This window comes from Lynx canadensis, chromosome B1 (assembly GCF_007474595.2).
Source record: "Lynx canadensis isolate LIC74 chromosome B1, mLynCan4.pri.v2, whole genome shotgun sequence".
In the NCBI taxonomy this organism is placed as follows: Eukaryota; Metazoa; Chordata; class Mammalia; order Carnivora; family Felidae; genus Lynx; species Lynx canadensis.
Genome location: NC_044306.2, coordinates 25,451,181 through 25,595,359, shown reverse-complemented (window position 1 = coordinate 25,595,359; position 144,179 = coordinate 25,451,181). Strand labels below are relative to the sequence as shown.

Below are 144,179 nucleotides of genomic sequence, written 5' to 3'. Positions count from 1 at the left end.
CCTAATCCCAGGTTTGGTGGCTCATTGTATTATATGCTCTCATAGTACCCTGAACTTCTTGTACTCACCCCAATCATAATTAGGTAATCATTTGATGTCCGTCTTCCCTGCAGACTATAAATTCCTTCGTCCTCTGTGCCTCCTTTCCTCTGAGCCCGCCCCCACCCAGCCAGTTATTTGGTTTCCACACCAGGTGATATGAGTGCATCTGTCCAAACAGACAGGACATCTCTAGGGAGTGGGGTGGTTCTGCGTACAGGGCTGTGCGTGGGCCGGGGAATGGGTCTGAGGCCAGGCTGCAGGAGAAGGCGGGAGGCCTGGCGGTCTAGAGAGAGGACAACACTGTGACAGTATAGAAAGGACATGAAAGGAAACCAGAGATAAGCCTCATCTGTTGCAAAATTTTAGCTAGAAATCTGTATGTAGAAAAGAAGCATCTTTATCATCAAGACAGACAGACAGACACACACACACACACACACACACACACACTCACACACTCACACACACGCGCGGAAGGGACCTGAGCGAACTCTTTTGTTACTACAGTGGAGTTATATAAGATTTTCTGGACTGGTTTAAAAACTTAACTATCATGTGTAATTTATTTCTTATTGGAACATACTTTGAGAGTACCCCCAAAATAATTACTACATATGAATTTTGGTAAGATATAATTATTGCTTTGTATCGAAGTGATTTTTTTTTTTTTTTTTTTTTTTGTCGGTGGAGGTGGTGGCGATTTTGGCTCCTTCTAAAGCCAAATCTAGTAGTGCCTGGAACCTAGTAGGCGCTCAGTAAATAAATGTGCAATAAAGGAAGGAAATTGATCACTGATTGTACTCGGTTTCTATGCAGAAGGTAAGCAGAAAGAAATAGTTTATTTCAACAAAGTGCATAAAACTAAGGATATTTCTACAAATGCAATTCCCTTCAACCAATATTGGCTGAAGAAGAAAGAAGAGAGCTTAGAGAATGTCAAGGCTGTTGGGGGCAAAGACGAGGTATAAGAATGATGTGTTCCCAGGCCAGTTTGGGGCCCGCTGTTTCTTAGCTTGTTTCTCATTATCAGGTATTTATTCAGCACATAATCGTAGCACATGACAGGGAACTGGCGGTGTTCGTAAAGAGGTATAAGAAACACCACAGTCACACCGGCCTTTTAAAGTCAGAATACGATCGCATTATTCTCCTGCTTAAAGACATCCACCTGTGGCCCTCTGCTCTGTCCTGCATCTTCCCACTGCCTTCTCGCCTCCACCACGGCCATGCTGCACTTCGGCCACGGCCTGTCCACGGTCACTGCTACCTTCCACCCAGCCTCTCTGCCGTGGCTTCTGCCAGAGCCAGCTCCTGATGGACCCATGTGGAGATGCGGGCCCCAGATCCCATGCTGGGAGTCACAGAAGCTCTTATGAGAGACACCAAGAACAAAAAGATGAATCTGGGGGGTGCCTGGGTGGCTCCAGCTCCGGGTCAGGTCATGATCTGGCAGTTCGTGGGTTCGAGCCCCACGTCAGGGTCTGTGCTGACAGCTCAGAGCCTGGAGCCTGCTTTGGATTCTGTGTCTCCCTCTCTCTCTGCCTCTCCCCTGTTCATGCTCTCTCTCTCTCTCTCTCTCTCTCTCTCTCAAAATAAAATAAAACATTAAAAAAATTTTTTTAAAGATGAATCTGGGAGTTGGTGCCCCACTGGGATGATAATGGAGCCTTATGTGCTCTCTCATGTCCAGAAAGCAGAGGCCCAGATTGCTGCAAAAAAAATTTGGACAGCAAATACCCGCCCATTGCAATCCTTGCTGAATTTTGTTGAGGCATCTGCAGACCTAGCCCTGGGTGAGAACAGCAAAGTGTTGAAAAGTAGCTGCTATGTCACCATGCAGACCGTTTCTGGAACTGGGGGCCTTGAGGATTGGAGCCGGTTTCCTACAAAGATTATTTTAAGTTCACCCAAGATGTCTTTCTGCCTGAACCATCCTAGGGAAATCACATACCCATCTTCAGGGATACTGGCCTGCAACAACATGGTTATCGATACTATGACCCCAAGACATGTGGCTCTGACTTCACAGGTGCTCTAGAAGACATTCAAAAATGCCATAGCAAAGTGTTCTTCTCCTCCATGCATGTGCCCACAATCCCACGGGAATGGGGGAGTGAGCAGTGGAAGGAAATAGCAACATTGGTGAAGAAGACCAACCTCTTTGCATTCTTTGACATGGCCTACCAAGGCTTTGCCAGTAGTCATGGTAACAAGGATGCCTGGCTGTATGCCACTTCATCAAACAGGGCATTCGCGTTTGTCTCTGCCAATCCTATGCCAAGAACATGGGCTTATATGGTGAGCATGTGGGAGCCTTCACTGTGGTGGGCAAAGATGTTGATGAAGTAAAAAGGGTGGAGTCACGCCTGAAGATCTCTATCCATCCCATGTGGTCCAACCCTCCAATCGATGGGGCCCAGATTGCCTCAACCATCCTGACCAGCCCTGACCTGCAGAAACAATGGTTGCAGGAAGTAAAGGCATGGCTGACCACATCATTAGCATGCTGGTCTCCAACCACAAGAAAGAGGGCTCCTCCCACAACGGGTAGCACATCACTGACCAGATGGCATGTTTTGTTTCACAAGACTAAAGCTTGAACAGGTGGAGAGGCTGACCAAGGAGTTCTCCATCTATATGACAAAGGATGGCCGCAACTCCGTGGCAGGGGTCGCCTTGGGCAACATGGACTACCTTGTCTACACCATTCACTAGGTCATGAGTTTCCTTGGTGAGAGGAAACAGAGACCACCTTCTTGTCTACAGCCTCTGCTATTGTGAGATTCACACGGAAGAAGAAGGAGGGTGGATGGTGGTGAGCTGGTCATTTCTTTCAACCATAGTGCTTAACAGTCAACCATTGAATGTGTTTCTCAGAAAAGAACGTGTAGTGAAATAGGGCAGAGGCATCTGTGGCTGGTGTCTGAAACTTTGTGGCTCAAAACCAAACTCCTGCTCATCTTTTAGCTGTTCTAAGAGTGTACCTATACAAGAAAGACATAGTTGCCCCCCAAAGCTGCCAATCATGCCATTCCAATATTTCAGAAGCTTTAACTGGAGCACCTTATGGTGTTGGGGGCACCTCTGTGGATCCAGCATGAGAATAGCACCTACAGGAGGCATTGTGGGAAAGTCTCATTCTAACATGAGCAGTTAGCCCTGTGTGTGTCCTCCCATGATTGAGTAAGCTTAGCAACAGACTTTGTTCCAGAAATGGTTTTCATGAAAACCAGCAAGTCTGCAGCAAGGAAAAGATGCTGTTTCCTGTCTTATTTAAGAAAAAAAATGCTCTTCTTTTTAATACTTTCAAACATTTTCATGTTCTTCTCTTCCCCTTTATCACTACTATTCTTTTCCTTAGGTACCAAGATCTAGAACTAGCCTAGATTTCCACCCTATTCTACTGCTTGGTTGACCAGCAACCCCATCGTATAGGGTAAACTTATTTGAAGAATGAAGAACATAATTTACGGCTCACCCCACACCCTCAGCTTCCTCATCAGAGAATAGCAGAGAGTAGGTCGCTGCACTTGTTTTTCAGCATCCTCTTCACTGATTGTTCGTCTCCTATCGGGAGGTTGCCTCTGCCCCGATGGACCCCTGACTTCATTCAGCGGTTGTGAAGCCTCTCATCTCACACCATGAGCAGGTGATGCAGGGCAGAACCAGGAAAGAGGCTACCTGGGCTTTGGTTTCAACCTTTGTGTGCTGTGAGCTGGGCTCAGGCTTCACCCTTTGGAAAGATAACCACCATCTACTCCAATCAGGTAGACTTATTGCAGCCTGGTTTCTCTGTTAAAATAAAGTTACTGTTGGGGCGCCTGGTTGGCTCAGTCAGTTGGGTGTCTGACTTTTGATTTCGGCTCAGGTCATGATCTCACAGTTCGTGAGATTGAGTCCCATGTCGGGCTCTGTGCTGGCAGTGCAGAGCCTGATTGGAATTCTCTCTCTCCTCTCTCTTCCCCTCCCCCACTCATTCTCTCTCTCTCTCTCTCTCTCTCTCTCTCTCTCTGACCCTCCCATGCTCATGTGCTCTTCTTCTCTCTCAAAAATAAATAAATAAACTTAAAAATATAATTAAAAATTAAAAAAAAAATAAAGTTATTGTAGACCTGGTGGGGGGCAGGGGGAAGGCATCCTACTTCCTGTAAGATAAAGAGAACAATCTCCAGCCTGTGTGCTCTACCTAAGTCACCAGGCTTTTCCCAAGGCACTCTCCCTCAAAATCTCTGTCCTTCAAGTCTATGTGTCTTTCCATCCTTTGCTTGATTCTCCTGTCCACACACAGTTTTGTCTACCTGAGGTGACCTCGCTGTCCCCTAGCTAACGCCCACTCAGCCTTCAGAGGTCAGATCAAACTTCACTTCTTCAAGAACATCTTCCCGAATCCCCTGGAATGGGTCTAGTTGCCCTGCCATCTTCTCTCATGCAAACTCTATGTCCCTTTAAAAGTACTTATCCAGAGAGTAATTAAGTAAATGGGCAATTATGTGTTTAATGGCCGCTGCTCCTCTAGATTCAAACTTGAGGAAAATAAACTTGTTTCTCTTATCCTTGCTGGATTCCCAGGTCTCAAAATAGTGCATTGTATGGTTTGTTGAGGGAATGAATGAATGTTAAATACAGTTATCTCCTTGTACTCTCCTACTCAGGCTTCTATTGTGGGCGTCTCATACTCTGTCCATCCCACAAGAATCAGAGTTCTTTAGGGTTCTGTCCTCAATCCTTGTTTTTCCCTTTTTTCCTAGCCTTCTAGTGAGATTCCACGGCAGCAGTTACCATCCTTACATTCATCATTCTTGCCAAGATCTCTCTGTCTCTCCTGGACATCCTCATGTTGACTTCATACAGGCACCTACACTTGAATTTTGATGCAAGCCCTGTTGTAAAAGCCTCGTCTGGTTATTGCCATAATTTCACATTGCACTCTCTTCCCAGCCTTTCTCAACCACCAGCATCTCCTGAATGCAGACATCTCTTCTTGACCACTGGGCCTTAGCACGGCTGAGTTCAAACAAAGGAAGAGGAGTTGGGGGAAAGATGGAATGTAGGCTTTTCATGGGGCAGTAACATGAGGAAACTATTTCAGGCAGCTTCATTTCACTTATGCTGTAATCATATTATAGTTCCACCAGCGATTCCGATGACAAAATATTCACGACGTAGCAAAATATTCATGACGTTTGTGGAAAATATTCAGAAGCTTTTGATTCAAGGGAAATTTAGTGCTTGGGAAAGATAAGAGAAGCAGAATGCAATTAAATCAGAGGAAAAGCAGAGTACTGCAGAAAGGGGAAAAACTTAGGATGGAAAAAGGAACACTTACTAATAAGCGAGGATGGCTGTCAAACGTCAAGAAAATGAGAAATGGAATCCTGGTAGAAAATACCATTAAGTCAGCATGCTAGAACCAAGCTTTCAAAGCTAATTTGTTTCTAATTGGATAGACTCTATAAAGCACATAAGAGGAGAAACTAATTGGTGCAGCGGAAAGATCCTTGGAGTAGGAGTCTGAAGACAGAGACTCAAGTCCCGCTTCTTCCATATGGTAAAACCTCAGTAGAATCGGAGACCAGGAGACCTGGCAGAAAGCTGAGAGGTCATCCTACCCACACTGCTCCCTTGAAAAGCAAGGAAATGGAGCCTACTTGTGGGAGCACCTCCGAAGCCACATTGCAGGAAGGGACAGAGAGATCAGTCCTGGCGCACGGTGCCCCACACCTGGCTGTCTCACTGGCTTCTTGCTCAAAACGTAGGAGATGCTATTTCTATACAAGCCTTTAAATATACCATTTCAGTGGAAGTACAATTAGAAGGAGCAGCCACTGGCCGCCCTCATTTATGAAGCCACGCTGATCAAGTTAAAAATAGCAATCATCATCAAATTACACAAATTGACTTCCTCCACGTCTCCAGAGCTGCTGGAGAGCCTAGAAGAGACCTGAAACAGAGCCAGAAAACCGAGGCGCCAGTGGTGATGCACAAAGCTGTGAGGAGTAGTTAGGAATGCTTGTTTTCTCCGGTGACGATTTATTAAGCGTGCATTAAGGCACTCAGGTAGGGGCTGCGGTGATTCAGACAGACCTTGGTGAAGTCTCTCCATGAGCAAGATGAGGCGGCCAGGATAGTCCCTGAAGGGACTTACGCATTATGGCTGACATAAGCTCTGGGCTCAATGGGGACCCAAGGAAGAAAAGGCAATATCTCCCATGGAAGATGCACTCATGACCATCATTGTTAGTCCAGAAATATGTGGGAGGCTCTTTTAGAGTGAATACAGGCTGACTTATACTCAAAATGAGGCGAGAGCATGAACTTAGCTTGCAGCATCAAATGAAGCAAATAAAATCAGGGAAAGCATCTCTGCATGGAAAGTTAATCCAAAAATTATTTGCTGTAAATGCTATGGACTCTTTTTTTCTCACACACAAAAAAGGATAGATTATCATTTGACTCGGACAGTTTAACTGTGCTAACTGAGGTTTTCGGGGCTCATTCAACTCATTTTATGAGTTATTTTTACAAAAACCCAATTACTCTAAAAATTGACTGCAAGCATGCATACTTAAGCACTCCAAAAGCAGACAATTAGCGCTTATAAAACAGTGAATCATACTGCAAGGTGTCTCCTAAAGACTGACTGTTCTTTGTAGTTACTTTGGGGAAATCTGATACTTACAAACTTGTAACTTGCAAGTAGTCAGGAATAGCAGCAAAACTATTTTTAGAGCAAAAACGTGAACCCTGGCCACCACCAGCAGAGGGCAGTAACAGTTACCTGTCCTCATTTTAGTCTGAATACAGTTTTGCCCCTGATATTAGCCATTAGTCTAATGTGTGTTTATTATATTCACATTTAGTATGTAGGTACTTTTGTGAACGTTCTTTATTCCATTATCTCCAGTAAATGCAGAATAGAAATAGGGGCGCCTGGGTGGCTCAGTCAGTTAAGCCACGGACTTCGCTCTGGTCATGATCTCACAGTTGGCGGGTTCGAGCCCCCCATCGGGCTCTGTGCTGACAGCTCAGAGCCTGGAGCCTGCTTTGGATCCTGTGTCTCCCTCTCCCTCTGCCCCACCCCGCCACTTGCGCTCTGTCTCTCTCTTTCTCAAAAATGAATAAAACATTAAAAAAAAAATTTTTTTTTAATGCAGAATAGAAGTAGAAACAATAGAAAACATGGAAGAAAATCATGTGCAGAAGACATTACTCACGGCCCATAGGAACAATTCAGTATCACAAAAAGGACATGTGGAAAGAATTACTCTAATCTGTTGATAACATTTAGCAAACGATTAGGAAGAATAAACTACTCAATTGAAATTTTTACAAAAGGAGGGGAGGGCTTGGCAGGTGTAAGAAAAAAAGGCTAGTAGGTCGTGCAGCATTTCAGCATGGTAAAAGGAGCAAGCCTCCAGGGCTTGCTGAGAAGGCCTGATGACAAGCAACAGATGCCCAGGCGTCTTCGGACGTGCACACTGTGTAGGTCAGGGGTGCCGTGTCCACAGCAGATGGAGTAGCTGCGAATTTCTGCAAGAAGATTCCGGCCCACACAGGGCTATGGGGCTCAGTGAGGGGAACCAGAGCTGAATTCAGCTCCCTTTACCACCTCAGCTCGTGACCAACCTGCAAAAACAAATTGATTGCTGGGTAACTCCGGGGCATGTGCCAATCATCCTGGAGAGGGGCCGTGTGCCCAACAAATTTTCCGCACAGTTGAAACTGATCTGATTTGGAAATGGGTATCAAGTAGAAGTTACAGTGCTGAAGGGGAGCAGAAGATGTCACCCCTACATATGCCACTTCGGCATAAGGATTATTTGGAGCTGAAGGCACCCGAGAAACAGCGGGAGCAACAACGTTGCCCTGACCTCCCCTTTTCTTCCGGGAAGCAAGAGATAAAAACTCCCCTGTGAAAAATGTCCTCTCGGTATCAGGAGGAAAGAAACATTCTTATCACCAGAGAGGAGGCCGGGAAGATTCTGTACACACAGATCTTGTGAAATAAATTCTCCTCTTCCTTTGGCTTCCCCAGGTGACTTAATTACTTTTTCATAATTGCCTGCCTTTGTTCAGCTTGGTATAAAATAATTTACATTTCGCCACTTCTTTGAGTATTTGGGTTTTTGTCTGTGTGTGGAGGCTTCCATGTACATGTAAAAATAAATGCATACGCTTTTCTCCTGTTCATCTGTCTTATGTCTGGAGACCCCAGAAGGGGAGAGATTAAGTTTTGCCTCCCTTACATTAGCAACGAGGAAATGACCCTATCTGATTTTAAAGGTCTTAGAAGAATGGTTTGTTCACCTATGGGATGACAACACATTGGAGGACCATAGCCATAAACTTCTCCTAGCCATTAGAACCTACATGGGGGAAAAAAGCCTTATTAACAGCCTTTTATGACCTGGTTGGTTGTATGCATATATGGTCACCAATATTCTCTCCTTGGATGCCTACACTCGCTGCTTCTCCCATTCAAGTGCGATCCATTTCCTCTCGCCTTGAATCTGGACTGACCTTGCACCTTATTTCACTTGTTTTCATTTCTGTCCATGTCGGAATGCAACAGAAATGACATTCTGGGTCTTCTGAGCCCAGGATTTAAGAGATTGGCAGCCTCAGCTCGCTCCCTCTCTCTCAGGAGCCAGCTGCCATGTGAAAAGCCCAACTACACGGAGATCGACGTGCTGTGAAGCAGCCGGAGCCAGCAGTGTGGACAGATCATAGGGAGGAGAGCCAAGACACCTGGCTGGTGCCCCCAGCCCGTCAGCCAACGGAATGCAGACACACAAACAGCTCCAGGTATGACCAGCAGGAAACCCACCAGGTAACCCGCAGAATCATGAAATCATAAGAAACTGCTTTTGTTTTAAGCCTGGAAGTTTTGGGGTCGCTCATTTCGCATTTCTGTAATGACAAATGTGAAAACAAAACCAAAAACAGATGCCTATATGAGATTTCCTGGGAAGGTCAGCAAAAAACCCAAAGGTAAGGTAACAAAGGTAAGAAGAAAAATTTCGAGTCGAACTTTTGAAAACGGAGTGGGCTATGTTGTCACTGGAGAGACAAGACAGATGACCATGGCTATGGGCTGTTGGAAGGGACTCCTCTCGGGTATAGGACACTGGTGTAGATCAGTGGTTTTCAGTCTACTTCAGTCATGGAACTCCAATAGACACAATTGACAAAATACTATTTTATTAGTAAATTCTTTTTAAGTTTAAAGCATCCCTTTCACTTGTTAAAAGGGCCATCGATGAGATCAATACATGAATTTTAATAGAAACAAATTGTAATGGCATCTATACTTATAACCTCACTACCCACTTCTTTTTTTTTCCTTTTTTAAAAAAATTTTTTTAACATTTTATTTATTTTTGAGAGACAGAGAAGACAGAGCACGGGCAGGGGAGGGGCAGAGAGAGAGGGAGACACAGAATCCGAAGCAGGCTCCAGGCCCCGAGCTGTCAGCACAGAGCCCGACGCGGGGCTGGAACTCACGAACCGTGAGATCATAACCTGAACCAAAGTCAGACACCTAACCAACTGAGCCACCCAGGCGCCCCTTTCCTTTTTTTTTTTTTAAATATGAAATGTATTGTCAAATTGGTTTCCATACAACACCCAGTGCTCATCCCAACAGGTGCCCTCCTCAATGCCCATCACCCACTTTCCCCTCCCCCCCCACCCCCATCAACCCTCAGTTTATTCTCAGTATCCACTTTATTTCTATATGTTACTTTGAATGCGCCATATCCTGAAAATTCTAATTAACCTAGAAGTACGCGGAGAGGAACTCAAGTTCAGGGATTTTGCCCCAAAGTAAAGGAAAACATCCCCAAACATCCCAGGACATGGTAGCTGCTCAATTAATGCTTCCGAAATGTGTAAAAAAGGAGGAGGCTTTAGGAATAGAGTTCCTGGTCAGGTGCCTTTTTCCCAAAATGATCATTTCCATGGCAGATAGCAGTGATGAAGATCTCTCCAGTGGACGTGGTCCCAATCCGATTCTCTTCAGTCATTTTCTTAGTTCTAGAACCATCTAAGGGAATAGGCCCCTCTTTTTTTTTTTTTTTAATCTATTTGAGGTGTAAGGAACTCTCAGCCTCCCTTCTCTGCTTCTTTACCAGGAAGGTCGGCTTCCAGGCAGTGGAGACCAGCACCTTAATCAGCCTGTTGTTCCTCGTCTTGCTTGAACACAACCAATAGAGCTGTTTTTATTATCTTTGCCCTTCCCCCCCCCCAACCGCACTTGACGCCTCTTCCCAAAAGAGATAACTTCATTCATTTCATTTTCACTAATTCGAATTGAATTTCATTCATTTTAAATTGTGGATGCTTGGGTGTTAAACCCAAATCAGTGGCCTTACTTTATAGCCTCCTGTGCTAAGAATCTCTGAATAGTGATTTTTGTTTCACCGCAGCTGACAATACTTATTATTGGGTACCTGTTTTGTGGAAGGATGGAGCTGGTGTTCACAATCGGAGGCTGTGGATTCTTTCTGCGGTGCTTGGTCTCAGCCTTTGAGACAAGCACGGATACAGAATCGCTTGGGGGTCACTGTAGCTGACTTGGTATTTTTAGCTGAAGCTATTTTTACTGAGGATGCTCTATCAGCATCGGCAGATGTAGCGTCCTGTGATGTAAAATGGCTCCACTGATGAAACATATTTCTCCCCCTTCCCCTGCCACTTGCTGAGACTCGGGTGGCCGAAGGAGACACGGGGGAAGGGAGGAAGAAAATGCAAGAGACAGCAGCTGCAAACATAATGACCTCCAGCAGATTGCTAAGAGGAGGTCCTTCTGGGCCAAGTCGGAGTCTCAATGATCTTGGAGGAGGTTTCCTGGAATCTTTTGCTTTGTCAACCCATCTGCCCCCCCCCCCGCCCCCCCCCCCCCCCGGCACTGGGTGCATTATCTCTTTTAAATGGCGCTTATCACTTTGCATGGCAACTGAGAGTGTATGTGCTGCGTGCTCACATGTGCCCTGAGCTCCTCGAGGGCGGGACTCTGTCTTGGACCACCCGTGTCCCTAGCTTGGTGGGCATGAAAGAAATGCTGGCTGGAAGGATTCTCAATAGTGCCCTTTCGCTTGCCCTCAATCCACGGTTGGCAGCGTGAATCCTGTTTCAGATAGCACCTTAATATCAAAGCACTTGAAACTCGAAGCCAACAGTAGGGTCCTAAAATCTGCATAAATATTTATCCTGTGATTCATTAAGTGCTTGATCTTTTGAAGGTTTGCCCATTTCCTTGCTCACGTTTGGTCCTTGAAAACAAGTAGTTACATGCAATTATTGTTTGGTGGATAGAGTTTTAAAAAAGTAAATATACATATAGCCCCAGGCCTTCTGGCTTTAGAATATAAGCACGTGATCTTCGCACACCCCACTGGGGGGCCCTCTCTGAAGGTTCCTCACGGCCCCAACCCGGCTCCCTCTGGCAACATCCATGGACACCTGTTCAGCCACACCCTTCCTTCTTCCTCTCCTCTTCTTCCTCCTCCCTTCGGAAGATCACATCCCCCTCCTTTTACTGCCTCAACGCTGCCAATTCTTTTTGTAAGACACTCCTCCCTCTAACTGTTCTTTTTACCTTGACTTATTCCACCCTGTCAGACAAGAGAGCATCTATCACCACCCTTTCCCCACTCCCTTTCTAAGGTAAGGGGAGGAAAAGCCTTGACTTAGAGATGAAGAGCGAAAAAATAGCAACTGTGTTAAAAAAAAAAAAATCCATGTGTTTTCACAAGCAATGATATGACAATAAATAGTGCCACTGATCTTTTTTTTAATGTTTTTTTTTTTTTTTAATTTTGAGTTTTTGAGACAGAGAGAGACAGAGCATGAATGGGGGAGGGTCAGAGAGAGAGGGAGACACAGAATCCGAAGCAGGCTCCAGGCTCTGAGCTGTCAGCACAGAACCCGACTCGGAGCTCGGGCTCACAAACCGTGAGATCATGACTTGAACTGAAGCCTGACGCTCAACCGACTGGGCCACCCAGACATCCCAGCCACTGATCTTTACAACCCAGAAATGTCCTTCAGAATCAGCTCAGTCTTTATCCATCTCCTCAGCCTCGTGAGGGGAAAAGCGACTCCTTTTCAATTGCCAACAGAGTTTACACTTAAAAAAAAAATTACTCCATAGTTTCTTTTCATTTTGATATTTAAAAATTCCTGGTAACACAGTGGTATTTTTCTTAGTGCTTTTGTTTGTCAATAGCTAGCATTTTAACTACATGGTAGATAGAGGGAAGACTGGTCTCAAAGACCAGCCTGCAAATTCTTAAAACATTGTTTCCATGGAGAACTGTGTCCTAAGGTCCAGAAAAACCGATTGAAAGCATACTTTCCCAACATGGTGTTTGAGATGTGGGTAACAGTCCATGGTGATTAGTCTTTGTATTCAGAAAAATCGGTTGTGCTGCTAATTCCTAACTTTCTTCTTGTGTGGCCATTTCATACGGGTAATTTACTCTATCTGGCTTAGCTTCCACTTTACTTGATAATCTTTTTTGAGATTTGAAACAATTTTTCTACATTCAGCGACCTAATCCCTCAGTGGCACACACATGCACAAAATCATATCAAATAGTCAGGGACTTGGAATATTGAACCTTATTAGATATCCATTTTATTCTGCCATATGGTCACCCATTATTTAAAAAATGGAAACCACAGACATAGAGCAAATTCCTTTCTATTCTACTACAGACTGGATTTTTGGTATTCATGGTTTCTGAGTAATGTGCTTATTTACATTAATTTACTTTATGCTTAATTTATATAATTATTATATAATTATTATATTAATGTGTGTATTTGTATCCATAATCATATATGTACTTGACTATATATCTTATTTTTATTTGTGGTTTTCTCTTCTGTGTTATAAAGGGTGAACTAAAAAATTACAGTTGAATAAAGATCTCATTTGTCATTTACAAAATAATTTATGAAATTGTATGCCACTCCGCTGAGAGGCTGGAGCAGGAGGGACAACCTAGTTGGTCCCACAAAGCCTGAGGTGGGTGCTTCTGTCCCAAATTCTAATGTGTTCAGCCAGAACGCAAATACTGGAAGGTGTTGTCCTGGAAGGTAAGCTGAGCTAAAAGCTGGGAAAGTAGGTCTAAGGCACATTGCCCGTGAAGAAGACCAGGAGAAAACCAGGAGCTGAGGTTCGAGTTGGAAAGGAGAGGGTGAGGGGGCTCTGGGGAGGTTGGAATTCAGTTTCTGGAGATAGTGTGCCAATGCCTGTATCCTGGGGCCATTTAAAGGGGCCAGAGACCTTGAGTTTTTCCCGAGAACTCAAATTTGGTTTAACATTTTAAAATTGACCAATGAAAGTAAATATATCAAGAGTCTAAGAGAAAATATATGATCATCTCAACAGATAGAAAAAAACATTGAGAAATCCATCCACCCATCCACCCATCCACGATAAAGTGTTCCAACAAACTCAGAAGGGCACTTCATCAACTAGATACAGTGTATGTATGAGAAACCTACATCTAACCTCTTAATGGTAAAGGACAAAACAGGAATGTATGTTTAACCACATGTATTCAGTACCCTACAGGAGGTTCTAGCCAGTGCAATAAGGACGAAAGAGATACAAAAGGTATTCCGATTTGAAAGGAAGAAGTGAAATTATCTGTCAATTCACTAATGACATGCCTGTGTTGAAAATCCTAGGAAATCCACAAAAAATGTGTTCAGAACTAATATGTGCATTTAGTAAACTTGCAGGATACAAGATCAATATACAGAAAATCAGTTACATCCCCATACAGTAGCAACAAACAAGTGGAGATTACAATTTTTTTTAATTGTTTATTTACGAAAAATTTTTAAAGACCACTTATAATACTAACAAAAATATGGAATATTTTGGGATTCATCTTTGAGAAGACGTATAGGATCAGTTCATTAAAAATGTCAAAATATTGCTAAGAGAAAGTAAACACCTAGACAAATGGAGATATATACCATGTTCATGGGTCAGGAGACTCAATAGCCTTGTCTATTGGGATAGTGGTGGATGTACAGTAATAGTGCAGAATGTCAGTTATCCTAAAATTGCTCCATAGATTCAATGCAGTCCCAGTGGACTTTTTTTGGTAGAAATTACTAAGCTGATGATATATTTTATAAGGAAATACAAAATATGTAGACAATTTAAAAAAAACTTTGGAAAGGAACAAAGTTGGGCGACTTACACTATTTGACTTCAAGGCATATTGTAAAGCTAGAGCAATCAATACAGAACAGTCCATAACAATAAACAAACTGATCAATGGAGAAGAATAGAAATAGATCCACACACATATGGTCATTTGTTTTCTTCAAATTTTCAAATGGAAAGGGCAATTCAGTGGAGACAGAATAGTCTTTTCAAACAATGGTGCTAGATAATGGTGCTTCATATATCCATATGAAAGAAAAATTAACCTTGATATGTATCCCTCTCTATATATAAAATATATAAATTAATTCAAAATTGATAAATCTAAATATAATGTAATATAAAATGATAACTGTAAAACTCCTAGAAGAAACAACAGAGGAGAAAATATTTGTGACCATGGATTAGGCAAATGAAAAATTGATAAAGTGCACATCATCAAAAATGATTTCTTTTTAAAAAAAATTTTTTTTTCAACGTTTTTATTTATTTTTGGGACAGAGAGAGACAGAGCATGAACAGGGGAGGGGCAGAGAGAGAGGGAGACACAGAATCGGAAACAGGCTCCAGGCTCCGAGCCATCAGCCCAGAGCCTGACGTGGGGCTCGAACTCACGGACCGCGAGATCGTGACCTGGCTGAAGTCGGACGCTTAACCGACTGCGGCACCCAGGCGCCCCATAAAATGATTTCTACTCTTAAGAAAGTTAAGGTAATGAAAAGATGAACCATAGCATCCAGAATATGTGGCAAATCTCAAAAGCACAATTATAAGAAAAATAACCCAATATAAAATTGGGCAAAAGATTTGAATGGACCAAAGAAGACATACGAGTGGCAGATTTATGCATGAAATGATACCCTGTAGAATCAGTCACTAGGAAAATGCAAAATAAAGCTGCACACCCTTATCAGAATGCCCAATATTTAAAAGTCTGGAAGTTGATGAGGATACAGAGGACTGGAACTCTCATTCACTGCCAGTGGGAAGGTAAATGTTACACTCAATTTGGAAATAAATTTTGACAGTTTTTTTTTTTAAGTTTTTATTTTAAGAGAGAGAGAGAGAGAGAGAGAGAGAGAGAGAGAGCGTGCGCACAGGAGGGGGAGGGGCAGCGAGGGCAGGAGAGAGAGAATCCCGAGCAGTCTCTGTGCTGTCAGTGCAGAGTCCCATGCAGGGCTCGAACTCGCAAACTGTAAGATCATGACCTGAGCTAAAGTCGGCTGACAGTGTCTTAAAAAGATGAAAATACACCTACCATATGATCTAGCCATTCTATTTCTTGTTATTTATTTAAGAGGAATGAAAGCATATGTCCAGACAAAGATTTGGACACATATGTACATTTCAGTGTTTTAGGTAACAAGCAAAAACTGGAAACTAGCCGCATGTTCATCATGAGAGGAAGGGACAAGCAGCTGACGGCACGTCCATATAATAGAACAGTGCTCCGCAGAGACCTGAGACACACTATTGGTACGTGCAACAGCATGGCTGGATCCCTGAATGAACACGCCGAGTAAAAGAAGTTGGACACACACACAGAAAGAGCACTTCATGTGTAGATTTCATTTGCCTAAAATGCTAGAGACTGCAAATTAATCTCTAATGACAGCAAGCAGATCAGCGATTGCCTGGTGTGAGGGGAAGGGCTGGGGCGGGGCGGGGTTGGGGGGGAGGCATGAGAAAACATTTGGAGGTGATGATTATGTTCCCTAGCTTGATGGTGGTGATAGCTTCATGAGTGTTCACCTGTGGCAAAATTTATGAAATTTTGTAATTTAAAATTTGTTTTAATGTTTATTTTTCAGAGACAGAGATAGAGACAGAGTGTGAGCTGGGGAGGGACAGAGGGAGGGGGAGGCACAGAATCCAAAGCAGGCTCCAGGCTCTGAGCTGTCAGCACAGAGCCGGACGCGGGGCTCGAAATCATGGACCACGAGATCATGACCTGAGTCGAAGTGGGACACTTAACTGACTGAGCCACCCAGGCGCCCCTGAAATTCTATAAATGCATGCAGGTTTGTGTATCAATAAAAAGGTTTATGTCACATGGAAAAATCTCCAAAATATGTTTTTATGTGGAAGAATTGGAAGGTTTATAGGAGTATGTATAGTTCATTAGTACAGGCTTGTTCTCCTATTGTTAAGATAGATGATAGATAGACAGATGATAGATGATAGATAGATAGATAGATAGATACTTCCGAGTAAAGAGCACTGAGGTTTTGGGGGGGGGGTGTTGGTACAGAGGACAAAGATTTCTTCATTCTGTACTGTTCTTTACCATTTGAAGGTTTTATGTGGTTTATATATTACCTTTATTTTAAAAATTCTTTTTCATCAGAAAAAAGGTCTGGGAAGAATTGGGCAAAAAAAGAAATATTTCCAGAGTAATTTCTGCCCTAAAGGTAAATGCAAGAGTGGTTAGCATTTAATATCTATATAGATATCTGTAAAGCCTGATAATCCTACACCTTCTGGAATCCAAATTTGTGTGTTGCTAAATTGCAAGAAATTTTAAACATTTGTAAAAGCTGCTGCACATAGCTCGTGGTGGAGACTGCTTTTTGTCCCCTAATGTTTGTTCTCCCATTGTGGCACAGCGATGGAATTTTAACAGCTCAGAATAATAGATAACTGCCTTTCCCAGCTTCGACTCCTGCCCTGCCAGCCTCTGTCCCTCTTCCCCCAGCCCACCCCCACCCCGTCACTATCTTCCCATCCACTCCTTCTCTTCCTTCCCCACGGAGACCTCACGGTAGTCAGATGTTGTGCATGATAGCTGAAGGCTCCCAGGATGAATGTCCCAAGAGATACTGGCAAAAGTCTCATTTCTGTTTCTTCCTACCTGGGAGATCACACGGCATCACTTTTGCCACTTTCTAAAGGCCTGGGCAGGTTCAAGGAGAGGGGCTGTATCTCTGCCAGTTTCTGTTGGTTTTTTTAAAAATATTTTTTTAAGTTTATTTATTTTGAGAGAGAGAAGAGAGCACAGGCAGGGGAGGAACAGACAGAGGGAGAGACAGAGAGAATCCCAAATAGGCTCTGCACTGTCAGCACAGAGTCCTATGAGGGGCTCAAACTCACAAAACACGAGGTCATGACCTCAGCTGTAATCAAGAGTTGGACGCTTAACCGATTGAACCACCCAGGGCCCCTCTATGCCACTTTTTTTTTTTTTTCTATAATTTTTTTTTTAAATATTCAGCTTTTTCTTTTTATTTATTTTTATTTTTTTTAACGTTTATTTATTTTTGAGACAGAGAGAGACAGAGCGTGAACAGGGGAGGGGCAGAGGGAGAGGGAGAGGGAGACACAGAATCTGAAACAGGCTCCAGGCTCTGAGCGGTCAGCACAGAGCCCGACGTGGGGCTCGAACTCACGGACTGCGAGATCATGACCTGAGCCGAAGTCGGACGCTTAACCGACCGAGCCACCCAGGCGCCCCTCTATGCCACTTCTTGATGGGAGTGTCTGGGGATTTGTGGGTATGTCTTAGAACCATCACAAAGACCCTTTCTCTAAAGGGCGTACATACCCCTTTTCTCTTCCTTATCCTTCCCTCCATGCTGCTACCTGGAATGTGGCTTTTACCATCCTCGACCATGAGGTGAGGCCAGCACCCACAGAGCAACAAGATGGAGGGAATCTGGGTCACTGTGAACCATCACGCCGGCCCTTTACCGCCTACTTGGACTCCTACTTCTATTTTATTTCAGAAAATGTTATTCTGAGTTTTCCATCACTCACAGCCAAATCTAACCCGTGCTGATTAGCAAGGTCAGCAGGACTAGACAACGAAAACCTTAAGAAGATCAGGGAGTAAGAGCAATCCTATAAAAACGCAGGAAAAATAACATTCCACTAGCCTACCACCCTTGAAAACTGAAGTTATTGTTATGGCTTTGTAGGGGGAAATCTCATATTCTACTTTCTGTAGGTAGTCAAGGGGTCAGCCCTACAGAACCAGAGTGGTGGATGTGAATTGCAGTGCACGTGGTAGGTGTGTGTGTGTGTGTGGGGGGGGTCCGTCTACCTTGACCGGGGTGAAGCTGGGTGCCTGGTACACGAGCCTCCTCTGGCTTATCTCCTTAGATCCTTTGATGAAAACTCTCACAGATTCTCAAGTCAGAATACTTCCAGGGGCGCCTGGGTGGCTCAGTCTGTTAAGTGTCTGACTCCGTCACGGGTCACGATCTCGCGGTTTGTGAGTTCGAGCCCTACGTCAGGGTCTGTGCTGACAGCTCGGAGCCTGGAGCCTGTTTCAGATTCTGTCTCTCTCTTTCCCTTCCCCACTCGCACTCTCTCTCTCTCACTTTCTCTCTCAAAAATAAACATTAAAAATTATAAAAAAAAAAAAAAAAAAAAAGAATACTTCCAATGAAGCCGACAATCACCTCTTAATCCAAAGCAGTGTTTAGCATCTGTGGGTGAGATTTGGGGCAGATTCCAAGGGCTGCTTAAAGTTAAGGAATTATTGAAGGGAGGGAATTGTATGATGAGTAGCTACATACAATACATATATGAGTAACACAGTATAACCCACTCCCACCAGGATTACATTTTCCTACACAAAATATTCCTGCAGTCACTTTTTTTTTTTTTGAGAAGAACTTTTCAGAGCCCGTCTATCCTCTGACCGTTTATCATTTGGGGTTTTCCCGTGTCTTATATCCTTTTGGGTGAGTTTTTTCGGAATCAAGGTGTCTGGTAGAATTAATTCTGATGCATTTTAATGCCACTCTTCATTGTTAGTCATTCTCAGAAAATTATAAATATTTCATGTTGGGTATTGCCAAATGTTACGCATCATGGTTCTACATGAATAATCTCTTGCTGATAATTGCTAGTGAGGCTTATGGTCTTCCGACTTGCTAGAGTTCATGGAGATTTATTGACTTAGAGCTAATTAAATTGCTGCCTGCTGCTTTTGAAATTCTGCCACAGAAACATGCCTGTCATTAGCACAGCCTTTGTGCAGGAAGCCTGAGTTGGATTGAGACACAGACATTTTTCCCAAGTGCTTGCTGGGGCTGGGGGTGGGGAAATGGGATGGCTTCATAGGGGCTGAGGTTGTATAAAAAATGTAATCACGGGCACCGTTTTGCTGTTTCGTGTTTGCGTGTTTACTTTTGGTTTTCTGAGATTTTCGAAATGTATGCTTAAACTTGCTACATTTCCTTTCCAGAATTTCTCTACAAAAAGGAATTCTGTCTGCTGGCCAGCCATCCTGATTTCTTTTGATGTATAACTTTTAGGAGCATTTTTATTTTTAAAATGTTTTCCAAGTTTATGTATTTCGAGAGAGACAGAGACAGCAGGGAGAGAGAGAGGAGGGAGGGAGAGAGAGAATCCCAAGCAGGCTCCACGCTGCCAAGCACAGAGCCCGATGAGGGGCTTGAACTCATGAACCGTGAGATCGTAACCCGAGCTGAAACCGAGTCAGATGCTTAACTGACTGGGCCACCCAGGTGCCCTTTAGGAAAACAATTTAAAACCAGTATATTTTGCTGCAAGATTGTGAACCCGTGAATAACTTGGGATAATTAGAGAATTTGTGAATACGTGAATAATTTGTGAATATCTGAATAATTTGGGATAAAACAAAATACATAGGTTTTTGATTTAGGACATGACTGAAGAAGCTTTCGGAGTAGAACTAACCATCCTTTGTGGCCACATTAGACCTATGATGTCCCTTCACATCAAATCTGTCGGAGGAGAACTGATCAAGAAGCCCAGCTGTGGCCTGGAACACAACCGCCTTCTGCCACTGCCCAGTTATGTGGCCGCTTTGTCGGTTGTATGTCATTTAATCTCCTCTGCCTCAGTTTCCTCCTCCGGGAAATAGTGATCGCAATCGTACTATCCCATAAGGTGGTTGTGAAGATTAAGAGACCACCTGTTCACAGGCTTTAAGATGGTCAGCAAATGTTAGTTGGTACTATTTTTATTTTCATCGTTATAATTCTAGTAATAAGACTCATGTATATGCTGAGCTTGGGCGCGTAAGAAGTTTTCCACCTGCCGTTTCATTTGACCTCAACCACAAGGAACTCAGTTATGTATTACTTTTATGATTCTGTCTTAGAAACGAGATCTAGATTAAAAGGTTAAGATTAAAAATGTTAAGAATTTTTTTGAGAGTCTAACAACTACTAAGTGGTAAAACTCACACCGAGCTCTGCTCACTCCAATCTTCCCCAGTTATTTACTACATCGCTGTGTTTTTCTCATAGTATCATTGAATTTAGAACTGGAGGAGGTGCCAGAAAACATTTATTCAGACTCCCTAATTGTAAAGGTGGGGAAAATGAGGCCCCCCAAAAGTGAAGATTTGCCCAAGATCACATACTTTGGAGAAGACCCAGATTTCTTGATTATCTAAAAAGCCTTTTGCCACAACCCTTATCAGGCAATAGAAATTCCAGTAAAGCGCTGAGGACGCGGTGATAACATTCCCACATGAAGAGTAAGGTTTCCCTTCAGCAGTCTGAGAATTTTCGTTATCATTACCGTTCTGCAAGCTCACTGTTGTGAGGCAACGGGCACATAACAAGGCAAATAACATCCTTCCCATCGATGAGTTCTGGTCATACCCAGAGGATCCCTTTAACTTCTGCTTTGTAGCACTTTGGTTTTGTCTCCTAGTAATTTCTCCCTTTTCCATGGGGAACGAAGGATCCCACGGTGACTGCCCTGCCTCACTGTCATTACGCTCGTGTTTAGCGCTTCTGTGGACTGTGAGGTGTGACCACAACGCAGTAAGGCTAATCTTCACGTGCAGCTTCTGGAAAGCAAAGAGGAATCAGGATGTCGGGTAGCACACGTCATCTTGCAGCCTCGGTGGGACAAGTGCATGCAGTTTAGTGGTGGCAACTTTGTTACGCATGTTACAACAAAGGAGAAATATCATATTTTGTGTGAAGTCAGCTCTCCAAGCCTGGCCCTGTGTTATGGGAACGAGAGGGAGGAGGTAATTTCAAGATAGGAAATCTGTCTATCGCGATGGCTGAAGGGGTGATAGAACGACTCACTGGAAAGATTTCTGGGAAGGGCTTTCTCTCCCAAGTCCTTACCAGACCACTCTCTCCTCTGACCCAGGGAACCTGCATATTCTATTTGATTCTTGTCCTTCTCCATATCCTACCTGATTCTTTTACAGCGCTGGTCACAATTTTAAATTACTTGTTTATTGTTGCAATAAATATTCTCTCCTTCCAGCTCGATTTTAAGATGCATGAAACTAGCTGACATTCAACTCGTAAATTCAGTGCCTAGAAGATGCTTCGTAAACACGTGCTGAATGGATGTATTTGGTTTGGCCAATTAGATTGGATAACCGAGATCCTTACTAAGGGTTAAAGTGAAATAGCACATTTAAGGAAAACAATTTAAGATGGTATGAGGGCGCGACCACAAAGTAGCAACTGATGGGTTTTAAACCAGCAAATCTGTGAATGAACATTTGTCCTAGTAAGTGCCATTCCAATGTCAGAGGTAGCCTAACCTTTGAAAGCAAAGTTAAATTGGCATAAAGCCACTCCACGTGCTGTGATTTTCTGAGTCCCTCCACTCTCTTGGGGTTTGGGCAGAGGACCCTGGTTCTTGGTTACCTCTGGATCACCTTCCGTTTTTGCTGAGTCGTTTAGCTTGTGGGGATCTGTACGGCAAGTACTCTCCTTTCCTTTGTCCTCCGCTGCCACAAACACATAATGCTCTACTCTCCTCCAATGTCAAATCCCTGCTCGATCCTTCTTTAGCAGCTCAGCTCTTTCCGGCCAAGCTGTGTCTTAGAAATTTTACCATAAATCCCTAAGCTACTTTTCAAGGTATTTTCACAGGCAAAAATAGTTCTATCCCTAAGAGCCATTCTGGGGCTGTTAAAATAATTTGTTGTCTCACCTTGCTGCATTAAAGTTCATGTGGTTATGAGCAACAGAATCCAAATGAAACTAAGAAAAGCAGGTTAAGGAATTTTTGTAAGGATGGTGTGGTTTTTAACGGAACTGAACTGAATAACCAGGACTTGGGAAGTTGTCTCATAATAAAAACAAGTAGTTTCTAGGGCTCCTGGGTGGCTCAGTCGGTTAAGTGCCTGACTCTTGGTTTTGGCTCAGGTCGTGATCTCACGGTTTGTGGGTTCGAGTCCTGCATCAGGCTCTGGGCTGACAGCACAGAGCCTACTTCGGATTCTCGGTCTCCTCTCTCTCTGCCCCTTCCCTGCTCTCTCTCTCTCAAAATAAATAAACATTAAAAAAATGAAAAATAAAAACAAGTTGTTTCTGAGGATCATAGACAATTCCCACAGAAGGGGAAATCTACGAGCTGATCAGACACCCCCAGAAATGTCTGTGATGTGACCTGCTGAGTGTACAAGATCTCTGCCCATTTCAGGGGGGGTCCCTGATTATAGAACACTTCACGGTATGCATGTAACTTGTACATATAACCATTTTCAGATTTTTAAAAAGCATAATCATTGTTTCACTTGGTAAAAAAAAAAGAAATACAGGAAGAAAGAAAGAAAGAAAGAAAGAAAGAAAGAAAGAAAGAAAGAAAGAAAGAAAGAACTCCTTTACCCTTCAAGTGAGACGTGGATGAGAAAAAAAAATTCCCTTTTATTTATTTTAGAGAGAGAGAGTGCACGAGCAGGTGCGTGCACAAGCAGGGGAGAGGAGCAGAGGGAGAGAGAGAATCCTAACAGGTCCATGCTCAGCATCGAGCCTGATGTGGGGCTCACTCCCATGAGCCTGGGATCATGACCTGAGCTGAAATCAAGAGATGGATGCTCAACTGACTGAGCCACCGAGGCGCCCCCAAGTAATTGACCTTTCAAACTAATAATGCCAGAAATTACATTGACCTTTGGAGCGACCATCTTAAAAGCCCAATATTTATTCTGTGCTGCTATTCTTCGCATTTGTGTGTGTGTGTGGGGGACACTACATGCCCCTGTGAGACATGTAATAGATATTTCACTCCTACAAAACGTGAGATATAGTGTGGAGACGCTGACAACGTGACTCCAGCTTTGGCCCCCCTGCTTGGTCTCCCCTCTGGCCCACGCATGGTGCCACTTGAGCTAACTAGCCGAGATCCTCTAGAGCACAGGTGGCTTTTCTTTCTCTCTTGTTTTCTTAATAGGCTTTAATTCTTGAAAATGGCATCAAACGTGGCTTTGGGATAGGTGCCCGCCGTGCCAATACAGCTGAAGTGTGGCAGCCATCAGTGCCAGCCCATCACCAGTAGCATCATGCGCTCAGGACTCGCATGGTGTCAGTGCCTCTGGGGACAGGGAAGAGGCGCACCAGCACAGAGCCACAGCAGCCGGTCACCGTGCACGGAGTGTGGGGCTTGACGACCTTGTTCGCCCAGCAGCCTCACCCGCACAGGGACGACGGAGGGCTTGGCCAGGGAAATGGCCCCAAGGGTGGCAGCGGCTACCTCCCCAGAGCCCTTAACAGCCAGACCCACGTGTCTGTCGTAAGCTCTGACAGTTGCCTTGAACCTGGTCCCCTGGCCGGCGGGGGTCTGCTTTTACGCGGGCATAATCTTCAAAACCTCATCCTTGAGGGAGGCCCCCAGGAAAACTCAACGATTTCAGATTCCCTGATGGGCCGGGAGAAGAGAGACATCTCTCCTCCGGGGACCCGATCGTGTTCCGGACCCGGTGGCCCAGCCTGGTGAAGGGGATCCACTCCTCGTCCTCAGCCTTGTCTCCTCCCCGGCTGGGGAGGCTGCTGCCCAAGGCTGCGCCAGAAGCCAGGGGCCGCCCATCCAGGCCCTGCCCTGCTCGGGTGTCACGTGCCATCCGGGGTTTTCGCAGAGAAGAAGCCAGGTGCGCTGCTTTAGGTAACTCCCACGTGACCTCCCCACCAGGCTCCTGGCTCCATAAGAGCGTGGGCCGGGCTCCGGCAGGGGGAGCTTGGCTGGGGAGACATGGCTGCCTTCTGTCTGCGTCTTCCATCGGGGGCTCTCCCTGCCGGTAAGTGACCCTGAATAACTGTAGACGCGTCAGAGTGGGTTGCTTCCTGTTTGGGTGTCAAAGTGCTTTCTCAGTCTGGAGGATACGTTTGCTCACCTTCCTCCACCTTCTAACTCTTGGCTTAGCCAGCAGGGTACCGGAGACCAAACGAGCATGGGTAAGGGGGCCGAGCTGGGGAAGAGCCCGTGGTCCCCGCCAGGGGAGAGCCCCTTGTCCAGGCCCCGGGGGAGCTCCTGTTGTCTGTGCAATTGGGGGAGCTACTGAGCCGCTTGAAGCAAACAGGCCTAGAAGGGCCGGCACCTTGGGTGTCCCGACTATGGGATCCTGGGGGAGACGGTGTTGTGTTAAGTGGGTCCCAGATGTCAAAAATGGTCTCAGTCACTGTTCAACCTGACTTTCAGAAAAGAGTGTGCATTATAGGCATGGTAAAGCATCTGTAAGCACTTAACTAATTTGAGTGGATGAATGCCAGCATTAAGATCACCTGGCCTGACGAAGGGAGATGTTCCCCCCACCCTCTGCCGGGCTGGACCTCTCTGGAAGAACTACAAGAAATCGTACGTGGGAATGAAACGTCATCCCTCTACCCAGTGTTGTAGAGGCCCAGACACAATTATTTTCCTCTGGTATGAAAGGTCGTATCTCGCAGTCAGCTCTGGGGACGCGGTATGGGATTGGAGTATCTATCCTTGCCCCTGTGGTTAATTGGGCCATTGCTACAGTAGCCACGATGATGGCTGATGTAAGTAAGACCAAAGGAATTGTCATGGGGGAAAGAGATGGGTTGAAAAACAGGGAAGAACCAAGGATCCTGCTGATGATAAAATGGTGGAAAAGGGGCCCACCAAGGTCTGTTGTAAACAACTGTCAAGTTCTAATATCCAGGGCCACTCAAGACAAAATACAAAAAACCTGATTGTCTCGCTAAGTCTATGGAAGGCATTGCCTAAGGGAAAGCAGTGTGCTCCCTTGGAGGAAGGCTTAAGAAGCCAGCTGTGCTACCAAGAGCCCCTCCACTGAAGAACTTTGGGGCTGGATACCCCTACCCGAGAGACCAAGGGTTGGGCCGGTGTTGCCTTCTGGGTCATGCAGTCGGGGATGACCAGAGGCTCCATGTGGAATTAACCACTTATTGGTTCCACAGCCTGTCCTACTCCGATAGACAATGGAGCTGAATGCATACTCCTCAAAACTTGGGGGAGAAATAAAAGCTGTTGATGGTTACGGGGGACAAAGTAGTGTTTGCCTACTGATTGGTAGGCTTCTTCCCTGTTTTCTAGTGCATATTTCCCTTTTTGAGTATATTTTGGGTGTAGATGTTCTACAGGATCTGGATCTAACTGCAACAGCAGGTGAGTTCAAGTTGCATAACTTGTGGTGATTTATCCGCCCTGTCTCAAGCGGCTACGTCATTATTACCGGCATACTTAAAGCCATGAGGATGACTGATAAATATCTACAAGATCCAAGGGTTGGATCAATCAGTAAAGCTCCTGGGTGTCAGCCTGGGGAAGAACAAAGGGATGCTGGAGGGGGTTCCTGATAAAATGCAAACCTTCCCAATCCCTAAAATGGTAAAGGAATTACCGGCTTTGTTGGTTTTTTGGGTTACTGGAGACCTTTTGTTCCCCATCTAGAATACCTCTTAAGACCTTTATATGCCTTGGTTAAGAAGAAAAGCCAATGGGCGTGGGGTGAACAACAAGAGGCTTTCTTAAAGGCCAAAATGGTAGGAAAACGAGTATAGAGCTTGCAGGTATTAATGCCAGATGTGAGTTTTGAATGTAAGTTCATATCCAGAGGGTTTGGCCAGGCCTGTGGCAATGACAAAATGGGAAATTGTAATTATTTGCACAAGTTCAATAAGAATCTGTTCTCCTTTTTACATGACACCATTAGAACCATTGGTTATATTAGTAAGGCTTTGACTGGAATGTTATATTTGAGAGCAACCTGCCTAGACTCGGGTATGACCAGACAGCTTGAAGGGACTAAGGTTGACTTTATGGAGCCTAAGAAGCCCCTTGGAAAAAAAAAATTGGCCTGGTACCTTGCTCACAGGGTTCCTGGGAGCCTTACCAGGTGAATAAGTGAGGGTCACTTTCTGGCAGGCTCTGGAACCTCAGGAGATTTGGGGGATCTTGAAAAGAGAGGAAGCAGTCCAAATCTATAGCTAGAGCAGGTAAGTCTGATGGAGAGTATTTGCCTTGGCGCTCAGCCTTGAAAGGCTGTTAAACGCTCACTCTGAAATTCCTTATTAAAAGTTCGAGTAAAGCAGATTTAAAAGCACCCAAAGGGTCAGTCACTATTCTTGCTGCCCTTATGTAAATAGGCCAAGGTTGTTAAAACCGGACTTGTCGTTACAAACAACTTGGTCTTAATTTCACTACCTTTTCTAGAAATAGGGGTGAGACTTTAGAGGAGAAAAACAACTGTTTCAGTAACATACCTCTGTAGATGTCGGATTCTAGTTCTGATTTATTGTCATCGAATGTTTATGGTTTACCTCTAAAACCAGGCTGAATCCTGAATTCTGGTTTCCTTGCGTATCTGGCAAAATTTCTACCTGATTGCTTGCACACTGTAGGCCTAACGGTGAAAGGCCATCTGCAGGACCACCTCCTGACCTGAGACCACTGTTTAACTGAACTGACCTAATTTACCTTGTCATGACATGGGGAACAGGTGCTGAGACTATACACGAGCGTTCCAAAATAATGGCTCTGCGAAGGATGGGGCTCGACTTAGTACTAAGGAATGTCTGCAGTTGGACGCAAGACTGTTTCATTGCTCAAATCCTGCTCTGTGCTCCTTTTCGGCGGGAAGCGGCTAGATCTGTACCTCAAGACTGAGGATTGATGAAAAGCCAGGGGTGGTGTTGGCTCATGGGGTCCAAACAGCCACTGTGGTGTCCCAATAAGCTTTGTCATTGCTGTTTCCTGTGAGACAGGTGCCTGATGGCCTGTAGCCTCACATTGCTGGTGTTGGTTTCTGTCACGTCGGAAAACGTCTTCCTGTCATGGGGCCACCACTGACACAGAAGTTCACAATTGCTCCCACTGTCAAGTCTGGGGAAAGAACCCATTTTACCAGGTCACGGGGGAATCTCCCATTGCTCTTGACGTTGCTGCTGGGGGGTAGGGATGCCGCTCCCCTCCCAATACCTGCCTCTAGGGTCCTGACAGATCGGCGTGCAGAGATGATAGGGTCCTAAAGATGTTGGGGGTGGAGGGTAGGCACGCTGCCAACCGTGACTCCAGCTTCCGCTCCCCATCGTGTTCTCCCCTCTGGCGCACACACACGGCGCCACTTGAGATAACTAATGGAGATCCTCTGCTGCACAGATGGCACGACTTGAGATAACTGGCCTGTGACTACAGCAGCGTGCCCCTCCCTCCCTAACAGCCGTGGGCCGAGGGCCAGGCGAGCTGGAGACTTGGCTGGGGGGAGGGACGCTGGAGAGCCAACTGGGGGGCAGAGCAAAGCTGGATCCCACCCGTCAGTAAGTTGCTGTGAATAACTCTGTCAACGGGTACGGAGTGGCTTCCTTCATTTTTTGGGTATTAAAGTGCCTTCTTGGAATTGAGGATACACTTCTGACCCTCTTCCACCTCCTCAAATAGAGTTATTTTGCCATTTCCTACACGAGAGAACTGAGGCTTGGGCAAGTTAAGAACGTGAGGATTTTGCATCTAGTAAATAGTGAAAATATTCACTTTCAGACTTCAAGGACTATGATTGAAAAGTGTTATCCTTGTAATATGGAGGGTGTGTGTGGTATGCATATATGTATATCTATATACAGACACACGTTTTAGAGGCATGAGAGCATGAGTGGGGGAGTGGGGAGGGCAGAAAAGGAGGGGGAGAGGGAGAGAATCTTATGTAGGCTCCACACTCCACCCGAAGCCTATCGTGGGGCTCCATCCCACGACCCTGGACTCACGACCTGAATCAAACCAAGAGTTGAATGCTCTACCAACTGAGCTACCCAGGTGCCCCTGAAGGATATTTTTAACAAAGAAGTTCTTAAAAAACAAAAACAAAAACCGCTATGGCCTTATCTAAGAGCATAGTTGTTTTTTTTTTTTTTTTTTTTTTTTTTTTTCCAAATAAAAGTAGTCTTTAAGAATACGGATTCAGGGCAGAAAACATGAATAGACACTTCTCTAAAGAAGACATCCAGATGGCCAACAGGCACATGAAAAGATGTTCAGCGTCGCTCCTTATCAGGGAAATACAAATCAAAACCACACTCAGGTATCACCTCACGCCAGTCAGAGTGGCCAAAATGAACAAATCAGGAGACTATAGATGCTGGAGAGGATGTGGAGAAACGGGAACCCTCTTGCACTGTTGGTGGGAATGCAAATTGGTGCAGCCGCTCTGGAAAGCAGTGTGGAGGTTCCTCAGAAAATTAAAAATAGACCTACCCTATGACCCAGCAATAGCACTGCTAGGAATTTACCCAAGGGATACAGGAGTACTGATGCATAGGGGCACTTGTACCCCAATGTTCATAGCAGCACTCTCAACAATAGCCAAATTATGGAAAGAGCCTAAATGTCCATCCACTGATGAATGGATAAAGAAATTGTGGTTTATATACACAATGGAGTACTACGTGGCAATGAGAAAAAATGAAATATGGCCTTTTGTAGCAACGTGGATGGAACTGGAGAGTGTGATGCTAAGTGAAATAAGCCATACAGAGAAAGACAGATACCATATGGTTTCACTCTTATGTGGATCCTGAGAAACTTAACAGGAACCCATGGGGGAGGGGAAGGGGAAAAAAAAAAAAAAGACGTTAGAGTGGGAGAGAGCCAAAGCATAAGAGACTGTTAAAAACTGAGAACAAACTGAGGGTTGATGGGGGGTGGGAGGGAGGGGAGGGTGGGTGATGGGTATTGAGGAGGGCACCTTTTGGGATGAGCACTGGGTGTTGTATGGAAACCAATTTGTCAATAAATTTCATGTATATAAAAAAAAATAAACTGAAAAAAAAAATTAAAAAAAGATAAAAAAAAAAAAAAAAAGAATACGGATTCATCCAGTCCTCGGAAGCCGAGGCTCTGGGTTTCATCCTTAGATGTGGCAGCACCACCTAGTGGTTAAAAAAAAACCCAGACCTAGTGAGTTGATTTTCTTCGTTGGACAACTATCCCCGCTTTGAATAGTAACCAAGGTTAATATGGGGCTTCCAATTAAAAAGACTAGGTATGTTTGTCTCCTTGTGAAAAATTCAACAAATACTAAGTAGAGTACAAAAGAACCATGCATAAAAATAAATTCAAAACGTATGAAAGACATAAATGTGAGGCAGGAAACCATCAAAATCCTACAGGAGAAAACAGGCAGCAACTTTATATGTCTCTGGAGGCAAGGGAAATAAAAGCAAAAAACGAACTCTTGGGACTTCATCAAGATGAATAGCTTCTGCACAGCAGAGGAAACAATCGACCAAACTAAAATGTAATCGATAGAATGGGAGATATTTGCAAATGACATATTGGATAAAGGGTTAGTAGCCCAAATCTATAAAATAAATCCAGGAAACAAATAATCCAGTGAATAAATGGGCCAACATGAATAGACGTTTTTCCAAAGACGACCTCCAGATGGCAAACAGACACCTGTGAAGAGATGTTCACCATCACTCATCAGAGATCTACAAATCAAAACCACACACTGGCAACCGACCTCACCCTGGTCAGGGTGGCCAAAATTAACAACTTGGGCAACAACAGTTGTTGGTGAGAATGTGGAGAAAAAGGAACCTCTTGCAAGGCCGGGATGCAAACTGGTACAGCCATTCTGGGCAACAGTGGAGGTTTCTTAAAAAATTAAAAAATAGAACTCCCCTATGACCCAGCAATTGCACTACTAGGTATTAATCTATAGGATACAGGTGTGCTGTTTCAAAGGCACACGTGCACCCCAGTGTTTATAGCACGACTATTGACAGCAAAGTATGTAAAGAGCCCAAATGTTCATCAATTGACGAATGGATAAAGAAGATGTGGTGTATATATACAATGGAATATTACCCAGCCATCAAAAAGAATGAGATCTTGCCATTTGCAACTATGTGGATGGAACTGGAGGGTATTGTGCTAAGTGAAGTTAGAGAAAGAGAAATATCCTATGACTTCACTCATGTGAGGACTTTAAGACGCAGAACAGATGAACATAAGGGAAGAGAAGCAAAAATAATATAAAAACAGGGAGGGGGACAAAGTGTAGAGACTCTTAAATACAGAGAACAAACTGAGGGTTACTGGAGGGCTTATGGGAGGGGGGATGGGCTAAATGGCTAAGGGGCATTAAGGAGGTTACTTGTTGGAATGAGCACTGGGTGTTCTATGTAGGGGATGAACCACTGGATTCCCCCTGAAATCATCATTGCACTATATGCTAACTAACTTGGATGTAAGTTAAAAAAATAAATGAAAATTCCTCCTGCCACCCCAAACATCTGGTTTTGCCCATTTGACTCCATCATCGCCTCTGAATTTGGTAAACAAGTTGTTCTCTTAGGCTGCTATAGGTGAAGTCTTCGTGACTGGCCACTTAGGTTTGCCCTAAACTCAGAGGTGTGAACCACCAGACATTCTCCAAAGAAGATAAATTACTAGCTTCTTGTCCTCATCATGTTTAATTCCTAACATTTATTTTATCAAAATGCCATCTAAGATTTATCCCCTAATGATGAAGTTTGAAGCACAGATAAATGTATGCATTTCTTTGCGTTAATGAGGTAAACAAATATTCTATGTGCTTATCGATGCAGTGAAGTTTATGAACTTTCAGATAACATCTGAGTTAACCTCTCATCTAGGAGGTTGGCAGAACCATTGTAGGCTAACTAACAGTAGGCTTTTGTGCCTACGTGTACCTGTCTTCCTTAGTAATTACTGTAGTTGATAGAGAATTCTAGGCTTTTGCTCAGGTTGTTCCCCGTGTCTAGAGTTCACTCCACTTTACCCAATTAAACAGACTTCATCTTTAAGACCGCCTAGAGTCCCTCGTTCCAGGAAGCTTGCACAACAACATCACCACCCGACACTCCTATGGATTTAACTGATCATCTTTAGAACTTAATGCCCCAGGTGTTTCTCCATTCATTCTTCCCACTGTAATGCACTCACCTTGAGGGCATGGATTTGGTGTTAGTTTGTGGCCAAGCACCTGGTGGGACATACTAGATGTTCTTTGTGTTAATGAATAGAAGTCACAATTGCCCTGAAAGAACTTTTACAGGTGGTTCTATAGCCAAAGTTCTCCTGGCTGTCAGTGATTTCTTAGATTGTGGGGGCAAGGACTGGCTTGAATTTAAGATGTGACAGATGTCAGAATGGACCATAGGAATAACAGTGTCAAATAGAGGCCAAAGGACAATGACATGGTAACAGACCATTGAAGGGGATTCTTCTGGTAATTTCCTTAGCTGAACGCAAGGTCTTGTGAATAGTACCAACGTAGGGAGAGGAGAGAATTGGGAATTCAGCTGGCTCCCAGAGATGCGGATGTCTTTAGGACCAGAAAACTTAAAAACTTCAATTTGACAACTCACTGCGATATTTCATACGTTACTGTCGGCAGCAAAAAAGTCTCAACCAAATGGGATATAAACTAGTAAGCGTTGAGGATGAAAATGTGCCACATCTTGTCTTTAAAGGGTATCATTTTAATAGACCGTATGAAGCTTGAGATTTGGTATGTATTCCTCTATTCGTGTCGGTTGTTACAAACTTCGGATCTTTGGAAGCTGATGGGGGGAATTTTTAGACTTATTAATTGAGACTGTGCTACAACTGAGGAAATGGTGGCAGATGGTGCTTCCTACTGTATTGTTTTTTCCAAGTTTCTACCAATTTAGTATGAAGAAACCTCTAGTAAGCCTCTTCTGTCTAAAAACATGTCCAAACAGCAAACAGAGCGCTTGAAGGATTGGGTAACTGGAATGATGGGGAAATTTTGCTTCTTTTTAAATGTCCATATCTTCTCTTAAAAATGTACGTTATGCTTGTAATCATATTAAACAAATGACTAAACAATCCTCTAAATCACTTTTCAGGGTTTGGGCAGCATTCCCCAGTGCATTTACAAGTACGTCTATGGATGGGGCAGGGGTGGGAAGGAGTCTGAACCAGACATTTACATGCAAATCCCCTTATTTCCTCTACTGCCCCTGCCCCTCCCCTACCCCCACCCCAGGACTATGTGGGAAAATAGGCTAGAAAGAGTTCTACAAGCTTATTTCAGCCTGAAGTTGATCTTCTGAACACTAGGTGACACTGGTGTGCCTCTACAAGGAAACCTTCATTTAGAAATTTTCAGTAATTAGAAACAGTGGACAAATTGCCAAATTGACCCAAGGAGAAATGGAGTATACGTGTTTTCTTGACACATTTTTATGAGCAGGTCGGAAAATTTTATCGTGGTAAGACCGTCTGTTTTCAATTAGGAAAAGATAACATTCTTATTTCTGCCTGAACATCCCCATATCTAAACTCTACATTGATATATAAGATTATGAACATTGAGTTAACAATCACTCAAAATGTGCGTAACGTATACATATTCATCTCCTTCCAAATTTTTGGGTGCCCCCATGCAGTAAAAAAGTCAAGACCTATGTTAGACTTAGCCTCCCCCACAGTGTAACTGAAAAACATGTTTCCTTCCTGGCTTTGGGTTATTTTGCACAACAGTCTTCCATTAATGTAACAGAAGATGGCACAAAACCCAGCTCCAGTCAGCTCGTGGGTTTCCCCAGCAGTGGAAACTGATGCCACCATTCTTGGACTCAGGGCCTTTTTTTGACCTTCCTAATGTGTTTTTTTTTCCTCATAAGACATATGCACAAATGTATTACTGATAGTGCAAAAAGAATATGCATGTTTACTAACAGTAGAAGACCTAAATTGTGGTAGGTTCATGAATGGAATACCATCTAGCAAGGAAAGTGAACGAACTAGAATAATGATTGAAATAAACTGGACACAGGGCGCCTGGGTGGTTCAGTCAATTGAGCGTTGGGGCTCTTGATTTCAGCTCAGGTCATGATCTCGTGGTTCGTGAAATTGAGCCCCAACTCGGGCTCTGTGCTGACAGTGCAGAGCCTGCCTGGGATTCTCTCTCTCCTGCCCTCTCTCCACTTCTCCCCTACTCCTATGTGTGTGCGCACATGTGTGTGCACTTAAACATTTTTTAAAAAGCTGGATGCCAAAAGCATATGATTCCATTTTTATGAATTCAAAAACAGGCAGGATGAATCTGTGGTTTTAGAAGTTAAGGTAGTAAATTTGGGGAGGAGGTGAGGGTAGTAATTCGGAGTGGGTGCAAGAGGAACTTCTAGGTTCTGGTTACGTTCTTGTGCCATCTTCATATTTTGACATTCTGACTGGATGTCTTGTTATAAATTCTGGAGTACGGGAATAACATCACTTCAGTCTACCGTGAAGAACTTTTTGTGGTCTGTCACGTATGGAAACAACAGGGTGAGATCAACAGATGAATATCTGATAAGGGACCCTTCTGGAGGAGAAAGGCCTCGTTCTTTCTGCTACCTTTGTAATTTGACACCACCCACCGCTTCAACCTTCTCTAGGCCCCCTTCTCACCTCCGCTACTCCGGCTTTTGGCCACTTCGTAAGCAATACTTACTCCCCCGTATCTCTGCTGACCCCCTTGTGTGGACGACTCCCCACCCATTGTTTCACCTGTCCGGTCCTGGCCGTTTATCACTTATCTGCTACCTCACTTCATCTATTTGAGAGCTGCCATCTACTCCCCAGACAGCACAGCCGACCCTGGCGCATTGATCAGGCACTTAGACCTCCATGGACCTGTTTTTTTTCCTACTAAACTATATGCTTCTAAAAGGCTGATAGAATCCCAAACACCTGTCCCAACGTTAGGCACAAGGTAGATGCCAGTGCGTATTCTCAGAACCAAAGATCTAACTGTGAATAGGAGTGTTACTAAAAGAGATCTAGATTGTCTCTGTGTGGAATTCCTAACCTTCATGCACCGTCAACAACGTGAAACACAGGTAGCGTTAGAATCTGTAAAATTAAGAATGAAAATAACTTAAAGACAATTGCGTTGTCCCAATAAATGCGTGGGATCCCTTTGACTTCATAAAATTTTTATTTCCTTATAGACCCCCTTGATGTTTTAATTTTAAAATCTTTCTTTAAAACATTTTTTTTAATGTTTAATTGAGAGTGAGAGAGAGAATACGGGGGAGGGGCAGGAGGAAGGGGGAGATAGAGAATCTCAAGCAGGATCCACACTGTCAGCACAAAGCCCAGCAGGGGGCTGGAACTCAAAAACCGTGAGATCATGACCTGAGCTGAGATCAGAGTTGGACCCTTAACCAACTGAGCCACCCAGGTTCCCCATCTTTAAAACATTTTTAATTTTTATTCCAGTATAATTAACATACAGTGTTATATTAGTTTTAGGTGTACAACATAGTGATTCAACAGTTCTATACATTATTATTCCATGCTCATCATAAGTGTACTCTTAATCCCCTTCACCTGTTTTACCCAACACCCCCTGTGCCCCACTCTGGTAACCATCAAATTGTTCTCTATATTTCAGAGTTTGTTTTTATTTATTTTTTTTTATTTTTGAGAGTGAGAGAGACAGAGCACGAGCACGAACTGGGGAAGAGACAGAGAGGGAGACACAGAATCAAAGCAGGCTCCAGGCTCTAGCTGTCAGCACAGAGCCCGACTCGGGGCTCAAATCCATGAACCGTGAGATTATGACCTGAGCCGAAGTCGGATGCTTAACTGACTGAGCCACCCAGGTGCCCCTAAGAGTCTGTTTGTTTTTGTTTTGTTTTTTGGGTTTTTTGTTTGTTTTGGTTTTTTGCTTGTCTTTTTTCTTGAGCAAAATCATGGTATTTGTCTCTTAGTTATTTCATTTAGCACTATATTCTCTATATCCATCCAGATGGCAAGATTTCATTCTTTTTTATGACTAATATTCCATTGCATGTGGATGTGTGTGTGTGTACCACTTTATCCATTCATCTATCAGTGAACACTTGGGCTGCTTCCATAAATTGGCTATTGAAATAATCCTGCAATATACAGAGAGATGCATGTAGCTCTTGAAATTGGTGTCTTTATATCCTTTTGGGTAAATAGTAGTGAAATTACTGAATAATAGTTCTATTTTTAATTTTTTGAGGAATCTCCATACAGCAGCTGCACCAGTTTGCATTCCCACCAGCAGTGCATGGAGGTTCCTTTTTCTTCATACCTTTGTCACATTCTTTCTTATATTTTTGATAGCAATTCTGACGGGTGTGAAGTGATATCTCCTTGTGGTTTAGATTTGCATTTCCCTGATTAGTGATGGTGAGCATCTTTTCATGTATCTGTTGGCCATCTGGGTGTCTTTGGAGAAGTATCTGTTCATGTCTTATGCCCATTTTTAAATTGGACTGTTTGAATTTTTGGCGTGGAGTTATAGAAGTTCTTTATATGTTTTGGATACTAACGTATTATGTGACCCATCCTTTGCAAATATTTTCTCCCATTCAGAAGGTTGTCTTTTAGTCTTGTTGCTTGTTTCCTTTGCCGTGCAAAAGTTTTTGTTTTGATTTAGGTTGCAATAGTTTATTTTGCTTTTCTTTCCCTTAGGAGACAGAGCTAGAAGATCGTTGCTATGGCCAGTGTCAGAGAAACTACTGCCTGCTCTCCCTTCTAAGATTTTATGGTTCAGGTCTCACATTTATGGCTTTAATCCACTTGGAGTTAATTTTTGTGTATTTTGTATGAAAGTGGACCAGTTTCCTCTTTTGCAAGTAGCTGTCCAGTTTTTGCAACACCATTTGTTAAGAGACTGTCCTCTTCTCATTGGATATTTCTTTCCTGCTTTGTCAAAGATTAATTGAACATATAAGCATGGGTTTACTTCTGGGCTCTCAAATCTGTTCTATTGATTTATGCATCTATTTTGGTGCCAGTGCCAACTGCTTTGTAGTATAACTTGAAATCTGGGTTATGGTGTGTCCAGTTTTGTTCCTCTTTGAGATTGTTTTTTTCTGTTTGGGGTCTTTTGTGGTTCCATGCAAATAGGAAATTAGGGTATTTTTGGTTTTTTTTGTTTTTGCTTTTGTTTGTCTTAGGATGATTTTGTTTCAAGCTCTGTGAAAAATGTTGGTATTTTGATAGAGATTGCGTTGAATCTATAGTATTATTTTATGTAGTATTGGACATTTTAAAATATTTGTTCTTCCAATCCATGAGCATGGTATATCTTTTCCATTTGTTATCTACAATTCCTTTCATCCATATTTTACTGTTTGCACAGTACAGCTATTTCACCTCATTGGTTAAGTTTATTCCTGTTTATTCCTAGAGATTTTATTCTTTTTGATGCAATTATAAATGGGACTGTTTCTTAATATCTCTTTGCACTGCTTCATTACCAGTGTATAGAAATGCGAGAGGTTTCCATACATTGATTTTGTAAACTTGCTGAATTTACTTATCAGTTCTAGTAGGTTTTGGGGAGTCTTCAGAGTTTTCTGTATGTAGTAGCAAAAGTTTTACTACTTCCTTACCAATTGGTATGCCTTTATTTCTTGTCTGATTGCCATGCTAGGATTTTCAGTACTATGTTGAATAAAAATGTTGACTGTGGACATCCTTATCTTTTCCTGATCTTAGGGGGAAAGTTCTCTCCGTTTTCTCCACTGTGTGTGATGTTAGCTATGGGTTTTTCATATATGGCCTTTATTATGTTTAGGTATGTTCCCTCTAGACCTACTTTGTTGAGGGTTTTTATCATGAATGGATGTTGTGCCTTGTCAAATGCTTTCTCTGCATCTATTAAAATGATCTTCCTTTTTTATCCTGTCTCTTGTTTATGTGATGTATCATGCTGATTGATTTGCGAATATTGAATCACCCTTGCATCCCAGGGATAAATCCCACTTGATCGTGGTGAGAGATTTTCTTTTTTTTTTTTTTTTGGTCATGTGTTGTTGGATTCGGTTTGCTAATACTCCTTTGATAATTTTGGCATCTATGCTTATCAGAGATCTGGGCCTGAAGTTCTCCTTTTTTCTTTTGTAGTGTCTTATCTAGTTTTGGTAACAGGGTAATCCTGGCCTCATAGGATGAATATGGAAGCTTTATTTCCTCTATTTTTTTGAAATAGCTTCAGAAGAATAGGTATTAACTGTTTTTTAAGTGTTGTTAGAGTTACCTGTGAAAGCCATCTGGTCCTGGACTTCTGTTTGTTGGGAGTTTTCTGATTACTGATACAATTCATTACTGTAATTGAGCTTTCAAATTTTCTATTTTTTTCCTGATTCAGTTTTGGGAGCTTTATATGTTTCTCAGAATTTATTCTCCTAAGTTACCCAGTTTGTTAGCATGTAATTTCTCATAATATTCTCTTGTAACCCTTTGTCTTTCTGTGATGCTGGTTAGTCATTTCTCCTCTTTCCTTTCTCATCTTGTTTTGAGTTCTCTTTCTCTCTCTCTGTCTCTGTCTCTATCTCTATCTCTCAATGAGTCTGGCTAAAGTTTTATCTATTTTCTGGGGCGCCTGGGTGGCGCAGTCGGTTAAGCGTCCGACTTCAGCCAGGTCACGATCTTGCGGTCCGTGAGTTCGAGCCCCGCGTCGGGCTCTGGGCTGATGGCTCAGAGCCTGGAGCCTGTTTCCGATTCTGTGTCTCCCTCTCTCTCTGCCCCTCCCCCGTTCATGCTCTGTCTCTCTCTGTCCCAAAAATAAATAAACGTTGAAAAAAAAAATTTTTAAGTTTTATCTATTTTCTTATATTTTCAAAGAACCAACTCCTGGTTTCATTCTTCTGTTGGGATTTTTCGTTGCCATATCGTTTATTTCTGCTCTAATCACTATCATTTCCTTCCTTGTACTGGTTTTGGGTTTTATTTGTTCTTTTTCCAGCTCCTTTAGGTGTAAGGTTAGGTTGTTTATTCGAGATTTTTCTTGCTTCTTGAGGCAGACCTGTATTGCTATAAACTTCCCTTTTATTTATTTTTTTAAAATGTTTATTTTTGAGAGAGAGCGAATGGGGGAGGGGCACAGAGAGACGGGGAGAGAGCATCCCAAGCAAGCTCTACACTGTCAGCGCAAAGCCCAATGTGGGGCTCAAACTCATGAACTGTGAGATCATGACCTGAGCTGAAATCAAGAGTCAAACGCCTAACCAACTGAGCCACCCGTGAGCCCCTAAATGTCCCTTTTTAGAACAGCTTTTGCTATACCCCAAAGATTTAGGGCTATTATGTTTTCATTTTCATCTGTCTACATGTATTTTTTTATTTCTTTTTTGATTCCTTGGTTGCCCCAGTCACTGTTTAGTGGCTTATTATTTAACTTCCATATACTTGTGTTTTTTTCTAGATTTTTTTCCTTGGGGTTAATTTCTACATTCATAGCATGGTCAAAATAAAGGCTTGGTAGGATATCAAACTTTCTGAATTAGTTGACACTTCTTTTGTAGTCTAACATGTGATCTGTTCTGGAGAATGTTCCATGTACACTTGAAAAGAATGTGTATTCTGTTTTAGGGTGGAATGTTCTGAACATATCAGATCCATCTGGTGCAGTGTTCATTCAAAGCCACTGCTTCCTTGTTGATTTTCTATTTGGGTAATCTATCCATTGATGTAAGTGGTGTGTTAAAGTCCCCTTCTCTTATCGTATTACTATTGATTACTTTATGTTTGTTATTAGCTGCTTTGTTTTGGGTACTCTCATGTTGGGTACATAAATACTTACAATTGTTCTATCTTCTGTAGGATTGTTCCTTTTATGATTATGTGGGGTTATTCTTTGTCTCTTGTTACAGTCTTTGTTCTAAATTCTATTTAGGGGCGCCTGGGTGGTGCAGTCGGTTGAGCGTCCGACTTCAGCCAGGTCACGATCTCGCGGTCCATGAGTTCGAGCCCTGCGTCGGGCTCTGGGCTGATGGCTCAGAGCCTGGAGTCTGTTTCCGATTCTGTGTTTCCCTCTCTCTCTGCCCCTCCCCCGTTCATGCTCTGTCTCTCTCTGTCCTAAAAATAAATAAACGTTGAAAAAAAAATAAATTCTATTTTGTCTAATATAAGTATTGCTACCCTGGCTTTCTTTTCACTTCCATTTGCATAATAACTACTTTTCCATTCCCTTCACTTTCAATCTGCAGTTGTCTTTAGTGTTGAATGAGTCTCTTGTAGGAAGCATATAAATGGGTCTTCCTTTTTTATCAATTCTGTCACCCTATGTCTTGATTGGAGCATTCAGTACATTTATATGCAAAGGTAATTATTGGTAGATACGTATTACCATTTTGTTAATTGTTTTACAGTTGTTTTTGTAGTTTTTTTCTGATAATACTTTTCTTCTCTTGCTCTCTTTTCCCATGGTTTTCTGCCTTCTTTAGTGATACACTTGTACTTGTCTTCATTTTTTGCATATCACTGGTTTTTCATTTGTGGTTACCATTAGATTTATATATAACATTTTATGCATATAGCCATCTATATTAAGTTGATCATTACTTATGTTTTTATTTAAAAAAATTTTATTTTAGAGAGAGAGCATGAGTTGGGGAAAAGGGAGAGAGAGAAAAAGAAAATATCTTAAGCAGGCTCCATGCCTGATGTGGGGCTCAATCTCACAACCCTAGGATCATGACCTGAATAGAAATTTAGTTGGATGCTCAACTGACTGAGCCACTCATGTGCCTCCATGGTCGCTTATGTTTAAACCCATTCTAAGAGCATTACATTTTTACTCTCTACTCCCCCACATTGTTATTATATATACATATATATATCCACACACACGTGTGTGTGTGTATATGTACGTATATAGTATCATAGTTTACATCCTTTTATTTTGTGAATCTCTTGACTGATTTTTATAAATACACTTAATTTCACTGATTGTGTGTTTCCTACTTTTCTTACTCCTGCTTATGGTCTTGCCATTCCACTTAAAGAATCCCCTTTAACATTACTTGTAGGGCTGGTTTAGTGGTCATGAATTCCTTTAACTTTTGTTTGACTGGGAAACTCTTTATCTTTCTTTCTATACTGAATGATAGCCTGGCTGGATAGAGCATTCTTGGTTGCAGATTTTTCTCTTTCAGCACTTTGAAAATACCGTGTCACTTCCTTCTTGTCTTCAGAGTTTTTGCTGAAAAGTCTGCTGATAACCTTAGGGGTTTCCCTTGTATGTAAATGTTGTCCCCCACCCCCCTTCACCCCAAGCTACTCTTAAAACTGTCTCTATCACTACTTTTTGCCATTTTAATTACTATATGTCTTGGTGTGAACTCTCTTGGGTTGATTTTATTGGGGGTCTGTGTGTCTCCTGGATCTAGGTTTCTGTTTCCTTTTCCAAGTTCAGAAAGTTTTCAGCTATTATTTCATCAAGTAAATTTTCTGCCCCTTTATTCTCCCTCTTCTCCTTCTGGGATCCTATAATGTGAATATTGCTACACTTGATGGTGTTGCTGTGTTCCCTTAGTCTATTCTCATTTTTTACTTTTGTTCTCTGTTCTGTTCAGCTTGATTGCTTTCCATTACTCTGTGCTCCAGGTCACTGATCCATTATTCTGCTTCTTCTAGTCTACTATTTATTTCCTCTAGTGTATTTTTTAATTTCATTTACTGAGTTCTTCCTCTCTGATGGGTCTTTTTTTATGTTTTCTGTATCTTTGTTGAGGGACTCACTGAGGTCCTCCACTCTTAATTCCATTGAGTATCTTTAAGACCATTACTTTAAATTCTCTATCAGACATATTATCTCTATTCTATTTAGCTCTCTTACTGTGATTTTTGTCCTGTTCTTTCATTTGGGACATCTTCTGTCGACTCATTTTTGTCTAACCCTCTGTGTCCATTCTGTGTGTTGGGAAAGCCAGCCAAGTCTCCTGCTCTTAAAAATAGTGGCCATATGAAGAAGAGATCCTGTGGTGCCTGGCAGTGCAGTGTCCCCTGTCCACCATAACCTGGCACTTCAGGGGTGTCTCCTGTGTGTGTTGCTTATGCCATACTGTTGTGGCCGAGCTTCAGTCATCTGCAATGGCTCTCTTTGCCTGCTGTGGGCAGGGTCAGGTGCCTGTTTGGTTTGGCCAGTCTGGGCTGCTTTGGGCTTGAGTTGAGTCACATCACGTGTTTGCCCCAGATGCAATAGTACCCAACTACAGGTCTTTCCCTGTGTTGTCCCTGGAGAAGCTTTTGCTGGTGGGTGGGGCCCATAGTCAGACCATTTGACAGCTCCCAGCCCACTGCTGGGACAGTAGTTGAACTGGTGTGTGTGGTTGTCTTTCCCCTCTCCCTGGGGCCCGAGCCACTTTGGGGTGGTGCTGGCCCCTGTCACAGCTGCTTGCACAATGCCACGCCAGTGGTGCCAGTTTGGATGTACTCCTCTGGAAGGTGTGTTGGAGGGGGTGAGTCTGCAGGAGAACTTGGGGGTGAGGCATGCTGTTAGCAAGCTAGGTGGAGAGTATTGGAACTGCACTCGTTCCCACGGGTATCCCTGTATGTAGGCCAGGGGGCAGGCGAGGGAAAGGGTACCCGCCAGCTCTTTTGTTCTTAGAGAAGTCTTCCAAAGTTCCCTGCCCTTCCAGCACACACTATGAGATGAGTAAATAAATCTCTGCATATACTCCAGGCATCTTTCAAATTGCTGCTTTGCTGCTGTATCTCAGAGGATCTGTTTGTTGTGCTGTGTCTTTAATGGCAGGGACTCGGTTTCCTATTGCCTTCCTGGCTCTCCAGAACCAAGCCTGCTGGTTTCTAAAGTTCCAGGTGGTAAGCCCCACTGATTGTAATAACTCATGAAGTCTAGCCCCCTTTGGTTTTCAACGCCAAATGTTATCAGGGATTTGTCTTCTCAGTGTGGATCCCCTGTGCCTGGGATGCCTGGTGTTGAGTCTGTGCCTCTCTCTTCTGTGTGCCTGTAGCACCCCTTCCTCACAGGGACCTTCCTGCAGGTCGGTTTGGCTCCTGACCACGTCTCTGCCCTTCCACCCTGCTCGATGTGGCCTCTTCTCTACATTTTGCTTTGGAGGATCTGTTATGCCAATCCTTGGGTAATCATTTACACTGACTATTATCTAGGTGTATCCAAGTGACGAGGTGAGCCTAGAATCCTCCTCCTCTGCCATCTTCCCCATCTTAATTTGAAAATCATATCAAGTGATGGTAACATGAAATCATTTGTTCATGTATATCCAGATATATGGTCATTCGGTACACATTTATTAAGTAGTATATATACAAGGTGCTAGAACCATCCAGATAATTTGACTTGGGATGGAAGGATGGATTTTCCTGTCTATGTGTCTCACATATACCTGCTAGTCTGAGTGGATTTATAAATAGAGGTTTCTGGATCCAAAGGGATGATGATTGTGAGTCTGGTCTGCTAATTTGTCTCTAGGTCCCTTCCTTTACTCAAGTTTGGCATTTTTATCTCTATCTACAATTCTCTACCTCCAGTTACTAGACTAAGTTATAATCTGAGAAAGGAAATTTTCAACCAGTTGCAGCCCGGCTTTCTCATGGCTTTTGCATCATAATCCTTGTCAATCTGAAATGAAGGTTGTATTAATGTCCTGAGGCTGCCATAGCCAAGTGCACCACCTTAATTATTACAGCTTTGTAGTAAAGCTTGAAATCAGGAAGTGTGATTCCCTCAACTTTTTTTTTGTATGATTTAGTGTTTCCATTAATTTTAGGATTGGTTCAGTTCTGCAAAACAAAGGCATCTCTATGCATAAGGAATATTGTTCTATAGTTTTCTTGTATCTTTGTCGTAGCCAGGAATAAAGCTGATTTTTAAGAAACCTATGAAACAGAAACTGTAACACAATACTCGAGAGTGAATTTTGTATTGTTAAAGTAGTATTTGAAAAGATGAGAGAACATTTCAAATCAAGATATTAAAATTTTGAGTTAACCTGAATTATGATAAAAAGTAAAAGAAAATTACCTTAGAAATGAAGACTTAGTTACATGGTGATCAAATAAGAACAGATGTAAGTGAGCATCTTAACTGACTTTGAAGAGGGTAATGAAAACAGCCTAGAGAATTGGAAACAAAGAGGTAAGAAGGATAGGAGAGAAAGTAAGAGAGAAGATAGGGAAAGAACAGTCAATGAAGAAAACCAGAAGATTATTTTTTAATTATATTCAGGAGAACTTTTTATAAAAGGTCTGAATCTACACATTAAGAGTCCACCATGTACCTAAGAAAACTGAACTTACAGTGTTCAAGTTTGAGTCCTAGCCTTAACAAACTACTAGACTTGAATGATTTTTTAAGTTGGAGGCTCCAGGTAAAAATCTAGATCATTTAACAAAAGAACAGAAATCGGTGTGGTGTGATACTCTGAGTAGTGCTCTCGTGCTTGCTCTAATAGTAACTATTACAACTATTTCACTTGCCACTTACTGCGGAGTCTGGGAGTTGAGCATTTGAGTACAAGAGGTAAACACAGGTCTGTTCTAATTCCACTGATGTTGGAAATATTCTTGGAACTAAAGGTATGTTTTTCTTTCACTCCCCGTGTTGCATAAGGCGTTCTTAAACCTTTCACCTTGCCATTTTGTTTCCTTTTGTCCTTTCTTAGACATGTTCTAGCATGTTCTACTGTCCAACAATGATTTATTCTGTGTGCTGGTGCATCATTGTTTCTTTACCACAGACACAAGTTGTTGGTGACCGGTTGTTGGTGGCCGTAAAATTCATTCCATAACCCCACATACACACACCTTTTTCCTTCCCTCCCTTCTTCCCTCCCTCTCATCCTCCTTTCCTTTGCCTTTTGAAAGTATCTGATCTATTGTTGCTTCCTTGGAGTATCTTGACTAATTTCAGTGGCATTGATTTATAAAGAAATCAAGTGGATCAAAGTTTGGTAATTATTCACTGAGTATTCAGCAATAAAGGCATTTCAAAGAATACAGAAGCTATTTTAAGTATGGGGCACAAAAGCATACAAGATTTTCCTGATTTAAATGTTACATAGCATTGTTCTATTTTTGTTCATTTTGTTTTCATTTGGATCTCTGCTAGTTGAAACTACATGAAGGGATAAGAATATCCTGCATGAAATCCGAGTAAACAATACAAAACATGTAAAAAGTACAATGCCTGATGGATGTTCTAATCCGAACAGGCAGCAAGTAACATGGGGCAAAGCAGAAGGACAATTCATGCTGCTTGAGAGGTTGGGCATTTGACAGGAAAGTGCTTTTTTTTAGTTCAGCCTCGGAAGATAAGTAGAATGTCAGTATATAGTATAAAGGAATGTGGCTTCTAAGGCCAGGAACCAATGTACAGGGGTATTAGCGGAGAGTTCTTTGAGACTCTGTTTTAGGACAGATGTGACACAAATTCAATAAGAGGCTGGGAAGCAGAGGCTTCACAGGCTGAAGCCAGAGTGAAAGAGGCTAATTAGGTTTTCTCCTTCCTCCAAAAGGGACCATCAAAGGTTTTCAAGCTAGGGGATCGGAATTTTAGAAATATTTTCCTTGAAGCGATGAAGGAGGTAAATGATGGAGAGACTATCAGAATAATTCATGAAAGGAGGTGATCTACACAAGTAGTCCTGAAACAGTTTTGCTCATGAAGTCCCTAAAAAAAAAATTTGAAAAACGATGTTCCCCTTCACATATTTTAACTTGAAGTATACATTTTTATCATAACTTTGAATAATGACAAAGTGCAATTTTCAGCTTATTATAACAATATTTTAAAATAAAATAGTTCTAAGACTTTTTATTTTTTTAATGTTTTTATTTATTTCCTCAGTAAGGGAAAGCCTGAGTGGGGGAGGGGCAGAGAGAAAGGGAGAGACAGAATCCAAAGGAGGCTCCAGGCTCTGTGCTGATGCTGGGCTTGAACTCAGGAGCTGTGAGATCATGACCTGAGCTGAAGTCGGACGCTTCACCGACTGAGCCACCCAGGCTCCCTAAGACTATTTTTAAATGTATCTAATGGAGTAAATATGATATGATTTTTACTGATAACTATTTTTCTTTTACATATACAATTTCTTTAATCCTTTTGTCCTTTAGCTTATATTTCCATTCCACTAACCCTCTAAGAATGTTATGGTTATATAACATTTTATACTTGAAAGTCTTTCATTAATCATGATATATATTTTTTGCAACAAAACACAGGTGTGTGTATATGTATATATGCATGTCTATATACATATATACATGCTAGACCCAAATCCCTTGAAGCTGGAAGTTAAAAATTGAGCTACCTCCTTGGAATAGATTTTTTTTAATTTAAATCCCACTTAGTTAACATATAGTGTAACCATGGTTTCAGGAGTAGAATTTAGTGATTCATCACTTACATATAATACCCAGAGGCCCACCCCTCTACCCACCTCTCCTCTGGTAACCATCAATTTGCTTCTTGATTTCTCTGTCTCTATTTTCACCTTTTGTTTTTTAAATTCCACATAGGAGTGAAATCATAAGGTATTTTGCCTTTCTCTGACTGAGTTATTTCACTTAGCATGATACTGCCTAGTTCCACCCATCCAGAGAGTATAACATTTTTGCAAATGCTCAGATTTCATTCTTCTTCATGGCTGAGCAATACTCCATTGTGTGTGTGTGTGTGTGTGTCTGTGTACATACATACATATACACAATACAATACACAGCTTCTTTATCCATTTATCAATCAAAAGACAATAGGGTTGCTTCCATATTTTAGCTATTGTAAATACAGCAATAAAAAAAGATGGGGCGCCTGGGTGGCGCAGTCGGTTGGGTGTCCAACTTCAGCCAGGTCACGATCTCGCGGTCCGTGAGTTCGAGCCCCGCGTCGGGCTCTGGGCTGATGGCTCAGAGCCTGGAGCCTGTTTCCGATTCTGTGTCTCCCTCTCTCTCTGCCCCTCCCCGTTCATGCTCTGTCTCTCTCTGTCCCAAAAATAAATAAACATTGAAAAAAAAAAAAAGAGTGCACCTATCTTTTCAAATTAGTGTTTTTTATCCTTTGGATAAATACCCAGTAGTGGAATTACTGCATCATATGACAATCCTGTTTTTTCTTTTTGGGGAATCTCCATACTGTTTTCCATAGTGATGACACCAGTTTGTATTCCCATCAACAGTACATGGGGGTTGCTTTTTTCTTCACATCTTCCCCAACCATGTATTTTAGCCATTCTGACAGGTGTGAGGTAATGTCTCATCATAGTTTTGATTTGCATTTCCCTGATAATTGATGGTAAACATCTTTTCATGAGTCTGTTGGCTATCTGAATGTCTTATTTGGAGAAATGGCTGTTCATATCTTCTTTTGGTGTGTGTGAGTGTCGAGTTGTGTACATTCTTTATATATTTTGGATACTAACCCCTTATTGGATATGTTATTTGCAAATATCTTCTCCCATTCAGGAGGTTGTTTTTCAGTTTTGTTGGTTGTTTTCTTTGCTGTGCAAAGGCTTTTTATTTTGATGTATTCCCAACAGTTTCATTTTGCTTCTCTTTCCCTTGCCTCAGGAGACATATTTAGAAAAATGTTGCCATGACCAATCGGAGATATTACTACCTGTGATGTCTTCTAGCATTGTTGTGGTTTGTTTCACATTTAGCTCTTTAACCCATTTGGAGTTTATTTTTGTGTGTGGTGTAAGAAAGTGGTCTAGTTACATTCTATCGCATGTAGGTGTCAAATTTTCCCAACATTTATCTAAGAGACTGTCTTTTTCCCATTGGATATTCCTGACTCCTTTGTCGTGGATTCATCGACCATAAAGCATGTGCTTATTTCCATGCTTTCAATTCTGATCTATGTGTCTGTTTTTGCGCCAGTATCATACTATTTTGATTACCACAGACTTGTAGTATAACTTGAAATCTGGGATTGTGATACCTTCAGTTGTGTTTTTCTATTTCAAGACTGTTTTGGCTACTCAAGGATTTTTTTTTCTGGTTCCATACAAATTTTAGGATTATTCTTTGAAAAATGCTGCTGGTATTTTGATAAGGATTGCATTAAATCTATAGATTGCTTTTGGTAGTATGGACATTTTAACAATATTTGTTTTTCTAATCCATGAACATGAAATATCTTCCCATTTGTGTCCTCTTCAATTTCTTTCATCCACGTTTTACTGTTTTCACAGTATAGGTCTTTCACCTCTTGGTGAAGTTTATTAGATATTTTATTCTTTTTGCAGTTGGGATTGTTAATTTCTGTTTCTGCTGCTTCATTATTAGTGTATAGAAATAGATTATTACATTATTAGATTAATACATTATTAGTGTATAGTGTATAGATTGCTATATGTTATGTAACCTGCAATCTTACTGAATTCATTTATCAGTTCAGGTAGGGTTTTGGTGGAATCTTTAAGGTATTCCATATATAGTATCATATCCTCTGCAAATAGTGAAAGTATTACTTCTTCGTTACCAATTTAGATACCTTTTATTCCCTTTCCTGATTGCTGTGCCTAGGACTTCCAATATTGTTTTGAATAAAAGTGGTGAGAGTGGACATTCTTGTTTCCAATCTTAGGGGAAAAGCTCTCAGGTTTTCACTGCTGAGTATGATGTTAAGCTGTGGGTTTTTCATATATGGCCTTTATTATGCTGAGGTATCATGAGTGAATGTTATATTCTGTCAAATGCTTCTTCTGTGTCTGTTAAAATGATCATATGTTTTCAATCCTTTCCCTATTGATATGATGTATCATGTTGATTTGTGAATATTGAACCACACATACATCCCGGGAATAAATCCCATTGGTCATGGTGAATGATTTTTTAAAATGTATTGTTGGATTTGGTTTACTAATACTTTTCTGAAGATTTTGACATCCATGTTCATCAGAGATATTGGCCTGTAGTTTTCCTTTTTTTTGTAGTATCTTCATTTGCTTTTGGTATGAGGACAATTGTGACATCTTCAAATGAATTTGAAAGCTTTCTGTCTTCTATTTTTTTTTTTTTGGAATAGTTTGAATATAATAGGGATTAACTCTTCATTAAATATCTGGCAGAATTTGCCTGTGAAGCCTTGTGGTCCTGAACTTTTCTTTGTTTTTTTAATTTAATTTCATTGCCAGTAATTGGTCTGCTCATATTTCCTATTTCTTTCTGCTTCAGTTTTGGGAGGTTATAGGTTTATAGGAATTTATCCATTTCTTCAAGATTGCCCATTTTATTATATAATTTTTCATAATATTCTCTTATAATTCTTTGTCCTTCTGTGGTGTTGGTACTTATTTCTCTTTGATTTATTATTTCAAATCCTTTCTCTTATCAATTTTGTTTCTTTTATTTTTTTTATTTTCTTAACTTTTTATTTTAATTCTAGTTAGTTAACATACAGTGTTATATTAGTTTCAGGTGTACAATATAGTGATTCAACAATTCCATACATCACTCAGTGCTCATCATGACAAGTGCACTCCTTAATCCCCATCACCTATTTAGCCCATACCCCCATCCACCTCCCCTCTGGTAACCATCAGTTCTCTATAATTAAGAATCTGTTTCTTGATTTCTCCCCCTCTCTCTGCTTTTTCCCTTTGCTGATTTGTTTTGTTTCTTAAATTCCACATATGAGTGAAATCATATGGTATCTGTCTTTCTCTGACTGAATTTCTTTTCTTTTTTTTTCATGTCTTTATTTTTTTTTCAATATATGAAATTTATTGTCAAATTGGTTTCCATACAACACCCAGTGCTCATCCCAAAAGGTGCCCTCCTCAATACCCATCCCCCACTCTCCCCTCCATCCCACCCCCATCAACCCTCAGTTTGTTCTCAGTTTTTAAGAGTCTCTTATGCTTTGGCTCTCTCCCACTCTAACCTCTTTTTTTTTTTTTTTTCCTTCCCCTCCCCCATGGGTTTCTGTTAAGTTTCTCAGGATCCACATAAGAGTGAAACCATATGGTATCTGTCTTTCTCTGTATGGCTTATTTCACTTAGCATCACACTCTCCAGTTCCATCCACGTTGCTACAAAGGGCCATATTTCGTTCTTTCTCATTGCCATGTAGTACTCCATTGTGTATATAAACCACAATTTCTTTATCCATTCATCAGTTGATGGACATTTCGGCTCTTTCCATAATTTGGCTATTGTTGAGAGTGCTGCTATGAACATTGGGGTACAAGTGCCCCTATGCATCAGTACTCCTGTATCCCTTGGGTAAATTCCTAGCAGTGCTATTGCTGGGTCATAGGGTAGGTCTATTTTTAATTTTCTGAGGAACCTCCACACTGTTTTCCAGAGCGGCTGCACCAGTTTGCATTCCCACCAACAGTGCAAGAGGGTTCCCATTTCTCCACATCCTCTCCAGCATCTATAGTCTCCTGATTTGTTCATTTTGGCCACTCTGACTGGCGTGAGGTGATATCTGAGTGTGGTTTTGATTTGTATTTCCCTGATAAGGAGTGATGTTGGGCATCTTTTCATGTGCCTGTTGGCCATCTGGATGTCTTCTTTAGAGAAGTGTCTGTTCTGTTTATCTTTTAATGAATCAGCTCCTGGCTTCATTAATTTGATCTATTGGTTTTTTGTTTTTTGTTTTTTGTTTTTTTTTTGTTTCTATTTCACTTATTTCTGCTCTAATCTTTATTATTTCCTTCCTTCTGCTGCCTTTGGGTTTTGTTATCCTTCTTCTAGTTCCTTTAGGTGTAAGGTTAGGTTGATTGAGATTTTTCTTGCTTTTGAGTCAGGCCTGTATTACTATCAACTTCCCTCTTAGAATAACTTTTGCTGCATCCCCCAAATTTTGGACCATTGTGTTTTCATTTTCATTTGTCTCCAAGTATTTTTTGAAATGCTCTTTGATTTCTTGGTTGACCCATGTATTGTTGAGTAGCATGGTATTGAACCTACATGTAGTTGTGTTCACTCAATTTTTTCTTGTGGTTTAGTTCTAGTTGCTTATATCATTGTGGTCAGGGAAAGATGCATGGTATGTCTTCAATCTTGCTGAATTTGTTTACACTTGTTTTGTGGAGAATGTCCCATGTGCACTTGCAAAGAATGTGTATTCCCCTCTTTGAGGCTGGAATGTACTGAATATATCTATTAGATATGTCTGGTCCAATGTATCATTTGAAGTCACTGTTACCTCGTTTTTCTGTTTGGAGGATCTATCCATTGATGTAGGTGGGGTATTAAAGTGCTTTACTATTTTATTACTATCAATTACTTTGTTAATAGGTGCTTTATGTATTTAGACGCTCCCATTTTGAGTGCACAAATATTTATAATAGTTCTGTCTTCTTGGATCGTTCCCTTCATGATTATGTAGTGTTCTTCTTTGTTTCTTGTTACAGTCTTTGTGTTAAGGTAGATTTTGACCCATATAAATATTGCTACCTTGGCTTTCTTTTCACTGCCGTTTGCATGATAACTGCTATTCCAACCCTTCACTTTCAATGTGCACGTGTCTTTAGGTCTGAAAGGAGTTTCTTGTAGGCAGCATATAGATTAGTTTTGCTTTTTTATCCATTCCATCACCATGTGTCTTGCGATGGAACATTTAGTCCATTTACATTCAAGGCAATTATTGATAGGTCTCTTGCTGCCATTTTGTTCCTTGTTTTATGATTATTTTCTTCTCTGTCCCTTTATTCTTTTTTTCTTTCATATTTGTTGGCTTTCTTTAGTGATATGCTTCTGTTCCTTTTCTTAATTTTCTTGCATGCCTATTACCATTTTCTTTTTTAATGGTTATCATTAGGTTTCTGTACAACATCTCGTGCATATAGCAGTCTATGTTAAGTTAATGGTCATTTAAGTTTGAACACATTCTAGAAGCACTAAACCTTTACTCCTTTCCTCCCACTCCTCCATTTTATATATAGAGACATACTTCACATCCTTTATTTTGTGAAATCTTTGATTTTTATCAATATACTTTTTATTGTTTTCATGTTTCCTACTTTCCTTATTCTTGGTTATTGATTTTCCTTTATACTCAAAGAGTGCCTTTTAATATTCTTTTGTAAGGCTGGTTTAGTGGTGATGAATTCCTTTAAGTTTTTTTGTGGCTTTTATTCCCCCCTCCCCTGGGAAACTCTTTATCTTTCTATTCTGAATGATAGCCCTGCTGGATGGACTATTCTTTGTTGCAGGTTTTTCTCTTTTAGTACTTTGAATATACCACTCCCTTCTGGCTTGTAGTTTCTACTGAAAAAGCCACTGATAACTTTATGGGGTTTCCCTTCTTTGTAATAGTTTTCTTTTAAAATTCTTTTACAATTCTGTCTTTATCACAACTTTTTACCATTTTAATTACTATGTGTCTTGGTGTGACCTCTTTGATTTTATTGGGGCTTTCTGTGCTTTCTGGATCCATAAATCTATTTCCTTCCCCAGATTAGGGAAGTTTTCAGCTATTATTTTTTCAAATAAATTTTCTGCCCCCTTTTTACTCTGTCTTCTCCTTCTGGGATCCCTACAATGCGAATGCTTTTAAGCTTGATGAGTCACTGAGTTCCCTTATTCTATTCTCTTCTTTTTGTTTGTTTTTTGAGAGAGCACTCACACACCCTAGACACCCTAGCAGGGGAGGGGCAGAGGAAGAGGGAGAAAGAGAATCTTCTTTCATTTTTTATTTAATTTTATTTTTTTATTTTTATAGAGTGTGAGTGGGGGAGAGGGGCAAAGGGAGAGTGAGACTTAGGCTCCATGGAACCTGACATGGGGCTTGATTCCATGACCCTGGGATCATGACCTGAGCCAAAATCAAGAGTTGAACACTCAACTGACTGAGCCACCCAGACACTCCTGTCATTTTTTTTTTAATTAAAAATTTTTTCTTCTCCTGTTCAGTTTGATTGCTCCCCATTACTTGATTCTCCAGGTCGCTGATCTGTTCTGCTTCCTCTAGTATTTTTTTTTTTTTGTCTAGTGTATTTTTAATTTCAATTATTGAGTTATTCATCTCTGATTGGTTCTTTTTTGTTTTGTCTCTTTGTTGAGGGTCTCACTGAGGTCTTCCACTCTTTCCTCAAGTTCAGTGAGTTATCTTTATGACTATTAGTTTAAATTCTCTATCAGTCATATTATCTCCATTTCAGGTCTTGTGATTTTGCCCTGTTCTTTATTTCGGGACATCATCTTCTGTCTACTCATTTTGTCTGTGTGTCTCTGCGTTTTAAGAAAGTCTGCTATGTGCCATGCTCTTGCAAACGGTGGCCTGCAGTGCCGTGTCCCGTTTGCTAGAACTTGGTGCTTCTTGGGTGTCTGTGTGTGTTGCATGTGCCCTACTGTTGTGCCTGAGCTGCATTTGACTTCAGTCGTCTGCAATGGCTTTGTCTGTAGTGGGCAGGGTTTGATGCCTGTGTTGTTCATGTGCCAGTATTGGGCTGCCCTGGGCTTAATTTGAGTCAGAACAGATGTTTGCCAGAGCTGTGGCAGCACTAAACTGCAGAGCGCTCTCCCTGTGTTGTACCCCGAGGCTTTGGGTGGGTGGGGCCTGCAGTCAAACCAGATGTCTGCCCCCAACCCATTTGACCAATGTCAAACTGATTTGTGGTTATTTTCCTCTCTCCACGTGACTCCAGTCACTTTGGAGTGGTTTTGGTCCTGTTGGGCCATTTGCACACTGCCAGGCTTATGGCACCATTTTGGGTGGTCTGCTGAGGGTGGGTTAGAGGAGGTGGGTCTGTAGGAGAACATGGGGGCTGGTTTCACTGTGAGCAAACTAGGTGGAGAGTGTTGGAGCTGCACAGGTTTCAGCAGGTGTCTGTCTAGGCTGGGGGGCAGGGGAAGGAAAGGGTACCCTCCAGCTCTTTTGTTCTTGGAGAAGTCTCTTAAAGATCCCTGCCCCTAGAGTGTGTGTTCTGAGATGAGTAAATCAACCTTCTTCCTGTATATACCAGTCTTCTTTCAAACTGCTGCTTCCAGGTTGTATCTCGGTGTGGATATGTGCTGTGCTGTCTCTTTAAGGCTGGGGACTCAGTTTCCTGTTGTACTCCTGCCCTCCCAAAGTAGAGCCCACTGATTTTTAACTTTCCAGGTGTCACCTCACTGATCTTACGAACTTGTCATGTTAGGCCCCTCTGGTTTTCAAAGACCAGTGTTAGGGGGATTCCTCCTCCCAGTGTGGGTCCCCCATGCCTAGGGTGCTTGGTGTGGGGTCTGTGCTGCTCCCTTTCCTGTGCTTGCAGTGGCCCTCCCTCCTGTGGACAGTCTCACAGGTCAGCTTGTTTCCCGACCTGGTCTCTGCCCTTACTACTGCTTCCAATGTGGCATCTTCATGTTGAGCTTTGGAGTTTGTTCTGCCAGCCTTTGGGTCATTTTCTGGATTATTTGCCCTGATTGGGTGTTGTCTAGGTATATTCATGGGACAAAGTGACTTTAACATCCTCCTACTCCACCATCTTCCCTGGAAGTCCTCTGGCTACCATGGCTTAACAGTTTTACTACTAAAATAGTTTTCCACATTTACTTCTCTTTGTATTTCCTAATACTGAACAGTGAAAGAACAATGCCAAGTACCCTGAGTTTTTTTTAAAAGGTGCATGCCTATATAATCATTCTTTACTACTATTACTGTTTCTAGTTTCAGGCCTTCAAACTTTCGTGTACTTGAAACAAAAGTTGATGAGTATAATCATGATGTTCATAAAGGTTCACGTGGTCACAATCTCAAATAGTAAAACCCAAGAGTAATGTAGTTGTGGGTTGAACTAGATGGCTGGCCATCCCTACAAGAAGGACATCAAGGATTTCCAAAGAAAAATATATTACCTGCTGATCTTACTGATTTCATTTTTACATAATATCTTCTACTTCTTAATATACATGGTAATGGTGGTATAATTTATACTTTTGTTGAATTGTACATTTTCACACAGTCCATTTGTTGCCAGTCATAGGCACCGGTTTTTGAGTTTTTGCTGTTCTAGAGGCATTAAAAGAATATCCTCATTCATGTGGATTCTATTTTCTTGAATTATGAAGTTACTTCCTCTAACATAAGATTCGTTCAAAGAATGACCGTTTTAATAATCCTTGATACATACATTGCAACATAACTTACTAAAAAGATTGTTAGCCATTTGTTAGCCACAAAGCACATGGCTAAACCTGGTTTGGCCATCTCAAGATCTCGGGGAGGTGCTTAAGAACTATTCTAATTCCAGAGGTGTAAAATGCACTCCCTGCCACATGTAAAGTCTGCTATGTCAGAAAGTGACTCATTTCCAGACTCTTCTCTTCTTTACACAGTGACCTTCTTAGATCTGTTTTCTGTAACTTGACATGGCAGTTTCACCACACATTAGCAGTGTAAATCCTTTGACAAATCAGTCTTTCCCGTTTTCTCATCTGTACAAGGAGACTGCCTGCTTGTTTTTTCCCCCCTGTGGCTTAACTCTTACATTTTGAAAGTAAGCCTATATTCTTTTCTGTACCCTAAATTGTGACCCCCCCCCCAATCTTTAAGGATATATTTAATTTTGGTGAACAGCCAAAAGCTATTTGGAGGCAGGTCGGGAAAAGAGCTCATTTATTAAGTTGAATTATAAATGTTTTATCTATAAGAAATGTTTAACATTTTTAAAATGTTGGCATTTAAACATTGGTTTATGAAGAAAAATCATATCAAACTCGTATCATGGGACCATTCCTTGTGTTGTAGATCAATGCCAGACAGCTGAGTTATTACTGTTGTTTGTCCTCTACCTGTGTTTGTCCTCTAAGTTTGCCTTGTTTCCCTTTAAATGGATGAATTTGGTCCCTGGGAAAGCAAGTAGGTTATTGTCTTCAGGTTGGAGACAATGATATTCTTTTCCACTTTCCGTAAGAAACTTCTATTAGAGGGGCGCCTGGGTGGCTCAGTCGGTTGGGCGTCTGACTTCGGCTCAGGTCATGGTCTCACGGTCCGTGGGTTCGAGCCCCGCGTCGGGCTCTGTGCTGACAGCTCAGAGCCTGGAGCCTGTTTCAGATTCTGTGTCTCCCTCTCTCTCTGACCTTCCCCCAGTCATGCTCTGTCTCTGTCTCAAAAATGAATAAACATTAAAAAAATAATAATAAAAAAAAAGAAACTTCTATTAGATAGATGTCAAAATTTTGAATATACCTTCCATGTCTCAATTTTTCTCTCATACTTTGGCTTAACTGGTCTCTCACTGTGTTCTGGAAAGGGCCGTAATTCAACCTTCTACCTTATTAACTCATTCTTGGCATTCATTCTTCTATTTATTTCATCTACTTATTCTTATGACTCATTCACCAATCTGACAAACTTGTATTGACTGCTTGTGGTACCAGAGACTGGGACATTTTTTAGATCTCTAGATCTTTTTTGGGATTGCACATCCTCAATTCTAAGGATACTGAGGTTTGTCTCGTTTCGTTTCTCCTCAAATTTCTAGGATTTGGTTGTCTACTTCTCTTTGTCATTTGGGATCCCTGTTCATTCTTTTGGGGTTGCTGTTTCAATCACAGGTAGTCTGCCTCTGTTGATTGTGGGAGAACCCTGGAACACACTGCCGCATGAGGTAGGTCAGTAGTTTGTGGTCCTTTGAGGGTTCTCCATCCTATTGGGCATCTGTAGCTAATGGTTCAGGGTCTTCTCTGGCCCAATGTCCACATTCTGTGATTTGGTCTGAGAACAATTGCTGTTTCTGCCTGCTGCTTGGCCCAAGTAGGGAAGAAGCCAGATGATCCACCTAGGTCAGGTATAGTCTCCCCAAGAAATCCTCTGGGGTTTTCCAAGACCTTCCCCTAGCGTGGGGTATATTCCTCCACTTCTGCAAAGCTGTGGTCTCCTCAGTCTTAGGGGAACAGGATTTGACACAGATCTCAGAAAATTCCTCATAAGCATTTGTCAATGGGTGGGTTTTTGTCTTCACAATGTCATTAGACTTCATTCACTTCACTGTCATTTTTGTTGGATTTGTGGAAGGAAGAGAAGGCAAAGGTTATTTCTCAGTCTAACCATCTTTATCCAGTCTCCCTTCTTAATTGGCATTTATTTCGGTTGTGTTCAGTGGTCACCCTATTAAATCTGTCGAAAGTGCTAGACACCAGTCATAATATTCACAAGAGGGTTGGCTCATGCATGATTCATTTATCTCCTGTAAGTGCCAAAGTACAAAGTAAGTGCCACTTATCTCCTGTAAGTGCAAAGTACAAGGAAGCTGTGGAGTTCGGAGTTCTAGCTGAGTGAAGGCATCAGAACTGGACCTCTAACAGGAAGATCCGGACATGTAGAGACAGGTGTATTAAGATGAGAAAAGCAACAACTGGCTACTTTGACTCTGGCTTGAAATGCTGAGAACTTAGTCACTTAAAGTGATAAGGGTAAGACTCTGTCAGATACGTATCTTTCTAGTTACATGGTATGTAAGGTGCAGCTGGAAAAAATTATTCGGAGATGTGAAAATCTATACACAGAATAACAGAACATTCATCACAAAATTAGGGTCAAATGATAAAAGTCATGAATTCCCATTAGTAGCATATGTATCCTCTCTACAGAGAGAGATCATTTGATGCCCATTTGTGGGTGCACGCGCATACCACAGATGTAGATTGGGCACCAGGTAAATCCTACTTCCTTCTCATACATGCTCTGAGAACTATAGGTAAACTTTGCATGTATGCTACTACCCAAACACTACTTAACAGGCATTTAATAGTTGGTTATAAGAATGTCGAACACTTCAGCAGGACTATGGGTAAGGTAACTTTGGGGGGAATGGCCCACTCTCGAGACCACGTTTTCTGGAGATTTTTCAATAGTGTAATTGTGGGGGCAAAGGGTGGTCTTCCAGGTAGTCATTTCTTATTATATTTTTATAAAAAGATTCACTATTAAAAAATGATTTCTTTATATCTGGAAAATCCTAGCTGGGAAATGGGGGCCTGAACTGGTCAGTTCTGTTTAATGGTGTCAAATAAGGGTAACATGAAAAATGTCCTCTTTATCCTTTCTCCTAAAGGGACATGGCTTTTTTCTAAATGTTGAACAATAGTACTTTCAAGGATTGTTCTAGGGCCCAAAGTCTCCTTAAGATACTGCCAAGAAAAAAAAGTAAACAGTAAGCAAAACTCATCTTTCATACTGACCTAAAATTTAAGAAAAAAATTATTATGAATTTAGCTTTTATTCAAAATTAAATAAGCAAAAGCAAAAGTTTAAGAAACTTTTACAAAGTACTTACATAAAAGAAAGTTAATCGGGACAGTCACAAGTTTGCAACAAATAATTACAAAAGTATCTAGGGCAGCATGAATATAAACCATGTCACAGCATGGTGATCTAATTGTGATATGAATAAGGCATAACTAACATCTGCACCAAGACTAGAATTAAAAAATAAAACATACTTTAAAAGCTTACTTCTACATTAAGCTTCTTCTCTTCCCCCAGATCCTTAATGGGTTTATACTATGTAATATTTTTTTTTTAAACACATCATGTCAAACTATAAATTATATTGATGGGCAGTTGATGTGAAAAGCCCCCTAAAATGCACAAACTAACTGGTACTGAATTGAGTTCTCCATTTACCTTTATGTACAATTAAATGTAAACCATATTTTCACAGTTTTAAGTGTTTTATGAATAGATGCACAGTACCATGGCAGGTTTGCAATTGTTCCTGAAAACTGGCTCTAGGTTCTGCATCCAAAGCCTGTTGGCCGCTAGGATGCAAGTATTTACATAAATAAGAAACTGTGTCATAGTCAATGGTCAAGACAGTTCAGCAAGAGCAGTATTTCCAACAAAGAGTGATACTCAATACCATAGTTTACATACTTGTGCAAATATAAGCATTAGGACAGATAAATCTGAGGCAAATTCAACTTGCAAAAACTTGTATCGCTATTGTTGTAAACTTGGGCAATAAAAACCCTCAGCAAGTTCTGCTCTCTATGGCTTTTTTTTTTCTTTTAAAATTTTAAAGCCAGAGAAAATGCACGCGCGCGCACACACACACACACACCCCACATACACACAGTTCTCATTTCGTTTTAGAATATGGTACATAGTGCAACTTCATCACAATGTAGAGGTTTAACACACATTCAGTGCGTGTTTTTCTGTGCAAGTTCTTAGTGGTCTAAGTCCTAGTTGAAGGTAATCATTTGCAGAACCACATGATTCAGGAGGTTGAAGGAAAAAAAAAGTTTCGTTACATTTCTCAAACCAGCACTGGATGTGCAAAAGGCAGCAGACAATCTGGCTGTCAACACAGCCAGATTAGGGTAACTTTAAAGGAAGATCCAAGCAGTTAGTTACTTAGATTGGTCTCTAGAAAAATAGGTCAGTATATGCTGTATCTTTGTCAACCGTTCTTTCAAAGACTTCATTGACAAAACCGATAGCTGGTATCGGGGATCTACGGGAAGAACTGCAAGAAGCCACCAACACCACGCGGGCCCATTAGGGGTCGCCTAAAAATAAACAACAGTTTACAGTATTAATACAATATACGTCTATGTAACAAAAACAGTGCTCATATATCCGATCCTATCTCAAACTCTTAGCGATCGTGGAAGGAAGGCTATTATGTCCCTATAAAATGGGGAAACTAAAGACCAGAAATGTGAATTGTCCAAGACTGAAATCCAGACCTGACTTCCATGACTAACACTCTGTCCCCTGCACTGCCTGAATGCAGGGTTTCTCGACTTCAGGCTGCTCACATTTGGGGCTGGATAATTCTTCGATGCGGGAACTGTCCTGTGCTCCTGAAGCATGTTGAGCAGTATCTCTGACCTCTATCCAATAAGATGCCAATGGCACCTCCCAGTTGTGACAGTGCAAAATATCTTCAATTTCATGAGGAGTGAAACATTGATAGAGCCACAAATAAATTGAAGCAGCAAGGGAAAAAAGTTAGAAAAGACTTGCTAAAAGTATAGGAAATGATGCATCTCCCAACTGTCAAAGAACAAGACACTGCCAAATATGCCAGGGGGGCAAAACTGCCCTAATTCAGAACAACTTTCTGAAAACACATATTTAAAGCATTAAGTTAATTAATATTTAAAAATGTCTCCAAGGAACCATGGCAAGACGTAAGATCCTAGGCAAGACATGAGAAGAGGTCTCAGCCTCTAGTTTTGTTTGAAAAATAAACATTTCCAGCAAAGAAGTCCTTCTGATGTTGCAAAGGCTGACTAGTGGCCATTGAAAGAACTTGGAATTTATACAAAAGAATTTTTAAGCCATCTCTGTTGCACACCGAATTGGTTTTTATTGAACCTGAAACCTGAAGTTTCAGAATGACAAAAGGAGCTCCTGATCTCAGTAAGCTCCCTCTAGAATCACACTAGATTTCTGTAGTTGTGTACTATCTGTTGTCCACTCAGCATCACTATGCCATCCTTCTTGCATTTCAGAGAGGTCAGAAACATTTCCCAGAATCCTCTCCCTCACATGGTTCTGGGTTAGACTTGGCCTAGGAGAGGCATAATCCCGTGAAATGTGGACGCTGGAAGAGAAGAAGCCATTGTTCACTGGAGACTGTTGCCAAGTGTCGGCAGATTTGCAGGAGCCTTCCAGAGAATCCTTAACCACCTGCTACACTGCTCCAGACTGAGAGATACTGGTGGGTACCTCCCTCGTACTCCTAAGAAATACGAAATTTTCCCTGCAAGTTCTTGAAAAGCACAGTGCTCCCCTGGGTCAGGTACCCCATCCTCCTTCCGTGATGACCCTCATCCTCACTCCTCCAGCTCTGCAGACAGCTGTGTCAGCCCTCCATCCCACAGCACACCCTCCGTGCCTGGATTATGCAAGAGTGGCTGCTTTTGTTTCACTGACCAAGTCCTGACTCACAATACTACCAACAAAGCAGTGGTAGAGGGCTGAATCATAAGAGGCAAGAGTGGTGAAAGTTTTTACATTTAAGATGTACTTAATCAATTTTATGCTTGGCAAAGGCTATTTCTATCAAGTTTAATCAGATTTAGGAAGCCAGAATAAAACAAACATGAGCCACTGATAATATGTACGACACCGAATGAGTGCTCAGTTTAGAGATGATCTGATGTTATAATTTCAAGTTCAGGTGAAGGACTCAATTGGGATTCAGACAGACTGAGGCCAACCTTTGAAAACCAGAATGAGAGGCAGTGTCCATCACAGTGGGCTGTTTTCTCTCCATCTCCGTATATTTATAGCCATTCCATTATGTAATCTACCTTCTGACCATAACCATTTTATTCAAAATGCTTGTCTAAAAGTTAGCGCTTTGATCAGTCTATCAGATTTTCCAGAGTCGTCTTTCTGTGCGTCTTACAGTGCCTACCACACCGATCTCCTTGCACAGAAAGTTAAGCGTCACCCCTAAGCACTTGAACAAGACCATCAGAACAATAATTTCATGAGGAGTGAAGCATTAAACATGAAGAGACACAAGGGAAAAAGCTGGAGAGAAAAGGAGAGGTGAAAAAAAGATCTCCCAATAATTTAGTGTAATGTCCCATTGTTAATTTCCTTATCCCGCCTTTGAGCAAATCCTCAGTGAAGGGCTTTCTCCTTCTGTGCAGTCACAGCTATGGACCCCTCAGCTCCCAGCTCTGTCCATCCCCTTCCCCTACAGATAGCAGCAGACAGCACTGCTCTGGAAATACAGTCATCACTGTAAAGACAGTGGGGACGATGGAAAGGCTGTGCAAAAAGGAAAACAAAAAAACTTAAAAACCCATTGCTAAAAAAAAAAGAGACTTTTGGAAACAACATCAAAGCCATCATACCTGAAGGTTTTCCTCCCTCCCGGGCATTGAGCCAAAGTGCTGAAGAATTTGGCTTCGAAATCTGTCTCTTAAATTCTGGAACCAGCTGCAGGCTTGTGAGTATACCAAGTCATGAAGCTGTCTGAGATTCTTGATCTCCTCGTCATTCTCAACCTAGAAACAAAACAGTGAGACTTGCATCTAGTCCCCCTGGTCCAGATCACTAACCCAACAGAAATGCAAAAATAAAAATGTAAAAGAGGCAACCCCAATTTCAGTGCTGGATCAGAGTATTCTTACGCAATACACATCCTGTGCTTCTGCCTCACAAAGCGCCAATGGCCAGACTAAAGAGACACCAAGGTGTGACCGCCACCTGGCCTCGTCACCAAAGCAATGCAATACCGCGGAACCCTACTGCCGGCCTCCAGCTGGGAGGGGTACAACTGACAGTGAGTTGGGAATTCCTTTTTGTCTCTCTGCATTGATGGTTTTTGAAAGCAGTGGGACAAGAAAGGAATATCGTCACTACCATAAGAGGGAAGACTGGGAGAGGTTTCAGGCAGAGAGAACATGGCAGAAAGCAGGTAACAGGAGGGACAATAAGCATAAGTACACCTTTTACCAGGGAACTGAGTCAAAACACAACAAGAATCTTAGCATAGAAAACCAGTATATCAAAAGACAAGAGAAGAAATTATGCAAGGAGGAAGTTCTATAAAGGCAAGGCTGTGGCTCCCTCCATCATTCCTCCTTGCACCCTTCAGATCACCAAACTACCAACATAAAATTTAATGCATCAGCTTTGCAGCCTCAGATCCAGAAGTAGTAGTCTCACAGGACACAGGAGATGAAATAGAGCATTAACTCCTCCATCTTCTATTGATTTCTGTAGCACGCTCTTCTGGCCCACTCACTATGTGCCGGGGAGGGCTCTGGTTCACATACATTAACTCATCTGAACAAATACCAGGCCTGACTCAGCCTTTCATACTTCAAGAATGACTCACTATAAAAGGGACTCTGAACACATACTTTTTATTTCTGAAAGATGTGAGATGAAAAAACTAAAAAGCACCTGCCTTTTGCACAATACTGTGAATGTACTTAATACCACTGAGCTAAATACTTAGCTATGATTAAACTGGTAAATTGGGTTAATGAAAAGGTAGAGGAGCCAGTTGAAGACTTCTGCTCTTGCAATGACTATACGAGATTCAGTCCCCTGCTAACACACGTTGGTCTTGACATGAGCTGGAAATAAACTTGTGACTTGTTAAAACTATTAAAGAAAACCTCTACGTTGCACCCTTACAGAATTCAAGGAAACAAACCATGGGCTGTAGAAAACAAGGAACGACACAAATGACAAGTGTCTGACGTGGAAAAAGGAGCTGGCTAAAAAGCAGGCAGAACTTTAAGGGAAAAAAAGACTGCTTATAAAGAAAATTTGAGAAGCTTTTCCAGAAGGAAGGGACAAGAAATCATTACAAAGATGAGACATTAAGATGAGGAAAAATTATTAGACATTCCTAAGACTGCAAAGACAGCAAACAGTTTCTAAACACCAAACTCATAATGCTTTCAAGATGCTATTCTATTGTCCTATATTTCTATCTAGGCATATGGTTGGCCATATACTCAAGGGATTGTGTCATCAAATCCAAATGTGAAGATGTAAACTTACAAAGAATATTGCCTTTAGCAAATGATTCCATTAACTAAGCATGCCTAAGGCACAGAAACTATCAATCAGCTCAAAATTTCAACTTCCACAACACTTTTGGCCTACTGCACAAACAAGTCTCCCCATAGCATCTTAATCATAAGACAGGACAGGAAATATCAGCCCAATCAAGTTGATCAGAGAGGCAATATGGCATAATGATGAAGCACAGCACTTGGGGCCAGAGAGCTAGCTTTAAATCATTTCTATGACTCTACCTAGGGGATCTAAGGTATATTTATTACCACTTTTGGATCTGACTTTCCTCATCTAAGGATCTCAGAGTTCTGAAAATTCAAAGAGCTAATGTTTGTAATGCCAGCATTCAATAAACGATTAAAATGAAGGGCCCAAATCAATGAACAGGGAGATCATATGATCAATGGTTTTATCATGCCTTTCCAAAAGAAACTGCCTTTCATCTGATACTCATAGCATCACAAATCATTTTTTTGGTACCTAAACTAACTGCAGATGGTGACTTACTGGAATCATCAAAAGGCCCACATTAACCCTTTGCAAGAAGGTTATCACAATAAGGCACTCCAGGAAAGATCTCACCAGTGAGGCTAGTGACAGTACTTTCTCTGTGATGCCCTAGAGTTTGAACACCTCTCCTCTCACTGTGTCCATGTTGTCATTAAGGCTATGTCAGATACATACAGAACAGTTTTTAAAGGCTTTCATGTGTTTGCCTACTAATAGATTCGATTAAAAAGGGCAGGGATTAGCAGCTTTCATAACCTAGATGGGTTCTAAGTTCAATTCAATCCATCGCTGGTGTTAAGTGCCCACCATGCCCACGTACACTCTAGGCACCACGTTGGTTGGGGAGCCTGCAGAAATGAAGAGGATCTGTGCTCTGGACTCTTCCAAGTTGACACACCGTGAGTAAGAGCAAGATAAGCAAAAGCTAACTGGGAGCTAACTTGTGTAAGTATCGACCAGAGTCTCTGGGACAAAGAACTGTTGTATGCGCCTAGACTATCAGCCTGTGCAATGCCAAGGACCCCGAGGTGTGCTCAAGAAGCATTTAATACCTTAACATCTTCCAGATATTCAATGTCTGCAGTGCAATATCCATCTTTCATTCCTCTCTTTAAGACCCTAAACCGCTTTCCTCCAACTGTGTCAACCACAGACCTCCCGTCAGGTAAGAAATGTACATTCCGAATTTGTAGCATACACCCATAATCTGCAAAACTAAAAGAAAACTTCTGATTAATATCAAAGTTCAAGTAACAAGCATGCAAATTCTCAATATTCAAAGCAAGTTCCAACGTAAACAAAAATGTTTCTGTACAAAAACATACCTATTCTGGGTATCACTAACACACATCCCAAACTGTTTAGTTCCAGTTTGTATACTTCTTCGAATCATCAGTCTGTATCTTGGCTCAAATACATGAAGAGGGCAAGGCACAGTAGGGTAGGCCATAGTGCAAACAAATATTGGAACATTCTTGGTCAAGCTGAAGAGGAAAAAAGTCTCATTATCATCCATCAGAACGTACCACAAAAATGACTGAAGCTTGCAACACTCATCAGCATCTATTTATAAAACTAAATCTGAATTTAAGATACCAGCTTGTCATACAGAGCTAAGTATCTTTATGAATCAGGAGTACAGTTAGTATTAATGCAAACTTTTGTTTGTATTTTGTATTAATCTGTTTAAAATATTTAGAACAGTTAGTCTTTTATCCATCAAATACTCTTCCTTATAGATAACAAGAAAAAAATGGGCTCCCACAGTCCACAAAAGGCAAATCATTAAAATTCCTAGTGCATTAAAATATTTTCAAATTCACGATCAAAAACATAACTCAGTAACATTTTTTCTAGGTAATTAAAATTATAGAATATTTTTCACTGCCAGATTGGCAGGAAAGGAGGAGGACAACAGTACCGCCCAGTTCTGGCACGGGCATGGGAAAAACTGGCAGGGCTGAGGGCAGTTTCAAACAGTACAACCAAACTGAAGAAGAATCTGGCCGACCCTTTAAAAAGTTCATATCCTTTAAACTCCTAGAAAAACTTGTACAAGTACTTGAAAGGAAAGCTCACTGTAACATTGTGTACAGTAACCAAAACTTAGAAGAGGGGACTAGTAAAATAAACTGACATAACCATAAAATGAAGATATATGTATGTGTGTGTGTGCACATACACACGTTGACTTGGAAAAAAAGATCCCACTTTTGTTGAAAATGTATTTACACATCTTAAAATCTGGAAGGATACATGCCGAAATGCCAACGGTGATTCCTTTTGGGTTATAGATGACCTTTGCCACCCCTGCTTATTTACAGGATCTTCTAGCTTTTCTTCAAAATGACATAATTATGTGAAAGTAATACAAGTATTAGCTCCTTTTAAAAAATGTGTAATCTACCATGACTAAGCATTCCATTTGGTCTTTTTCAATTCTTCTGCTGACAAATATTAATCAGCAAAACTCTGAAGTACCAGGGGATGAGTAGTTAAGATGAGCACCCCATAAAACAGCCCTGGTAGTAAGTAACCAAGACTCCCTCAAGCTTCTCTGCATCACACTGAGCCCCCCTCATGTGATGACTTCATCTGTCATTTGCCGATTCCACTCGTCTGCCGGGAGTCTGGTTGCAGTCACTATACTTAAGATTTCAAAAGCATATCTGCGGCTTTCTGGTAACCAGCTTTTGGCAGTGTTGATCAAGAAAGTTCATAATCCTCATATCAGGACATTTTCTATCAAAATCACAATGAAATATCAGTATCATGGAAGACGAATCAGTACCAACTTAGAAGAATGGACACCGTTCTTCTATCAAAGGGCACTGGCCCAGTGAAGACATTTGGTGGACACATACTAAGTTTGCAAGCACAATTTTTTCTTAGAAAGTAAGAAAAAAAATAACTTTTTGTTTCCATTATTTTCCAAAATCTATTACATAAACACGGCATGTAAAATGTGCAGTTCTGTTTCTTTGGTGTGTCCAGTGAAAGAGAAAGAGAAAGTTAAGAAATTACGCAGGAAAGAAATTTAAAGAGACTCCTGTGACTCGAGCAAGAGGGAAAGACAGGAAGGGAAAATGTCAGAAAAGGACAAGGAAGAAAGAATACAGAGCACCAAAACCAGGTCCAACCTACCCAGCCCCAACTAGCCAGTGCGTGCCCGCTCAGTAGTGGTCTGTACCACTCTATCCCTAAATTACCTCCCGACACTAAATCTGCTACCGGTAATCTTGACTAATTGAGACTTTGGCCCCTAAGCCACTCCTACCAATTTCAGCCTCAAGGTCCCACCCACTTCCCGACCTCTCATTGGCTAAAGCAGCTGCCAGTCCAGGCCGTTTATGCTCCACCTTCCTGCTAACCCTGCCTGGTACCTGAGGGTTCAGTTCCCAACTCCACTGCCTGAGGTCCCGTAGGAAATTCCTCCTCCACCGAAACTGCCACTGCGGTGCAAAGGGCTTGAGTCAACAACCCCCAGTGGAACATCTGGAAGTTACCAAATGAACTTTTAAAAACTTCTGTCTGTTGAGGAGAGGGGAACCTGACCCATATTTGTTGAAAATCGCCTGGGGCTACACTAGGTTGAACTCGAGACAGGATCCAGCTGGCTGTGAGAAGGTCTCTCCTTACTGTGTTAAAGGGTGGTGGCTCGGGGCTTGATCACATTAGCTTTATGAGAAGAAACTTACTGTGACAGCTCAGCAGTTTCTTCATCATATATTTGTTTTCTCTCAGACAGCTCATCAGGCAGATACTTCACTATCAATTCTTCCAACAGCTGTGTCACACAGTACCTCCTATCTGCTAGATACTAAAAGACAGTGTTATTTCACACTCCAGTACTTTTCCTACAGCAGAAAACAGGCAAAACAGTTCATAGTAAAGCCTTTATTACATATTTATACAGTCGATTCTGAATTAATTTGTGAGGAAGAACGTGACAAGTGATGATGCCACACAGGTCAATCTGCGCAGGCTTTGCCCCAAAGCACTGAAGACACGTGGCTGCGGTGGAGACTACCACCGTCCAGAAGACCCTTGTCCTGCTACGACCTCAAATCCTTTCTGGGCAGCAGGAGGCCCTGCCCTCTCCCACACCAAAGGCCAATTTCTATCTGACAGCTCGTGGGTACTTCAGAAAATAATACACTTGCCTTATTTAGGAAAAGTGAAACTATTCTTTTTGTCCCAGTTTTGGTGGCCGAGTCTCCAGATCATTTTTCTTGACGATTTTCCTTCCCATGTCACCCACTGTCACTCAGACCCTTATCAAGAGGTTGCTTTTCCTACACGATCCACCCCCCAACTCTATATAAAATGGTACATTTGTACCACTCCCTTAACACTCCGGAAAACCGCCGCTCGCATTTCTGCGTCATTATTCCAACTGCTAAAAGCCATCCCTCTCCTTCCAGCCTGTAAGCCTGCCTAGCCTGCAAGGTCTGGCTCCAACTTTACCTTTTTCATGAAGTCTGCCTTAATTTTTCTGTCTCCCGAGAAGCCCAATTTTACTGCCTTTATCCCATAAAAGGCAGTTACCACACACCGCACTGTATTCCATGGACAAAAAGACATGTTTCTGTAGGTAAGTTAAAAAACTGCATAAGGCTGGGACCAGGTCAGGACGTGGGTACAGAATTTTGGAACAATAACCCATATAATAAAGTTAGGAACGACTCTTGGGAGACAATCAGAAGATAAAGAGAAGCCCCATACTTTTAATCTGCAGTTGCAGCAAAAATAAGGGTTTGTCATTATCCAAGGAAGAATGGAGGAGGAGGAAGGGGGAGAGGTTGGGAAAGGGTAACAGGAGTGGGTTTCAAACTTTAGCATGAAATCAGGCTTGTTGAAAAGCAGATGGCTGAGCCCCACCCCAGAGTTCGTGATGTCGTGGCTCTGAGGTGGGGTCTGAGAATTTGTAACAAGTTCTCAGGTAATACAGATGCTGCTCATCAGGGGAACACATTTTGAAAACCAATGGGCTAAAGAGTAGATATAATACTCGTGTATTAATTTGGGGGGAATAGGAATCTAAATTGTACAATATTTCTGGGGGATGTAGGTAACCCAGCATTTGGTTTTAAGAGTCTTATAAATACATGGTTTTGGATCAGCCATTCACCTTCCAGAAATTTATCCTAAGGAAATAGTCAAGACGCAAATCATGGTATATAAAAAAAAGAACAAACAACTTACATACCCAACAATAGGGAAATGTTAAATCAATGGATTATTCTGCTATAAAAAAATCTTAAATACATTCCGATGAAAGAACAAAAGAAAATGACAAGAAAAGCATAAAATGATAGAGCGTATCAATTTGTTTTTTTAAATATATACTTAGATTTTACCTATTATACAGGATACCTTTAGGACACAGGATAAAGTTATTTTCAAACAGTATGCTGGCTGTATTTTTAAATAATGCTTGTTTTCCTTCAAACTCCAGACATTTTTTAAGGTGAGGTAGCTCTAAATTTAAAGCCACGTATCTAATTGTTAATTTGAAAAAAAAAAACACAATATACTACAGAATATTTAAAAACTCTGGAAACACAGAAAAAAAACATGATTAGAGTACTTCACCTGAAAACATGAAGTATATAGGCGGAAATGTAATTAATAAACTTTTTAAGAACGAGTTTGTCTTAGGTTTTTGGACTTTGTGAAAATTCTATATATGGTTTTATGTTTGACATATTGGCTTGTTATGTAAGACTCCTATCCATGTATTTAATACACATATGCTATTATAATATCTGTACAGACTTGTTTTTTTCTGCATAGGAATTAACTATGTACGTTCAAATGCAAAATGGCTTATTTTTTATTCATATTTGGAAGACTTTTTTTTAAGCAATGCTGTGACCCCCCCGAGATAGGATCATTCTCGTGATCAATGCTACGGTCGTAATTGGGACCTAGAATTATAACACTGGGGCCTCACCTGATGGCTAAGGACACCCAAGCAGGATTGGGAAAATGCTGTCTTCCCATTGGTTACAAAAGATATGTACCTGAGATCCAGCTATTTCCCTAACACAGGTTATGAATAGCATTGATCACTGACTGTACAAGGGGTGTGGGAAGCTGTGCCTCCAGTAAGTACACCACTTTCTAGAGCTGTGCTGCCCAAATGGTAGCTACCAGTCACATGTGTCCACTTAAATGAAAATGAAAATTTAAAATACAGGTCTTCAGCCACACTAGCCACATTTCAAGTGCTCAATTGCCACATGTGACTACCATGTTGGACAGCATAGTTATGGAGAATTTCCATCAATGCAAAAAATTCTATTAGTTGTTCCGTATGTTAAGGAGGCAAGACTAGGGCTGAAATCCAGGGTATTATTGAGGGTGGAAGGCAAGGCAGTTGGGTTTTCCCAATACTGTCTGTCATCATTAAAACTGAACCAAGTCTAGGGGCGCCTGGGTGGCGCAGTCGGTTAAGCGTCCGACTTCAGCCAGGTCACGATCTCACGGTCCGTGAGTTCGAGCCCCGCGTCAGGCTCGAGCCCCGCGTCAGGCTCTGGGCTGATGGCTCGGGGCCTGGAGCCTGTTTCCGATTCTGTGTCTCCCTCTCTCTCTGCCCCTCCCCCATTCATGCTCTGTCTCTCTCTGTCCCAAAAATAAATAAAAAACGTTGAAAAAAAAAATTTTTTAAAAAATAAAAAACTGAACCAAGTCTAGGCCAGGTACTTGACCATACCCCCCTTTGTTTAAAAAAAAAAAAAAAAAAATACATGGGGCTTGGCCTCCAGAATGGCCCTCCTTTCCCCTATGCTCTCCAAATTCACATTTCTCCAGCACTAGCATTTTGGGTAATGTAATGTTTTCCTTCTTGGTCAGTCAGCATATATAATGTAATTTATTCTGAACATGATAATCACTCTATTTCTATGGGCTAAATACAAATCAGTATTGCCAAGCTTAAGATCAATAAACAGATAAATATGCAAATGTTTACCTCTTTTAAGCTTTCTTTGCAGAGAGGACAATACGGTGTATGATCTAAACAGCGCTCAAGGCAATTCTTACAGAAGGAGTGTCCACAAGGGGTTGTTACTGGCTCAAAAAACAACCTGAAATCAACCAAAATACATGTTTTCACATTAAACTATCCATGGAGAAAAGTGAAGAAATAATGGAACCATAAGACTAATCTCTATTTGAGGAAGAAGGAGCGTCTAGTGGGCAGGAGAGGAAGGAAGGGGCAGTGATACATACAATTATCCCCTCCTGAACCTTTTAAAAGTTCTCCATCAACAGGGGTACTACTCTGCCAAGGGGTGAAAGCTATACTGACCAATGGAACAGCCCACATGGGAGCTACTAAACATTTGATATCTGGCTGGTCCAAACTGAGAAGTGCAATAAATGTAAAATGCACATAGTCTCTGAAACTTGGTGTGTAAAATAAACAATATGAAATATATAATTATTGTTGACTAGATTATTTCTTAATAAGCCTATAAAAGCCTTACTATATAAAATCCATGAAAAAGAATAACCCAATAAACTTTACAGTTAATTCGTAAAGAAGTATTAGGCTTAATACCAGTAAGTAATGAACAATATAGAAATACTAATTTTACTTACATGATAATTATTTCCTGAAACATGATACTTCGGAATTTCCTAGATAAAAAGGTACTTGAGAAATCATCTGGCCTAATGCCCTCACCTCACAGGTGGATGAAGCAGTCTAGGCTCAGAGATAAGGGACCTGCTCAGAACACAGCTCGTTCTTACCAGCCTGATGTGGCCAGCCACCAGGTCTCCGTGCACTGTTCCTCTGACTCCACCACAACTCAAGTAAATGGAACATGTCTTTCAAAACTATTAGTCTTCTAGAATTACAAGCATTCTACACAATGGAAATCTTTTTTCAATTATTTTTATTATTTTTTTAATTTGTTTTAAATTTACATCCAAATTAGTTAGCATCTAGTGCAGCAATGATTTCAGGAGTAGATTCCTTAGTGCCCCTTATCCATTTAGCCCATCCCCCCTCCCACAACCCCTTCAGTAACCCTCAGTTTGTTCTCCATATTTAGGAGTCTCTTCTGTTTTGTCCCCTTCCCTGTTTTTATATTCTTTTTGTTTCCCTTCCCTTATGTTCATCTCTTTGGTCTCTTAAAGTCCTCATGTGAGTGAAGTCAGATGATTTTTGTCTTCCTAATTTCACTCAGCATAATACCCTCCAGCTCCATCCAAGTAGTTGCGAATGGCAAGATTTCATTCTTTTTGATTGCCGAGTAATACTCCATTTTGTGTGTGTGTGTGTGTGTGTGTGTGTGTGTGTATACACACACCACATCATCTTTATCCATTCATCCATCGATGGACATTTGGGCTCTTTCCATACTTTGGCTATTGCTGATAGTGCTGCTATAAACACGGGGGTGCGTGTGTCCCTTCAAAACAGCACACCTGTATCCCCTGGATAAATGCCTAGTAGTGCAATTGCTGGGTGGTAGGGTGGTTCTATTTTTAGTTTTTTGAGGAACCTCCATCCTGTTTTCCAGAGTGGCTGCGCCAGCTTGCATTTCCACACAACGGAAACCTTTATCCAACTTGACTTAAAAAGGACTTTATAGTTAAAACAAGACAGAATCATATATATACAACACGTTGTTAGCATTTTTACCCAAATCTAAAACCATGTATGTGTCTAAGTTTCAATAATATGTATAACTTTTATAGTCCTTTACAATATGTAAGTCATTAGATTCTTACAACACCTGCAATATAGGCTATGGAAATACCCCACTTTGTAAGTAACGAAAATCCAAATAATGTTCAGAGATTACCTGCCCAAGTTGTGAAAGGTAAGCCGAGAACTAAAATTCATATCTTTTGATTTTTAGCCCAGTATTCTGTCACTTTAGAGTAGATTACCTTTATGTACTCTGTATTTTATTTTGGTAATATAAAATATGCATCTTTATAAAATTTTATACACTTACCTCATGCAGAGAGAACACTCAAAATCTGCAACATCTATTAATTCTTCTGGGATGTCACCGTAAGTTAATGAAAACGTACAGACTTCATTGCGAGTTTCTATTAAAACAAAGAGGGTTATCATCTTTAGGAAAAAGTTTAAAGACCATTCTAAATAAATAAATGTGTTCTAAGTGAGTGTAGTGACATTTTTACCTCCTTGTTTTTTAAGCTTATTTCTTCCGTCTTCATCTACAATCACATCCTGGTCTAAAAGAGACAACTTTCTTTTCAGCAGAGCACCTTTTTCTTGAACAGAGAGTAGAGGTTCCGAGGACACTCTTTTTAAACAGTCCTCTCTGGCAGGCATTTCTGTTGAATTTATAGCCTGTGCTGACCATGCACGGTTTAAGCTTCCTTTGATAAGCTCTGAAGTGACCTCTGGTATTTCTTCGTTCTACAAAAGTACAATAAACAAGGGTAACTGTATTGCGGCTCTCACCACGAACCAAACTGAAATGAAATTCCACTGTCTCAGAATGTTCTTTTTACCATTCATTTAAAAGCACCAACTTTTAATTCTAAAACCCTGATAAATAAGTCATTTTACTAGTAATTACAATATAGCCTTAGACATCAAGCTGACATGTTATAATGAGGTCGATGCAGTTATGCTAATATAGTTGTTACAACCCTGAAGAAACTAAAATAAATACCATGTTCTACATTTCCCATGAGACTAAAGTTTTCTGATATTCAGGTGACCTAAAATTGTGATTAATGAACACATATTTTACATAAAAGTTTAGTGTAAAATAAAAGGCTACAGACAAAAAAATCTAATTCAGACCATGCTTAATAGATTCTATTTCTTGAAACCCAGAAAGTGAAAATCTTAACCTGTAAAAAAAACAGATGCACTCAACCCATGAAAATCTTTTCTCACCCCTTACCTGCTCTGGGCTAAGCTCTGTGGCAGAGTGAGACTCTTCCATTACTACAGGAAAACCAAAAGGTTTGTTTTTAATACATGGCAATGAACTCCAGGAAGAGTCCTTCAGGCCTTCTTTTAAGTTTTCAGGTGACAATAAATCACATAAAATCTGTAAGAGAAATGTAAAGGTAATGGAAAATGTATGATTAGGGATAATTTAATATAAAGTTATCTAAGAAACTTTAGAAAATTCACAGCAGACATTGTTTTTAATGAGCAGAGGAGGAAGAGATTAAGCAATAAACAGAAATGCCAAACCATTCAAAAGTCTTGTAAAACCACGGTGTGCCTGAATGGGGTCAGATCACGTCAAAGAAATAATTCAAAAGAAAAGCATTGGAGTGGCTAGACTACCAGCCTAGAAGTTACCCAAAATTAAAACTGACTTTTTAATGGAGGATTATAAAGAGATTTTTGAATGAGAGAGAGAGAGAAGGACTATGGGAAGGGCAGACAGAGGGAGAGAGAGAATCCCAAGCAGCCTCCGCGCTGTCAGAGCAGAGCCCAGCACAAGCTTGAACTCATGAACCATGAGATCATGACCTGAGCTGAAACCAAGAGTCAGACACTTAACCGACTGAGCCACCCAGGTGCCCTGTAAAAAGAAGAGATCTCAAGAGAAGTAGAAAATATTTACCTCTCAACATTAGTGAGTCCCAGCCTATCAAGTTCACAGTTCACCCCAAAGTATACTTTAAGACTGGACTTAGAGTGTTTAAGTGAATTAAAGAACTTGTAATTCTAATTACAAAACTCTTAAAATTCCACTTATTTACCCTGAATTTAGCTTCTCACTGAGTAACCTACACGGGTAGCCACGATTGCCCAGCTCTCTCGGTTGGGAGCACCATATGGCAGCTGTCCCTTAACAGCTGTGAGTTAACCTGGGAGGCAGCTGTCCCATCAGAATTTCTGGGTGCTTCTATCAGGAATACATCTTAAACAAAACCATGGTAGGTTAAGCGAGGGAAGAACCTGGCTAGAAGGAAATGAGTAGGACCCAAATGGTTGTTATTGTCGAATAAACTATATTAAATGAACAGCAGAGCATTTCTTAAAGTCTAAACGTGGATGTTTAGTTTTTCAGTTGCACTACCTCTCAAACTCACAAAAATCAGATTACTCCTGAATCATTGCTATAAGGTAAATAAATAGGAGATATATTCAACGTACATAAAAGTGCTTATCTGGTAGGAGCTCAAGCAATATCTCCTTTAATGAACAAACAATATTCCCTTTAAAATTTGTATGTTTTTACTTTTCTCCTGGCTTAAAAAAATGCATTAAACACTCAACTACTCTAGAACCCAGCAACTCCACTAAGTATTTACCAAAGAGATATAAAACTTATGTTCACAAAACAACTTGTTCAAGAATGTTAATTCATAGCAGCAGCTGGTAACAATCCAAATGAAAATCACTATTAACTGTGAATACCACAAATTGTGGTATGTTCCTACGATGGAATACTTAGTGAACAAGAAAAAATTGTTGGATAGATCCCAAAACTATGATGTTCTGCAAAAAAAGCCAGCCACAAAAGAGCACACACTGTGTGGTTTCACTTGTACGAAGTTCTAAAATAGGCAAAACTACTCTGTGGTAATAAAGATCTAAACAGTAGTTGTCTCTGGGAGCAGGGACAGAGGCGATTTGCTGAAAAGGGAATGACTGGACTTTCCAGCATGGTGACAATAGTCTATATCGTGCTGTTACATGGATGTTTAATTTCTCAAAACTCACCAGACTGTAAAATCCATGCAGTTTATTATATGTAAATCATACCACAATTTACAGAAAGCGTACTGGGAGAAAACCAAATATTTCAAAGTATCACTTGTTTTGCATTTACCTGACCTTATTAAACAACAAACAAATGTTTACAGAAATATAAGGATGTCTAGTAGCATAGAAAATGCAAAATTATAAGCCCTTAAAAAGGTCGGCAGTGTCCCCAGGGAGATACCACTAACAAATATAAAACAGTTGGAAAACACATGAGAGTAAACGATTTTTTGTTAAATCGATGGGCTGGAAGGTATATGCAAGCAAGCCTCAGAGAAGATACGCAGAGGTTAGCTGTATGTACGAGGCATCCGGGACCTGAGAAAATTTTCAAAATTCTCATACTTCAAAGTGCACAAGAATTTTCCTAGGTGTTTGTAAAACTATGCCTGAATTCCAGAGATTCTAATTCCAAAGGTCTGTGGTGAAGTCCAGGAATCTTTATACTTACCATGCCCCTAAGGTGATTCTAAATAAAGCCACAATTTAAAAAACACTATAGAGGTGATAAATAACACGGCATGTTTTAAAGATATTGAGGAGAACATCGTGATTGGGCACTGCAATTGTATCGGGGTAGGTTTTCCAAAAACACTTTTCAAAGGCTCTAGTCTTTCCAGATACTCTAAATAAGTTTGACAAAATTTGAATGCTACCGTCATGTTAGTACAGCAAAAACTGAGAATTTCTGAACAAACCTGTTTAACCTGGTTTAACCCAATGTTTCCCAAAGTCATTTAATCAGAGAACCTCCTCCCTTTTTTCTTAACACCAACTAACACACCACAAAACAAACTCTGGAAAGTGATAGATGGATTACTGAAAAAATTAAGGAAGAACGAACCAGGGCAATACTATGGGCAACCATGGAAAATAAGCAAAACTTAGACTGGAAATTAAATGAAAAAAGCAAGTCAACAAAAATTCCTGAATAGGAGCCCCAAAGTGAGAAAAGAAAGAGTAGGAAAACTTATTTGAAGAAGTAGTGGCTGAAAACTTCTCTAACCTGGGGAAGAAAACAGAATTTCCAGATTCAGGAAGCACAGAGTTGCAAATCAGATGAACCTAAAGAGATCCAAACCAAGACACATTATAGCTCAAACGGGACAGTTTAAAGAGAGAATCCTAAGAGCAGCAAAAGAAAAAAACTTATTACACAAAAGGGAAACCCCATATGGCCATTAGCAGATTTATTACCAGAACCTTTGCAGGCCAGAAGGAAAATGGCATGACATATTCAAAATGCTGAAGCTGAAAGGAAAAACCGTCCACCAAGAGTTCTCTACCCAGAAAGATTATCATTCAGAATTAGAAAAAAAAAAAAAAAAAAAAAGATTAAGAGTGTTCCAGGCAAGCAAAAGCTAATGGAATTCATCACCACTATACTGGCCCTACAAGACATGTTAAAGGGACTTCTCTAAACTGAAAAGAAGTGGCACTAATATTAACAAGAAAACATATCAAAGGAAAAATCTCAGGGGGAAACATAAATATACAGTAAAGGTGAGTAGAGCAACCACTTATAAATAAAGCAAATATGAAGGTTAAAAGACAGAAATAGTAAAATTAACTGAAATTACAATAATTGGTTAAGAGATGTCTAAAATAAAGAGATGTATAAGGTGACATCAAAAATATAAAAGGTGAAGGGGGAGAAAAATGTAGTTTTGGAATGTGTTCAAACTTAAGTTGCCATCAACTCAAAACAGACCATTACAAAGTAAGTTATATGTGAGCCTTACAGTGACCACACAAAAACTGACAGTAAATATGCAAAAGAAAATGAGAAAAGAATCGAAGCATAACACTAAAGGAAACCATCAAACTACAAGGAGAGAAAAAGGAGAAGAGAGAGGAATGATGAAAACAGGCAAACAATAATTAACAAAATGGCAACAGGCACATAACTATCAATATTTAAGTGAAAACAGACTATACTTTCTAATCTAAAGACAAAGGGTGGCTAAACAGATAAAAAACCCAGATCCATCTACATGCTGCCTACGAGCCACTTACTTCAGGATACACACATTGTGAAAGTGAAAGGATAGACGTTCCAAGCAAATGGAAATGAAAAGAAAGTTACACGCTGTACTCATAGCAGACAAGAGACTTTAAAACGAAGACTTTAAAAGAAGGGCAGCACATAATAATAAACAAGATTCAACAAGGAAACATTTATAAGCATATGTACATGCAACACAGGAGTACCAAAATATGCAGCAAATAAAATGAACCTAAAGGGAGAAACTGACAGCAATAATAATGAGGGACTTTAACACCCCATTTACATCAATGGATAGATCATCCTGATAGAAAACTAATAAGGAACAATTGGTCTCAAATGACACATTAGACCAGATGGACTTAACAGGTATATACAGAACGTTGCATCCCAAAGCAGCAGAATACACATTCTTCTCAAGAGCACATGAAACATTCTGCAGAACAGATCATGTTGAAACAAGTCTCAAATTCAAGAATACTGAAATCCTATCAAGCATCTTCTAGAACCACAATGGTATTACACTAGCCATTACAAGGGGGAAATAAAACTGAATAAAAATAACCCAAAATGTGGAGATTAAACATCATGCTACTAAACAACAAATTACTCATCAAAGAAATCAAATAAAAAAAAAAACAGCTAGAGACAAATGAAAATAGAAATACAACGTACTGAAATCTTTAGGATGCAGGAAAAGATGTTCTAAGAAGTATACCTCAAGAAACAAGAAAAATCTCAAATAAACAATCTAATTTTATATCTAAAGAAGCTAAAAAAAGAGGAACAAAGCCCAAAGTCATAGAAGAAAGGAAATAATAAAGATCATAGCAGAAATAAATGAAATAGAGACAAAAAGAGGGAAGGTCAAAAAATTAAGAGCTGGATCTTTGAACTAATAAATAAGATGGACAAATGTTTAGCTAGACTAACCAAAAAAAAAAAAAAAAAAAAAAAAGAGAGAGAGAGGGCTCTTGACTTAGAAAGAAATAGAAAATTTGGACAGCCCAATTCCTGGCAATGAAATTAAATCAGTAGGAGCGCCTGGGGGGCTCAGTTAGTTAAGTGTCCAACTCCTGATTTTGGTTCAGGTCATGATCTCATGGTTCCTGAGTTAGAGCCCCACATCTATCAGTGCAGAGCCTGCTTGGAATTCTCTCTCCCTCTCTCTCTCTGCCTCTCCCCTACTTGTGCACGTTCTCTGAAAATAAATAAACTTTTAAAAATAAATAAAACATTGTATAAGGTTGTTTAAAAAAATTGAATTAGTAAACAAAAACGTCCCAACAAACAAAAGTCCAGGAGCAGATGGCTACATAGAGGAATTCTAACCAAATATTTAAATAAGAGTTAATGTCTATTCTCAAACTATTCCAAAAAATCAAAAGGAAGGAAAGATTCCAAATTCATTCTATGAGGCCAACATTATTCTGATACCAAAACCAGATGAAGACAATACAAAAAAAGAAAACTATAGGCAAATATCTCTGATGAATACAGATGCACAAATCCTCAATAAAATATTAGCAAACAGAATCCAATAGCACATTAAAAAAAATCACTCATCACAATCATGTGGGATTTATTCCTGGGATACAAGGGTGGTTCAATATTCACAAATCAATCAACGTGATACATCACATCAATAAGAGAAAGGATAAAAGCCACAGAACCATTTCAATAGAGGCAGTAAAAACAATTGACAATTCATGATGAAAACCCTCAAAAAAGTAGGTTTAGAGGAAATATACTTCAACATAATAAAGACCATATATGAAACCAGAGCTAACAACATACTCAGTAATGAAAAATTGAGAGCTTTTCCCCTAAGGTCAGGGATACGCAAGGATATCCACTCTCAACACTTTTGACATAGTATTGGAATTCCTAGCCACATAACCGACAAGAAAAAGGAATAAAAAGTATCCAAATTGGTAAGGAAGAAGTAAAACTTTCACTATTTGTAGATGACATGATACTCTATATAGAAAACCCTAAAGACTCCACCAAAAAACTACTAGAACAGACAAATGAACTCAGTAGAGTCATAGGATACAAAATCAATGTGCAGAAATCTGTTGCACTTCTATATACTAATAAGCAGCAGAAAGAAATCAGGAAAACAATCCCACTTACAAATAATTTATTGATAATTGATAATCTTATTAAAGTAATAAGATACCAGGAATAAACCTAACCAAAGAGGTGAAAGACCCGTATTCTATAAACTATAAAACATGGAGGAAAGAAACTGAAGACAACACAAATGGAAAGACATTCCATGCTCATAGGCTGACGAACAAGTATTATTAAAATGTCTATACTACTCAAAGCAATCTACAGATTTAATACAATCCTTATCAAAATACCAACAGCTATTTTCACAGAACTGGGACAAACAATTCAAAAATTTGTAAGCAACCACAAAAGACCTCGAACAGCCAAAGCAATTTTGAAAAAGAAAAGCAAGCTAGAGGAATCACAATTCCAGACTTCAAGATCTATTACAAAGCTGTAGTAATCAAAGCAGTATGGTACTGGCACAAAAACAAGACAACAGATTAATGGAGCACAATAGAATACTCAAAAATAAATACATGATTTCTTGGTCAATTAATCTTCAACAAAGCAGGAAAGAATATCCAGTTGGAAAAAAGACAGTCTCTTCAACAAATGGTGTTGGGAAAACTGGACCACTTTCTTACACCATACACAAAAATAAATTCCAAATGGATTCAAGACCTAAATGTGAGACCTGAAGCCATAAAAATCCTAGAAGACAGCACAGGCAACAATATCTCTGACACTGGTCATAGCAACATTTTTCTAGATATGTCTCCTGAGGTAAGGGAAACACAAGCAAAAATAAACTATTGAGACTACATCTAAATAAGTAGCTTCTGCACAGTGAAGGAAGCCATCAACAAAACAAAAAGACAACCTCCTGAATGAGAGAAGATATTTGCAAATAACATATCCAATAAGGGGTTAATATCCAAAACATATAAAGAATTTCTACAGTTCACCACCCCCTAAAATGTAATCCAATTAAAAATGAGCAAGTACATGAATAGACATTTTTCCAAAGAAGACATAAACCTGGCCAACAGATACATGAAAAGATGCTCAACATCACTAATCATCAGGGAAATGAAAATCAAAACCATAATCAGATATTGCCTCACACCTGTCAAATGGCTAAATAAAAAACACAAGAAATAACAGGTGTTGGCAAGGATGTGGAGAAAAAAAGAACCCTTAGGCATTGTTGGTAGGAATACAAGCCGGTGCAACTACTATGAAAACTGTGTAGGTCACTCAAAAAATTAAAATAGAAATACCTATGATCTAGTAATTCCACTACTGGTTATTTACCCAAAATGAAAACAGTAATTTGAAAAGACAGATGCACCCCTATGTTTACTGCAGTATTCGTAATAGGCAAGCTATGGAAACAACAGATGAGTGGATAAAGATGTGTGTATACACACACATATATAATGGAATATCACTTGGCCATAAAAAAGAATGATATCGTGCCATTTGCAACAATATGGATCTACAAGTTATAATGCTGAGGGAAATAAATCAGTCACAGAAAGACAAATACCATATGATTTCACTCATACGTGGAATTTAAGAAACAAAACAAATGAACAAAGAAAAAAAGAAACAAAACACAGATTCTTAAATATAGAGAACTGGTGATTGCCAGAGGGGAGGTTGGTGGGGTGGAGGTGAAACAGATAAAGGGGTTAAGAATACATTATCATGATGAGCTCTAAATAATGTATAGAATTGTTAAATCACTATAGTGTACACATGAAACCAATATAACTGTATGTCAATTTTACTAGAATAAAAAATAGTAAAAGAAAAAAAATCTGTCAAATCCAAAAAAAGAGGGCTCAGAGAAACAAAATGAGAAATGAGACGTTACAAATGACACACCCAATAATAAGACACTACTACAAACAATTATATGCCAACAAATTGGACAACCTAGAAGAAATGAATAACTTTGTAGACATATACATTCCTCCAAGACTGAGTCATGAAGAAACAGAAAATTTGAATAGATCAATCACTAGTAAGAAGATTGAATCAGTAATCAGAACCTCCCAACAAACAAAAGTCTAGGACCAGATGGCTTACTGGTGAATTCTACCAAACATTTAAAGAAGATTTAATACTTGTCCTTCTCAACTCTTCCAAAAACTTGAAGAAGGAACACTTCCAAAATAATTTTATGATGCCACCAAGCTGACAAGAACACCACAGAAAAAGAAAATTACAGGCCATTATCAGTGATTAAAATTAATGCAAAAATCCTCAACAAAATATTATTTAACTGAATTCAACAATACAGTAAAAGGTTCATGCATGATGATCAAATGGGATTTATTCCAGGGATGCAGGGATGATTAAACAACCAATCAATCCAATCAACATGATACATCACATTAACAAAACAGGATAAAAATCATATGATAATCTCATTAGATATGGGTTTGACAAAAGTCAACATCCATGTATGACAAAAACTGTTAAAGTAGATACGGAGGGAATGCACTTAAACATAAAGAGGCCACATATGACAGACCTGTAGCTAGCATCATACTCAGTGGCAAAAACCTGACAGCATTTCGTCTATGATCAGGAATAAGATAAGGATGCCCATTCTCACCACTTTACTGATCATAGTACTGGAAATCCTAGTCACAGCTATTAGGCAAGAAAAAGAAATAAAAGGCATCCAAATTGGAAAGAAAGAAATAAAATGTCACTATTTGTAGATGACATGGTACTACATACAAAAAACTAAAGATTCCACAAAAGACGTGTTAGAACTAATAAAAGAATTCAGTAACTTAGCAAGATACAAAACCAACATACAGAAATTTGTGGCATTTCTATAAATTAATTAGGATTTATCAGAAAGAGAAAATAAGAAAATAAACCAATTTACAATTGCATCAAAAATAAAATATTGGGGAATAAATTTAACCAAAGAGGTGAAAGATCTATACACTCTAAGACCCTGATAAAAGAAAGAAACAAATAAATGGGAAGATATACCATGATCATGGATTGGAAGAATAATATTATTAAAATATCCATACTCCCCAAAGCAATCTACAGATTGAATATAATCCCTATCAAAATCCCAATGGCATTTTTCCATCCAATTAGACCAAGTAATCCTAAAATTGTAGAAAACCACAAAAGATCCCAAATAGCCAAAGCAATCTTAAGAAAGGAGAAAAATGCTGGAGCATGCTCCCTGATTTCAAACTATAGGACAAAACTACAGTAATCAAAACAGTACAATGGCAGCATAAAAAACGGACACACACACACTGATGGACCAGAAATGAATCAAACCCATACATATATGGACAATTAATTTACAACAAAGGAGCCAAGAACATGCAATGGAGAATGAATGAGTCTCTTTAATAAATGGTGCTGGGAAAGCTGGATAGACACAGGCAAAAGAATGAAACTAGACCAGTATCTTTCACCATACATAGAAATTAACTCAAAATGGATTAAAAATGTGAATTTAAGACCTGAAATCACAAATTCCTAAGAGAAAACATAGATGGTTAACTCCTCAAGACAGGTTTTAGCAGTATTTTTGTGGATCTGACTCCAAAAGCAAGAAAAAGAGCAATAATAAACAAATGGGATTGCATCAAACTAAAGAGCTTCTGCACAGTATAAGGAATCATCAAAACAAAAAGGCAACCTACCGAATGGGAGATTTTTGCAAATCATGTATCTGACAAGGGATTAATATCCAAGATATATAAAGAACTCCTACAACTCAACAACAAAAAAACCTAATTAGAAAATGGGCAGAGGATCTGAATAGACATTTTTCCAAAGACATACAGATGGCCAACAGGAACATAAAAAGGTGCTCAGTATCACTAATCAGGGAGATATAAATCAAAACCACAATGAGGTATCATCTCACAATGGTTAGAATGGCTACTATCAAAAAGACACGAAATAACAAGTGTTAGAGAGGATGTAAAGAAAAGCGAACTGTTGGTGGTAAAGCCACTATGGAAAACAGTATGGAGATTCCTTGACAAATTAAGAACAGAATACCACATCATGCAGCTATTCTACTTCTGGGTATGTATCTTTAGAATGCAAAAACACTGATTTGAAAAGATTTGCATTCCTATGTACATTGTTATGCATTCCTATGTACATGTAGCATTCTTTACATAGCATTCTTTACATAGCATCCTATGTACATATGCATTCCTATGTACATGTAGCATTATTTACAATAGCTGAGAAACGGAAACAACTTAAATGTCCATTAATAGATGAATGAAGATACAGTATACATATGCGATGGACTACCACTTAGCCAAAAAAAAATGATATCTTGCCATTTGTGACATCAATGGACCATGAAGGTATTATGGTAAGTGAAATAAGTCAGATGGAGAAATGTCAACATTGTATGACTTCACTCAAATATGGAATCTTAAAATAACAAAAAACAAAAAAAACAAAAAACAGATAGACATGAACACACAAAACAAAAGGAAAACAAATTCCCAGATATGGAGAACAGATTGGTGGTTACCAGAGAGGAAGGGGTCTGGATAAAATGAGGGAAGGAGGCACTGTATGGTGATGAATGGTAAATAGACTTTTAGTGGTGATCTCTTTGTAGTGTATACTAATGTTGGATTATAATGTTGTACACTGAAACTTATATATGTTATATACCCATTTTGTTTCAATTAAAAAAAATTTCTGAGCAGGAATATCATGATAACAATATTTAATTAAGGATGGTTAGTCTGGCTGCAAACAAACTATCAAAAACACCTAAATTTAAGCAAAAATAATGCTTTTAAATATCTGTGAATGAAATAGTTTGATTTCAGTAAAAACTCAATATACTAAGTATATGAACCTTAAAACCACTTGTCAAACTGCTACTAAAGTTGACTCATGGACTCCTTATGCTCTTTCCCAAGATTCCAAAAAAGCATTTTTAAAAAGACCTATGTCTTAGACGTGCCTTGAACTATTATAGTTGGTAAACCAGTTACCTTTTCTACTTCTAGCTTTGCAGGTGCAAAATCTTCATCAAGGGCTAAGCATTGAAGAAAGAGTTGTAAGGCATCACCTAAAAAACCAGCATCATGGAGTACTTTTCCTTTCCTGAAGTAGACCTTCAATGAAAGCACACATACACAACCTTTACTAACAGAATTATTTCTTAGAAATCCATATCAAGGAAAATAAAAATGGTCTGCTTGGAAATGTGCATTTTGAAACTCTAAATGACTCTGAGAGTCCGAAGCATTTCAAAGGTATATTTACACACTTCCCTGGAGAAGCACTTCTGGGAAAATGACTTCAAAATCAAATTTCTAATTATATCACTTCAGTAATAAATCTAGAGACTCTTTTTTTTTTTTTAACAGTTTTAAAGTTGTGCATACAGATTATTTCCCTTGTTAATATATATTTGCCTTGGGCATCATGGGATTCTGTATCACTTTCCTTATTAATTTAGAATTTTTACAACATCCTTACTATTGTGTCCTCAAAAGCATGGTTTTGAACGGGAAGAAATCATATAAAATAGTAACTTCCGGCTTAAAAGGACATATATGAGACATGAACTGATTTGCCTTGGCAATTTAATAAAAAGGAGAATTAATAAACTGATTACTTATAATATACTTGCCTCAAGTCTTTTTTAAAACCATATGGGCAAGGCAACCTCCATTGTTCCCATTTACTGCATTAAATCACTGCCTAATCTGATCCCCATCGTTATGCCTCAATTTACAGCCTGAAGGACCTCTTCTCTTTCCATCAATAAACTTCCTTCATCAGTTTTCAGTTTGGCTCCACCTTTACAATGTGACCAGTTTTATGTGACGAAATTCTGTATAATAAGATCTCTTATTTTTTTTTTCCCTCTGTGCCTGAATTCAGGCTGTTCTTTAGTTAGGAAATAGAGGTCTCTTATAATTAAAAAAATTGTTAGATAGCCATCCACTCAAAATATTAACCCTAGATTTCTAGAGCTCCATATACTTTAAGAGTCAATCAATCTATTCTGTTAAAACTTATAACCATAACTTAATGCATGCTCCCTACAGGTTAAACTTGAAACGTATGCAAATGTGAAACAGTAACTTTACCTCAGGCCAATTTGGCAGTTCCAAGAGAACTGCATTTAAATCTTCTATGGCTGCTTTAAACTCTTGGAGACCAGCATATGATTCCGCTCGGTAAATTTTGAGAGTCACATCGCTGGGCTCTGAAACACATGTTTTATAAAGGTTTATTTTAAAAATATTATTGTATAATCTACAAAATACATACCAGATTAAGAACTGACTTAGTGATTCCAGCTAATAACCACCAAAGTACAATACAGGTGCAACCCACTTACATGTTGAGTTTTATCTAGAAGTTTTATCACATGACTATTAAGTAGACATTGTGAGCACAGGAAATGATGGTTTTTAAGTACTGGAAATATTTTATAATATGAATAATCACCTTAAAGAAAATGAATGTTTTCTTAAAATAGGGCATTCTATACAAATTTGAAAAACGGGTCTTAGATGTTTAAAGATTTATCTTTCAATGATAAATCTTATGCTATGATAAATCTTAATTTTTTATACCTTAAATTCTAAGTCCTTACTTATAAACAACCATATATGTAACTAGTGCACACTGTACAAAGACTGACCAAGATTGTCTTAGGCTCAAACTAGTAACAAAGACTAACCAAGGCTCAAACTTAGGAGGGTATACACTGGTCCTGATTCTGGAGGAAGTGGGGTGAGAATTTAAGAGGTCAAAATTTGAATTCCTGCCATTTGCAAACACTGGTATTGGATCATCCCAAAACAGATTTAATTTCAAGTATTTCTGAGGAAAAAAGCTTTGTCGATAATTTCACTACTACCCTCTACATCTTTACCTGAGAAACCAAAGTAGTATTCAATAGCATTCAGAATTTTGGTTAGCTGGTTCACCTATATGATACTATAATCAATTACTGTAGGTACACAGATCGTAAAACTGAAGTCTGAGCCAGAAACTAATTTTCAGTGCATCTAGACAAAATTAATCTGACTTTTCTTTTAAAGCTATTCATCTTTGAAGCCTTCAAAAATGTATGCTTACCAACTAAAGCTTTCATCATGAAAAGGGCATAAAGACCCCTAATGCCTCATTAAAAAGACAAAAAAACCCACTAATAAAACTCCCCAAGAGCTCCTTGGTTTACTCTAGTTTTTAAGGGACTGCTTTCCTACAGGTAAGTCTCAACAATGAAATTGGCCTTTTTCAGCTGATGCTTAAGAATTGGAACTAAGTATCTCAGGAAAATATTTCATGCTTCCCAAATAAAAAAGACATGACTAGAATATTTTGTCTTTTGTTTCTTAAAGTAACATAATTGGAAACCATTATCTCTGAACAAAAGCACATGGAAAGTGAAAGCTCAGTATGATTCATCATCAGGCAAGAATGAAGAGTCCTGGCACAAGGCTTGACCCTGTAGGTGTTCAAAAGATTTTGTTCTTTCCCCATTTTATCCCTTGAAGAGCTTACAATCTAATTAGAAATGTTTATTTTATTGTGAAATGGGATCATGTAATCCTCATTTGACAAACACAACTGGAGTTCAGAAAACAGAGAGCAGCGTGCCAAAATAGTCCAAGAATGAGTAATCAACGCAAAAGCATCTAAAACCCCGAGCCGCAAAGGACTGCTCACCCAGAGCTGGGGTGCTTCCAGTAGCCTCCTTAAGACCCCCTCCTCTGCTCCAGCACCTCAGAGAGAGGGAGTTCACTGTTGCAAATCCTTGACTTTGCCAACTTTACATCCTTCATTTCTTCAATCTGACCCTGGTCTTTTCCAATCTTACTGCTAACAGCTTTTGTTAAGGATCCAGACCCACATCTCTATGATTTTTGCAACAGCTTGCTAACTGCTCTCATTGCCTCCATCCGGTTTTACCCTACTATATCCTCACCATCCACAAGATCAGATGGGTATTTAGTACAACAGACCAATCCCTACACACCCGGCATCTGCCCATCCCTCCAGCCTTTCTTCCTGCATGGTCAACCTCCCCCTTTGGGCTCCAGTAATACCTAAGCTCACCCTGCCCCACACGTGCCATTCTATTTCATGCCTCCTTCCTTTGCTCACAGAAGTCCCTCCTTGTCACAGCTCTGCTTCAGTGCCACTCTGCTGCCCCATGGTCTGGGGAACGGTTTCTCATCCAGCACGACTCCGCTCAGCAGTCTCTTCTCAAGATGCTTTAGCCTGAGCCCGCCTTCACTTGGCACATCGCAAGGATCAGGAGCGGCAGCCCTGAGGTCACACCGCCTGGGTTCAACTCCAGGCTCCTCCACTTGCTCGGCATGACTGGGACAAACTGCCAAACACCTCTGTACTGTTTCCTCAGCTATAAAATTGAGGATTTTTTTAAAAAAATTATTTGTGTTTAAGAAACACCACTTGGTGTATACTATTCTAGATGACTTACACCTTCAGAACAATCCTAGTTGGGTCTAGCATAATCCACATTCTCATAGATAAGAAAACCAAGCACAGAATTTAAGTACCTGGCCCGTGATATAAAAACTGAGAAGTGGAGGATTCAAGATTCTCTCAGGCAGTCTGGCTCCAGGGTACTCGCTTGCACTTCTATGCAGATAACAGCATTTACCTCCCAGGACTACTCCAGTGCAAGTTAATGTATGCAAAACACAACAGACTTGGTACCTTGCAAGTGTTCGCTGTATGATCATGTTCCTTCACTCTATGTGCACTGCATTCATTTTAAAATCTATTTTTGAGCTCCCTCCATTATTTCCTGTCTTTGTGTTCTCAAATCCCGGCTTTGCTAAATGTTTGCCGAACAAGGGGAAATTCATTAAAATCTGTCCCCTTATGCTCCTTAATTCATGGCTCCCATTTTCTCTTAGACCTAGTAATATCATGAGTCATCAGGCAAATTAAAAAAATGAAATAAAATTCTGCTACACATCTGAGGAAATCAGGTCTTTAGCAATCTGAGGAATTTCATGGGCTGAGGAACGTTCTCTGGAGTTCCAATTCCTCATCTTTGTTCTAATCCTTAGGGGTAAATGGTCAGTAATGGGTCTATGGGTTGTTTCCTTAGTTCATCTTCAAGAAACTTTGTTTCAGATTATAAAAGTTATAAAATGTTTACTTATAAAAATTTGAAAAATATACAATATTAAGAAATAAAAACCTTTCTCCCCATCATAAAGAAATAACTAGTATTGGCATAAAACATACCTTTCTCCTCTGTGTGTAGATTATATTTGTAATTTTATAGTTTTATGAAATCTACCATATATACAGTTTATAACCTGCTTTTTTGCCAATGTCATTAAATTCACATGATTTTTAATGGTCGCAAAGTATTCTACCATGCTCACAATTTAAAAATGTCCAACTCAGCATTTACTTCCAATGTTTGCTAATATAAAAAGTACTATCATGAACATCTATCTGTATGCCTTTACGTTATCTGCTTATTTCCTTAGTCACAGTCTACAAAGATGAATGGCAAAGTTTTCAATACATTCTGCTAACCCTCCTTTAATAAAAACTTATTTTATATTCCCACAAGCTATGTATTTTTGTTTCCTGGAAAAATACAAAAAAATTTATTTTAATGGGCTTAAACTTTAATAAGTTTGACCTTTACAATATATACTTATTGATTACTTAGATTGTGTATGCATAAGAATAAACCTTCCATGTTCATAATCTTTTACTTGTTCTTCGGAGTGTTTTTTTTCTTGGATTTCTGTATTGAGCTATTTCAACAATTTCAGCAGCTAACCAAAATGCCAAATTTCTTTGCTTTACTTTTTCAAGTTCAGTATAGTAGGACTTTGTTATCATAAACTAAAAGCTGCCAATTGACAAGTTATTAGGCGGTGATTAATAAGGTCCAGGAATAGTAACTGCATACTTAAGATCATAACCACTGGATTCAGAACATCCATCCGGTTGAGATCCACTTTGGACAGTCTATCTTACTCTTTAAACCTCAGTCTCCTCGAGGACCTAGAGAATGCTGGTGACACATCTTCTGACTGTCGTGAAGACTACGTAAGACCACGCATGTTGACAACACAATGCCTGCCACACAAATGCTCAATAAACGTTAGTATTACAAAACATTTCTAAATAAGTTGGATAGCAGTGAGATTTGCTCTTGATACAAGGCATTAGGAAAAGTACTTTCTTTTATCCAAATAGATCTTTGCCAGTGAGCAACATCTTTAGGGATCAGTAGTGCAGACTGAACAAAAGGAGAAGAGGGGCGCCTGGGTGGCTCGGTCAGTTAAGCGCCAGACCCTTGATCTTGGCTCAGGTCATGATCTCTGGGTCTGGGAGTTCGGCCCGCATCTGGCTCTGCACTGGCAGCATGGAACCTGCTTGGGATTCTGTCTCTCTCTCTGCCCCAAACCCTAATGTATGTACGTGGCATGCACACACACACTCTCTCAAAATAAATAAGTTAAAAAAAAAAGAGGGATGCCTGGGTGGCTCACTCGGTTAAGAGTCCAACTTCAGCTCAGGTCATGATCTCACGGTTGGTGAGTTCGAGCCCTGTGTCGGGCTCTGTGCTGACAGCTCAGAGCCTGGGGCCTGTTTCAGATTCTTTGAGACCCTCTCTCTCTGCCCCTCCCTGACTCGTGCTCTCTCTCTCTCAAAAATAAATAAACATTAAAAAAAAAAGAGAGAGATAGAGAGAGGAAGGTGAAGAAAAAAAAAAAAGAGAGGGAGGAGAAGAAAAAAAAAGACTGATCCTATTCTACCAAAGTGGGGGAAATCTGAACAGAAGTTTCCGTATTGCATTTTAGAGTCTAAGTCATTCATCTTGTACAGTAAAACACAGTACAATTTTGAAAAATATCTCTCCAATGCGAGTGGTAGAATACTATATAAATTCATTTAAAATTTCACACGAATATATCTAAGCCTCTTAGAAATATTCCACTAAACAGAAAAACAATTCTGAATATACCAAAGGTTAATGTACAAATAACTAGAAATCTAAGACAATGGAGTTTTGGTAAATTTTTCATTGTCTGATGAATCAAAAAAGATAAAAAATGGCATTATTTAAAACAGAAAATATAATATTTACATAACCCCTTTTCCCATCTTCTGTATCAATGAGTATGCCATTTAACTGATCCTTGTAGTGATGCTGAGGCACTGCAAAAATCCTCAAACTTAAGTTAAAGTAACATCCTTAAAGAAAGGATGAATCAAAGATCTACCACGTTATAGGGTCTGTTTGTTAGAAGTCAATTTAGCAATATAAACCCCTGTTGTAGTGATTTTCAATAAATACCGATTTGCTACAATTTTAAAGGAAACACACAAAAAAATACACATTCTGTAAGGACAGATATTTTATTTTGTTCACTTCTATATTTCCAGCACCTAAAACAATGCCGTTTATGTACTAAGTACTCAGTAAGTATCTGCTGAAAAGACAGTATGGATACTTGAGATTTGATTTTATGCTAATTTTTTTTTGAAAGAGGGAGAGGGACAGAGGGAGAGAGAATCTTAAGCAGGCTCCACACTAAGTGCGGAGCCCAAGGGTGTCCGACCCAGGGCTGGATCCCAGGGCCCCGGGATCGTGACCTGAGCTGAAATCAAGAGTTAGATGTTCAACCAACTGACCCACCCAGGGGCCCCTATATGCTAATTTTTTATATAAATTTTAGTCTTAGAAGCAATATCCACTGCTTCTACCTTTCAGTTCCAACTTGGTTATTTACTTGCCTCAAGGAAGTCACTGAAAAGTCTTGGAGCTCCCATCTTCAGTCTGTGAATTAGCAATGCGAAAGCTGCCCTCCTAAATCACATGAGCTTTCCTAAGGATCAGTTAAGATAATGGAAACGAAAATATTTTGTCAACTAGGAAACATCATATAAACGTCCAAGTGTTTACAGTTTCAAGTGTCTTACAGATTAAGTTAGGACACGCAGAAGTTTACTGATAAAATAAATTGAAATTTCTTCACATTAACCTAGTTAAGATATTAAACACCTTCATATCTTCTTTAAATGTATTCAGTAGATACGTATAATCTGACTATTCTTTTTATAACTAAAGCCTTGCAGTATCTGTATTTTATCAACGTATGCTAAAAATGTTACTAATTCATATATACAGGCTAGAATCAAGATTCAACCCTCACTCGGGTACTATTATTAATGTGGTAGACAGAAAAGAACAGGACTTGACATTACAAAGTTTAGATTTTAATTTTAGCCAAATCGCCTTCTGGCTGTAGCACAACTTTCATATTTTAAAAACATTTTTGTTACTATTTACTAGGCATTTATTCTCCCAACAGCCCTAGGTAGCTGTTACTACTGGTATCTATCTTGCAGATACCATTCTCGCTTTTTCAGATAAGGAAACCAAAACAGACAGGTTAGACAACAGGCCCAAGGTCAGAGAGTAAGTGGAAGGTTGCCCTGGGATTCAAACCGAGGCAGTCAGCTAGCTTTAACCACTAGGCCACACTGCACCTCCACTTCTAAATGCCTCAGTTTCCTTCCGAGGATTCTTTGTGAAGACCAAATGATATAAAAAAATTTTTTAAATGCTTAACAGGTTAAGAACTACATAATTAATTTTAAAGACAAAAATTTACAAGTATTTTAAATACACTATTCTCCCCCTTATGACCTTTATTTTTTTCTTTTAATCAGTTCAAACTGTTACTTATACGGTTCTTTGGGTGAGACGGGTGTACACAGGGAAGAGGCAAGCCAGCATACAAATTTATTAAAAATAAAAGGAAAATAGCATAGCAAAGTGAGATCACTTCAATAGGCTCTTATGTATAAAGATTCCATGTAGAAAAGACTTTTACATAATATTCCTGAATACTAAAGAGACAAAGTTATGAAACATCTGAGAGTTAATACCAAAAGATCAATAGATTAAATGTTATCTAAATATATTTCAATTCAACAGAAACTTATGTAATCTCAATGGGAAACTTCTGATTTTGGCAAAGGTTTTCAAGCTTGCCTTTCTTGTCAACAGGGATAAATTTGGACGGGTGTGGGCTAACTGTAGACTAGATTATCTTTCTCTAGTTAATAGTATTTAGTTCTTTCATCATAAGAATTCTATGAAGAAATTATAGTGGTCTTTCTTCTCATCAGCAATAATGAAAAGTATCTATCATTAGTAACCACAGAACTGTACAATTATATAAACACATTTCAAATGCCTATCTAGCGAACTAGCTGACTCTGAAAAGTCAAAGCCTAATAATACAGATATATAACTCTACTAAACATTTTTATTTACCCCATATATTGTTAAACACTTGGTATCTATAGTTGACCAACCACAATTTGTTAGCTGTAAGGTTTTTTTTTTTTTCCTTCCCACTTTGCACTAAAAATTTAAGGGATGAAAAAAATTTTTCTTCATTAGTAACATTCAGACACACTTTTCAGTATGGAATTCATGACTTTTGAAAGACCTCAGAGAATAAGGGAAAAGAAGCTAATGAGGTGAAAGTCAAAAGACTTGAGTTCTAGTTCTGCCAAAGTAAGACTTAAGTAGCTAAATAGGCAAAATCCCCGTGGGCAGTCCATGCAAATTGGAAAAAGGAGAGAAAAGGTCTTTTTTTCTTTTCTGTTAAAAAAAATGTCTTTAACCCAAGGCCCAGAGTCTTCCTTAATTAAAAGATTACTGGTTAGAGAATATTAAGCCAGACCTTAATTAGTAAATGTGCTCACTGTTCTGTAGATTAGGATATGAATTTTTATGAAGTGTCTAATTTAAGAGGTCAAATTAGTAATTAATACCGCATAGTGCTGTCCATAAGTTTCATCCTTTGTTTTATACGAGTGACAGGAAGGAAGGAAGGAAGGAAGGAAGGAAGGAAGGAAGGAAGGAAGGAAGGAAGGAAGGAAGGAAGGAAAGAAAGAGAGAGAGAGAGAGAGAGAGAAACTTCCCTGGAAATTTATATCAAACACTTTCATTGGGTGAGCTATAAGGGCAGAATGGGCCCTGGTGCAACATTTAGGAGAAATGGAGAATATGATGTTGCCTCTAAGACCAGCTAGCTGTGTGACTCTGGACAAGTCATTTCACTGCCCTAGCTTCTGCTTCATTGTTGAAATGAGGCCCATGGCCTAGATGGTTTGTGCTTCCTTACTCATGCTCCATTTACCCAGAGAGGCAGAGCTGTCTGTATTAGAATTCTGTATTCCAAATACTGTTGTTCTCTTTCCTTCTATCATTCTATTCCATTTTATAACTGCCTACACTTCCCATAAAGATACTGAAAGACTATGAACATGTGCCAAGTTTATGCTTTGAACTCCAAAGGTATTAAGTAACTCAATGTATTGTCACTAGTTCAAAATGACTAAGCACTTAGGATAAAAGACCTGCAAAAAGATCGTTTTGGTGACACAGTTTATAAATTTACCTAATACCGGTTTATATTTTAGACGTCTGTTTTCTCGGGGATAATTCCCTCAAGCATTATTTCATGCCAATAAAGACACTACTCTTGCAATATACTTATTTAACACAAGGTTTAACAGAGACACTATTGACATTTTGGGCCTGACAACTGTGCGGGAGGCTGTCCTGTGCGCTGTAGGATGTTAGCATCCCTAGCCTCTACCCACCACATGTACCAACCAGCACTACACCCACAAGGGGTGTCTCCAGTTATCACCAGATATTGCTCTAGATAATGTCCCCCGGGGCGGGGGGGCTGCTAAAATACCTCTGGTAGAGAACCACCGATTGACTTAAAGTAGTCTTCATTTCACCTAGGTAAGTCCGGCAGGGTCCCCTTTGGCAGCCCGAAACCACCTTAAGGAGTGCTAACCTAGGTTAGGAAGCCAATGCTGCTTCTTGGAGGCAAAGAAACAAACAAAAGACCTAAAAGGCTTTTCCCCACAGCTTGATCAAGAGTGGAAAGGCAAACAAAAGCGTGTCAAAGAACTCGATCAGAGACTACCTCTTTTTCTTTACCGAGAACTAGCAGTGTTCGGAAAGTAAGCACACGTGTGTTTATGAAATAAGTATTATTTGAAATAGGCAGGTAAACCATCAAGAGCAACCAAGGTTGCAGACGTTTCAGGTAAGACCTAACACCCCCGGGCAGCTCCGACACCCGCCCCAAACCCAGTGGCCGGCGGGGCCTCCCGGAGCTGGGTGCGGGCGCCGAGCTCCCGCCACGCCCACCGGACGTCACCCGTTACACAACCCCCCCCCCCCCCAGCTTATGCAATTCTGCCCTCCCGCGGCTTCAATTGCCCCAATGACTTTCGTGCGAGACGACGGTAAACGTTGCACGCCTATCCTCCGGTGGGGAGATCCTCTCCCCGCCCCGGCTGTCGTTTGCCGGCGGCGGGCCCGGCCCGGCCCGGCCAATTACCGGAAAGAGCGCGGCAGGAAGCGAGCGGCCGCTCGGGCTCGCCCAACTTCCACCCCATCCCGCGCTCCGGCGGCCTCCACCGGGCCACCCGCTCCGCTCGGGACGCCCGCTTCAGACCGCAGGGCCGCGGCCAAGGGAACCCCGAGCCTGCGCGCCCCTCCCCGCGCCGCGTCACAGTCGGCTCCGAAGGCGATCCCCATTGTGACCGAAGCACCCCGGGGCGCCGCCCCCTCCCACACCCTCGAGGACCCCGAAACCCCACGCACGGGAGTCAGGCAGCCTCGGGGAGGCAGAGACGCCGGGCAGCCAGCCCGTCGGGGAAAGGAGGGTGGGGTCGCCCGGGCCCACGCCGCATCCCCGCGCGGTCACCTGCTCGAAGCGCCTCGCAGGCGGCGGCCAGGGCCTCCCGGTAGCGCCCCTGGTGCAGCAGCTCCCCGAGCCGGCCGGCCGCGCGGGCTCGCTCCCGCTGGCCCGGGAACCACTTCTCGGCCAGGTGGTTGAGGACGACGCTGGTTCTGAAGCCCGAGGCGGCGATGGCGGCGGCCAGAGGCGGCGGCCGCGGGGTGGTGCCCTCAGCATCTGTGGCGGCGGCGGGCGGCAGCCGGTCCCGGCAGAGGCGGCAGCGGGCGCGGAGCTCTCTCCGCAGGCAGCGACGGCAGTAGCTGTGGCCGCAGGGCACGGTCACCGGCTCGCTCAGGAAGCCCCGGCAGCCCAGGCAGCTGAGCAGCCCGCCTGCGCCGGGGTCCGCGCTCGCTCCGAGGGTCGCGCTCCAGCCCAGCCCGTGGCGAAGCCGGTAGTTGAGCACCAGGCAGTCCACCAAGGTGCCGAGGCACTCGGGCCTGACCGGGGCCCCGCGGCGCAGCGCCGCCGCGTACGCCTCCAGCGCTCCCTTCAGGTGGCCGCCCAGCGCCAGCAGCTCGCCGCGGCGGAGCAGCAGCTCCCAGCGCTCCGACTCCGCCGCCGCGCGCTCCAGCCGGTCGCCGCTGCCGCCGCCCACTTCCCAGAACCGGCCCCGGCTCCGCGGCGTGGGGGCCATCTCCCGGCTCCCTCCGGGGGAGCTCCTCGCCACGACCGGAGAAGACATGGCCCGCGGAGGGCTGCTCCTCCGCCGCCGCCCGCCGCCACGGTCGCGGAGCCTCCGGGGCGCGCGGCTCCGCACGCGGCCCGCGAGCTGGGGGGCGTGGCGCGCGGACACAGCGGGGCGGCGCGCGCCCGGGAAGCCCCGGGGGCGGGGCCTGGCGGGCGCGGGGCGGGGCGGGGCTTCGCTAAAGCGCCCGGGACTCCCCCGCACGGCCGGCGCCCCGGTCCCGGAGGAGCCTCGCGCCTGGCCCCGCCCCCTACGAAGCCCCTCCTGGGGAGAAACGCGAGGTCAGATGATCCCCCAGCGGGGATCTAATTGGCTTCTCCCGAAACTGGGGCCTGGCTTGTAATTGAACAAAGCCTCTTGGAACCCAGGCCTCCGCCCCTGTCGCCAATCCGCGGGACAACTACCTTCACCTGCCAAGGCTTCTCTCCTGATGCTTGCTTGGTGGGCGGTTTTTCTGCCAGGCGTCTGGCCTCCCGGGACTAAAGCCCAGATCACCAACAGTCTCCTGACACACCGGGCTTCCTGAGTGGCGACTCGCCCCCTTTTCCTGGCCGGTGGGAGCCTCCCGGAGTAGTAGTCAGGTGCACGTCTGCATTTTTTTATGCCCAAGTTACAGATGGACATGTAGAGGCAGAGGGCCTAGGAATGCGTAAAGTCAGTCTGATGACTTTGTGACTCCTCAAGTCTAGACTAGGTCAACTTTAGAAACAAAATAACCCCACCCATGTTTCTGAGCCGACTCCCTCCAGAGGGCAAGACAGTTTTCTATGGTGGCAAGTTACTGCTGCTTTTCCACTTTAAAACCCACCCCCACCTCGAGGAAGAAAGCCCACAGGTTCCCAAGGTATCAGACGTACTCTTTACATCTCATTCGGGGCTCCACAGCTGGCTAAGTCCTATGTTTGGCATTTTTAAAGAGAAGACACCAGGAAGAATAGTTTTCATACGGCGGTCACAATACCACTACACCCCAAGTATTGCCAACAGAAGAAAAAAGACAATCTGGGTTTTGTATAATGGATTATATTTCCTTTAAACTTGATGTCAGCGAGTGTAAAGCTCTCAGCTGAAAATACAGATTTAATTATAGGCTACTAGAGTGTTAATGCTGGAAGTGACTTAGAACTTTTAGTCCTTTTTCAAATGGTTAGAAACAATGGCCCAGAGAGGGAAGGTTACCTGTCTCAAATCACACAGCTAATAATATACAGAGGCCCTGCTCTCTTCTCTCATTTCACTGTTGGGTTACTATGTTAGATCTTAGAAATATATTACATGAGATTTTCAAAATAAAGGAAGTTGGTAAATGGAATGTTAACCTGAGCATGCTATGCCTGAAATTGGCTAACGTTTAATTAACAGCCTTCTTTATATGGAACAGGCAGTTGGGCTCAAAACTGCTTTGAGTTACATATGTTTTTACTACACAATGAGCAAATCCTGTAACTTCAGAAAAGATGTAGATCTATTGCCCTAAAAGGAACAAGGAAAAAGCTAGCTGAGGAAAAATTGAGGCTTCTGTTCCAACAGGACACAGAAGCAAACAGGTTCATGTACCGTCCACATGGCACCTGAAACAAACTGTGGCCAAGATACAGGAGCAACTCCTCATCATTTGAGGTGGGGAATATTGGGATTAATTCATAAGCATAACCTTGAATTTAATGCTAACCTCCCTACCATGGTACCACCCCCCTTCGATAAGCAGAAGAATGACTTCACACAGATGCTCACATACTCATTTAAGACTTGAAACCCTAAGTGGTTAAACAAATATCCATATGTAGGTGGATATTGAGTTTTTGTGATACATTCCGGTCCTTAACAACAGCTTGCAAAATGTACAATAGTAAATACTTCATACATAAGTTCATGATTATACACAAAGTATAACAAATTCATAAATATGCTTATATTTCTTATCACATACAGTTCAAATCTGGTTTTATTAGGGAATTTCCCCCAAAAGTAAAATGTATGGTTCAGAAAATAGTGTGAAGTATCATTTGTCCTTTGGAGCTTCTCTCCCTAATAAATGTGACAGATAACCACATCTGATTCTGGTGTGAAATGAAGTGGTACAATTACAATAATGTGAGAGGGGAAAAAAAAATGGGACTGTGGGAGGAATCTTGCCGTGATCTCCTTGGCATTTGTGAATGGTTATAATTCATGTTTGCTGGTTTATACATTTACATAACTGGTTCTCATTTATGTAACTTATTTATGTAAGAGGCTGTACTGCCTCTGTGGCCTTTGTGTGCTGCACAGTTTCCCTCTGAAACAGGAAGTCTGGGGCAAGACAATCACCGGCTCGAGACAGGTCCTTCTTCCATCATTCCGTGCCACCACAAGAGGATATGCACTTTGATGTGACTGCTTTTTAGATTAAGAGGAGAGGAAAATTAGTACCTTTCTTCATTCACGTTCTAAAATTCAGACTTTGGTCTCTGGCTCACCCTGCAGGCTGCAGTTGGAGAAGAGGGAGCCGGTGAAATACCCCCCCGGGGGCCAGGAGGAGAACACTAAGGGTGAAGTTCTCCTCTCTCTTCCTCCGAGCATTACTTGCTTCTGTCTCAGCTAACCAAGTAGTAAAATCATGAGATTTGTATTTCATTTCGGTTTTTTAGTGTTGTCTTCTAAAATAGATCAGTTATGTAAGAGAGTAAGAAGAAAAGCATATCTGTTTCCTAATTTGGAAAATGCTTATCACCATCATTCCGTTCATATCCCTGCCCTCCCCCCGCCACACCAGAAGGAGACTTTTCCTGATATAGTTAGGTAAACTCCTATTTAAGAATAACGTAACATAGTGCTTTTCCTGGACACGAGTCAGCTGAAGATGTGTATTTGAGCCTTTTTTTTTTTTTTTTTTTTTTTTGCCGTGGGTGAATTTACCATTTGTTTCTTCACATTCTTACCATTAAAAAAGACTGAATTTGAGCTTTAAAGAGCCAAGCAAAATGATGTCCTCTTCCTGATTTATTTCATCTGGTTACATCCTAGTCAATGCATTGGAAACCATAAACTCTAAAGTCCAATATAATCAGTATACACCTAATAGCATATCTGTACATAATGCACAGAAGAAAAGGTCTTCAGAGATCACCTCTCCTACCCCTTATTTTTATGTGGATGAGAACACTGAGATCTGAGAAGCTCCTGGTTTAATGGAAGTCATAATGGAGAGGCAATGCAGAGACCTGGTGCTGACCGTATTTGTCCCTCTGTGTCTGGGAGGAAGTCGTCTGGCTGCCCCGAGAGAGCCTCATTTGCCATCCGTAAAATGAGGGAATGGAACGATCTCTTGGGTGCCTCTACTTCTGGAGCTGAGCCCCAGGGGTTTGTTTGAACACAATGAGAGGAGGCAGAGAGCCTTCCAAGCTCAGGAACACAGCAACGTGACACCTGATGAAAATGTAATAGCAGAGGGAAGGCTGAGAATAGAAGAGGAGGGTATCAGGAAGCACACTTTGTTGATACACGCCCAGCCCTGTCCAGGGGAGGGGGAACCAGTCTCTGGGACATGAACACTTTTTGTCACAAGACAGGGATGCCCCCAACACACGCACTTCCTCGCCCCTACTGTAATTCCGTGAGAGGCTGGAGGAAAGTCTGGGGGGGGGGTGGTTATATAACTTGGGCATTTGTGGGGAAGTTTATATAAGATGCTAAAAATACAGTATATGATTGCTATAATGGTGTTCTAAGTGAAAAGCCCTAATGAGGACAACCTGAGTAGGTTAAATAGAGGTGATGCTAAGTAGATGCCGAAACCCAATCGTCTGCAATGACTACTGTCTTAACCAAGTGCAGTTTACTACTGATTATTAAAATATTCTGCTATCCTCATGGGGAACACTGTCAGTGTGCCAAAGGGGCACCACCCTTACCACGGGCACCATTCTTAATTCTTCTTTCCAATACTCAAAAGAATCTAGAAATACCAAGTATGTAACCCATATTCCATTTCATGGTAGTCAAATTGATAAAATGAATGTATTTCCCAGTATCAAGCTGTTAAAAAAGAAATAGATGCAGGAATAAATGCCATGTATTATTCAACAAGTTCTAAGAATTAACCACATATGAATTCCTCCGGTACTTTCTCTCCTCCTCCCTTGTCCGCACCCTGCCCCCACGCACTTAGCACTTACCATCATCTGACATGTTATATTTATATAGAGATCTATATTATTTGTCTCTATCCTGGAGAATGTAAACTCCTCAAGAGCTAGGATTTTCTGCCCATCCTGTTCACTGATGTGTCTCTAACACCTAAGGCACTGAAAAGACCCTAGCTAGTCACTGTTGAATGAGTCACCGACAAATTATGATGCCACCTAATATTCTTCATTCTTGGTAGTGATGGACACACATTTACCACTAAGACACTAGGACAATTTATTTTCTTCATTTCTCCTCTCCTTCCCTCATACCTCCCACCTGGTCTGCCAGAAAAGTTTTTGGGTTCTGCCTGCAGACTGTATTGACAATCTGACCCCTCCTCACTGCTCACTCTGCTCCCTAACCTTTTGCTCCCTCCCACACCCCCTCCACACTCCCCGCAGTCACCCTGGCGCAGGCTATCAACATTTCTCCTCCTAAAGTAACCAGTTTGGGTATTTTTTAAAAAGTGTTTGTTTGTTTGTTTGTTTGTTTATTTATTTATTTAAGAGGGAGAGAGCAGAGCTAGCAAGCAGGGGAGATGAAAAAAGGGAAAAGAGAGAATCCCACGCAGACTCCATGCTGTCAGCACAGAGCCCAACGCAGGGCTCAACCCCACAAACCGTGAGATCAGGACCTGAGCCAAAATCAAGAATGGGCCACTTAACCGACTGATCCACCCAGGTGCCCTGAGTTGTGGTATTCTTTAGAATAAGAGAAATAGGGGCGCCTGGGTGGCGCAGTCGGTTAAGCGCCCGACTTCAGCCAGGTCACGATCTCGCGGTCCGGGAGTTCGAGCCCCGCGTCAGGCTCTGGGCTGATGGCTCGGAGCCTGGAGCCTGTTTCCGATTCTGTGTCTCCCTCTCTCTCTGCCCCTCCCCCGCTCATGCTCTGTCTCTCTCTGTCCCAAAAATAAATAAAAACGTTGAAAAAAAAAATTAGAATAAGAGAAATAGTTTTGCAAATGGAAACAGATAAAAAGAAAATTATGTTCTACTATATATACGTATACACAAATCAAGAAATCAAAGAAATGTATAGTCGAACAACACAAATTTGAACTGTGCACGTCCATTTCCACGTGGATTTTTTTCCCAATAAATACAATACAGTACTCTAAATGTGTTTTTTCTTATGGTTTTCTTCATACTATTTTCTCTAGCTTACTTTATTGTAATAATATAGTATATAATACATATAACATACAGTATATATGTTAAGCAAATGTTTATGTTAATGGTAAGGCTTCTGGTCAACAGTAGGCCCTCAGTAATTACGTTTTGGGGAAGTCAAAAGTTACACGTGGGTTTTGGACGGCATGGGGGGCGGGTGTCAGTGCCTCTGTCCCCTGCATTGTTCAAGAGGCAACTGTGTACCCACCTCACATAGCAAATGAAGCTTTAAAAATTTGAAAAGCACTAATAATCTGGATTGAATCTAGCATTATTACTACTGTTATTATTTAGAAATGCTTGCTAAAGTGGGAATAGCAGAAAGCCTTTGAAGATTTGAGAAGGCACGGTGGGAAGCCTGTATGGGCCAAAAGATCCTGGAGCCACCCTCAGCTCTGCTCTTTCTTTCATATTTCACATACACTAGGCTCACAAATCCTTTGCTTCTACCTTCAGAATGTAGCCAGAAGTGCAACGCACTTTTCCCTGGCTCATTTTCAGCTCCTGTGTGGCTGTTTCAGAATCTGAGTTATTAAATTGCAAAAATTCAAGATTGTAATTCGTAAAAGAATGGCTGATGTGTATAAAGGGAAATGCTGGAGGAAGTTATCTGGGCGGGGTGGGCATTTAAGCTGGTGAAGGAGATCCGCCAGATTAGGTAGGAAAATACATGTGACTAGATTAGGCCAGATGATCTGTGTCCCAATTTGGTCCACACGTTCTCCAAAGAAGGAGAGATAAGGACCTCGGATGACGGAAGAGTTCACAACCAGGAGATGAAAATGTACAGATGAGAGAGCCAGAGCAAGGACGTAATGGTGGAATGAGCAACAGGTTGGAGGGTTCGGGTTAAGAGAAAACCAGAGGAAGAGGAAGATATGGAATGCTCAGGTGGATGTGCATTACAAACCATCTTTATTCAGGGTGAAGTGCATGCTTTAGGCCAGGCTTCCTTGGGGCCTTGGACAATGGGGAGGGATCTCTTTCTACCCCCTTTCCAATTCTGAAATAGCTAGATGAAGTCACATTCTTTCAAACTTAAGTGAAATAAATTGAGTCTATGACAACATAGACTCTTGTCATCCAGCATGGAAAACTGTCACAAAAATAAAGGGTTTTGAACAAATTTAAGAATGATGGATACATTAAAATACTACTGAGGGAAGTCAGACTCAAGTGGAGCTTTAGGTTAGCAAGAAAGACAGTGATGCTTTCCCATGATGCGTCCTTTGGTGCTTTTGTCAATAAGAGAATACTGGGCCGGAGGGTCCAAGGACCTAATCCGGTAAGTTAGTTCCTACATTCTTTTTCTTTTCTTTTTTTTTTTTTAACATTTATTTATTATTGAGAGACAGAGAGAGACAGAGCATGAACAGGGGAGGGGCAGAGAGAGAGAGGAAGACACAGAATCCAAAACATGCTCCAGGCTCTGAGCTGTCAGCACAGAGCCCCTATGTGGGGCTCGAACTCATGAACCACGAGATCCTGACCTGAGCTGAAGTCACAGTCTTCACCCACTGAGCCACCCAGGTGCCCCTGGTTCCTGCATTCTTATGTGTTGTTCTAATAAGTCCCATCAACACCCTTAGGAAACCAAATCACAAACACATAATAGCTTCGAATAAAATGCCTTGCAATCAAAAATGTCTTGACTTGAGCTGTTAGCAGATTGTAAAATACAGGAATATGTTCATATTTATCAGCACATGTATTGGTTGATGTGAATTTCTTCTCATTCCTAACTGACCAGCTCAAGTGAATTCCGAGAATTCTGGCCACTAATTTAATCTGATTCTGACCCCGATCTCTATAAAATTCAGAACCTGAGATCTCTGACTCTGACTCATTTGTTAGGTGACAGTGCTTCTGATCCAGGGTGGAGGGAACCAAAGCTTCTCGAAAAGGCATTTATTACCAGGGTAACGTTGCTACAAGTGCCTTTGGCTTTAGAGGATTTAGTTGTCCAGGTATCGCTTTATCATTCTCCCTATTACATCAACTCAGGCCTAAAAGAATTAGGCCTATCCCATAGAAAGTGCTTCTCCAGATTTAGATCAAAACTTTCTGACCAGAAGAGGCATTTTGAGTAATAGAACAGCTCCATTTTTGTTTCTCCTAAATTTGATGTAGCCAAGTTATTCGGCTCCAAATGTAACTAGACAGCTCAATGCAGCTAGCAAGAGCTGCTTTTACTAAGCTCCCATCTACAGTTGACCCTTGAATAACACAGGTTTGGACTGTGAAGTTCCACACACAGGAAGCTTCTTTTCCACAGATTCAGTAAGGTATTGTAAATGTATTTTCTCTTCCTGACAATTTTCTTCATAACATTTTCTTTTCTGGGGCGCCTGGGTGGCTCAGTCAGTTAAGTATTGACTTCAGCTCAAGTCATGATCTCAAGGTTTGTGGGTTCGAGCCTGGCATCCGGCTCCAGGCTGTCAGCTCAGAGCCTGGAGCCTGCCTCGGGTTCTGTGTCTCCCTCTTTCTTTGCCCCTCCCCTGCTCATGTTCTGTCTCTCGCTCTCAAAAACAAAGACAAAAACAAAAACAAAGACAAAAACAAACAAACAAACAAAAAACCCTAAATAACATTTTTTCTCTACTTACTTTATTGTAAGAACACAGTATATAACACAGATAACATACAAAATGTGTGTTAACAGACTGTTGGCATTATCAGTAGGCTCTCAGTAGTTAAGCGTTGAGGGAGTCAAAAGTTATACTCGGATTTTTCACCAGGCAGGAGTCAGCACTTCTCCCTGACATGTAAGAGTCATATAAGTGACATATAAGAGTCACTTATATGTACAAGAAAAGTCTGCGAGTGTGGGGACGGTGCGAATTGAAGGGCACTGTATTGTACACGGTGATAAACACAGTGATGCCAAAACCCATCTCACCCAGAGGCTAAGCCGCCCGGATTCTGTGTACCTACGGGGAAAGTTCTTCCAACTCTGTGTGCGATGAGCGGTTGTAATGCCTAGTTTCTGAAGTCCCTTCCAGCTCAGGGAGGCTGTAATTGCTGAACAAATACATCTCCTGCCCTTTGATAATTTTCCAGTGGAAAACCACGCCGTTTGGGCCAACATGTGAAATCTTTAATTTTCTACTCAGAACCTCCCCCGCCACTAAGGTTTCCCAGTTCCTGGGGCGTCGGTGTCTACGCATGTGCAATGTGCTTCCTCCTGGGCGGGTCTCTGAGTTTGGGGGGTGGAGTCCCTACCCTGAGCGGCCCAGAGTTGCAGGTGGAGGACCGAGGGCGAGGGCGGTGTGACGGTGTTAGGTCACAATGGGCAGGAGCGGGTTAAAGGTGGGTTGGTTGAATGGGAGGTTCAGGAAGCAGGCATTTGGTTTCAGCTTCAAAGCAGAAGTGGAGGTGACCTGGGGGGCCAGCTGGGGGAGGCCCCTCTTGAGCATGCCCTACATCTCCTGCTCTGGCAAAGCATGTCAGGCTCGTCCCCAGCAGGCTGCAAAGCACCCCCAGAGCTTCCTGGCTGCTCCCCTCGAGGTGTTCTGGAGCAAAACGGAATCTGCGCAGACCAGACCCGGCCACCTGTCATTGAGGCCTGGGGAGCACGGGTGGGCTGCTTGCGAGGGTGGTGAGGGGGGTGTGGAGGAGCCACGGAGCGCTGTCGTGATAAAAGATAGCCAGGAGCCGCGAATCTGTGCTCCGATATGACAAAGCAGAAAGAGTGTTCAGTGAGGATTTTTATCACCTCCACGGGGACCCTGCGGTGACAACCACACAAGGGAGAATGTGCTTCATTCAAGTAGCCACCGATCTTTGAGAGAGACTTTATCCAGATCAGCAGAAGAGAAGGGATTGATGTATGCACGGTATGTTAGTGGTGACCTTGAGCCTCATATCCACCAGCCCAGCAACACCTGATACTATCTGCTGGCCCCAGCAGCTGCGAGCTATGAGAAGCAGGCCAGATGTGGAGACACCCAGGGAAGAGGTCACAGACCTACACAGACCTTTGAGCTAACCAGGCAGCTTCCCTCAACGGCAGTCTTGACAAACAGCCCCCCTGGAGCTTGCCATTGTGGCTACATTTTGAACTTTTAGCTGTGTCCCCTTCAGGTGAAAGTGATCTTTTCTTCTTTTTTTCCCTTAGGAAAACTTTGTTTATCCCCTCAAGACCACCAGTGGAGGCTTACAGCTGTACCCAGGCCATGCCGGCGGAGGTCACAGTGGACATACCTGTGTTTGAGGCAGAGCCCAGTGCTTATGGAGCCACGTGGACAAGAGGGTCACCATCAGGTCCACATCAGGAGCCTCCCCCATCATCCCTGAGGTGTTTGGGGCTACCTCCTTTCATTATTCGGAGGGGGAAGGAATCCGACATGCCTCCTGCACATTCCATGTTCATGAAAGCACACTGTCTTTCCTAATCAGAGCGTCTACAGTGCCTGACAAAGGGGCAGCAGTGGTCATGACAGGCACCATGATCGGTGCTGTAGACAGGGGGGCATCTGAGCACAGGCTGGGCACATTCATACAGCAGGAATGGCTTTCATGGATCCAGCAGGAAGTGGAACCTGCACGGCCAATGCAAGTGCTTCTGATGTGGCCTCAGAGGTCTTCACGTAGAGCAAGTGCTTGATCCCAGTGCATAATTGCAGCCTGTGACCAAGAGCCGCAGGTCCCTCACCTGCGGGCAGCACATGCGTGGTGACTACAGGGCAGAGACGACCAGCAAGCCTGTGGCAGAAGTTAAAGGCTTCGCAATGAATGGGACAGAAGCCAGGGAGTCCCCCAGCCCAGGGCTGAAGCCTGGAGGGAGAGAAAGGAAAAGGACAGAATTCCACTGGAAGTCAGCCTCAGCACCATAGGGGAGGACAAGACAACCCTAGTATCAGCCTCTTCTGCTCTTTAGCTCCCTAACAGTAGGAGTGAAGAAAAGGAAAAACCCCCAACAGCTCGGGAGGCTCCTCCCCCATGAAAACACCAGTCTCAGCCCTACCACAAAGGTGTACAGGTTATCCCCCAAACTGGGAGGAGCTGAACCACCAACTAGTTCGGGGTCTTCACGCAGAAATGCTTCTTGGTGAACTTCAAAGCCTGCCATTCTGGACAGAGTAGAGAGGTGGACACCAAATCCAACATGGCAGAGGAGACAGCACGGCAGCCACTGCCATCTCAGTGTGGCAGGGGCTGGGGACCCCTGCAACCGTATCTGAGACCAAGAACACAAAAAGCAGGAGTGCCCAAGGCCAGATTCCAAAGCCCAGGTGAGAAGCAGGACCTTTTCGTCCCCAATTCTGCCTCTCTTTATCCTCGTTTTTCACAAAACTGGAATTAATGTGTCTAACACATTCCCTCATTTCGACACATTTGGAGGAGATAAGAGACTGGCCCACAGGAAAAAGTGAGAGCTGAAAGTCTGACAACAGAAGTGGCCTAAACTGCACAAGACACGGGCGTAAGACCTACAGATACTCATCATTCTGGGGCCGTTTGTCTAGGGGCGAAGAATACCTCAAAAGGCTGTGAGGTCAACAGTACCCTACTGTCCTGTACAATATTTGAATTTTCAAAGCGGGAGTCAAATTAGATGTGGCACACACTACTTGAGGAAACAGGAAATGTATAGTGTTATTAAAAAATTATCTGTATCCAAATGATAAAAGACAAATGAGTTAGAGCATGGAGACCTAGGTGTCTCCAGTTTAGCTTGCCTTAGATTTAAGTAAATAACTTAAAACAGTGAATAAGACACATTCTAAGAATTTCTGTTTTTAAGAAAAATGTTTATTTTTTGAGAGAGAGAGAGCATGCACAAGCCAAGGAGGGGCAGAGAGAGGGAGAGAGAGAAAATCCCAAGCAGGCTCCACACTCCGTGCAGAGTCCGACACGGGGCTTGGTCCCACAACCGTGAGATCACGAGCTGAGCCACAATTAAGAGTCAGACGCTTAACCGACTGAGTCACCCAGGCGCCCCCTGAGAATTTCTAATCCTAAGAATTAGAAAAACACCACCACCATAAAGCACACTTCAAAGGCACATCTGTTTTCATCATGAAATTCATGTATATGTGTGTTGGTGAGAAGAGTCTGGTAGGTGATGAAAGAATCTGAAAATACTTATATTCACACTGAGACTGAAACAGTGATTCCGTGGGCCTATGCTGGTCAGAAGAGGAATCTCTTACCTCCTTTCTTACTGTTTGGACTGCTGTAACAAAAATATCATAAACTGACTGGCTTATAAATATACATTATTTTTCACAGTTCTGGAGGCTCAGAAATCCAAGATCACCGGCACCAGCAGATTCAGTGTCTGTTGAGAGTCCCCTTCCTCATTTATGGCTGTCTTCACATTGGAACCTCCCATGGCAGAAAGGACAAGGGGTCACTCTGGGGCGTCTTTTATAAGGGCACTAAATACATTCATGAGGGCCTCATCACCTCTCAAAGACCTCATCTCCGAATATCGTCACTTTGTAGGGTAGGATTTCAACATAAGAATATTCAAGGGACACAAGCAGAAAAAAATCTCTAGTGCAGTCCTTCCTTTTCGCCATGATGCACATGTTTAATTACTAGTGTAGCCTAGAGATTCTCAAACTGCAGTGGACTTAAGAATCCCCCGGGGTTGGGGCGCCTGGGTGGCGCAGTCGGTTAAGCGTCCGACTTCAGCCAGGTCACGATCTCGCGGTCCGTGAGTTCGAGCCCCGCGTCAGGCTCTGGGCTGATGGCTCAGAGCCTGGAGCCTGCTTCCCATTCTGTGACTCCCTCTCTCTCTGCCCCTCCCCCGTTCATGCTCTGTCTCTCTCTGTCCCAAAAATAAATAAACGTTGAAAAAAAAAAAAAATTTAAAAAAAAAAAAAAAAAAAAAAAAGAATCCCCCGGGGTGCTCCTTGAAATGCTGATTCTTGGCCTTAGACAAACTGAGCTAGAACCATCTTAAGTTATTCTGATGGAGATGATTCACGATCTTCACTCAGAAGAACACTGGTATGTGGTCCAATTTAAGAAATGACCTACAGGCGCTTAGACGACTCCATTAACTAAGCCTCCAACTTCGGCTGGTGTCATGACCTCATGGCTTGTGAGTTTGAGCCCCACACGGAGCTGTGTGCTGACAGCTCGGAGCCTGGAGCCTGCTTCGGATTCTATGTCTCCCCCTTCTGCCCCTCCCCCGCTGGTGCTCTGTCTCTCTTTCAAAAATTAAAAAAACCAACCAAACACACATGAAAAGAATTGACCTTGAGAGTCAGCAAGTAAGCCCTGTAGGTTTTTCACGGAGATGCGCTCATCTTTTTGAACTCTGTGCTGGTTCATTTCAATCATACCTACTGCAGACATTCACTTATTAACAAATGTTGGAATAAGAGCTACTGTATGCCAGGAACTGTTTTAGGTGTCTACCAGTTGAAACTTTTTCTCATTCATTTTAAAAATTTTACTATTTTTTTTTTTATTTTAAGTTTATTTATTTTTGAGAGACAGAGCACACAAACGGGGAGGGGCAGAGAGAGAGGGAGAGAGAGAAACCCAAGCAGGCCAGGGGCCCAATGTGGGGCTCAAACTCACAAACGGTGATCACGACCTGAGCCAAAATCAAGAGTTGGACATTTAACTGACTGAGCCACTCAGGTGCCCCGAACCTTTTGATTTTTTAAAGATGTTTTTTATAATGCTATATACAGTCTACCTTATTCTTTTAGAGGCTGTATTGCATGGAGAGTGCTGTATAACCTAAGGCACAGAGAAGAGAGACAATGGCCCCTTGTTCTTATCCTTCTGATAATTACCTTTGCAAAATATAGGGCATGCACTGAGCCTCCATGGCTTTATAATTTTGCCAAAAATAGAAATACAAATATGCCATGAAATATGTAAGAAAAGACAATTGTTTATCGGCACTGGGTTGGTTGGGGGGAGGTTGTGAAGCAGAGGATACACAATACAAAAGAAAATGACATACCTTTCTGTTGTTTTGAGAAGGCATCCAAATTGGGAAACCTAAACTTCTCTTCCTCCCCTCTTAATGACTGGGAACTAGATCGAAGGAATAGAACAACATACATATTTAAGGAAATGAAATAATATGCCTTATTGCCTTAAGATACCAAATGATTGCTGCTTTCTCACAATATTACCTCGTCATAGTCTTGGGTCAAATGTAGGAAAAAATAAGGTCCTGTAGCAAATTATGGTCACCATTAGGAAATCCATTTGCTCTGGTGTTCTTCACCAACAGAATGAGAGGTTCACAATGTTGACAGGTCTGGTATAAGACCTAAAATGAAGGCCCTATATTATGGACCACCTTGCCATCTGGTAAAATTGGGGGAGGGGGCTTGACTGTCCCAGTGGACCTCATGGATAAGGTCCCCAGCCAAATAACCATCCTTATCAAGGAAACCAGAGGCAGTTCCTGCTTATCTGGAAGGAATGGGTTTCAGTCATCTGTCAACTGGCAGAATTATTCAAACAAGCCACCGAGGGAACCAGGTGCCATCCCACTCTCTCAACACTACGAAGTCTGCCTGCCACAGCCCTTAGCTACTCATTCTGTTCCTGTGTGGTCCCGCATGACATCAGTGTCCTCCTCTAGGCCGTGAGTATATGTGACTCACGATTCTTCTACGGGTCTCATCTGTCCAGTATCCATGTCCTATGTTTGGCCATCCCTATAACCCTAGGGCGTAGGAGGTAAATTAAAACATGTTTCATTCACTGACTAGGATCTTTGTTAAAACAAAACAAACCTCTATATGTCTAAATAAAATATGCCTGGGAGTAATTTTAGAAGGCATTGGAACTCAAGTCTTTTTTCACCAACAACAAGACCACGGTCAAAAATAGTGACCAACTTGGATACTTTCTTTTCATCATAGACTGTCCTTGGGATAGATCGGCAGTAAGAACAGAACTGGCCAATTATACAGTGTCTGCAAGGGCCACAGGTTATCATGGCCACAGTGAGCCCAGAAATTAGTCAATATGGGATAAAGGAGGGAGACATCATTTCTCAGGAAGCAAGCTAAGCAAATACAAGAAACAAGCCTCCCCAAATTTATGTGTAGGTTCGGAGTATGATTCATAGCTGTTGCTTACTTAACCACACATAAGAGCTAAGCTCCCAAGGGGCGGGCAGCACAGCAGACATCAGGGCTCCAGAAGAAGGTGTGAGTGGGAAAGAAGGGAAGAGGGGGTGTGTCACTGAGTCAGTGTTCTGACCCAACTGCACATGCCCAGTAGGGGCACAGGGGCTCTTCGTGATTTCTGCCCAGGGATGGTTTCCACCCGTAAGTGACTGGTGGCAAAGCAATGAAGGTCCACTCAGGCTTATGTTATATGAAGAATGGCCTGGGGCGCCTGGGGGGCTCCATTGGTTAAGCGTCCAACTCTTGATTTTGGCTCGGGTCATGATCTTATGGTTTGTAGGCTCAAGTCGTATGTCAGGCTCCGTGCTGACAGTGTGGAGCCTGCTTGGGATTCTCTCTCTCCCTCTCTCTCTCTGCCCTTTCCCCCTCCCTCTCTGTCTCTCTCAAAATAAATAAACTTAAAAAAAAAAAAAAAAGGATGGCCTGGGAGGTGAGGCCAGCAAGAACGGGGAAGCGGCCTTGGACCTACCAAAGGCAGCGCTGTGGCTGAGGGGCTTCCTCTGCTCATGTTTGCGAGAGAGCTCCTTCACAGCGCCCCCCTGGAGTGGACCATGAAGGCTGGTGTGCACATCATCAAATGCAGCGGGGTGTTCTATTATCAAAGTAGCTACCACTTATTAGCTACTGTGTGCCAGGCCCTGCTACCTTATCTCCTTTAATCTGCTAACCACTCTTTTGAGATAGGTACTATCCCACATTTTACCCATGAGGAAACCGCAGTTAAGTCATTTCTTCAGTGTTGCACAGCTAACAAGAGGTGGAGTCTAGATTCAAACCCGGAGCCACGGTTCTTCATAGCAACCAGGATGCAACTGGGCATTTCTAGGGAGAAGGAACTAGAGAGACGGAGTGGCTCTCTAGGACAATCATCTCCAAGTACAATGTTAACAAAGAGACATGGCTCTACTACAGACACAATTTTGCATTAGAGAAAGAAATCAACCAGGTGTCCCATAAGCATAAACCATTAGGGCCTAGTTGGAATACAGATGGATCTACGTAGGAAGTGACAAGCCAGTTAAGACGGAATAGATGCATAACCACGCTGTGTATTTTGATGCCATTTTCTAAACAGCTTGCAACTTATTGTACCAATTTATCAGAGTAGTGCTTTGTGTTGCGTATAAAGCACAATTCCAAACATGCGTGCTCTGGCATCGATCAGCAGCCCGGGCCGCGTTGGTTGCGTGTTTATTTCTCCTTTCCTTACGTAAGCATGTTTACATAACATCAATACCCAGAGCAGCAGCCAGATGATGTTATGCTAACTGATGGGAACAGAAAAGTACTGCAGAGCTCAGCACTTTAGGACAGCGCTGCCTTCCGATGGTATCTAGTAATGAGAAACTCTCCACCTGGAGAACATACCTCCTGGAGATGTGCACTCAGTTCATTTACTTTTACTGCCTCTCTTGGGTTGATTGTAGCCTGTCTTTAATTCCCATTGATTAGTTAGGGTTTGATTTAAGCCACGATAAAATCCCCTGGAGCTTAAAAGAACTGACCTGGCTGAATATGTGGTGACCTTCGTGAAGATCTCTTATAAAAATTCATTGCGATGACATATTTTAGACATAATGATTTATAAGGGCATTTACAGAGCTTACTGGCGGGTCTGAAGGATTCCCTTGTCAAGTATGTAATCTGAGCTACATGCCTGATAATTGTGTTAGTTCCGAAAAGTATTTACATGGCCGTGAAATCACTGTTTTTGGGGACACTCTCTTCCAACCAGATTAGGTTAGTTCCCCTCACTCCTTCACCACTTACTTTAATTAGTATTTATGCACACTATAAAAATATATAATTGTTTGTACATATCTGCTCTATGGCCTCTAATTTGCTTTGATCCCTTTTTATTACATTGAAAAAAAATTTTTTTCAGATGCATTTATGTCTCCCTCCTCTCCAAGTCTCAAAAGTCCTAGTTGAATATTCTGAGCATTGTGGACGCACACTACAGGATTTCGTCTGGCAGTACGAGTTCCAAAGCAATTAACGATCTCGCAGCTTTGCAAGCCTCTCATAGGAATCAAACCAAACTGACTCTTCCCAGATACAAGTGATCTCTTGGGTAGTTTCTTGTCTTAGAGTAAAAACACTTCCAATTACTTGTTTATGTAATCAAATGGCCACATGCTCCTCAGAGAACCCACATTAGAAGGAAATTCAGCATCTAAACAAGGATTCATTTGTAAAAGATCTTCCTGCATCTACAGGCCAAAGATAGTTTAAATGTATATGCTGCTTCTACGTTATTTACCTACTAATGTACCTAGTTTCCTATTTACATTATTTTTCTCAGCCTTTTTGCTCAGAGCTATCTGTGACATTTGATTTTCCCAGTCTATCCCTATAAATATTCCTAGAGCTCTTTTGTATGCATTGGTTACCTGACAGGTGTTTCTTAGTTAAGAAAATCAGATATATAGGGGGCGCCTGGGTGGCTCGGTTGGCTTAGCATCCAACTCTTGATTAAGGCTCAGGTCATGATCTCAAGGTTGTAAGATCAAACCCCACATTGCACTCTGTGCTGACAGCATGGAGCCTGCTTGGAATTTTTTGTCTCTCCCTTCTCTCTGCCCCTCCCCCTCTCGCTCTCTCTCAAAAATAAACATTAAAAAAAAAAAGAATTTGACTAAAAAAACCCAAAAAATAAAATCAGGTATATTAAAGTCTGAACTTCTCTAATGGTTAAATTGGGAGGGATTTTTTTTTTTTTTTTTTTTTTTACATTACAAAGGATTTTTTCTCTTTACTAAAGGGACCAGGTATTGAGCCCATCTGTGAGATAGAAAGAGTTCTCTGAATGACAACACGACAATGTGAAAGTACTTACTGCCACTGAACTGTGCACTTAAAAGTGACTGAGATGGTCATTTTCGGTGTATTTCACCACAATTAAAAAATATATATTATGGAGTTACGGCGTGCTTGCACGGTGCTAAATGCCATGGCCATGGCATTGAGTTCTCTTCGCTGACCACGTGGCCCTTCTGCTCTAGTGGGATTGTCTAGTGCACTGACCAAGTAATGCAACAAATGTGGCCTTGTGCTCTGAAACATACGTTGCTACAATCAAATATCTAGCAGTCGAGACCTAATTTACACACAGGGGCTCAGAGGAGGCCTGACATCAGGAGGGACATTAACATGAGATGTGTGTAGCCATCGGAAGCGTGCAGGGAAGGGCTTCACCGTCAAGGGATTGGCGTGGGCAAAGGATCTAAGGTGGGAAAGAATTCAGTGTATTTGAGCAACTGACAAAAAGCCAGTGTGGCTGAAGAAATGCAGGGGTGGAGAAAAATGTGAAATGATAAGAAATTGGAAAGGAGTCAGATTCCAGATCTTGCAGGTAAGAGGGATTTGGAGTTTATTCCAAGTGAAAGAAAAGCCACCAAAAGGTTTTAAGTTGGGGATTGATGTGATCTTATTTATAGAAAACAACAACAACAACAAAAAAAAACCAATCCCGACTGTAGTAAAGATAATGCGTTGAAGAGGGAAAGTAGAAACAATAAATGATGAACTATTTGAGTCTAAAAATATAATTTGCCTTTATTTATTTATTTATCTATTTATTTTTAAAGTTTATTTATTTATTTTGAGAGAGAGTGTGAACAAGGGAGGGGCAGAGAGAGAGGGGGAAAGAGAGAATCCCAAGCAGGCTCTATGCTGTCAGAGTGGAGCCCGATGTGGGGCTCGATCTCATGAACCGTGAGATCATGACCTGAGCCAAAACCAGGAGACAGATGCTTAACCAACTGAACCACCCAAGCGCCCCTAAATTGTCCTTTATTTTTATTTTATTTTATTTTATTTTTTTAACGTTTATTTATTTTTGAGACAGGGAGAGACAGAGCATAAACGGGGGAGGGTCAGAGAGAGAAGGAGACACAGAATCTGAAACAGGCTCCAGGCTCCGAGCTGTCAGCACAGAGCCCGACGCGGGGCTCAAACTCACGGACCGCGAGATCATGACCTGAGCCGAAGTCGGACGCTCAACCGACTGAGCCACCCAGGCGCCCCCTAAATTGTCCTTTAAAACACAAAGGGCATTAAATGTTTCAGGTAAAATAAATGCAACATACATCCACTGATAATTGTTTCACTATATGCATCTGATTTTTTTTTCTTGCTTTTTCTACTCTGCTACTCTTTAACTTGCTTTCTCTTGTATTTTTCCTGAATTTTTAGGGAATGTTTTTTGACCAAAGAGGTCATTTATGGTAAAGCTATAACCTATAGGCCGTCTAACATGACTCATAGGTAATGTGTCACTATTGTTGTTATTTAATTATCATGGTAAGAACACTCTAAACAGTATTTCACTGGCTCAAAACATGTTCTAAAGTACTGATTCTTGTCTTACCATCCGAGGTCGACGTTGTCTTCCCTTTCATCTTATTTGAAACATCCAATTCTTCCCCGGCTGATGAGCATCAAATTGGAGGTTTGTGAAGAAACAGCACGTCTCTCGAACAGGCCACATACTCCAAGAGGTGTCCGCTTCAACACTAAAAACAAACAAACAAACAAACAAACAAACAAATAAAAATTTAATACTGGAATCACCAAAACCAAGGCCTGGCGGAAAACACACATGGAATGAGGACCAAACTCCCATGACCAATAGTGAAAATGAAGGTGCATTGAGAAGATGCAGGTGGCACTGTTTCCCTCACTCCCTCTTCAGTCTTCACTTCAAAGAGCAAAAATCACCTAAAGTATAAGAAAATACCTCATGATGGAACAGGACTCAAAACCCGCAGGCTGTACACAGCAGAAAACAGGACTTGTGTCCCTATCCGCAGGCTTGTGGTTTGGCAGGTAGCCTACGCACTGTCATCCTACCTACGGGAGTCCCACCCTCTTCTCCAAGCCTATGTCTCTCCAGATCCAGCCACTCACAGGAAATAACTGCGATGGGAAGGAAGAGAAGGAGGAGAACGTATATTGGTTTAAGTATGTTCACTGTTGAAACAAATAAACGCTGACATTTCAGTTGATACAGTAGAGCTTTTCCCTCCCTCGCACAGTAGTCAAAATTGAGTTGCAAGATGGTGATGAGGAGGTGAGGCAAGGTCTGCGCACAGCGATTCAGGGATCCAAGGTGCCACAGGCTCTGCCCTCTTAAATATGTGGCTTCTTGAGGAGAAAGGTAGGGGGAATGGGAAGCAGTTCAGAGGGTGTAAAGGCAACAGTTATACAAGATGTATAAATTCTAGGGCTCCATCGTACAGCCTCGAGTCAACAATGTGGTATTGTGCACCTTGAAATGTATTAAGAGGGTAGATCTCACGTGAAGTGTTTTGTTTTGTTTTTAAAGTTTATTTACTTATTTTGAGAGGGAGAAAGAGAGCGGGGGAAGGGCATAGAGAGAGACAGAGAGAATCCCAAGCAGGCTCCAGACCAGCTATGCAGAGCCCCACGTGGGGCTAGAACTCATGAACCGTGAGTCACGACCTGGGCTGAAACCAAGAGTTGGACGCTTAACCGACTGAGCCACCCAGGCACCCCACATGTGAAATGTTCTTATCACACACACACACACACACACACAAGCAAAAGGACACATGGAAACCTTCTGAGGTGATGGATATGCTTTGGGATTTTTTTTGAAGGATATGTTTATTATATATTGTGTTGGTATCACAGATGTGTGTGTAAGCCCATGCTTATCAAATTGTACACATCCATCATATGCAGTCTTTTGAATATCAATTATACCTCAATAAAAACATGTGGCTTCTATTGTTTCCCAACAGCCAGTGAGCAGATGTGGGAAGGGAGAGTGGGCTGCATAGGGAAGCTGTTGCTCGGTCAGACCTAGGAGCACTAGACATCACTTCCACTCATTCCTGTCGCTAGAATCCAAACTGCAAGGGAACTGAGATAGGTAGACTGGCCTGTGTCCAGGGAGAAGAGGAGACCGGCCACCTCCGTTGCTTTGAGAAGGCTATGGTTCTTGTGCATAAAGAGCTCAAAGGGTAGGAGTAGAAAGTGGAACCCTGGAAACTGTTTTATGTAGTCATTTTCTCACATAGAGAATGAGAAATTGGGGATGGAAAAAATAATTTTTTATTTTGCAGTAGATGAATATCAGTTAGAAATCTGAAATAGCTATCAACTTATCTCCCCTAATAATCTAAGCGGGGAATTCATTCATTATCTACATTCAGGGTCAGGGAACAACAGCGATTCATCTATGGTATGTTTCTATTGGCAAACACTGAATGAGTCTCTACTGATTACAAGTAAAGTCAAAAACTAAATGGGGCTTATAAAAATTTTTCCTGCAAAAAATGAAAGGAAGGGCACCCCGGTGGCTCAGTCGGTTAAGCCTCTGACCTCGACTCAGGTTATGATCTTACAGTTTATGAGTTTGAGCCCTGCATCGGGCTCTGTGCTGACAGTTCAGAGCCTGGAGCCTGCTTTGGATTCTGTGCCTCCTTCTCTCTCTGCCCCTCCCCCACCCGTGCTCTCTCTGTCTCTCAAAAATGAACAAATGTTAAAAAAAAAAAAGAAGAAAAGAAAAAAATGAAAGGAAATATCACAGGAAGACAAATGAAAGACAAACTTCTGAACACGATTTATTATAGAAACTAGGGGTAAAACACCCTTAGTTGCATGAGAGACAGCAAAGCTTCTAGGAAATGAAAGTTGTGGAAGAAATAAATAGCCCAAGATGAGAGAACTGTAACATAGAGGAAAGGGGGAGAGGGTCATTAATGGCACAGGGAAGGACTGAAAGGGCACTAAGAATGCAATAGGAAAATTAAAATCATCTTTGGAAGTGCGGAGGGCACAACTGGAGTGGAAGACGATGAATTAGGCCCAGGGAAACACACTTGCATTATCACAGAATAAAAATAAGGTGGATAGATGTGAAAAGATGTCAAGAAAGAGAACTGAGCTCGTCACGCAGGTGAGTTGGTTTTGGAAAAAAGGCCTGAAAAAAATACTTGTCGAAGGCGATTGCATAGCTGTAAGTGGCGATTAAGAGCCATTTAATTCCAGACAAACGTGAAGTAAAAGATACAGAGAGACACATCCTGGCACATATTTTGAATTATAAGGATAGAAAAAAATATAAGTCCTACCCAGGTCAAAAGACAAGCCGCCTACAAAACAAAGGGAAAGTAGGTAAGATTCACCTGCCTCTTCACCTGTGGACAGCTGGCAATGAGAAGAAACTCCTATATCCTATGAAGACAAAATCATTTGAGATCCAGCTTGTCGTAGTCAGCCAAACTGTATTGTACATAAACTGTAGTGAACATAAAGATATGTTCAGAAATGCAGCAACTTCAAAAATGTATCATTCACGTCCTGTTTTGGAAAAAAACATTCCTCGACAATACAATCAAACTGACTAATAATGAAGCAAAATCAAGAACTCAGGGACGGGGGAAACGAAGGTGCAGGAGCGCTTGGGGTGAGCACCAAAAGTGGTTTCATGTCGCATTAAATCATCTTATTTTTTTATTTTTAAACTATTGTTTAAAGTTTACTTCTTTATTCTGAGAGTGAGAGAGAGAGAAAGTAAGCAGGGAAGAGGCAGAGAGAGAGAGAGGAAGAGAGAGAATCCCAACCAGGCTCCCCGCTGTCAGCACGGAGCTCCATGCAGGGCTCAAACTCACAAACCGTGAGATCCTGACCTCAGCTGAAATCGAGAGTCGGACGCTTAACCGACTGAGCCACCCAGGTGCCCCCTTTTTTTACGTATTTTTTAGTTTTTTATAAATCTTAATGCTCTCCTAAATCCTGCTGCAAATGAAATTTTATCAGAATGTTTCTTGGAAGACAAAGTAGGTAGGGTTAAAATCCTCTCATTTATTTAATATACACCCTGCCCTTTCTCTATCCCTGCAGCAGCCTCTCGGGCACCTCTCCGGAGGTTCTCAGGAGACACTGAAGATCACGGGCTCTTAGACCAGTCATCTGGTACTTAATTATGTACTGCCTTGTGCTTGTCCAAGATGACACCAGATCTTCTTCTGGGGTGTTTTTCCTCACAACAATCCTGACACCAAACGTGTGGGTTTTTTTCCACACCAACAACCAGTTCTCCAAGTCTCTGGACACCCACTGGGTGTCCTACAATTCAACTCAGTTCTGATACTGCCCGGAGGTAGTATTAGACTGCACAGGGTAAAGATTCAGTCCCATAAGGCTGCCCTCATTTAAATTTTTTTTTTTCAACGTTTATTTATTTTTGGGACAGAGAGAGACAGAGCATGAACGGGGGAGGGGCAGAGAGAGAGGGAGACACAGAATCAGAAACAGGCTCCAGGCTCCGAGCCATCAGCCCAGAGCCTGACGCGGGGCTCGAACTCACGGACCGCGAGATCGTGACCTGGCTGAAGTCGGACGCTTAACCGACTGCGCCACCCAGGCGCCCCAAGGCTGCCCTCATTTAAATGCCAGTTGCAAGTTCCAGGGTGCCACTTGTACATCCAACCGACTGGCTATAAATCAGGGATTCCCATGAATTTGCTACAGAGAATGCGAGGAAACCCTTTCCCTACACTCACCAGTTGACCATAAAGGAGACAACTCAGGAAAAGCCAGATGGAAGAGATTCATGGGGCGACATATAACCGTGGGGGTGGGGCTTCCATGCCGGCTCTCAGGGCGCCACCCTCACGTTATCTTGACACATCCCCCAACCCGGAAGTTCTGCGGATCATGCCATTTAGGAATTTGTGTGGAGATTTCACTACATAGGATGAAATCATTGAACTCAATCTCCAGCCCCTCTCTTCTCTCTGCATGTCCTGGGGCTGAGGATGAGAGTTCCAACCGTCCAATCACACGGTTCCGGGCAACCAGCCCCCATCCCATAGCTATCTAGGCACCTACCAAGAGCCACTTGATCAACATAAACCCCTGTGGTTGAAAGGGGCTTGTTATGAATAACAGAAACACTCCTATCGCTCAGAATATTCCAAGGGTTTTAGAGGCTCTGTCAGGAACCATTGATAAAGAGCAAATATACAATCCTTATTATATCACACTTCTCATAGTTTCATGTGCATTATTTTATTATTGCTTTTTGTTTGGTTCTTGCATGCTTTTGGTCTGAGTTCACTCATGAATGTGGCAGGAGAAAATATCTTAAAGCATTGAATAATACAAAGAGTGCACACAGAGTAGGCATACAGTCAAAATCAATATAGCCTGCAAGCTAGTCAGGAAACCAAAGGCAGGGGCTCTGTGTGCAGTGTATTTCCTGTGTTTTCCACAGTTTGTCAATTACTTGGAAGAAGGAATAGAATTGGCACATAGAAGACATAGCCCAGCGAGGTAACTGTGGAAGTTAGCACCTATTCACATGTTTCTCTACTTTTTTAAAGAGTCAAATAGGACCACTGTTTGTTCTTCTATGGACCCTCCCCCCCTTTTTTTTAAAGGAAGCTCTATGTGGAAATTGAACTCATACTCTGAGATTGAGTCACATGCTCTACTGACTGAATCAGCCAGGCACCCCTGGACCCCATATTTAAGATGATTTTATCCACCAGCCTAACTGCAGTATACTAAGTAATGGCTTTCCCAATTTTAGGCAATGTAGATATGGATCATGCATTCATAATAGGGGCAAACATTAGTTCTTATGGACTGAGTGAAAATATCTTACTCTTAATCATAAAGCACAGATATATAGATATGTGGGTATATATACACCACATAAGAACATTCAATATATCTGTGGTATTAAAATTTCATGAGGGGTAACTAGGGAAAAAATGTTGAAAAATACCCTTAGGGAGATGACAATAAAAAAAAATGGTAATGATGTTCTGCTATAAATGACTTTCTTTAAAAAGTTTATTTATTTTTGTAAGTAGTCTCTACCCCAACATAGGGCTTGGACTCACGACCCCAAGATCAAGAGTCGTATGCTCTTCCAACCGAGCCAACCAAGCGCCCCAAATGACTTCTGATCAGAACTTTTGATCTGTGTGACCTTACCAGTGTTATCACATTCAGTTGGAATTTCAATCAAAAGCAAATAAATGCCATATCTTAGCTTGTGGGTAAATGTAATTGTTCATTAAACAGTGAGCACTTTGCCAGGCAACGTTCTAGAATACAAAACGCTCAGAATATAGAAAGATAAAAACTTAATCCTGCCTCCATAGAGCTTGCATTCTAGTTGGGAGAGAGAGAGAGAGAGAGACAGCAAACAAACTAATAAAAATATTTATAATATATCAACCGATGATAAAGTATTAGAGGAAAAATAAAGCAAGATATTGACAGAGAGAAAGGGTGTGCTGTTTCATATAAGGTGACCAGAGAAGGTTCCCTTTGGTGAGATGACATTTGAGTAGAATCCTGAAGGCGTTGAGGCAGAAACTTTTGGGATAACTGGAAGAAGAATGTTCTAGGTAGAGAGAACAGAAGTACAAAGAACCTGAGGGAGGAGTGGCTCAGCATGTTGGAAGTATAATAAATAGCAACAGAGTGAGCAAAAGGAATGAGCAGGAGCTAGAATCAGAGTAGCAGCTAAGAGGGAGAGGTCGGGGATGTAACGAAATCACAAAACTGGGTGAGATGGCAAGCCTTTGAAAAGTCTGAACAGAGGCACTTGTGATGTGATTTCCATCTTCAGAGATTACGGTGTCTGCCTTGTAGAGACCAGACCTTAGTTCCATGAGCTTAGAAAAAAGGAGACCTATTGGAAGGCCACTGTAATAGTCCAAGCAAGAAATGGTGAGGGCTGGACACGGGTATTCAGATTTGGGACATATTTTACAACATGCATTTTTGGAAAATCCAAAACAGCTCAAGATCCCCACACTGAAAGATTCATACTGGGAAATACAGTATCATCCCAAAGTTCTAGGTCTTATTTAGGGGAAATCTTTGTATGTGTTTAAAAAAAAAACTCTTCCTGGGTATGGTAGTTCTTCAGGTTGGCAAAAAGCAAATCACCAAACCTCCTATTTTCTTTTATAAGAAAAGTGTGTTTGTAGCTGGACCGGATTTTTATTTGGGCAAGGAGTGGCCCTCATTAAAGACAAGCGTTGTATGTTTTGTTACACAGATGTCCTTTATTTTCTGAAGCTGTCAACAACATTTCCATGATGGCAAGTGGTCTAGGTTGATGTAACCTGAGATATTATGTAATATTTGAAGTGCATTTGTATTTCCGGAGCTCAGAAAGTACATAATGAGCATTAATGAGTCTTCCCATGCAATTTTTAGCTCGCTCCTGGCATTGATCAACTGTGATGCTGAGTGTGGTGAAACTTTCTTCCAGATAAAAAATCCGACTTTGGCCCTGAAGTCTGTTTTTCTGATGGCTATTAATCAATTTTGCAAGCTGCCTCACATTCTTTTTGGAGATAGGCTGTCATAAATAAGTAAAAATAGTCGTTGGTTGGTCCGGAAGTGGGGAAGCGCGAGTTCGCATGCCTGCCAGGCAGACTGGCTGGACATATTTATGCACATGGAAAGGACTGACGCTCTTCTGTGTCACGTGGGTCACACTGCTCGCATATGGCCCTCTTCTCCGTCTAACAAAGGGTTGTAAACAGCATGTAATCCAAGCGGCTGTTATCAAAACAAATTCATTTCACGAAATGGGAGCTGTCCCTTCACTTTGGCAATGACCGGAGATCACTGGTTAGGGTTTTTACAGCACATTTTCATAATGGGCCTGTGTCCCTTATAAAGAGTAGGATTTCCAGGAGAAAAAATTCACAAGGCTTTTTAAACAGAGATGCACACTGGCTTCCTCATTCGTCGAGTGCAAATAAATCATATGGCTAAGCAATAGGTATGTAAACATATATTGAGAAAATATTTATACTTTCTATCAAAGGTATTGTTTACCCTGTGCATGTTCAGAACATACTTCTAAGTGTTTACAAAAGGAAAAATCATGTGGCTTATCTCGCACCTCAGATACAGTGGGGAAAAAGAGCGGGCAGGCCTGAGAATGGGAAACGATCATAAAATGCTTAATGACCCGAGGACCAGAAGGAAAGGACTAAGGTCAAACTCACATGGAAAGCAGTTCAACCAGTAAGCCACCAAAAGAAGGCTGTTTCTCAGATCCTGATTGGGAGTGCAGGGACGGGAGGTTTGGGGACATAATTATTCATGGAAGGAATGTATTGGAATGCAAACTCCTGAAGAGAGAAGCCCATGAGGGAAGCCAGCAAGACAGTTGCCTCTTACATGTCAAGAATTGACATGTTTATGATCTTTGGGTAAGCACATGAAGGAAAGGAAGGGATGAAGGAAGAGAGGATAGTCCAAGCTTCTGGTATAACCCTGCTATGGCCACTAGAAACAGAAGACCATGAAAGCCACAAATCCTTAAACCTGAAGTCTATTCCAGCTCCAAAGGTAACATACCAGCTCCGAAGGTAACAAATCATGGGAGGGGTTTAAAATAGAATGGCCCTAGAATCTACGGCATGTAACTATTTTATCCATGAGTGATATGTGATATGTTTTGATTTGAAAGTGATCATGATAATGTGTCACATACGGTATAACTATATATGTATATATCACTTACATATCTATATTAGTTATCTATGCCACACACAGTATAACTGCATATAGTGATACATGTCCGTAATATATGTATGTATCTTTCACTACATATATCAGTTGTAACTTAAGAATCTCACCAGATTATATTAATAAGTAATTAAGCCACCTCACAGTTTATTTAGACTGGGTCTCATTGTTAAAAAAATACTTCCGGGGCGCCTGGGTGGCGCAGTCGGTTAAGCGTCCGACTTCAGCCAGGTCACGATCTCGCGGTCCGTGAGTTCGAGCCCCGCGTCAGGCTCTGGGCGGATGGCTCGGAGCCTGGAGCCTGTTTCTGATTCTGTGTCTCCCTCTCTCTCTGCCCCTCCCCCGTTCATGCTCTGTCTCTCTCTGTCCCAAAAATAAATAAAAACGTTGGAAAAAAAAATTAAAAAAAAAATTACTTCCAAAAACTAAATAGAAAATAACCCTTTTTTAAAACAGCATGTGGGAGACAGAAAAAAATAATAAAAATCCCATTAGCATCAAGGCGGGGGGAGTAAGCACCAGTATTCATATTTTACAGACCCTTGAGAGCTCGAGACTGTTTTGAAAATCTCACACCCTTATCTCAAGAAGTCACTTTTGCTATGCACAGACCAAGACCTGGAACCCATTTACAATATCCAAAAACTTTAACGCGACTTCTAACTAAGTTTGCATCTCAAAAGATCAAGTACAGTAAAAGCAGTTTTAAAGTCAGCAAGGCCCCACATATGCTTGGGAATCTTCTTTTTAAGCCTTGCTCTTAAGTAAATCTGTAACTATTTGTGGTTGTTTATGTCCTTATATGGAAAAAGAATGTATTTTGCTGGAGAAGAACAACAGTAATGAACTGGATTTATGGCTAACTTCTCTCAATTATCTTCTTCCACCAGACCTTAATCCAAGAATTTTCAGTGAAATAATGTTCCATTTCTAGAGACAGTTACCAGAAGTGCAAACACTACATAGGAAACAGATATTTCGTTTTTAGATCCCATATTGTAACATTCTAAATGCCTCCCATCTACCAAGAACTGGGCACTAAACTTCTTTCTGAGTGAGGAGGCCACTGAAGCAGTTAGGGATGACGGTAATCTTGTATTACTGTTGATTTCCAGATTTGGTAGCTGTCCTGCAGAGACCTAGGACAGTGCCTTGTTTTAGGGTAATGCACACTAAAGTGTTTATAGTTAATGGGTATCATGACTACAATTTACTCAAATGGCTCAGGGAAAAAAACAGCAGAAAGAGAGAGAGAATGAGAGATCAAATGTAAAATGTTAATGACTAGGTGACAAATGAAAAAGCTTTTTGTGTTGTTCTTGCAACTTTTCTGTAAGTTTGAAATTATTTCAAATAAAAAGTAAAACAAATACAAGAGACACAGTTTGAAGGGCCTGCAACTGGCCACATTTTAGACTCCTTTGAAGTTCAAGAAAATTGTGACTTTAATAGTAACTCAATGAATAAATAAGAATCCATGAGTCCACAATAATAGGAAGGAAGGGAGGGAGGGGAGAGGGAGGGAGGAGGAAGGAAAGAAGAAAGGAAGGAAGAAAGGAAGGAAGGGAGGAGGGGAGGGAGGGAGAAAACGAAGTGCTTACCACCACTAGAGCCTATTATTATGCAAACATCTTACTCTGACATTTTTTAGTGAAAAAAATAAATAACCCTTTACCATGTCTTTTTGAGAGGAATTGTAATTATCATCAGTTGCTGGTGATAGTAAGGTTTTTTTCAGAAGAATGCCGGCTCATATATATTGAAGGAATGATAGACCAAAAATCACCATTTAACAACTGTTACTGGGTCGCTCAGTTCTTGTCCCTGATGCACCAAAGAATTGGGGACCTGAGACCGTAACAGGGAGATAGAGTTTATTGAATAAATAAGTATAGTGCACTTGCAAAAGAGAAAGCGGGCCAATGTCACAGCGCGGGTGACAACGGCCCCAAGAAGCCCTAGCTTTTTGCGTATGTAAATTTGGCTTTGACATTTTTGATGGACAGCTGGTGGTTATACATACTGGCTTCTGTGCATGTGCCTACCCATGATGCATTCTGTTATAATTGTATTTATTTGTGTATTGCATATTTATGAGTTTCTAATAGGCTTTGTTGTGGCTCAGAGTTACCTAAGGGCGAGTCGCACTTTTTGTGCACATGTTCAGCTCTTTGGAAGTCCCCTTGCGGCTGTTGCACAGAGGCTCTGTGGTTAGGCCTCTCCTGTTCGGTTAACCCTACAGGATGGCTCAGAGGGTGTGGCCAGCACCTGCTTTATCCCTTCTCACTCACACCTGACTGCCTAACGTTCCCCGCCCCCCATCAAATGACTGGACCCCATATCATTGGGCATTGGGAAGATTACCACTGTGACTTCTTTGAACTGTTAGGAGGAGTTGGGCAGATTTAGTGAGCCCATCACTTGCGGACTGTTGAGGAGAGAAGGCAATGGTGTCTGGCCGTGTCCATCCAAGGCACTCCTGAAAGGGAAAGAGTTGCAGGCATCTAAAGGTTGACATCCTTGATTGAGGACCAATTGAATATTGATGGCTTGTAATCTGGAGGAGACAAAGGATACTAATACATTGATTAGTCTGGGTCCAAAGAGTAATATCAAGAGAGGCCCCAGAAGGAGGGGAATAAAAGGTATATATAACCCATTGCCATGTGGAAGAGGAGGGATTCCACCAGGGGGCTTGTGTGTATTTGTTTTCAAGTTTGGTGGCCCCGGTAACAAGTTCCCGTATGTCTTGTTGGACTTCAAGGGGTTTATTGACATAAAAGCAACATTCCTCTTGCAAGAATGGACAGGTTCCTCCTTGTGCTGCTGTTAGCAGATCCGGGGCATGTCTGTTTTGGAGAACAACTGTGCAAGAGAGCCACCTTTCCAGACCTTGATTAGAACCTGGTCACCGGGTTCATATAGAGGAGGTGCCTTTTGTTTGGTGGTGGAAACTGTTAGGCCATATTCCTTTAAAGCCCGTTGGTCTTTGGATAGAGAGATAACATGAGTTTGTATCCCTAGAGTCTCTGGATCCACCAGGAAGTCTGTAGTTAGGAAAAGTCATCCATAGAGGGCCTCAAAAGGACTCAGACCCAGGGCCTCCTTGGGAGTATGCAATGATAGAGAAGGGTGATTGGCAAGGCTTCTTTCCAGTTTGCTGGTGTATCTTGTGTGAGTTTTTTAATAATATCATTTAGGTATTGGTTGGCCCTTTCTACTTCCCAGAGGACTGTGGCCTCCAAGCACAGTGGAGGTGGTATTTGATACTCAGTGCTTTGGAGATGGATTGAACCATGATGGCCACAAAGGAGGGCCCGCTGTCGCTCTGAAGTGACTTTAGGAGATCAAATCGAGGGATGCTTTCATGGAGAAGTTTGTTGACTACTTCAATTGCTCTTTCAGCCGATGTAGGGAATGCCTCTATCAACCCTATGGAAGTGTCAACAAGCCTGAGGAGGTGTTTGTTTCCTCTGCAGGGTGGCATCTGAGTGAACTCCATCTGCCAGGCTTCCCTAGGGTGGGATCCATGCCTCTCTATCGGCTGGATTAGTTGAGGCCGACGGGTGCCCTGGGGGTTGTTATATGTGCAGGTGGGGCAAGAGGAGATTATTTGTTGAGCCATCTGGGAGAGTCCTTTACCTGGGAATGTTCTAGAAATGAGAGTTTGTAAAGCATCTCCCCCTAAGTCAGTGGGGTCATGAAGGGCTTTAACTAGTTTCCACTGAAGATTTTAAGGAACGGCCAAGATGCCATCTAACGAATACCATCTGCTGTCGTCTGGGAAAAATCCCTTTTTGTTTGTCCAGACTCTGTCCTTTTCTGTGTATTTGGTCAGTGGCAGTGGCAGAGGGCTGGGTATGAAGGCCCCTGTAGGGGAGGCTCTTGTTGGGCTGCCTCCTTGGCAGCCCAGTCTGTGGCCTGGTTGCCCTGAATTATTTCTGAGTCCCCTCTTTGATGACCCTTGCAGTGGACCACTGCCATGTCCTTGGCTTAGTGTACAGTCTCAAGCATGTGGGTTATGAGGGTTGCATGTTTGGTGGGCATATTTTTGCATGTGAGGGATCCTTTTTCTGCCCAAATGGCTGCGTGGACATGGAAGACTAAGAAGGCATATTTGGAGTCAGTGTAGATGGTAACCCTCTTATCCCTAGCCAGCTCTAGTGCTCTAGTAAGAGCAATGAGTTCAGTTAGTTGAGCTGATGAGCTGTTTGGGAGGGCTTATGCCTCTATGGTAGAAGAGGCACTATGGCATAACCAGCTTTTCTCTTGCCCTCTTCCATGAAGCTACTACAATCAGTGAACCGTATTTCATCAGGATTTTGTAAAGGTTGTTGGTGAGGTCAGGCTGAGGCTTTGTGGACGTGGAAAGGATCTTTGTGCCTGAATGGAAGGCTTTTGTGTCATGCTTTCAGATTGGTAATAAGGTCGTGAGGTTGACAACCCTGCAATTGCAGACTGACATTTGAGGGTTTTTTTTTTTTTAATATTTATTTTGAGAGGGAGAGAGAGAGTGAAAATGTAAGCGGGGAAGGGGTAGAGACAGGGAGGGGGAGAGAGAATCTTAAGCAGGCTCCATACTCAGTGCAGATCCCCACACCAGGTTCCATCTCACGACCATGGGATCATTACCTGAGCTGCAATCAAGAGTTTGACGCTTAACTGACTGAAACACCCAGGCACGCTGAGGGGTTTTTAGTAGAATTTGGTATTTTAGAAGTCTGCTGTCAGAGAGCCAATTTGATGCCTGATTAGTTATGAGGTCTGGAATTTGATGAGTGGTGAAGATTTATATGGGTGTTCCCAATGTTACTTTGAGAGCTACTTCTGTTAGTAAGGGTAGGGCCCTGAGGGCTCAGAGGCAGGGTGGCCATTCTCTGGCTATGGGGTCAAGCCATTTAGAAACATAAGCCATGGGATGCGGAGTGATCCCAAGTTTTTTGTTAAAACTCCCAGAGTGATGCCCTCTTTTTCATGGGTATAAAGTTGGATAGTCTTGGCTGGGTTGGGCAGACCTATTGCAGGTGTCTTGCTTAAGAGCCAACTGTTGCCAAGATCCCCAATTAAGAGGAGTGGAGTCTGATTTGCCTTTCAGGGCCTCATAGAGAGGTTGGACAATATGTCCATAGTTGGGAATCCAGATTCTGCAGTATCCTGTAAAGCCCAGGAAGGCCCTCATTTGCTTACGGGTGGTAGGCATGGATAAGTTAATTATGGCTTGGATTAGTTCTGGGGAAAGACTGGTGTCTCCCAGGGGTTATGATAACTCCCAGGTAGGACACCTGTTGCTGTACCAATTGAGCTTTAGATTTGTCAAAAAGTTTAGGATTTGGACAGTATGTTGGATGGCCAACGCTTGAGTGTGGGAGCAAATGAGCAAATCATCCACATATTGGAGGATAGTTCCCCCATCAAGTTGTAAGTGTTGTAAATTCTTAGAGAGGGCTTGGCCAAACACATGGGGGCTCTCTCTGAATCCCTGCAGAAGTACTGTCCAAGTAAGTTGTTGGTGGGTCCACAGGGGGATTCCCATTTGAATGAAAACAGAAAGTGGGATTGTGGGGCCAATGGAATGCAAAAGAAAGCATCTCTGAGGTCCAGGGCCATAAACCAGAGGCTGTTTGGGGGAGGTTGATCAGTATAAGACATGGATTTGGCACTACTGTGTGAAGGGGTATAACAGCCTCATTAAAGCTTGTAAGTCCTAGACTAGGCAATAGCTGTTGTCCTTTTTCTTAACTACTAGGATGGGAGTATTGCGGGGTAAAATTGTGGGGATAAGAAGCCCATGTTTTAAAAACTTGGTAATAGGGGCACCTGGGTGGCTCAGTTGGTTAAGCATCTGACTCTTGATTTCAGCTCATGAGATTGAGCCCCAAGCCCCAAATCTAGCTCCCTGGTGACAGCACAGGGCCTGCTTGGGATTCTCTCTCTTCCTCTCTCCCTTCTCTTCCTCTGCTTGCACTCTCTCACTCTCTCTTTCTCAAAATAAATAATAAAACTTAAAAAAAAAAAAAAGATAAGCATCTGACTTCAGCCCAGGTCATGATCACTCAGTCTGTGAGTTTGAGCCCTATGTTGGGGCTCTGTCCTGACAGTTCTGAGCCTGGAGCCTGCTTTGGATTCTGTGTCTTCCTCTTGCTCTGCCCACCCCACCCCCTGCGTGCTCTCTCTTTTTCTCTCTCTCAAAAATGAATAAACATTAAAAAAAATTTTTTTTTAAACCGATAATTATGGGCAGTAGCCCCAGGGTTGCTTCAGGTCTGAGAGGGTATTGTTTTTATGAGGGTAGTAGTGGGGGTCCCTAAGTTGAATTATAATGGGTGTGGTTGATATTGCCCTTCTAGTACAATTCCATGATCCAAGACATCAGGATTGACTAGGGAATCCCAGTCTTTTCACATCTATGTTGGAATTGGTGAAGGTGATGTTAAGAGAGCCCCCAGCATGTTCCACAGATGGTTTTCAGTACGAGGCCCAAAGATGACTTCGGCTCTCCATTTTTGTAGGACGTCCCTGCCTGATAATGGGCTGAGACATTCAGGCAAAATTAGAAAACTATGGGCAAAGGCTTGTCCCTCCCAAACACAGAACAGGGGATTGGTGAAATGTTTGATGGCTGGTCAGCCAGACACTCCCACGATGGTACAGGTTTTAGAGGAGGAGGGTCCAGAGAAGGAAGTCAAGGCGGAAGAGGTGGCCCCAGTATCAAGTAGGAAAACAGTTGGCCTACTTGTCACATCCATTTGCACCCTTGGTTCCAGTCCAGTCATGTGGATCCTTGAAGGTGGTGCCAACTGGAGAGGGCCTCCTCACTCTTGGGCGATCATCTGGGATGCTGTTGCTGGCCCTTGCCTCCTTCAGGTCGAGGGACAGAGAGCAGCCCAGTGCCCCTGTTGCCCGCATTTGTAACAGGAAGTGCCCAGTGCCCTGGTGTCAGCAAATATGGTATTTATTTTTGCCTTTTTCCTTATTTGCTGGGGTGCCTTTGGAGGTGGCCTGGCCCTGTAATGTTGCTAGCATTTGGGCATGCCTGACTTCCTTTCTTTTTTCCTTCCTTTTGCTTCCTGATTATGGTTATAGAGGACTGTGGAGGCCATGGTCACCATTTCATCTCAGGTAGCTCTCAGTTCCTGAGCCAGTTTTTGTAGTTTACATCTGATGTCAGGGCTGATAGGGTTAGAAAAGTATTCATCCCTCATAGGAGTCTAAATTGAGATTGGTGTATTTTGTGCAGACCTCTTTTAGCCTATTTAATTTTTTTTTTTAATTTTAGAGAGAGAGAGAGTGTGTGTATGTGAGTGAGCAGGGGAGAGGGGCAGAGGGAGAGAGAATCTTAGCAGGCTCCACGCTCAGAACAAGAGTCCAAGGTGGAGCTTGACCCCATGACCCTGGGATCATGACCTGAGTTGAAATCAAGGGTTGGATGCTCAACCAACTGAGCCACCCAGGTGCCTCACTTTTCACCTATTTAGAAAGGTGGATGGGTTTTCTTCTGGGTCTGAATGATAGTTAATGACTTTATAGTGGGCCCCTTTGAGCCCTGCCTTAATACAAATAAAGAAGTGATTTCTTTCCCACTGGTGGCTTCATTGTTATAGTCCCACCCAGGGTCCACAGGTAGGACTACAGTCTCTCCAATAGGATACTTAGGATTGGAGAGGTGCAGACTATCTGCAAACTTTCTTGCTTCCTTTTTAACCCTTTCTAATTCGGTGTCAGAAAGTGTTTGTCCCAGGCTAACCATGTCTTTCCAAGTCATTTCAAATGTGAGGGTAATGCATCGAAAGCCTTCAATATATCCATCAGGGTTATCAAAGATACTCCCTAGTTTGGCTTTGATTTGTTTTAGTTCCATCAGGGAGAAAGGCTTATGCACCCATTGAATCCCAAATTCGCCACCTGCTACCTCCACAAGGGGATGGATTTTTGATGGTGAGAGTAAGGCAGGTCCCTGGTATGGCAGGGGACTATAATAGGATCGTTGAGATGAGGATGCCTCGGCAGGAGCTGAAGGAGACATAGGAGATGGGTGAGGTCGTCCTAATTGGAGGCTGGCAACAGTAATCTTACAGTTCTCCACTTGGTCCTTACTGTCCCTTAGGAGAAAGAACGCCTGAACATAAGGGATTTCTGTTCATTTGCCTAGTCTTTGTGGTATAGGTCTAACTGAAGAATAGGGTTAGAATTTAGTGATCCATTAAGGGGCCACATTTCCCAGTGGGGGAGATAGTATTGTGGCCATGCTGTGTTGTAACAGAACACTAATTTTCTTTCCCAAAGACTTGTGGGGTTAAACCGTGGCCAGTTTTTTTTTTTTAAGATGCAGCTCAGAGGCATTCCCTCTGGGATAGATTGTTGATTTCCCATCTAGAAAACAGCACGGAATTAGAGAGCCCAGGGTTCCCAGGGGCATAATTCATGGTCCAGCTTATGGCTCAGCACCAAAAGAGGAGTTGGGGAGGACGTCTTCTACTGGTACCCAACTGAAGGACCCACGGAGGCTGGCGGCCATTTGGCACATATAGGAATCCCTTTCTAGTGGAAATCTGGGAGAAAACTTACTGAGATGGATCAGCAAGATTGGTGATTAGCCTATGAGTGACCAGAAGGAGAGTAGAGTCCCGGGAGCAAGGGATCTGCTCGGCCAAGAAGAGGTAGTGAGGACAGATAGAGAATTGGTTGAGGGGCCCTCCTGCAGGCCATAATGTATAAGAAAAGAGATCCCTTTACCTAGCGATCCAAGCCATGGCACCACAAATACCAATGAAATAATCAGTTATGCAAGGATCATTAATGCATACTGGGAAAAGTGTGTGTGTGTATAAATATATAAACAGAAAGATAAAGACAGTAAAATGTTAACGATACTGATATTAAATCCATGACATGGGTGCACAGATATTCTCTGTATTATTCCTTCAACTTCTTTGTATGTTTGAAAAACACGCAAATATACGAAAAAGCTTCTCCAAAACCAGTGCCACTTGATGTTTGACTAGAGTTATAGAAACTCAGTCCTAGAGGAGACCGTCTATCCCATCAAGTCGTTAAGAGACACATTTATTACTCTGCTTACATCCTCAACCACAAAATACACATATTGGAGGGGATTTTCTGTTGGCTGCTGAATTTAACAAAAGAATTAATTCCTGGGGTACCTGGCTGTCTCAGTCAGTGGAGCATGTGACTCTTGGCCTTGGGTTGTGAGTTTGAGTTCTATGTCGGGTACAGAGGTTACTTAAAAATAAAATCTTAAAAAAAAAAAAAAAGAGAGAGAGAGCAATTCCCGAGGGCTGCCCAATGACTTGCTTTGTGGGTAGGCAGTGAGTTCAGAAAATAAGGAAAAGTGGCAGGGGGTTCTGCCCTAGACTTCCCCAGGTGGTGGGTACTACTTGGCCCAAAGTAGAGGACCGGGTTGATTGATATGCTGAAACCAGCAATGAAACATCCAGCTGTACTTACTACTTACGGTCTAAGAGTTGCCATTATTCACATCTTAAGGGATAACCGAACTCCTCCTTAGTCTCTATGCTTATTAATACACATCTGTCTCGAGAAAAGTCTGCAGAAATGGTTAATGTTAGATTGTGTCTTGTATCCATGGATAGTACCTCTGCCTTCTCGGCTATGAAACGTCTCCACAGTAGCAGGAATTGCAGAGAAGCTTCATTGATTCTCACGGAACGTTAGTGATGTCCTCAAATCAGCAAGTCTTCTCTGAGCTCATATTCAGAGAAAATGTCCACTGTTGCTAAAGCCAGACAGTAAAAAGCTCTTATGGTAAATAATGTTACTTTTGCACAAACAAGAAAAGTGATTTTTAATGTTTCTACTCTTATTATAAAATGTATACAAAATTACCTAACCATACCTAAATACTTTAATCATACCATATTTAAACATGACACGAGATGACTGATCTTTGTGTATAAAAAAATACGTGACCTACAACTGCACTGTTTTTGTGGCCACACATCCCACTGCTCCCTGGGGACTGGAGGTCCACTTCAGTGACAGTATTTAGCAAACTGAAATGTATTGCTATTATATGTTAGAATTGGTCCATCCATCATGGGCATGCCACAAACTCTCAGAGGGAACAGCCAGCACTGCAATCTTGCGGAGCGAGACAATCAAACCATGTAGGAGGAGAACAATAGCTGAAAAGCAATATTGCATGAAATTGTAACTTCCAGGGAGAGTTTGTTCAGAATAAACAACTCTGTGAAAAACTTTCAAGGACCAGTGCTTTGTACACATCAATCCTTAAAATAATCAGCTTGGAGGAGCTCTAGTTTTAACATTGTGTAACTCTTTAATTATGCCTTAAGGGAATGGTGGTGTCCAGAGTGGGGGTGCATGAGAAGATGCACTGTGGAACTTCTATTTCTGTTTGCCTTTTATCTAAAAAAAGATGGGAAGATTTATTAATATTGAATCCACAGGTTCACACTGGCACCATCCATCCATCTAGACATCAACTGTTCACTTGTGGCCTGCTGCATACCAAGCAGAAGCCAAGGGAAGAGTGGGAGGGGGGTTTCATCATATTCATGCTGACATGAGCCTTCTTCAGCTTTCAGTCTATTTGGATATGATGCTGTTCTGCTTGACCCACTTAAGTTGGGTCATGCATTACCAATTGATGTGTTACATGGGCATTTTGAAAGAGAGTTAAGGGGCACCTGGGTGGCTCAGTCAGTCAAGCATCTGACTCTTGATTCTGGCTCAGGTCATGATCTCTTGGTTCATGAGATCAAGTCCCCCATTGGGCTCTGCATGATGACAGCATGGGGACTGCTTGGGATTCTCGCTCTCCCCCTTTCTCTCTCTGCCCTTACCCTGTTTGCATGCTCTCTCTTTCCTAAAATAAATAAATAAACTTAAAAAAAAGAGAGAGTTAGGGGCTGCTGGGTGGCTCAGTTGGTTAAGCATCCGACTTCAGCTCAGGTCATGATCTCACAGTTTGTGGGTTCGAACCCCATGTTGGGCTCTGTGCTGACAGCTCAGAGCCTGGAGCCTAGTTTTGGATTCTCCCTCTCTCTTCTGCCCCTTCCCAGCTCGTGCTCTGTATCTCTCTCTCTTAAAAATAAACATTAAAAAAATAACAATAAAAATAAAGAGAGGGTTAATACTCAACCAAATGGAAAATGACTTCATATACCCATACTGTACTGAGCCGTGAAACCTTGGGAGGTGTTCCTTTCGAACCATTCAGATCTAAAGAAATCTAAGGTGGGAGAACTAGCTCTCAATGGGGCTGAGTAACATTTATTTTGCTCATCAGCAAGCAGAGCTGTAATCTTTTTGGTTATAATAGTTTTGAAGCGTACATGTTTCACGACACTTGGACACATTTCTATATTGGAGACGCGTAGCCATGATAACTAATTATAAGGACCAAGTGAGAGTCCGTTCTACTGAAGCAGCTGATTCATGAAACGATGTGAGTTCTGAAATTGTGTTTCTTGTTGAAAGAGGTTTCAGGGAAGCCACCGCCTTGGGAACAGCATGAGGCTGGGCCACCTGCCTTGGTCACCCTCAATCTTGTCTCAGGTGCACCAAGCAGCTTTTGGTTTTTCACTTTGGGTGAGACACTGAAATTGGCACAGTTTACTTAAAACCTCCCTCTCACCTAGGAATACTTGGGGAAAGGCACATTTTTCATTCCAACCATAGGTTCTCCAACGTTTATATACTGGAAGACAGAAGGTAATGATAAAACCATTATAAATTACCTGATATTTGCTCTCTGTATGGCACTGTGGTTAGTTTACACACATTATCTATTTCTCATTGTACGCTGTTTCAAAAGAAGCTTTAGGACACTGACCACACTTTATTTTATTTTATTTTATTTTATTTTATTTTATTTTATTTTATTACTTTTTAAATGTTTATTTATTTTTGAGACAGAGAGAGACAGAGCATGAACGGGGGAGGGTCAGAGAGAGGGAGACACAGAATCCGAAACAGGCTGCAGGCTCCGAGCTGTCAGCACAGAGCCCGACGCGGGGCTCGAACCCACGAACCGCGAGATCATGACCTGAGCCAAAGTCGGACACTCAACCGACTGAGCCACTCAGGCGCCCCCACACTTCATTTTAAAACAACCATGACTTGATGCCTTAACGCTCATAAACCCAATGCATGCAAAGACCTTCTTTTCCCTGATAACCACTATGGAGCATGAGTTTTCTCTGTGCAGATATTTTAGGCTTGTTTCAATTATTCTAGCTTGTAATAGATCCCTAGATCTGCTTTCAATTCCTCCTACCTCAAGCTTTTCGCCAGCACCACCGTCCCTCTGTTGAAGCTTAGCCCAGGGATGGTGTGAGGTCTGTAGTAATTCTCAGTGTCTGAACTTGGTGGGATTGCAGAAACGCAGCCCAAAGCAAGTGGCAATTGCCATCCAAGGCTACATCCTGGCTCAGTAGGGACACCAGAGATTCATGGAACACATGTTACCTCCCTGCCACACCTTCTCTGGAAAAAGCAGAGTTAAGTGTAATAATGGCCATTCAGGAGAATTTAATATGGGCCCTGTGGTTTGCTAAGTGCTAATATGTTTGTTACTTCACACAATTGCAGGCTCTAGAGTCACATAACCTCAGTTCAAACCCCATCAACCTACTTACAAGCTAGATGACTTGGGCCTCAGTTTCCTCCTCAACAAAGGAAGGATGGTAATAATACTTACTTCACCGGATTGCTATGATGATTGAACGACTTGCTTTTTCTAGATAATGTCGGTTACACAGTAAACTCTCTAGGCAGAACACTCTGGCATTTCTCCTGTAACCTGGCACTCTATACCCCTGTACTCTGGTCACCAAATATGGTTATTCTGCCACACTAGCTGGGTATCCTACAATCCAGTTCTGACATTGTCTACCTGAAGTTGGAATCAGATCACACAGGTCAAGGACTCAGTCCCACAAGACTGTCTTCCCTACCCGCCCACCACAGGCACCAAACTCAAGTCCCAGGGGTCCGCTGTGCTTCTGGCCAATCAGCTATAAATCAGAGGCTCCTATGACCACCTTTGTGGGTTTGATTAATTTGCCAGAGTGGCTCACAGAACTCAGAAAAACAGTTTGCTCACTAGATTACCAGTTTATTATAAAAAGATGTAACTCGGGAACAGCCAGATGGAAGAGATGCATAGGGCAAGGTATGTGGGAAGGGGCTGAACTTTCCGTGACCTCTCTTGGTGCGCCACCCTCCCAGAGAACTCCACGCATTCACCAACCTGGGAGCTGCCTGAACCCCGCCCTCCTGGGTTTTTATGGAGGCTTCACGATGTAGGATAGTTGATTATATCATTGGCCGTTAGTGATCAACTTAACCTCCAGTCCCCCTGTCCTCCCTGGAGGTCAGGGGTTGGTGGTGACAGTTCCCAGGCTATATTCTCTTGGTTGGTTCTGCTAGAAACCAGCAGCTATCTTTAGGGACTTTCCAAAAGTTACCTCATTAACATAAACTCTGTTGCAGTAGAAAGGGGGTTGTTATGAATCACAAAAGACACCTTTACCACTCTTATCACTTAGGAAATTCCAAGGGTTTGGGGAAATCTGTGCCAGGGACAGGATGAAAGACCAGGTATATATTTCTTATAAATCACATTATCACAGAAGCACTCGACATATTTTGGTTATTTTCATCTCAGTCCTCGCAACAGCCCTGACAGGCATATATTGTTATTCTCATTTACAATTGAGGAAATAAGTTCCAGAGTCGTTAAGCAATTTTCTTGGGTCATACAGCAAGTAAGAAATGGTGCTTATATTTGTACCTCAGCTGGTGGATCGGACTCTTCAATTCAACTTGTTTTCTCACACAGCTCCATGAGAAAAAGTAGATGCTATAAATGAGAACCAAGCACAACCTTAGAGTACAGAGAAGGCTGTCTGAGTCATGTCTGACCTTCATTTTTATTTTGCTCAAAATATCTGGAAGTGAGCTTTGATCTAAATCTTTTTCAGAATGTAATGATTATGATAATGAATGGGGAGCTCTAAATTTTGAGGAGCTATGTTATGAGATGTGGGGAAATTAGTCATTTCTTCAGAGGTATGTCATAGCTGTGTGTGGAATGTGGCCTGGAGTTTCAAGTTTAATTGTCCAACCGCCTGTTCTCGTGACTGTTCCTATAAGGACCAATTTAAGGATCTCCCCAATTCCTAAATTACGTATTGCCTGTACCACAGCTTTGATTTCTTGGTTTCCTTCTACATAAGCTTGTGTGACTAGAAAAAGCTAGAGAAGACTAAAAAAACTAAGCTTTTCTCTCTTTATTTTTTTTTTTCTCAAGAATTAGAAATGCTTTACTCCTAGAGACGAGAATCCATGAAAATTGAGAGAGCTTAGCAAGTAACAACAGGGTAGCACACTTTTCTTTTTCCCCAAGCTGTCGATAACTGGAATAGTTCAGGCATCACATCTAATCTCTTACATAAGTCTTATGCAAGAGATGTGAGCCAGTTCTTTCCTGAAACAGTGCCAGAGCTGATTCAGATATCGAAGGGCTTTTGCTTCCTAATATTCCTGGTAAGTGTGGCATACACTTACTTTACTTAGTTCACTTAGGTTATTTTTAGATCAGTTGGGTAAACACACACACACACATTTATAAACATCCTTGCCAACACAGTGAAAGCTCATATTGTGCTTGTTCAAGTATGCCAAGCCTGGGCGGGGACGGAGAAAGGACGAGAAAGGTTTGGGATGATTAGCACTCCTTCCTTCATCTTTTGTAGAAACGTATACCATAACTGAAGACATTTTTAAAACACGCTATCGTTATTCGTCAGGCCTTTTGTAGGACATTAACTCCAGCACGCAGGGCTGGCAGCCTCTGTTAACTAGCTTGGGAATTTGATTTTTCTTATTCTACAAGTGAAGAGTCAGGGAGGCAGCTGGAAGTCCCTGACTCTCCTCAAGAACAAAGAGGACAGATTAGGTCTCAGAGATCCGGTTTGGACCATGAGAGCAGTGGGTAGCAAAGAGGGAACATGAAGAGGAAAACAAAAGACAAAATTCAAGGAAACATTTACAGCAACATCTTCATTTAGAGTTCAGACTTCTAGGATGGCCGTCTTAATCTTGGTCTCACTGGTTTACCCCACTAATGCAGAATTATGTGATCTTTCTGCTTCCCACGTGGGAGTAGGTAGTAGCCGCTTTCTGTAGCTATTTCTCTTAGAATATTAATTAACCCAGCATTACCTCAGGGCAGCTATTGTTCTAGTCACAGGGAATAGGGCACTGAATGAACTCCTCTTGGTTTCTGCCTTCATGGTATTGATTTGGAGGATATGATTCAGTACAATGGTTCTCATCCCTGGCTGCACTTAGAATCAACCAGAAGCTTTTATAAAATATCATGCCTGGGGCCCACTCTCCTGGGGGATACTTATTCACTTGGCTTGAGGTGGAGTCAAGGGGGGCTAGCCAAGGTCGCGAGTTACTCGTCTGGGGGGGCGGGGGGATGGTGCTGTGTCAGGATGTTATGTCATCATGTTCTTCAGTCTTTCGTGTAAACCATTTTCTCGAAGTGTGTATTCATATCTCTGATGACATGTGAGGGGAGTTTAAGTAGCTGAGAGATGAGTGTTTCTTATCCAAATAGTTATGTACCTTTTATGTGTACTTGAAAATCTGTAAAACTGGCATGCCAAACTTGCGAATTCACAGATGTTTTTGCTCTGTAGAGCAGTATGGGAGTTTCCTTTAAGATAAATGAATTCAAACTAAAAATGAGGATATTGCAGAAATCATGAAGCTGGTATGAAAATGACCCCAAATTAGAGATATTTATTTATTTGTTTGTTTATTTATTTATTTATTTATTTATTTATTTATGTAAAGTTTACTTATTGTGTGAGAGAGAGAGAGCAAGCAAGAGTACGAGCAGGGGGAGGGCAGAAGGAGAAAGCGAGAGAGGGAGAGAGAATCCCAGGCAGGCTCCACACATCAGTGCAGAGCCCAACGCGGGCCTGGAACCCATAAACCAGGAGATCGTGACCTGAGCTGAAACCAAGAGTTGGTCGCTTAACCTACTGAGCCACTCGGCACCCCCAGTTTTTAATTTTTTTTAAATATTTATTTATTTTGAGAGAGAAGGGAGCGTGTGCAGTGGGGGAGGGGCAGAGAGAGAGAGAGAGAGAGAGGGAGAGAGAGAATCCCAAGTAGGCTCTGCAGAGCCCGATGTGGGGTTTAATCTCACGAACCACGAGATCCTGACCTGAGCCAAAATCTAGAGTCAGATGCTTAACCCACCGAGCCACCCGGGTACCCCTAGAAATGTTCATTTAAACAGTATGAGAAAATCAATGTGCAGGTTAAAACATGTCATGGGTTGTCTGAATTATTCTTGGTGGTGGCTCCTGTGTGTACATCGTCTACAAGATGAGAAGGAAGTGAAGCTGACTTTGTTCAGTTTCCTAAGCGACTACTTAACTAATGGTCACTTCACTAGATGGCCCCATTGCTAAAAGCCACATCACTGAATGATCATCTAACCAATTGAGCAAATGGACGCTGAGAGACAAAATACCTTTTGGTGTTTTGCCCTGGGAAGCAGAAGCAAATGTATGGGAAAGATCTGGTATGGGACCTAAGTCCTCAAAAGTAGAGAGTAGGTTGTACTGAAGTCAAGCATCCCATTATCCATTAGAGAAGTATTCTAGTATCTAAGATTTGAAACATACTTGGGATTCACATTTGACTGAGCTGGGCCCAGGAACTCATGGTGAGATACTGAGGTGACACTGAGGAAAAGGGACAATTAAACAATAAAAACCCATCAGTGATGTAGCAGCTGATGGAAGCAAATTGATTTCTGCTGAACGGTTTTTTAGTGAGTCAGCTGCTTGACAAACTGGCTTTAGAGTAATAGTTACTTTCCTTATGACAAATGGGAATACAGTTTTCTGTGAGTCTTTCTACCTTCTCTGTAGAGGCCACTTTTAGGAAACCCAACTTGAAGAGCGGAAGCCTGAGTAAGATGAAAGGGTCCACAGTGACCTCCTATCCCCTGGCTGAATACAAACAGGCCATCAGGACACTTGCCTCAAAACATCCACGAGCCCTAGCTGACCAATGGGTTGCTTACACTGGGACACAGGCACCAAACAAGGAAAACGCGATATGTTCTCATACCTTCTCACCCTTCCCCTTGACCACAGTCCCCTACCACTGGCTCTTGGCAGACAGTCCCTCCCGTGCTGTCCTGCCTGCTGCGCCCTCACAATATATTCAGTAAACCTCTATCTCCTTTGTTCTGCCTCACGGGAATTCTTCTGCTGCCCACACCACTAGCCTCCACCGGATCAGGTCACTGCACATTTGGTAGTCCCCCCCCCCACACCTGATTGGGACACCCCACATTCTCTCACATGCTACCTCTCGGAAGTGCTGTGTTACAACTTTGTGTTCCCTGCAATACCTGACTGGTATTAGCTGGCTGAGCAGGAAAAAGACCTAAGGTGTGTCTGGGTACAGTCCCCATTTCCTCACATTGCCACTGAGGGCGCACAGTCTCAAATTCAAGCATCAGCTGAGTCCAGCCAATTATCTATGAATTATACTGAACGAGTCCCGTCCAAATATCTATGAATAGGGATGATGAATATGAGATGTATCCATCTACCTATGAAGAGAAGATGAAGTTTAATAAGAATTTAAAAAACCCAAATAATTGAAAAAGACTAATTTCACACCACACATCATGAACTATATACATTTAAGTATAAAGTTTAATAATTTAAATGAGCAATTTTTAATATACAGTGAGAATTCTTTTTTTTTAACGTTTATTTATTTTTGAGACAGAGAGAGAGAGAGCATGAACAGGGGAGGGTCAGAGAAAGAGGGAGACACAGAATCTGAGACAGGCTCCAGGCTCTGAGCTGTCAGCACAGAGCCTGACGCGGGGCTCGAACCCACGGACTGAGAGATCATGACCTGAGTCGAAGTCGGATGCTTAACTGACTGAGCCACCCAGGTGCCCCCAGTGAGAGTTCTTTAAAAATTTTTTTTAAATGTTTATTTTTGAGAGAGAGAGAGAGAGAGAGAGAGAGCATGAGTGGAAGAGGGGTAGAGAGAGAGGGAGACACAGAATATGAAGCAGGCTCCAGGCTCCGAAGTGTCAACACAGAACCCAATTCTGGGCTCAAACTCAGGAACCCCGAGATCATGACCTGAGCTGAAGTTGGACACTTAACCAACTGAGCCACCCAGGCGCCCCTTTCAGTGAGAATTCTAATACCTATTTATGTCTTCTTCCCAGCAGGTGTTAACTTGTTGACTTCCTTCCTTGATATGACTAGTAGAATTGCTTCTGTTCTAATCTGGTCAGAACTCTCACCTTACATTGAGCCTTCAGGTCCTGTTGAACTTAATATCTATATGTATCTTTATATATCTTCTGTGGGATTCTAGTCCCACAGTGTTTTGTACTGGGGTTGTCCCTCTCATGTATTAAAGGCAGAAACAGTCCCTTGTAGTATAAATGGTCACAGTACTGATTTTAAATGCAATCTTCACCTGCTATATTTAAAGGGGTTGCTTTCCTCCATGGATCCCTGTTAAGTGCTGGCCACATAATGGGAATGTCTCCCCTCTTTATTAGTGACCTTGAACTTCTTCCTCTGACTCCAACTTCTGTATTCTGCCTTATGATGGCAATAGAAATATTTAAAACTTGGCAACTTCAAGCAGGAAGAGTATTTTTCTGATCTGATCTGATCTGAGCATATATGACCCTTCTACTGTTCCAACGCTTTCAGTCAAAGACCATTAAGTGCTCTATCTGGCAGCAGAATTTCAAGGTTTTACTGCTTACCCATTTCAGACTCATTGTTATACAAGCCTCACTATGGTTATGGGACCTATAGTAAGTGTGGAATAATAATAAAAAAAAAAAAAAGACAACAACTTTTCAAACAAGGTACTGCTTGACTATGACTGCCCTATTCATCTCCCAGATTTGATCCCTGTAGGAGATATTTCGTGTTTTGACCCAGCCAATGGGTGCAGCCAGAACAGAACCAGAACTAGGCAGCCACCCAAATACAATGTTTTTTAAAGAGCGTAAGGTACAACCCCTACCCCAAATGTTCCTCCTGAAATTCTATAATGAGAGGCATTTCAATCATCAATTTTAATTTGAAACTAAAACATTGCTGAAGAGGGGTTATATGTTACACTCCCCAAAGTTAACATCTGAACTGGGTTTAGTGAACAGATACCTTGAAACAAAAGTGATCTGGTAGACGGCATAAGAAAGAATGAATCTTGGCACTTTGTGCGATGAGATAGGGATTAGGGACTAAGAAGTCAACTGATATGGTGGGGAAAGCAAACCAAAAATAGGAAGTATCTAGTTCCCAGCCCTGTGAAAGCATGCCTGATCCTAGACAGTTGCTTTTTGACAGCAGCAACGAAGTTTACAGACAATCTCCAGGTCTAGACTAAGCAGTGACAGTAGAAATTTCTGAAACGATGGAAATATTTTCTGTCTGCACCAATAGAGTAGCCACTGGCCACATGTGGCTACAAAGCATTTAAACTGTGGTAAGGGCAACCGGAGAGGTGATTTTTTTATTTAAAAATTTAAAAATAAATAAGTACATGTGTCTAGTGATATCAGCACGGGTCTCCCATGTTCCCATTGAGAATTCCCATTGAGAATTGCCAAGATCACTTTTTTTTTCGTTTATTTACTTATTTTGAGAGAGGGAGGGGGAGAGAGAGAACGATCAAGGGAGAAGCAGAGAGAGAGAGAGAGAGAGAGAGAATCTTAAGCAGGCTCCATGCCATCAGTGCAGAGCCCAACTCAGGGCTCAAACTCAGGAACCATGAGATCATGACCTGAGCTGAAATCAAGAGTTGGACGCTTAACCAACTGAGCCACCCAGGCGCCCCTTACAGAACTCTAATTCTTTAGTTCCCTCCTTCTTCATATCTTTTATTGAGATAATATTTCCAAATGAGATTTACCAACTTAGTGTTACTATTTCTACTTCTACATTATTGAGCATGTGTTAACTACTGAGTACATTTATTATTATTTAATTCGAACAAGGTAAATATGAATTTTTTTTAACAGATGAAGAAACAGGTTCAGAGAGGTCATGAAGATAATAAAGAATGGCATTGGCATTTAAACCTAGTCTGATTTTCAACTCTATGTTCTTTCCCCTACATCACACTAACAGCACAAAACCATATGAAACTACTTAAAAATTATGTCTATGTCTGTGTTTCTAGGTCAAACCATTCCTTAACCGCATTATAGTAGCCTGAATAATGAAATTTTCTCTTACTCCATCATTTTCTGTACCCATTTCTATTTGGTACAAAGACCAACTGACATCCCCAACGGAAGTGGTTTTTCTTGGGAAACACAAATGGAATCGTAAAAGACATGAACAAGTTCATGCCTAAAAGGCCCATAAATTGCTATTAGCACTTTGGGATACGGGTACTTAAAGTTTGTTAGGTGAAACAGGTGTATATTCCCACTGCTTCTTACTTGAGGTAACTGTAAACACCTGAACACTGGGATGGTTTGACCTTGGCATGACTCAGTTCAAATCCCTATGTCCTTATGACAGGCGTTAGCAAATTAAGGAATGAGAATTCTACCTACCTCTCAGTTGTAAGCTAATAATTTATTAATTCAGGGAAGTTCTCTTGTTTTAGCTACCAGTGTCATTATGCAAAAATATTAAGTATTTGAAAATGTAAGACTTATGAAAATCAAACAAACAAAAGTATTCAAATAAACTCATCACAAGCAATATTAGTTTTAGAGAAGGCAGAAAAGCATCATAAAACTGACAACACAGTTGTAAAGAGAATCCCAAGTAATGAATTTTTAAGTGCCCTTTTCAGTTGTTGAAGTAGGCTTCTTGAATCAGAGTTTAGATGGCAGTAAAATGAGCCAGAATCAAGAAAGAAAAAAACTAAATATCCAATTTGAGCCACGGTGTCCAGAGAAAGCCAGTGTTTTGAACAAGCAAGTCAGGTCAAGGGTTAGCTATTTTAGGAACAAATGGTACCCAGAAATGTGAGCTTAAAAGGAATTCTAAAAATTAAGAGTTTGTCCTCAGGAGAAAACCGAGTGATATACAAAGTAAAGGCCCATGGTAACTAGCAAGCTGAGTCAGATACTGGGACAAAGCTTAAGTGGGTGAGCAGTTGGCATTAACTGCATAAGGGTCACTGCAGGTAAGGAGGAAATGAGGTCAGCATCAGAAAATCCAAACACTGGGGATACTATGGTACAAGACAAGAAACAGTCTATGAGAGGACAGCGTGTGCTATGGTCTGAATGTTTGTGTCCCCCACCAAATTCGTATACTGAAACCTTAACGCCCCAAGGTGATGGTGTTAGGAGGGCGGGGAGCGTGGCTTTGGGAGGGGCTTCGGTCATGAGGGCGGGGCCTCGTGAATGGGACTGGAGCGCCCACAGAGCTCCTTCACCCCTTCTGCCATGTGAGTACATGGGGAGAAGGTGCTGGCTGGGAAGCAGGAAGAGGGCTCTCGCCGGAACACCGCCATGCTGATCTCAGACTTTCAGCTTCCAGAGCTGTGAGAAATACATGTCTGTTGTTTATAAGTCTCATGGTCTGTGGCATTTTGTTCTAGCAGACCAAACCGATAAGACAGGATAGGAGGAGACTGGCTCCTGAAGAGCTAGTGTTTAAAAAAGGAAACCAATGCTAAGTCCTGAATATACAGCTGAAGGAGCTAAACACAAGACTGACTCACTGCTGAGCAAGCGAGCTGTTCCTCAGAATCAGGGACAGCGAGGTCTCAGTTGGCGTGGGTGACCGGTTGGGCCAAGGGAGGCCTCAGTAGGGTCTTTAAAGATCGTGAGAAGGCTTGATGTATAATCTTACTGAGAAGGGCTAATGGCTAATGGATCAACACAAGGGCATCGCTTCTTGTGGCTGGTTGCAAAAGGGTAGGGCGCCAGGGCCCCTACTTGCCCATGAATAAACACGGAAGGGCCAGGGCTAGCTTGGCAGGCAGTAAGGAGCACAGTAACCTAATCTCTCTACCTCCCATCCCTCCATCTACAGACATATCAGAACTAACCAGAGATTTCTCACCCTGGTCAGCGCAGGGGCCCTCTCTGAAACACAGGTGTTTTTCTGACGGCAAGGGCCATCATCC

At 41.8% G+C, this 144,179-nt stretch overlaps 1 protein-coding gene and 1 pseudogene across 2 annotated transcripts; one reads left to right on the top strand and one right to left on the bottom strand.

Moving 5' to 3' along the window:
• The first annotated feature begins 870 nt into the window (after positions 1–870).
• Positions 871–2,803, top strand: LOC115511834 (annotated as a pseudogene).
• A 54,508-nt stretch (positions 2,804–57,311) lies between these two features.
• LONRF1 (LON peptidase N-terminal domain and ring finger 1) lies at positions 57,312–95,042 on the bottom strand. 2 transcript variants are annotated; one of them, XM_030312251.1, is made up of 12 exons: positions 94,267–95,038; positions 84,580–84,698; positions 83,473–83,595; positions 72,554–72,703; positions 71,817–72,057; positions 71,624–71,720; positions 69,622–69,736; positions 66,344–66,465; positions 63,971–64,129; positions 63,698–63,860; positions 60,953–61,105; positions 57,312–58,642 (listed from the first exon to the last, which is right to left on the bottom strand). In XM_030312251.1, exons 1-12 carry the CDS (start codon positions 94,979–94,981, stop codon positions 58,484–58,486), a joined length of 2,316 nt encoding a protein of 771 aa, XP_030168111.1. In that variant the 5' UTR covers positions 94,982–95,038; the 3' UTR covers positions 57,312–58,483. The 2 variants fall into 2 exon arrangements, with proteins under 2 accessions (XP_030168111.1, XP_030168113.1); XM_030312253.1 differs by lacking the exon at positions 60,953–61,105 and having other exon boundaries at positions 94,267–95,042.
• Between the last annotated feature and the right edge of the window lie 49,137 nt (positions 95,043–144,179).

Bases quoted from the DNA above. Each gene is read 5' to 3' on its own strand.
- LONRF1 (XM_030312251.1), bottom strand. From the start codon at position 94,981: ATGTCTTCTCCGGTCGTGGCGAGGAGCTCCCCCGGAGGGAGCCGGGAG. The intron at 66,466-69,621 runs GTAAACATTTGC...ACTGTCTTTTAG, and splicing joins GCAAAGAAAGCTTAAAAGAG to TATCTAGCAGATAGGAGGTA. The intron at 63,861-63,970 runs GTATGTTTTTGT...GTTTTCTTTTAG, and splicing joins GTTAGTGATACCCAGAATAG to TTTTGCAGATTATGGGTGTA.